Genomic DNA, 130,448 nt, shown 5'->3' on the forward strand with positions numbered 1-130,448 from the left:
TTTATTGCAAATCAAGAAAAGAATCACTTTCCTCCACCCTTATTCCTGTCTTTTAATGACCCGTTATTATTTTACTCCATTACATCCCGTTGCCAATAACACAAATCAGTGTGACATCTCAGGGGCCCAAAACAAACGTGGATTCCAACCATTTCCCCATCAACTGTTCCTGCTAGTGTATACTCTTGCCATTATGGATGTGTATTGCTAATGTCCCGAAAACAAGAGATTAGCCAAGTATAATCACATGCCTTTGTCGGCAGACTATTTTTGACATTTCTTCTCGGCGTAATGCATGCGTTCTCTCATTTTTCTCATCGTCTTTAACTGCCGACACATGCTTTCAATTACGGGGCCATCTGGTTCTCCGCCGACGGACCCAAAAAGATGGAAAGTTACAAGAGCGTGCACACCCACGGTTTTATACCTGAGAGGTAACCTCTCCCTGAGGAGGACAGACATTTGATGGAGCCTGGGACTCCAGAGAGAGAGCGCGAGAGACTTGAAGGGAAGGAGAGAGAGAGACAGAGAGAGAGGTGGAGAGAAGGAGTGGGAGAGAAATAGAGGGAGAGTGAGAGGGAGATGGAAAGTGATTCGCTTGGAGTGATTTTGTTTGACTTGGAACGGTTAGACACCATTACGAAACTTTAGATGACAGAGACGATGAATTTGAGTACTAAAAACGTTATATGTCCTGCACAGGAACATACTTCTTGTGCCTCATGCAACAGAAACAGTTTCGTAAAAAAAAAATGTAGCATCACCTCAAATATAACATTACCATTGATTACATTATTATTGGTCTGCGATATCTTCAATCAATTGACGTTTGAGTTGGACACCTAACGACACCATTATAAATCCTCAGTACCTAGCTCAACAACCTTCTCACCTCACCCTTTGTACAGTCCCTTCCCGGCTAACAACAAACATTCCCACATCTTTAGAGAACTCTCCCTCAAGTCTCATTAGGTCATTGCCTAATGTCTTCATAGGAATGTTCTAGTGATGTGGAAGGACTGTTTCCAAGAGACCCTTCCCTTAATGTCGAACAAACTTACCCAGAACGTGGTTAACACGTTCTCAGAATATTCAATGCTAATGTTCTAGGCACATTTCATTGGAACGCAAGAATGTTCAGGTGTCCATTTTTTCTGAGGGTTAGGAGTATAAATCATCGACGTCACCGACTCACACCAAACACACATGGTTGCCAGGTTCTAAACATATAAGATATTGACTTTATAGACCCATTTCATGGGACTTTGCAAGAATGTTCATGTGTCCAGTTTACTGAGGGTTAGGAGAATTTTTGCCATCAACGTTACGCCAAACACACACAGAACATGGTTGCCTTGTTCTCAGAATATAAAATATGGAATGTTAACCTTTTTACCGCAGTGGGCTAAATCATGGTCACACAGAGTGTTTTTTTTTGGGTCGTCTTAAACAAATCTACTTTGAAACAAAAGCATCTCACACACGTGGTTATGGGCTTATAAAACAGAAGACACCTGTAAAAGAAGACACTTTGCATCCCAGTATGACACTTTATATACATCACAGAAGACGGACAAATAACAAAGCTGTTTGACATAGAAACACAGGATTTTGTTTAAAAAATTGCATTAAAAAAATGGTTTAGTAATGATGAAATTATGAAAGACATTCATAATATTCCACCAATGAGGCCACTAGGTCATTTGACTGCAGGAAAAGGCTACTAGGAATACGACTTTAAGATCGCGAAAACGTTTATCATATATGTCAGATTTCAATACTGGCTGATGTCAAAACACAGTAAGTTGTCTTCTCTCGAATGAGTCTTTGTCTCTCCGGGCTCGGGAGAGACAAAGGTCGAGAGCCATGCGTCCTCCGAAACACAACACAACCAAGCCGCACTGCTTCTTAACACAGCGAGCATCCAACCCAGAAGCCAGACGCACCAATGTGTCGGAGGAAACACCGAACACCTATCAACCTGATCAGCGTGCACTGTGCCCTGCCCGCCACAGGAGTCGCTAGAGCGCAATGAGAGAGGACATCCATACTGGCCAAACCCTCCCTAACCCGGACAACACTCGCCCCATGGACCTCCCGGTCGCAGCCGGCTGCAACAGAGCCTGGGCTTGAACCCAGAGTTTCTGGTGGCACAGCTTAGACCACTGCTCCACCCGGGAGGCTCTCGAATGAGTCTTTGATCATATTTTTGCGATATTCCTACCTCGATACGTTTTTCATTTAACATAGGGTCTAACACATTTCTCCTATTTGTCTGCCTCTTCAGTCCAGGGTGCATTGCATGGTGCCATTGCGAATGTCATACTCCGCTCTGCGAGGCACATCGATCTGCAGGTTGAACATGGTGAGATTGTAGACTCCTAAATTGATTGTGCAGTTTGTTTAGGCGATTGTACAGCTGACTAGCCTGCTGATATTGACTTTGGTGTTATTGTGTGTAGCTAGCTACCTAGCTACAGTTGCTAGGAAGGCAGCCATCCCATAGGGGGAGCATTGCATTGTGGGGTTTGTAGTCAACTTGAGCTGCAAGAGATTTCCACAAATTTCACATTTTGCTACCAACCTTATTATAATGACAAAATTGGACATTTTTTCCCAAAACATATTGTTTTCACATACTAGTGTTATGTAACACTGTGAATTATAGGAATGAGTGGTTTTGGGTGGATTTTTTCCTTTAACGGAATGTTCTCTAACAACAAAACCTTCTAACATACACTACACAATCAAAAGTATGTGGACACCTGCTCGTCGAACATCTCATTCCAAAATCATGGGTATTAATATAGAGTTGGTCCCCCCTTTGCTGTTATAACAGCCTCCAATCTTCTGGGAAGGCTTTCCACTAGATGTTGGAACATTGCTCCGGGGACTTACTTCCATTCAGCTACTAGAGCATTAATGAGGTCGGGCAGTGATGTCATGCGATTAGGCCTGGCTCGCAGTCGGCGTTCCAATACATCCCAAAGTTGTTTGATTGGGTTGAGGTTAGGGCTCTGTGCAGGTCATTCAAGTTCTTCCCCCCCCCCCGATCTTGACAAACCATTTCTGTATGGACCTCGCTTTGTGCAAGGGGGCATTGTCATGCTGAAACATGAAAGGACCTTCCCCAAACTGTTGCCACAAAGTTGGAAGCACAGAATTGTCTAGAATGTCATTGTATGCTGTAGCGTTAAGATTTTCCTTCACTGGAACTAACGGGCCTAACCCGAACCATGAAAAACAGCCACACACCATTATTCCTCCTCCACCAAACTTTACAGCTGGCACTATGCATTGGAGCAGGAAGCGTTCTCCCGGCATCCGCCAAACCCAGATTCATCCGTTGGACTGCCAGATGGTGAAGCGTGATTCATCACTCAAGAGAACACGTTTCCAATGCTCCAGAGTCCAATGGTGGTGAGCTTTACACCACTCCAGTCGATGCTTGGCAATGCGTATGGTGATCTTAGGCTTCCTATGGCTGCTCGGCCATGGAAACCCATTTCATGAAACAACTTCGCGGCTGAGCCATTGTTGCTTCTAGGCGTTTCCACTTCACAATAACAGCACCAGTGGACCAGGGCAGCTCTAGCAGGGCAGAGATTTGCCAAACTGACTTGTTGGAAATTCTACGACGGTGCCACATTGAAAGTCACTGAGCTCTTCAGTAAGGCCATTCTCCTGCCAATGTTTGTCTATGGAGGTTGCATGGCTGTGTGCTCAATTTTATACACCTGTCAGCAACAGGTGTGACTGCAATAGCCGAAGCCACTCATTTGAATGGGTGTCCACATACTCTTGTATATATATGGTACATACAATGTTTCCCTAACTAACAGAAAACTGGACGCTCAAACACACGGGGAACATTATACGTTACAAAAATGTTACCTCTCCCTATAATTGTTAGATGGGTTCCGTCTTGCCCCCGTTTATTTGTCTGTAATATCATGTACCACAAGGGTTGCTGCTGTCTCTGTCTCAGAGCCTTTCTCCCACGATAGTGGGAGGGGGATATCAGCCCCACAGCCGCACACATACCTGTGGGCTACCTAGCACCGGAATCACAAATACAGACAGAGGGAGAGATAGAGACTACATTCCTTCTTCTCCTGCTGCTGTTGCCACCACCACCTGCCTGCCTTTCCTCACCCGTCGAATGCAGGAACGCGATCGCGAAACACAACGCTACCACAACGTTGCACCAGCCCTCGGACAGCTGCAGCCCAGGTGGCAACTCAGAGAGGCAGTGAAAGTCACCCAGGGTCCTTCACCCACTGCTCTATACTCTATGACATTCCCAGATGGTCTACACACATGCATGAGCTCACACAACCTCCACATTCATCCCCATACTTCCCACTAGTAACAGATGAATATGAATCAAATTGGTATCTCCATTTGGACAATCTTCTCTAAGTATATATTCAGATGAAAGTCCTGGGTAAATTGGCCACAGTAGCATGATAACATTATATTCATTACTTTATTAAACAGGAAGACAGAAGATTTCTCATCCATGTAGTAAGTCAATGACTTGTGGAGCTATGCTCTGTTTAGTACAGAGGCAATGACCACATCTAGTGAAGGAGACAGTTTAACATCTGTCGTTTACTTTCCTGTTGATCTTTAGATATTTCTGGCCCTTCTTGCAATGATACTGCTCTCTTTATCTCCCAGAACCTCTACCTCCCCACCTCCTCACCCCCAAATGGAGGGAGGGGTGGGGGGGGGGGGGGGGGCAGCCGGACTCATTTAATGCATCTTCAGGCCTGTAAAGACCCTTAAGAGAGGCACACCTGAGCCGGTTCGTAAAAAACCCCGGTTGGAAAGGGCTCGTGCAGCTGCCTTTCTGTCTGCAGCCGCTTCAGTCCTTATTACAGGCTGGCTTTTCTCCTTCCTCTCCTAGTTACCCTCCTGCCCCTCCACGATCACCGCACCACCACCTCACTCCCCATCTTCCCAAGTCCACCTCAGTTTCTCTCACTGTCTCTCTCTCTATCTATGACCCCGTGTCTATGACCCTGTGTCTATGACCCTGTGCCTATGACCCTGTGTCTGTCATGTACATACATCCTACTATCCACCGCGCCACTCCGTTATGTGTCCCCCCCCTTCGTGACCTTTGACTTTGGTTGTCTGTAGGTCACCCGCCCCCTTCCCAAACCATACACACACCACTTTGTCTTTCTCTCTTCCAAACCCTTCATTATCTACTCCTTCCCCTTTCCCTGAATTTCCACTTGTATCTGTCTAAATATTCCTCTCTGCCCACCTAAATGTATATACACAATCACACACACACACACACACACACACACACACACACACACACACACACACACACACACACACACATGTTTCTTTTACTATTCTTGTGGGGACCAAACAATTTATTCCCATTCAAAATCCTATTTTCCCTTACCCTTAACCCTAACCATAACCCTTAACTCTAACCATAACCCTTAACCTAACCTTTACCCTAAACCTAACCGTAACCCCAAACCACTAACCCTAACCCTAATTCTAACCCTAACTCTAAATCTAACCCTTAAATGTGTATAGTGCACTAGCCCTATGGGCCCTGGACAAATGTAGTACACTATAAAGGGACTAGGGTGCCACGTGGGACATAGCCTGTGTCAGTCAGTGGTAATGAACTCTGGGTGGTTGGTGGGAGGTGAGCCTGTCCTTTGGGAACTCTCCCAGTTTTCTTTTAATTATTCCTACCTGAGACCACCAGGCCAATCTCCCACTATCACAATTAAGCTCTCTTTTTCAGCGTATTCAGGAGGAAGCGGCATTCCAGGGAATTAGAGTCGATTTCACTTGGCCTCCAGTACTTTTTGGGAATACTTGGACAGAAAATGTACTCTCCTATCTATCGGAATCTACTTTCCCCCCAACATGGAACCAGTCTAGCATTCAGTTATTTCCCCAACATTTTTAGATCCTTTTCAACTCAATTAAATACAACTTTATTGGTCCCCTCAGGGCAATTTAGATGACATGGTCAGAGCACTTAAGATTAGATACCAGGCCTGTATTCATAAAGCGTCTCAGAGGCTATGTTTAGACAGGCAGACCAATTCAGATATTTTTTTCAATAAATGCTCTTTTGACCAATCCGATCAGCTCTGAAAAATGTGACTGGTCAAAAGACCAATTAGTGGAAAGAATATCAGAATTGGGCTGCCTGTCAGAGTAGGAGTGCTAGTCTAGAATCAGATCTCCCCTCTTATTCATCATCATTTAAAAGGCAAACATCCTCGATCACTCCTACTCTCAGACACTGTGAATAAGGGTGTGGTATGACTGTGATTTTGGGTGGCAAGAGAAATGTCCACAGATATATATAGTACCATACCCAACCACATCCCCAGTACCTAAAACGTGTGTTATGTTAGAATCGTGGTTTTATGAAGGATGATCCCAGTTGTTCCAACCGCAGGGACAATCGTACACCACTGTCCTCAGTAAATCATCTCTGAGACACAGGGCTGAGCCTGTCGGGTGTGAGAGCACATTCACCAGCTTGTCAACACTACACACATTCACCACACACACAAACACACACTATATATCTCTCCCTCTTTCACACACATACACACACACATACACACAGTCTTGTTTAACTAACCTTGAGGACACAAACAATTCAGTCCCATTCAAAATCCTATTTTTCCTAAACCGGAAGCCTAACCTGTACAATTACCCTAATCCCAACCCTAAATTTAACCCTAACCTTAATCCAAAAACCTAACCTTAGCCCTAAACCTAACCCTATCTCCAAACCCTAACCTAAAACTAAGCCTAAACCTAATTCTAACCCTAACACTAATTCTAACCTTAACCCTAAACGCCCTAGAAATAGCATTTGACCTTGTGGGGACCAACTTTTTGTTTGTTTACTGGTCCCCACAAGAATAGTTAAACACACACACACACACACACACACACACACACACACACACACACACACACACACACACACACACACACACACACACACACACACACACACACACACACACACACACACACACACACACACACAGCTGCCCTACATAAAGTCTCACAACTCATACCTCCTTGCTTGACACCTGCCACAAGTGTCACAGCCAACCCAGACCCTTACCATGTGTGACACACCGTGACCCCCTCTTCAGCTACAGATGTTTCCCCCTCTGCCCACACACCAACCCCCCTGTAAATGGCTTGTGCACCGGAAACCCCTCACACCAGCCTGTGTACCATAGCTACATACCTCAATACCTGTACCCATTGTCCCAGCACCCCCAGTCCCATACCCCTCCTCTGCACCTGTGCATACGGAATTACAATTCACCCTCTATAGTTTCTAGGGAGTGGGGGATGTGTTTGTGTGTGTGTGTGTGTGTGTGTGTGTGTGTGTGTGTGTGTGTGTGTGTGTGTGTGTGTGTGTGTGTGTGTGTGTGTGTCACAGGAGGCTGGTGGCACCTTAATTGAGGACGGGCTCAAAGCAATGGATGGAAATGGTATAAATGGCATGGTTTCAAACACATCACATGTTTGATTCCATTCCATTCACTCCATTCCAGCCATCATTATAAGCCGTCCTCCCCTCACCAGCCTCCTGTGGTGTGTGTGTGTGTATGCGTGCGTGTGTTGTGCATGTGTTCGTGTGTGTGTGTGTGTGTGTGTGTGTGTGTGTGTGTGGAAGATGGGGGGTGTTTCCTCTCCTATTATGTTACTGTGTGGTATGGTGGGGAACTTCCCTTTCTCACCACAACTGAGAAATGCACGGTGTCTTGATCACAAAGGAGGAGTGGGCCTGACCATATAAACATGTCTAGTCTGAAAAGTATAGGGAGAAACACTATTAATGGCAAAATGAGTGAAACCACCAACTGGAGGGACATTAGCATAACATCAAATCATAGACTGGCGTAACACGCAGGATACGTACTCTGGTCTCCCAGTGGAGCATCTAACGTCTTAGGCCATTCCCTATTGGGCAGATGGCTCGGCACTGGTGTTGACATTTGCAGGCAGGGCTACTTCATCACGTGACCATGACCAACTCAAATCCGCTACATTCACCCCCCTTTGACATCCTCCCCCCATTAGAGACCACCCCACGTTGGGCGCCATTGTAACACACGAGATACGAACCTGGGTCTCGCACGGGAGCAACCAACGTCTTAGGCCATTAGGAAATTCCCTATTGGCCCGATGGCAGACACTGGTTTTAAAGTTCTCAGGCGGGTCTACCTCGTCACATGACCATGACCGACTAATGTCAGTACGCTGGGATTGAAAACATCAACCCGAAAAAGCCAGACCATCAACTAAAAAGGCTAAATCTATCCTTTGATGTGGTAGGCCAGATGATAAATCAGTCAAACATGAGCATTTTAACGTTTTAACTTTAAGCTGAATGTGGGATCAGTCTCTACTTAGCTAGCCTGTTAGCTAGCTCTAGCATGCATTAGCTAGACATAATATGTGTTAGCCAGCCATAGCAAGAGTCAGCTAGCCATATCGTAGCGTGTTAGCTTATTTCTCCCAGCGGGGAGGGTAAATGCACGCCTTTTATGCACCTTTCTTTGGCACAAGTACTTACCCACCTATTGCGGGAAAATGCAAATTAGAAGGAGCATGACTGGCTGTCAGCGTTTACCCACCTATTTTTTTTTACCGCTACATCACTGCTCTCGCCAATTAGCATTTCACCGTGCCTCCTTTGAGGAGGGGCGCGGCTGGGTTTAGGGTCCTCCCCCTCAGTCTGAGTCTCTGTACCCAGCACCTGTAATTACCTAGGGATTACCCTTTTATATGAGCAGCCTTTATAGCATCCACAGGGACTTCCTGCTTCCCCTCAAAAACCCTCCAATAAAAAGCCCTCTCTGCAGGATCGCAGCAGGGCACCGGCCAATCAAACCCTTTCCCTTGCTCTCACGGAATCCCAAGGCCAACAATGTGACCATATGGAATTGGGAGCACCATTCAATATGTATGTGGTGTCCTTTTATGTCTAGAAGATGAATAGATGGATGTACCAGCAGTGAGTTCCTAATGATTGTTACAGTGAAATGGTTGGTGAGGGATGAGAGGGGACTTGGCAGACTGATCCATACCCCTCTGTTCTTTAAAACATCCACACTTTCTTGCCATCTGCTGTTTACCTAAAGTTTGGGTGGCTTTCTGTTTATACGCCTTTTTCGATGATATACGCTAAGTATGGGGGTATTACAGGATTTCCATTAGTCCTTGTGCTAAATGTACTTCAAAGAAATGGACCGATTCTGATAGAATGACTGGTGTGCGGCATCCATATTAGGAAGTCATGCTGGGCCAGGGTTCTTCTTGTTGTGCTTTCCAGATCAGTATCAGCCAGTCATAACGGAGTAGGGGCGCATTCCACTTTTCAGCCCAGATCCCAAATATCCTACCACCCCTCCTTATCCAAATTCTGTTGAGGAACGCCGAGAGAAGGAAAGAACTGTAAAATCAGGCAGGAATTCTGTTTATAGGCCGTCAGGACAAAGCTGCTGCTTGAGAGGGATAGCCATATCGCCAACAGCAACGTTGAAGCTGCTGGGTAAAGTGGCACTGCCAGATGGTGAAGTGCTTTAAGCCACATTAAAGTATACACACAATCAGTCACACACACGCAAACGCACAACCACTAACATAAAATAACCCACACACACACACATGCATGCACATTCTCACACACCCACGCGCACGCACACACACACACACACACACACACACACACGCACACACACACACACACACTAACATGCAATGACACACACACGGAGCCAGCCATGTAATTGCTATTGGACTGCTTCATAGCCTGTAGCACCATGGTCGCACGCAATGTTTCGATCGGGAGCTCCCCAAGTCACAGAGAAAGAGAGGACGCCAACAGAGGGGGGGGGGGGGGGGGGGTAGAAAGAGAGTGGTAGTGAGTGGGAAAAGCCCAACATAAAAGGTTCTGGCTCTGTCAAGCAAGGTCACACCCAACCCAATGGAGCATAGGATCAACACCTGCCATCAATGGTCCTATGATAGATTTGTGTTGAAAACAAACCAAGGAACCAATTTCAGGACCAAGTTGAAGTCCTAATTTAACCTTTAACTTTATTGCCATCGCTGGTCAGTGAGAAATAAGAATACGGACATTTGGCAGATACTTCTATACTAAATAAATACGAGTAATATGAACACTCATATTGATGTGATTCGCATCATGCTCAAACTTAACGATCCTTTTGGCACCACAATAATACCATCAGCTGAATAATATATTGAACAAAGTCAGACTGGAGCAAAAAGCACTATGCACAGGTGGTACAGTACCCAGGACCACATTTTTACAAGCCACAAAAACGCCAAAGTGTACGCAACACCCCATCCTGGCTTGTATAAAGTACCACATTCTTACACTATATAAATAGGCATAGATTGAGAAATAATGACGAGGGCAGCAAGTGTTCTCAAAGAGCTCTCGACCAAGCTTTCGCCAAAAAGAGACCCCTGGAAACATGTGGTCTCTCCTCACTCAATACTTCGTGGGAACAATTTTGGGCTTTCCTCTTTATTTCTGCCTTCTTTACAGAGTGATGTGTTGTCTTTGTGTGTGTGTGTGTGTGTGTGTGTGTGTGTGTGTGTGTGTGTGTGTGTGTGTGTGTGTGTGTGTGTGTGTGTGTGTGTGTGTGTGTGTGTGTGTGTGTGTGTGTGTGTGTGTGTATGTGTCTGTCTGTCTGTCTGTCTGTCTGTCTGTCTGTCTTTGGGAGCAGTCTGAGATACGTTCATCAGTGTGAATAAAAAACATTTGACTACATGTTTGTCCATGAGAGTACTATGAATCAATATTACAACTGAGCCATTGACAACAATATGCCAAGCAAACATTCCACTCTTCAAACACACATCAATCTTTATGAATGCTGTTATCAGTTTGAAACGTCTGGTTGTAAATCTAACACGGTTAAAGGGTTTTATGGACATTACTTGGGATTTGTTTTTGGGAGAATAAAACTTCCAGGCTGCCAATAATACTCCTCGAGCTTCACAGTAAAATGCCATTTATTTGCTCCATATGTTTGTTACAATGTGCAAAATCATCATGCATGGCACTGAAAGATGTTAAATGCTCTGTTTATAGTATTAGATCACAACACTGGGGAATGGGAATCAAACAACCTACTCGTATGAGTAGAATATCACTATGCACACTTGAGAAGGAGGGGGATGTTGATTGAAAAAGTTAGCATTACTATGTACCGGGTGTGAGTTCTACATTTGTGAAGTTTTGTTTTGTAATATATGTCCTGTCCTTTACTGCCTGTAGTGTGTTTTTGTTGTATGAACAACTACACACAAGAAGTTACCTCTCGAGACAAAAAAAAACATATTTGATTTGGAATGTAAAGATTTTGGGGGATTTGAAACTCCATCTCTCCTTGGCCACATAACCACCGTTATGACATCACCAGCATGGCTCTAGAGCGTCCACAAGGAAATCAGTTTGGTTTGCCATGGAATCCATCTGTGCCATTGTACAACCCAACATTCTACAGACATATTCAAGAGTCTCCTCATAAACAACCACGCCTTCTGAGAAGACACGTTGTTTTGAGACACTGAATAACTTTGCATTGCTAAAATGTCACGTCACTAAGACTTTGGCTGCGAGTCTGACTCTCAGTCTGACAAGGAAGAGTCTGACTCTATCTCTGACTTGGTCGACCATGGATATGTGTCTGAAGGTGACTCTGAGTCAGATGAGCAGTCAGAGGTTTTCCGGAGAGGTGATGTAACGGCTTTCTTCCTGGGAAGGAGAGGACCAAAGCGCAGCGTGGTTAGTGTCCATGGTTCTTTAATGACCGAAACTCAACATGAAGACACTACAAAACAATAAACGTGGCAAAACCCGAAAACAGTCCTATCTGGTGCAGAGAACACAGAGACAGGAAACAATCACCCACAAATCCCAACACAAAACAGGCTACCTAAATATGGTTCCCAATCAGAGACAATGACTAACGCCTCTGATTGAGAACCATATCAGGCCAAACATAGAAATAGACAAACCAGACACACAACATAGAATGACCACCCAGCTCACGTCTTGACCAACACTAAAACAAGTAAAACACACAAGAACTATGGTCAGAACGTGACAGTACCCCCCCCCCCCCCCCCCCCCCCCAGGTGCGGACTCCGACCAGGGTCTGGGTGGGCATCTGTCCGCGGCTCTGGCTCTGGCTCTGGCGCTCCATCATTGTGGCTGGCTCTCCCACTCCATCATTGTCTCAGGCCTGAGGGGTAGCTTAGGACTGAGAGGTAGCTCAGGACTGAGGAGTAGCTCAGGACTGAGGAGTAGCTCAGGACTGAGGAGTGGCTCAGGACTGAGGGGTAGCTCAGGACTGAGAGGTAGCTCAGGACTGAGAGGTAGCTCAGGCTGGTTGACGGCTCTGGCAGCTTCTGGCTGACTGACGGCTCTGGCAGCTTCTGGCTGACCGACGGCTCTGGCAGATCCTGGCTGAATGGTGGCTCTGGCAGATCCTGGCTGACCGACGGCTCTGGCAGATCCTGGCTGAATGGTGGCTCTGGCAGATCCTGGCTGAATGGCGGCTCTACGCTGACTGGCGGCTCTGGTGGCTCCACGTTGACTGGCGGCTCTGGCGGCTCCACGCTGACTGGCGACTCTGGCGGCTCCACGCTGACTGGCGGCTCTGGCGGCTCATGACAGACTGGCGGCTCTGGCGGTTCATGACAGACGGGAGACTCTAGCAGCTCTGGACAGACGGGAGACTCTAGCAGCTTAGAACAGACGGGAGGCTCTAGCAGTTCTGGACAGACGGGAGACTAACAGCTCTGGACAGACGGGAGACCCTGATGGCGCTGGGCAGACGGGCAGCTCAGGCGGCGCTGGGCAGATGGGCAGCACAGGCGGCGCTGGGCAGACGGCAAGCTCAGGCGGCGCTGGGCAGACTGGAGACTCCGGCAGCGCTGGAGAGGAGGAAGGCTCTGGCAGCGCTGGACAGAGGAGCTCTGGCGCCTCTGGACTGAGGGGCTCTGGTGCCTCTGGACTGAGGGGTGGAAGCTCTGGCAGCGCCGGATAGGCGGGAGACTCTGGAAGCACTGGAGAGGAGGAATGCTTTGGCCGCGCTGGACAGAGGATCTCTGGCACCTCTGGACTGAGGGGATCTGGCGCCTCTGGACTGAGGGGCGGAAGCTCTGATTGGGGCCGGACAGGCGGGAGCACCCGTATTTATGGGACGGAGAGACAGCCTGGTGCGGGGTGCCAGCACTGGTGGTACCGGGCTGAGGGCACACACCTCAGGGCGAATGCCTTGCATACTACGCCAAATCAACTGCTCTCTCTCTTCACTCTCCCCCAATTCTATTAACACCTCCTCGAGTGTCTCCTCATCTCCCATCCGTTCACTCTCCTCCATTTTGTCCAATAACTCCTCGATCCTCTCAGACTCAGCCCTCAGCTTCGCCGACAGCTCCAATTCCATCCATGGCTCCTTACAGTATATACAATAAATGTTTGGGGCTGTCTCTCGGGCTTCCAGCCGCTCTGCGTGCCAGCTCCTCATAATGCCGCCTCTCTGCTTTCGCTGCCTCCAGCTCTGCTTTGGGGTGGCAATATTCCCCTGGCTCTGCCCAGGGTCCTTTCCCGTTTAGGATCTCCTCCCAAGTTCATTTTTCCAAATGGTGCTGCCTCTCCCACTGCTGCTGCTGCTGCTGCTGCTTCTTCTGCTGCTGTTGCCTCTCCTGCTGCTGCTTTTGCTGCTGCTGTTGCTCCTGCATCAGTACTGAAAAGACTGAGTACTATAAATTTGAAAAGGAAGACAATTATTCTAACTTTGACTCGGACTACGAGTGTGGCTTCGTCTCTGACTGTAACGTTGAGTCAGAAGACAAGTCAGAGGAGTCCAGAGAGGTGAGCCTCGTCATAGAACCCACGTCCTCCCAGCCATCCTCGCCAAAGACCCAGGGCCGTGGAGCCCCAGTGGCAAGGAACGATGCCCTGAACTGGGCTGAGCTGGAACAGCCAGTGGACCAGACTATGGCCCATGTGGGCCTGAATGTCATGGGGGTCATGGTGAGCAAGCACCATGTGGAGCCCCAGAACTCCAGCCATGAGATCACCAGAGGGCCTGTGCCTGTGTTGGTGCCATCATGGGTTGCCTGGATAAGAAGCAGGAAAGCATTGACTTGCGGTTTCCAGCCAGAGGACAGAACATTCAAGTGAGAGATCAGCTGAAGATGCCACAATGGTGTGGAGAGTCTCCCATGAGAGGGCCAGAGAATCAGCCTCGTCTAGTTGTCCAGGAGACTTTCAGCCAGAGGGCCAGAGAATCAGCCTCGTCTAGTTGTCCAGGAGACTTTCAGCCAGAGGGCCAGAGAATCAGCCTCGTCTAGTTGTCCAGGAGACTTTCAGCCAGAGGGCCAGAGAATCAGCCTCGTCTAGTTGTCCAGGAGACTTTCAGCCAGAGGGCCAGAGGATCAGCCTTGTCTAGTTGTCCAGGAGACTTTCAGCCAGAGGGCCAGAGAATCAGCATTGTCTAGTTGTCCAGGAGACTTTCAGCCAGAGGGCCAGAGAATCAGCCTTGTCTAGTTGTCCAGGGGACTTTCAGCCAGAGGACCAGAGAACCAGCCTTGTCTAGTTGTCCAGGAGACTTTCAGCCAGTGGACCAGAGAGAATCAGCCTTGTCTAGTTGTCCAGAAGACTTTCAGCCAGAGGGCCAGAGAATCAGCCTTGTCTAGTTGTCCAGGGGACTTTCAGCCAGAGGACCAGAGAATCAGCCTTGTCTAGTTTTCCAGCAGACTTTCAGCCAGTGGACCAGATAATCAGTCTCTTCTAGTTGTCCAGGAGACTTTCAGCCAGAGGACCAGAGAATCAGTCTCTTCTAGTTGTCCAGGAGACTTTCAGCCAGAGTGCCAGAGAATCAGCCTTTTCTAGTTGTCCACGAGACTTTCAGCCAGAGGACCAGAGAATCACTCTTCTAGTTGTCCAGGAGACTTTCAGCCAGAGGACCAGAGAATCAGTCTCTTCTAGTTGTCCAGGAGACTTTCAGCCAGACCAGAGAATCAGTCTCTTCTAGTTGTCCAGGAGACTTTCAGCCAGAGGACCAGAGAATCAGTCTCTTCTAGTTGTCCAGGATACTTTCAGCCAGAGGACCAGCCCTCCAAGAGGAAGAGGACTCAAACAGTTTCCTTAGCCTAGTGGTGCCACCATGGGTCCCCCGCCAGATGAAATAAGGAGTGTGACCCTAGCAGCACATCCTGGTTGAAAGGGAAGAGGTATTCTGTCTTTTGCTTTGTTTTTTTTGTCCCCTTTTCTCCCCAATTTCGTGGTATCCAATTATTAGTAGTTACTATCTTGTCTCATCGCTACAACTCCTGTACGGGCTCGGGAGAGACGAAGGTCGAAAGCCATGCGTCCTCCGAAACAGAACCCAACCAAGCCGCCCTGTTTCTTAACACAGCGCGCATCCAACCTGGAAGCCAGCCGCACCAATGTGTCGGAGGAAACACGGTGCACCTGGCGCCCTGGTTAGCGTGCACTGTGCCCGGCCCGCCACAGGAGTCACTAGTGAGCGATGAGAGAAGGATATCCATACCGGCCAAGCCCTCCCTAACCCGGACGACGCTAGGCCAATTGTGCGTTGCCCCAAGGACCTCCCAGTCATGGCTAGCTGCGACGAAGCCTGGGCGCGAACCCAGAGTCTGTGGTGGCACAGCTTTTTTTTGTTGCTTTTGTGCTTTTATGTATTCCTTGGAAGACTTGAAAATCATTGAAAATGACATGTATTCTAATTACCAGGTCACCCAGGAGAGGACAACGGAATCAGCCCTTGACCCAGGAAGTTCAGACTCTGAGGGAACCAATGGGAAGAGAGGGAGGTCCGTCTGCTGAGGATAGCAACTCGACTCAACCAATCTGAAATAAAGTGCTGTAAGTGGGCGAGCACCATTTCATTGCATGTTGTTATTTATTAATATATAGATATTATTTTTTTCTGACAGCATGAAACTCCATTTACTAAATATGTTACTATCATTTTTGTAGGCTATATTATTATATTGATTTAATAGAAATGTCTACTGTCTTTTTGGTCTCATTGTCCTTGTGTTCTTTAATGGTTACCATTACTTGTGATTGAGTTTGAATATAGCTCAATAAAAATGCATCTGACTGACTTACTAAGCTAAGATTGTTTTACATCTTCTTCAACATCTACAAAAATAAGATATACTTCAAACAGGATTTTAATCTCCATCTCTTCCGGGCCATATAACCACCATTATGTCATCACCTGCATGGATCTAGTGCATCAGGAAATTAAAAGTACATTTCTATTCTATTCATTTCAAAATAGATGTGAATATACACTGAAAAAATATATAAACGCAACATGCAACAATTTCAATGATTTCACTGAGTTCCAGTTCATATGAGGACATCTATCAATTGAAATACATTCATTAGGCCCTAATCTATGGATTTCACATGACTGGGAATACAGATGTGCATGCAGGGGCGTAGGGACGTGGATCAGAAAACCAGTCAGTATCTGCTTCATGCAGCGCGACATCTCCTTCGCATAGAGTTGGTCAGGCTGTTGATTGTGGCCTGTGGAATATTGTCCCACTCCTCTTCAATGGCTGTGTCGAAGTTGCTGGATATTGGCGGGAACTGGAACACGCCATCGTAAATGTCGATCCAGAGCATCCCAAACATGCTCAACAGGTGACATGTCTGGTGAGTGTGAAGGACATGAAAGAACTAGGACAATTGTGTACAGATCCTTGCGACATGGGGTCGTGCATTATCATGCTGAAACATGAGGTGATGGCAGTGGATGAATGGCACGACAACGGGCCTCAAGATCTCGTCACAGTATCTCTGGGCATTCAAATTTCCATCGATAAAAGGCTATTGTGCTTGTTGTCTGTAGCTTATGCCTGCCCATACCATAACCCTACCGCCACCATGGGGCACTCTGTTCACAACATTGACATCAGCAAATCGCTCACCCACAAAACACCACACTGCCCAGTACAGTTGAAATCAGGATTCATCCGTGAAGAGCACACTTCCCCAGCGCTGGCGTGGTTACACATGGTCTGCGGTTGTGAGGCCGGTTGGACGTCCTGCCAAATTCTCTAAAACGACGTTGGAGGCGGCTTATGGTAGGGAAATTAACAATAAATTCTCTGGCAGCAGCTCTGGAGGACATTCCTGCGGTCAGCATGCCAATTGCACGCTCCTTCAAAACTTGAGACATCTGTGGTATTGTGTTTTGTGACAAAACTGCACATTTTAGAGAGGTCTTTTATTGTCCTCAGCACAAGGTGCACCTGTGTAATGATCATGCTGTTTAATCAGCTTTTTGATATGCCACGCCTATCAATTGGATGGATTTTCTTGGCTTAAGGTGAAATGCTCACTAACAGGGATGTAAACAAATTTGGGCACACAATTTGAGCGGAATAAGCTTTTTGTGCATATGGAACATTTCTGGAATCTTTTATTTCATCTCATGAAACATGGAACCAACACTTTACATATTGTGTTTATATTTTCGTTCAGTGTACATGTGTGTATCTATTAAGCAGGGAGAAAAGGTGTGAAGAGGTACTGGTCCATTTGTTCCCATCATGGCATGGGCTTCTGTTAGCACTGAGAGAAACCATGGCGAGAGATCAGCTTGCGTCTCTCTCTCCAGCCTTGGCAAGGTGCTACACGCCACAACCACATCCAGATGCAGGGAGTGATTCAGAGGGGGTCAGTCTCTTATTAAAGAGGCTTTATTAAAAAGAGTAGGGGGGTAGCAAATCATACTCCATCTTTCTTTTTGTTTCACTGGCAGCCAACGGACCCTTAGCAGGTGCTGACACCATCACAGTCTCTCTCTCTCTCTCTCTCTCTCTCTCTCTCTGTAGCTCTCTTTTGCTCAACATTTTCATTTTCTTCTTACCTCCTTTGTTTCTTTTCTCTTTCTTTCTCTCTCTTTCTCTCTCACTCTCTCTCATTCTTCCTCTTCCTTATTGTTCTGTTTTAATTGCTGATGTAAAAAAAAGTGGCTGATTGCTGCATGAGCTTTGATGGGAGAGAGACATTCCTGGCATCTCTCAGATGTCTGAGCTTCTTTGGAGTAACCCTACGCCGGTTGAAAGCATTTTCGTGGGAAAAGAAAGGCGGCTCAGAATCACAGGGGGAACGAGGACACCTGCAGCAACGGTGATTACAGATGAACGCTGGATGTGACTCAACACCCTCACACACACACACACACACACACACACACACACACACACACACACTCTCTCTTTCTCTCTAACATACAATGACCTGCGCACACATGCACACACTCTGACATACACACACACACATATCCCACCCTAGCATCATTCCACCCCCCCCCCCCCCCCCCCCCCCCCCACCCCCCTCCACACACATATCTCCATACTCTGACAGTGGCATCTTGTATGATGAGGATCAATAAGATCAAAATGAGGACAGCTGCTAATATAAACCAAGTCATCAATTTGTTCAAGTCATTAAAATTGTCTATAATTGTCCGAACTGCGGCCAATCATTCAAGCCAATGGTGCAGAAAAGTATAGGGTATCTCTTTCCAAGGAGAGTCCATGTCGGGCTTAAAGCACTCTGCGCTGCTTTCATATAATGACTGCTAAGTATGATCTAAACCTAATCCTAACCACAAATTACTTATTTGATCAAATCAGCATGAGTAATGGCCTAATGGCAGACAGGTTGAAGCAGTAAGCCAGAGGACATATGCAGCTTTTCTCTAAGGGTCACGTTGTCTGCTGAAATATAATCTGAATCTATTTCTATGGTCTGCTACCTCTCATCCTGGTCCTCTTAATCCGTTGCTCATCAGTAAACCAGGTGTGTGGACTTCTAGCCAATTAAACTGGTAAGATTAAACTGGCAAATTAGTGGTCATCGAAACATCCCGCACAGTCTCTTTAGTTAAGGCAGTTGAATAGCAGCGGAGGAACAATCAAAACCAGAGGACCACAAAATAACTAAGTTACAAAACCTTTTTTTGTCATCCTCAATGATTTTAAATGCAACGTATCCACTTGCGTGTAATGCATCTAATTACATCGAGTTGAATAGCGCTGTGGCAAGACTCATACAGTATTTTAGCGCTTCAGGGAGGTACAGGCCACATCCACACTACAATTCAGTGGAACAATATTCTTGCGGTGTGGATGTTTGCTGTCATTCACAGTGGTGGGTTGATTGACTCCTCGAATGTCTAAAAGAAATCAAAAACCCACATCTCAAATGTACACAGACCCTGGGCATCAACTGCTACACGATTTTGACGGACAGCACTGATGGACAGCCGGGCATGCTGGGAGACTGGGTGGTGCTGTGTGGATTGGAGGGGCGGTGGTGTTGGAGGGTCGTGGGGGGAGGTATCAAGGGTCGGTGGGGCAGATGGCTGTGCTGGGAGGAATTTGTATTAAATTCGTTGTTCCAAATCGTTTCCAGCCCCCGGCCATCAAAACCACTGCTGTCAAATCCCCTACTCTCTCTCTCCCTTTCCCCCTTTCTCGCTCGCTCTCTCTCTTTCTCTCTCCACTTTATGTCTGAGCTTAAATAAACAGTGGGACGAAGAGGAAGAAAGAGGGGGGGATCTGGGCAGTCGGGGGAGCAGGGCTCTGATGTCTCGGCGCAACTGCAGCCTCCAGGCTTGTTATTGCTCCCCCAGATACAGGCCAGGGAGACAGCGCTCTCGCCTGCATGGCTGCAACACAAAATATATTGTGATTTCACGCACGCTTGGGAGCGCTAATCAACGGTTTTACAGTGGCAGCGTATCTCCTTCGGAAACCAAATAAATAAATGAATAACAAAGCCGCTGATGCAGAGCTTTGATTGAAGATTTGTTTTGTAGTTTCCCCAATGATTTCCCCAATATTTTCCTCATTTAATGTAATCTTGTTTTCACAATTATTGACTGTCTGCACGCAACACAATGGTGACACTCTGAACTCTGATGGTGTCTCATGTTGGTTCTATCACCGAAATGTACCAATATATTGTCTCATTGATGACCTTTCTTTCAAAGGGCTGAACCCTAAATTCAGATGCGCACGCTTAAAAAAAAGCCAAAAATGATTCCGGATGGGGGGCAGATGAGCCGAATGCTGGCGTAGGTTTGTTGGGGGATTTATGTGAATCGTCATGTCCTCACTCCAGACACAGAGGAGTGTTCTGGCACAGACACTGGACACGAGTAAAAGCACGTTCGCTGAGAGGGAGATGTCTTCTTCCAGCCGTCTGCCTTAACAAACTTATTTCAACCACCCACCTCCGCTGAAGCTAGGCATGGGTGTTTGCTGGCTATTTCCACAACTCGTCAAGGCGCCACAGCGTGTGGTATCCAGCAGAATACCCCTTTGTTTGGAAGAATGGTTTGGATTAATGAGGAGAGGGAGGCAAATACAGTACAGCTGAGACACGGACACTTCCATCTTCATTCCCCCTGGGGGGGGGGGGGTGGGCGGAGGCCGAGTTTGGGTTTGACTCTGACAGAAAATCAACAATAGGACACTATATTAGGGCATAGGGTGCAGGCTGACAAAACAATCAAGGGGATGTGAGGAGTGGAACATGTTTCCCTCAATAGATCATAACAAGTATGCTGTGTACATTGAAATCCTCCGCACCCCAGTGTCCCACTGTCATAGCATCTCCACATCTCAGGTCTCACATTGGTGGATACACACTAGTCCCCTGTTCTCTCCACATTGGCCGTGCTCCCCTTTTGACCCCCAGTACACAGTACCTCTGGCCCAGCAGCGAAGGGGAGAGGTTGTTATTGTGGACCAAACGAAGCCAACCATCAAACCCCTCACAGCTGGGACACAGAACTACGGCTGGGAACCAGAATCTGACAAGCTCCTCTTCTGCTCGCCGCTCCACTTCACAAGGAATAGGACTGGGAGTGTGGCAGCGGATGTGATATTGTACCCTGTTTGGCCCAAATCCTAATTTAAGATCCAGACGCTTGATACATTTTTTAAAAACATTTAACTATGTAATTCAACATTTATTTAGACAGTCGAAAATGTGCATGTAAGATCTATAGGATTGGATAGACAGCTTTAAAAGTGACGGACATGGGATTTGATTCCACGCAGTTGGAATGTATGCATGATGCGGATTCAGCTCTGTTTGTTACAAAGCGTTGATCCAACGTGGAATAGACGTTGAATTGATGTCTGTGCCCAACGGTTGCTCAGAAAGGGTTGAGGGATCATTGTGTAAAATGTCACTCCTGAATTAGATATGTTTTTGGCAAGGGGTTCTCAAAGTGGTGGGATGGCGGACCATGTTACTAAATACGTCCTATATTGACAGCACACACATTTATGACGGCCTTGTGAAGAGAGAGCATTTCAGAGCTATTCTGGTTGCCGTCTCTGGTCAGCTATTACGTTCCACTCCTGTCATTTGCCAAAGAGACTGGCCTTTTTGGCAATCTTCAGATATCAACATTGCGTCTGTAACGTAATGTGCAGGGAGTTGGGAAGGAGGTGCAGAAGGTGAGTTTAATAATGAAATGATGCAGATGAACAAAATTGAGAAGCGTACAGAAACGTGAGAAAAAACAGTACTACCTAATGACGGATGTCAACTAAGGGCTTAATAAAGGATGTCCGACACCGGGACCCAATAGCGCCCCTCAGGACCGTACCCCTCCCAGTCCACCAGGTACTGGAACCGACCCCCACGACGTCGGGAGTCCAGGAGGAACTTAACAGCATAGGCGGGGTCTCTTCGATGCCCAGGGGAAGAGGAGGGGTGTCACGCAGGATGGCATCATCCAGGGGACCAGGAACCACCAGCTTGAGGAGGGAAAGGCGTGTGAGATCTGGTCGTTGGTGTGGAGTTTTAGACGATAGGTTACCTCATTGACCCTCCGGAGTACCTTGAAGGGCCCCACAAACCGGGGGCTCAGTATCCGGCAGGGCAGGTGGAGCGGGAGGTTCCTGGTAGAGAGCCAGACGCGATCACCATGATGGAACACGAGAACCTCACTGTGGTGGCGTTCCACACCTCCTCTGCTCACCCGAACCACTCATCCACTGCAGGAGCCTTGGTCTGGCTTGGAGTCCACAGAGCCAGGGCTGGCTGATATCCCAGGATGCACTGAAAGGGATTCAGCCCGGTGGAGGAGTGACAAAGTGAGTTCTGGGCGTATTCCGCCCAGGGAAGGAACTGGGCCCACTCCCCCTGCCGGTCCTGGCAGTGACTCATTAGGAACTTCCCCAGCTCCTGGTTGGTCCTCTCCACATGCCCATTAGACTGAGCTACCCGGATGTGAGGCTGAACGTGGCCCCCAGCTTTTCCATAAAGGCTTTCCAGACTCGCAACATGAATTGGGAACCACGGTTGGAAACGATGTCCGCTGAAAGACCTGCTGGAATAGTGCCTTAGTGAACAGGAGAGCGGTAGGTAGACCAGAGAGAGGGATAAAATGGCAGGATTTAGAGAATCTGTCAAAAACAACCCAACTAGTGGTAAATCCATCAGAAAGGGGGAGATCAGTTACAAAGTCCATGGACCAAGGCCACTGAGGCACGGGAAGGTGAAGTAGTTTCCCTGCTGGAACGTGCCAGGGAGATTTGGATTGGGTACATGCGGAACATGAGCTGACAATGTCCTGCGCAAAGGTGGGCCACCAGTACTTATCGGAGAGGGATTACATGGTGTGGATGATACCTGGGCGTCCAGCGGCGAGGGACGTGTGTGCCCAGATCAACAGCCGATCTCTCACCCCTGTGGGGACGTAGATGCACTCTGGGGGAAAGGTAGCAGGAACCTGGCGATGTCCACATCTACATCCGTAAACACAGGGCCAACGATACGGGATGACAGATTGATGGGCTGGAGGAACACTCACAGGACCCTCCACTGACATGGAACCACAGGGTGCGGGACAGCAGGTCCTCCGGCATCCGGTGATTCTCATCCTCAACCCGGAGATGGTGGTGTTATGAAGTTGGAGCCACGGGAGGCTGAGGACGACCTTGTGTACGGTGATGATGGGAAAGGGAAGGCTTTGGGTCCCACGGTGAGGGTGAGTGGTTCTGTGATGTGTGTAATTGTACCAGATCCCAACGGTCGCGTATCCAGGGCTTGGACAAGAAAGGAGACGAGAGCAGGTAGGAAGTTATGTTCAAGGAGGAGGCGAGGGCCTGGTCGATGAAATTCCCTGCGGCACCGGAGTCCACTAAAGCTGTAGAGACAACACCCAAGGGACAGCCGGCCAGTGAAATGGGAATCAGAAAGGGTTTGGCTGAAAGCGATGATGGATACTCACACCTACCCTGGGAGACAGAATATTGCCCTTCTGCTCTAGTGGACCCAGGTTGGGACGCACCAGACACTGCTGAAGCTGGTGCCCCTCCTGGCCGCTATAGCGACAGAGCCCCAGCTGTCTCCGGCGACGCCGCTCTGCCGTGAAGATGTGTGTGGCCCCTACCTCCATGGGTTCATGCTCTGCCTCAGGACAGCAAAAGGTGGGAGGCTAGTGGCGAGATGGGCACCAGCGGGCATGAAGAAGGTTATCCGGGAGGATGACGTCCAAGGATAGGTTATCACCTCGACATGCCAACTCTGTCTGGACCTCCTCATGTAGCCCTCTCTTAAATAGAGTGCAAAGCGCCGGCTCATTCCATCCATTGGAGGCTGACACAGTCCGAAAGGTGAGGACGCACTCCTCAGCGGTTTGGGCACCCTGCTGGAGTTGGAAAAGTTGTTCACCTCCCTCTCTGCCCTCTGGGGGGAGGGTCGAAGACCGCCCTGAACAGAGCCATGAAGCTCTCATAGGAATCCAGCTCCTCCACTCCTCTCTCCCAGACGGCCGTAGCCCAATCCAACGCCTGCCTGGCCAGCAGGGAAATGACCGTGGCAGCCTTGGACCTCTCCGGGATGGGGGTCTCCCATCTAATAGGCCAAGTAGAGGGAGCACTGAAGTAGGAAGCCACGGCATTTCGATGGAGTACCGCCATACTTCTCCGGAAGGGACAGACGGGCATTGCTGACATGGGCGGACGGCTGGGTAGGCTGGGGGACTGGGTCATTGTGATGACCTTTGATAGGAGGCCCTCTGTTAGGGGTATGGAGAGCCTCGCTGGTGGTGTCGAGGCGGTGGAGAACGCGAAGGACCTCATCCATGGCCGTACTCAGTTGTGTCAGCTTGTCGTGGTGTTGGTGGAGTAGATGACCCTGTTCCTTGAACATCTGGAGATGGTGTTATCCTCTGCTGTTTCCATTTTTCTGACGTTGTATTCTGTAAGGTAATACGCCTGGAGTCAGGAAGCAGGTGCAGAAGATGAGTTCAATAATGAATCAATACAAACAAACAATACTACCTAATGACTGATGTCAACTGAGAGCTAAATGAAGGGGGAGTAATCAAGGTGATGATGAAGTCCAGGTTTGTAAAATTATGGAGAGCAGGTGTGCGTAATCATAGTTGCCAGGACCGGTGGTTCATGGACCAGCGATGTCGAGCGCTGGAGGGATGGAGTATTGCTTGTCCATATATTTATATATTCTTAATTCCATTATATACATAGACATGGAATCACTTGTCACTTTAATAATGTTTACATACTGCTTTACTCATTTCATATGTATGTACTATATTATATTCTACTGTATTTTAGACAATGCCACTCTGACATTGCTCGTCCATATATTTATATATTCTTAATTCCATTCCTTTACTTAGATTTGTGTGTATTGTGTGTATTGTTGTGAAATTGTTAGATATTACATGTTAGATATTACTACACTGTTGGAGCTAGAAACACAAGCATTTCGCTACACCCGCAATAACATCTGCTTAACACGTGTACGTGACCAATGAAATTGGATGATTTTGAGTAGGTGTGACAGTATCATTAGTGAGCTTGAGGAGATCAGAGGATTTGATCCTGATTCAATATCCCTCACAGATATCATCCAATCACAATGTTTATGCAAACTAGACTGATTAGAAAACAGTCTTACTTAATTCATACATTTGATTGGAAACATTTTAACATTGGGAATACATTTCATTGTAAACATAAACATTGGGCGCGAGGAGAACAGACAATTCCCCTTTATTGCATTTTTACCACCATCCAATGTTTATTTTATATATTTTTTTATTGCAGAATAACCAGTATGCGTACATACAAGAAGTATACAAACAGACAATGATAACATATGCTAGTGGTTACAATAAATCACAGATTATACAAAAACCTTAAAAGAAACACACACACTGATTGTTTTAACAGCTTTCTTATTAAAATAATGTTGATCGGTCTTAACGTACTGCTCGAATTCCTCATAGAAAACACAGAAGAATGTTTTTTTTATTCGTCAATTTACATTTATGAATATTACATTTTGCCATTAGCACAATTAGATTTCTGAGGTAAAACATTTTTAAGGAAACCAAGCAGCACATTCTCCCATAAAAAAAATTAAAAAGTAATCAAGAATATTGACAATTATAAAACTATTAATATCTATCCATCATTTCTTTACATAGAGACAATGCTAAAATAAATGCAAAACTGTTTCTGGATGCTGAACACAAAAAGTACAGTTAATATTAAAGTCTTTGTTGAGTTTCTTCAGGTAATGATTCACTTGGTAATACTTATGGATCATTCTGAAAGAGACCTCTTTGACCTTGTTAACAAGCAGGTATTTTGTGTGGTAATAACCAGACTTTGTTTCCAACAGATATTATTGACAAACGTATTCCAGTAAATTGTGACATAAGGAACGGATACAATATCCATTTGAAATACAACTGTTGTTCTGAGGGAGCAAGGAGAAATACACTTTTCCTATTAGTGAGTCAACTGGATTAAGCGAGGGTAGGTCAAGAAGGTGAGGTCTGGTTACACCTCTAAACAACATGAGAGTTCCAGATGGAATAGCATCAAAGATTATGGCGAACTCTCTAGGTGTAACAGGGATATTGTACCCAGATAAAAGTTCTCATAATTGAGTAACAATCCTTCTGCATAAGAAAGTTGACTCACCAGCAGGAAATGATTATTGAACCAGTTCTTAAAAAAGAAAGACTTGTTTCTATACAAAATATCCTTATTGTTCCAAATGAAATACCTATGCAGGGAAAAATTATGTTTTTATACTCAAATCAATTTAAATTAAACTTTGTCACATGCTCCGAATACAACAAGTGTAGACTTTGCCGTAAAATGCTTACTTACAAGCCCTTAACCAGCAGTGCAGTTCAAGAAGAGTTAAGAAATGAGTAACACAATAACAATAACAATAACGAGGCCATGTACAGGGGGCACCGGTACCGAGTCAGTGTGCGGGGGTACAGGTTGGTTGAGGTCATTTGTACATGTAGGTGGGGGTGAAGTGACTATGCATAGATAATAAACTGCAAGCAGCAGCAGTGTACAAAAGGGGGGGGGGGGGGGGGGGGGGGGTCAATGTAATTTGTCCAGTGGTGATATTATTAATTGTTCAGCAGTCTTATGGCTTGGGGGTAGAAGCTGTTGAGGAGCCTTTTGGTCCTAGACTTGGCGCTCCAGTACTGCTTGCCGTGCGGTAGCAGAGAAAACAGTCTATAACTTGGGTGACTGGAGTCTCTGACAATTTTCTGGGCTTTCCTCTGACACCGTCTATTATTTAGGTCCTGGATGGCAGGAAGCTTGGCCCCAGTGATGTACTGGGCCGTTCGCACTACCCTCTGTAGCGCATTACGGTCAGATGCCGAGCAGTTGCCATACCAGGCGGTGACTCATAAGGTCAGGATGCTCTCGATGGTACAGCTGTTGAACCTTTTGAGGATCTGAGGACCCATGCAAATCTTTTCAGTCTCCTGATGGGGGAAAGGTTTGGTCGTGCCCTCTTCACGACAGTCTTGGTATGTTTGGACCATGATAGTTCGTTGGTGATGTGGACACCAAGGAACTTGAAACTCTCGACCCGCTCCACTACAGCCCCGTCAACGTTAATGGGGCCTGTTTGGCCCGCCTTTTCCTGTAGTCCACAATCAGATCCTTTGTCTTGCTCACATTGAGGGAGAGGTTGTTGTCCTGGCACCACACTGCCAGTTCTCTGACCTCCTCCCTATAGGCCGTCTCATTGTTGTCAGTGATCAGGCCTACCAAACTTAATGATGGTGTTGGAGTCGTGTTTGGCCACGCAGTCGTGGGTGAACAGGGAATACAGGAGGGGACTAAATACACACCTCTGAGAGGCCCCAGTGTTGAGAATCAGTGTGGAAGATGTGTTGTTGCCTACTCTTACCACCTGGGGGCGACCCATCACAAAGTCCAGGATCCAGTTCCAAAGGGAGGTGTTTAGTCCCAGAGTCCTTAGCTTAGTGATGAGCTTCGTGGGCACTGTGGTGTTGAATGCTGAGCTGTAGTCAATGACACATAGGTGTTCCTTTTGTCCAGGTGAGAAAGGGCAGTGTGGAGTGCGATTGAGATTGCATCATCTGTGGATCTGTTGGGGCGGTATGCGAATTGGAGTGGGTCTAGGATGTCCAGGAGGATGCTGTTGATGTAAGCCATGACCAGCCTTGCAAAGCAAGTGCCACGTGAGTACCACGGGGGGCAACGTGAGTGCCACGGGGCGGTAATCATTTATGCAGGTTACCTTCGCTCCCTTGTGCACAGGGACTATGGTGGTCTGCTTGAAATATGTAGGTATTACAGACTCGGTCAGGGAGAGGTTAAAAATGTAATTGAAGACACTTGCCAGTTGGTTCGCGCATGCTTTGAGTACACATCCTGGTAGTCCGTCTGGCCCAGCGGCTTTGTGAATGTTGACCTGTTTACCTTTTTTTCTTCACATCACGCTATGAATACTTGTCTATGAAAAGCAGACAATTTTGTAGGAATCTTATCAATGTTATAGTTACAAAGTAACATAAAATTGAAGCCCCCAAAACAGGAGAAGATATAATGAGGGATGAAATTCCAAATTGAAGTTGGATTCTTTAAGAAATCTTTAGCCCAATTTATCTTAAAAGTATTATTCAAAGATCGAGACCACCATATTCATATGTGTGCATAACGACAGATTTCCTAATATAATGTCTACGATTTTTCCAGATGAAGTTGAAAAGCATCTGGTCAACCGTTTTACCTGCTTTGTTGTCTAGATGTAGGGACTGGGCTGCATAAGTAAGTCTGGAGACACTTTCAGCTTTAGAAAGCAATACTCAACCTTTCAAGGATAAATCCCTCTGCAACCAATAGTTCAACTTCTTTTTGATTTTTTCAATAATAGGTATGAAATGTAATGAGCATGTTCCCTGTTGATCCTTAGATATGGTAATCCCAAGGAATGTTACTTTTTGGGGGAATATTGCATATAGAGGGTATCACACAGTCTTTAACAGCAAACAATTCACACGTATTAAGGTTTAGGCAAAGACCAGATGCTTTGGAAAAAATATTTAGCACATCAACTACTTTAGGAATCTGGTCAGCATCTTTCAAAAAAGAGGGGGATGTCATCTGCAAGCTGACTTATGATAATATCTCTGTCTACAATAGAGATCCCTTTTACTTCATTGGATTTAACAAAACTTGTAAGGGTTGCATGCAGGAAGAGATAAGGTGATATTGGGCAACCTTGCCTAATTCCTCTTTTCAAATCAAATCTAGGATAAGTGCCATGCTTTAATTTAATGGAACTGTTCCCATTCATATCAAGAGTTTTAATAGTACTACAAAATAATTCCCCAAAAACAAATTCTTCAAGGGAGAGAAATAGAAACTCATGTTCCACTGTATCGAAGGCTTTATAAAAGTCTAAGAAGACAAAAAAACTATCTTCGAAGATTAGATCAGAATAGTCAATGAGGTCTAACACCAGTCAGATATTATTAGATATATTGTATGTTTATTCCTCATGAAGCCAGATTGGGTCTCTTTTATAATTGAGTCCAATAATGCCTTCGTTATTTTTTGTAGTCGTTATTGAGCAAACAGATTGGATGCCAATTATCGAGGAGAAGCAAGTCTTTCTTGGTCTTAGGTATTAATGTAATCAGACCTTGAGTCAAACTGGGAGGGAAAGCATTGTTTGCAATGCTTTCAGAATAGAACTCCAACAGAAATGGGGAGAACTGTTGAGAAAAAGTTTTGTAAAACTCAGCAGACATACCATCAGTCCCAGGAGACTTATTATGTTAAGGTGTTCAATAGAATAAATTATCTCTTCAACTATAATAGGGTCATCACACTGTTCCCTCTCAGCTTTCCCAATTGATTTCACATCCCCCAGAGAGTCAAAAAAAAGAGTTGAGGAAACCTCACTTAGAACTATATAAAATCCTAATTTATTTCATCAGTAGCCTAATAAACGACATGCTTTCCCAAGTCGTATTGTCGTACATACCATAGAGTGATGCAAGTCGTACATACCATAGAGTGATGCAAGTCGTACATACCATAGAGTGATGCAAGTCGTACATACCATAGGGTGATGATAGTCGTACATACCATAGAGTGATGCAAGTCGTACATACCATACCGTGATGCAAGTCGTACATACCATAGGGTGATGATAGTCGTACATACCATAGAGTGATGCAAGTCGTACATACCATACCGTGATGCAAGTCGTACATACCATACCGTGATGCAAGTCGTACATACCATAGGGTGATGATAGTCGTACATACCATAGGGTGATGATAGTCGTACATACCATAGGGTGATGATAGTCGTACATACCATAGGGTGATGATAGTCGTACATACCATAGAGTGATGCAAGTCGTACATACCATAGGGTGATGATAGTCGTACATACCATACCGTGATGCAAGTCGTACATACCATAGGGTGATGATAGTCGTACATACCATACCGTGATGCAAGTCGTACATACCATAGGGTGATGATAGTCGTACATACCATACCGTGATGCAAGTCGTACATACCATAGGGTGATGATAGTCGTACATACCATAGAGTGATGCAAGTTTACTTCAATATGATGGTCATTAAACATATAATGCAATTAAAGGCGTTTCCACCACCATATCTCGCATCATTAATTTGACAGACATATAAAGATACCACCTTGTCTAGCATATTTTCTTTTGTCGATATTTGGAAAGTTTACATACAAATATGCGGTTTCTATCAGACCCTGTCATGACATTTTTTGTCCAACGTAGGTCTACTTTAATCACATAAAAAGGTTGCATGGAGACCTGGTTAGAAACCACATTTCCATCCAACCATTTCACGTAGATGAATTATCTGACTTATGAAAAAAGTCACAACCAGGAAACATGAAACGCCGGTACAATTTTATAAATGCCACAGACAATTTGTTCGTTTGACATGGTGGGATCTTTTTGTGTTGGTAAAATGTATTATGGAAATGTCTTCATTCACAAATATTGATATAATAATCATCATATCGAAGTAAACTTGGAGTAAAGAGGTGATGTGCTGTGTGGTCCTTCTCTACGACTTGGGAAAGCATTTAGTTTATTAGGCTACAGATGAAATAACGTACGATGAACTTCATAGGGTGGTGAATGTGCAAGGTGATGAGCTTGATGCTCCTTTCCAATAAATACAGAGGGTTTTATTCTGGTGACATGATGATCAACTCTTGGCTGCCGTTTGACAAATGCAAATGATATAGTTCTTATCCATAGTAATCTATGTAGATAACTACCCGAACTGTATCTGCAAGCTGTTGGTTAGAGCGCATGTACAGTGCCTTGCGAAAGTATTCGGCCCCCTTGAACTTTGCGACCTTTTGCCACATTTCAGGCTTCAAACATAAAGATATAAAACTGTATTTTTTTGTGAAGAATCAACAACAAGTGGGACACAATCATGAAGTGGAACGACATTTATTGGATATTTCAAACTTTTTTAACAAATCAAAAACTGAAAAATTGGGCGTGCAAAATTATTCAGCCCCTTTACTTTCAGTGCAGCAAACTCTCTCCAGAAGTTCAGTGAGGATCTCTGAATGATCCAATGTTGACCTAAATGACTAATGATGATAAATACAATCCACCTGTGTGTAATCAAGTCTCCGTATAAATGCACCTGCACTGTGATAGTCTCAGAGGTCCGTTAAAAGCGCAGAGAGCATCATGAAGAACAAGGAACACACCAGGCAGGTCCGAGATACTGTTGTGAAGATGTTTAAAGCCGGATTTGGATACAAAAAGATTTCCCAAGCTTTAAACATCCCAAGGAGCACTGTGCAAGTGATAATATTGAAATGGAAGGAGTATCAGACCACTGCAAATCCACCAAGACCTGGCCGTCCCTCTAAACTTTCAGCTCATACAAGGAGAAGACTGATCAGAGATGCAACCAAGAGGCCCATGATCACTCTGGATGAACTGCAGAGATCTACAGCTGAGGTGGGAGACTCTGTCCATAGGACAACAATCAGTCGTATATTGCACAAATCTGGCCTTTATGGAAGAGTGGCAAGAAGAAAGCCATTTCTTAAAGATATCCATAAAAAGTGTCGTTTAAAGTTTGCCACAAGCCACCTGGGAGACACACCAAACATGTGGAAGAAGGTGCTCTGGTCAGATGAAACCAAAATTGAACTTTTTGGCAACAATGCAAAACGTTATGTTTGGTGTAAAAGCAACACAGCTGAACACACCATCCCCACTGTCAAACATGGTGGTGGCAGCATCATAGTTTGGGCCTGCTTTTCTTCAGCAGGGACAGGGAAGATGGTTAAAATTGATGGGAAGATGGATGGAGCCAAATACAGGACCATTCTGGAAGAACCTGATGGAGTCTGCAAAAGACCTGAGACTGGGACAGAGATTTGTCTTCTAACAAGACAATGATCCAAAACATAAAGCAAAATCTACAATGGAATGGTTCAAAAATAAACATATCCAGGTGTTAGAATGGCCAAGTCAAAGTCCAGACCTGAATCCAATCGAGAATCTGTGGAAAGAACTGAAAACTGCTGTTCACAAATGCTCTCCATCCAACCTCACTGAGCTCGAGCTGTTTTGCAAGGAGGAATGAGGAAAAATGTCAGTCTCTCGATGTGCAAAACTGATAGAGACATACCCCAAGCAACTTACAGCTGTAATCGCAGCAAAAGGTGGCGCTACAAAGTATTAACTTAAGGGGGCTGAATAATTTTGCACGCCCAATTTTTCAGTTTTTGATTTGTTAAAAAAGTTTGAAATATCCAATAAATGTCGTTCCACTTCATGATTGTGTCCCACTTGTTGTTGATTCTTCACAAAAAAATACAGTTTTATATATTTATGTTTGAAGCCTAAAATGTGGCAAAAGGTCGTAAAGTTCAAGGGGGCCGAATACTTTCGCAAGGCACTGTACCAAGACCGGAGTGGGCACATTTGCTATATAACTCAACAGTTTTAGTGGCAAAACCATCAGTAGAGTTGGAAATGCGATGGAAACACCATTTAACTTGTATTTGTCATATAGTACATGGGAATTTAACGGGAAAATGTATTTTTATGTGCAGTACGTCATCACGCACAGCAAAAAGTCTGTTTGATGGAAACACATCTCTGGTGGGAAAATGGCATATTGTTTAATGCAGATTTGAGAATTATTGCATGAAAATCTGTCATAAATTGGAGTGAACGTCCATAGGAAGAGCAGCAGGGGGGGAAGTGAGAAGGTAATGAAACACGAATAAAAAATAATAATACATATTTACAGTTGTAACATTGATAAATGTCCATTGGGGGTGGGGGCAGGGTAATGTTCGTTGGGGTGTAGAATATTCCTAGGGTATCAGCAAGGGGAGAAGACAGGGGGGCAGAAGGAGGACAGGGGGAGCAGGTAGCTGACTAGTTGCTATGCAACAGCCTGATGGTCTGGGGTCGAAGCTATTGGCCAGTCTTACAGTTTTTGCCATGATGCTCCTATACCGCCCGGGTCTGAGTGATGGAAGCAGAGAGAACAGGCTGTGGCTTGGGGAGCGAGGTACTTGATGATCTTCTTGGCCTTCCTGCGACACCTGGTGTTGTAGATGTCCTGGGGGGTAGGAAGTGAGCACCCAATGGTGCGTTGGGTTGAGCGTATCGCCCTCTGTAGAGCCTTGCGGTCAGCGGCGGTGGAGTTGCAGTACCAGGCCATAATGCCTGGTCCCGCAGCCTTGCGCGGGTTAACACGCTCTCCTCCGTGGAGACCGTAAGCACGTAGCCCTCGTTGACCTGTGGGGCTCTCCTCGGCAGCTTTGAGTCGTCAAAGCAGGAGAAAAAGGTGTTTTGCTGGTGACTGGCTTTTGTTTTGTAATCCGTGAATCTCGTTAGAAGCCCATGCCACATAAGCCTTGTGTCCGACCCGCTGAATTGCTCTTCCACTTTGTCCCTATGCTTGTGTCTCGCCGTCTTGATCTCCTTGTCATGTTTATAAGCAGCATCTCTCTCCTTCAATTTCCCGGCAAGGCTGCCAACAATCCCGGTTTGTGATTTTGGGTACGTTTAGAAAGACCATCTGTGTCACGTCATCTATGCATTGTTTTATGAATCCCCTCACTGAGTCGGCTTATTCATTGATGTTATCCCCAGAGGCAACTCGGAACATATTCCAGTTCATGTGATCAAAATAGTCTTGGAGCATGGATTCTGATTGGTCAGACCAGCATTGTACAGACCTGACCACCGGAACTTCCCTCTTGAGTCTTTGTTTGTACGCGGGCATGAGCAACAAGAAAAGATATGAGCCATGAGGAAAGGCGGAGAGAGAGAGGGAGAGATAGAGAGAGAGAGAGAGAGAGAGAGAGAGAGAGAGAGAGAGAGAGAGAGAGAGAGAGAGAGAGAGAGAGAGAGAGAGAGAGAGAAAGAGAGAGAAAGAGTGTTGGAGGGAGAAGAGATGATGTGGTGATGGGCCAATGAGAGAGAGTGTTGGGAAAGAGACAGAAGAGGTGTAGGAGAAAAAAAAAGAGGATTGATTGGATGAAGGTAAGGGGGGTAGTATTACTATAATAGGGGGATAATGAGAAGGGGAGAGAAATTGAGGGAAGAAAGAAAGAGAGTGAGAAAGCAAGAGAAGGAATCTGGCGAATGGGCAATTGGAACCACGTGTCCGCTCGAGGCGAGGACACGGCGGAATAAACTCACACACGCAAGGAACGAATTCCATCACTTACACACACCAGGGGCCCCCACGTATTCATTCTCATTACTCATTTCTCTGCACCGACTTATCACAGGTCGCAACACTTTGTGTGATCTCTGCTGTGTTCTCCCGGAGCTATGACCCTTCTTTCCTTTTCAACTCTTTTTTTCAAGGGTCGTTTTCCCTCACCTGTCTCACAGCCTAGTGGTTAGAGCATTGGACTAGTAACTGAAAGGTTGCAAGTTTGAATCCCCAGGTTGACAAGGTAAAAAAAAAAATGTAATTCTGCCCCTGAATAAGGCAGTTAACCCACTGTTCCTAGGCTGTCATTGAAAATAAGAGTTTGTTCTTAATTGACTTGCCTAGTTAAATAAAAACAGAAGGGTGATTTGGAAGACGTGAAGGTGTTGCCATGACAAGGGGCTCCCTATGTGTTCAGTGAAGTCATGGGAAGAGGTTGTAGAGAAACCTGATCCTCTGGACACACCAGAGAGCCCAGTCACTGTCATGGAGTTATGATCATATCGGCATAAAAATAAAAGGGCGCTTGAGTTTCAGTTTATTATGACACTAAACAGACACAGATACTTTGTGACTGTTCTGTCCAAATAAAAATAGGAATCTCTGAAGTGTTTGCGCAATAACATTTTTAAGGTAAATTCCAATTGAGCCGACAAATGCAACTTTTACCGTGAATGCAGTCTCCGCCAACACGGGAACATGGCTTATTTCTTTTTTTAACCTTTATTTAACCAGGGGAACCTATTGAGACCAGGGTCTCATTTCCAATGGTGCCCTGAGAATAATAGCTCAAGCATCGTGAGCAACAATTCAAGAATGTTCACTACAAAATTACAGTTATAACATTTCAAATAAATTATGTTAGTGCTACAGGGCAATAGTCATTTAGATAGGTTACCTTGGTGTTCTTGGGCAAAGGGACTATGGTGGTCTGCTTGAAACATGTAGGTATTACAGACTGGGTCAGGGAGAGGTTGAAAATGTCAGTGAAGACACTTGCGAGCTGGTCAGTGCTCTGAGTACGTGTCCTGGTAATCCATCTGGCCCTGCGGAATTGTGAATGTTAACCTGTTTAAAGGTCTTGCTCACATCGGCTACGGAGAGTGTGATCACACAGTCGTCCGGAACAGCTGGTGCTCTCATGCATGGTTCAGTTTTGCTTGCCTTGAAGCGAGCATAGAAGGTCTTTAACTTGTCTGGTAGGCTTGCATCACTGAGTAGATTGCGTTGGATTTCCCTGGGTTTCCCTTTGTAATCCATGATAGTTTGCAAGTCCTGCTATTTGAATAATAATAATGTTGGGCTCTTCTGGTAGTCAGAAAATCCAAGCCAACAGAACTATATAAGAGACGCCGCGTACGGAAATGATCACCAGTGATAAAACGCAAGGCTGAGTGGTAGACTGAATATAGAGGTTTTAACACAGAGGCTGGAAACCAGGAAACCAATCTTTACTGGCAACTTTTAGGTCAGCTCATCAATGTGTGCTTTATCATCAATCCAAATACCTAGATACTTATAATGGGGGACTAGCCCAATTTGGGTTCCTCTCAAGGTACAGATACGCAGATCTTTAGGATACATTTTACGAGACCTGGAGAAAAACATGAACTTGGTTTTATCAACATTTAGCACTAATTTAAGATATGTGAACAATTATTGAATTGAATCAAAGCCAAGCTGAAGGTCGTGAATGGCCTGCTGCACTCAGGGGGCACGGGAATAAATAACTGTGTCACATAGAGATGTAAGTTAAGGGACAAACCAACATTATTAATGTAAATAGTGAACAGTAAAGGACCTAGTATTGAGCCTTCTGGCACTCCTTTGATTATGTTAAGAAAATTAGACAGAACTCCATCAACACATATACATTGATTTCTTTCAATTTAAATTGGGATTTAGCGCTGACCTTTCGCCATATGTCAGAGCAGCTCACAGATTACTGCACCTGTACATAGCCCACCTATAATTTAGCCCAAACAACTACCTCTTTCCCTACTGTATTTAATTAATTAATTAATTAATTAATTTTGCTCCTTTGCACCCCATTATTTTTATTTCTACTTTGCACATTCTTCCACTGCAAATCTACCATTCCAGTGTTTTACTTGCTATATTGTATTTACTTTGCCACCATGGCCTTTTTTTGACTTTACCTCCCTTATCTCACCTCATTTGCTCACATCGTATATAGACTTGTTTATACTGTATTATTGACTGTATGTTTGTTTTACTCCATGTGTAACTCTGTGTTGTTGTATGTGTCAAACTGCTTTGCATTATCTTGGCCAGGTCGCAATTGTAAATGAGAACTTGTTCTCAACTTGCCTACCTGGTTAAATAAAGGTGAAATGAAAATTTAAATAAATAAATATGGATTGTGTTATGACACCACACAGGTAACATGATATGTATCATTATGAGCTCATACACCAGCGCCCCACCTGATACTTGAAAGTCTGAGTTCTCGCAATGTTTAGGTTTGTTTCCATAGCGTTCTCCCCGGAATAACTTATTAAGGACGGGCAGAGGAGTGAGAGGAAAGGGGTAGGTGGGAGAAAGGGGCGAGACAGCCATGCTATGGGAAAGTGTTTTGGGCTAACCAAATTAGTGAAAGAAAGGCAGGACACAAAGGCCTTTGAGAGAGGCAGACAGTTCTCTTGACATGTGCCTTAAAAGAGATGCTGCCACAGATGCCAAAAAGGGGGCCGAAAGAGAGTGAGCGAGCGAGAGGAGGGACGAAGGGAGAAAAGATGGAACGAAAGTGAGAGGGAGAAGGGAGAGCCATCGACTGAGGACAAAACACGAAAGAGGAGAGAGAGAGCGAGAGAGAGAGAGAGAGAGAGAGAGAGAAAGTGAGAGAGAAAGAGAGAGAGAGAGAGAGAGAGAGAGAGAGAGAGAGAGAGAGAGAGAGAGAGAGAGAGGGAGAGAGAGAGAGGGAGAGAGAGAGAGAGAGAGAGAGAGAGAGAGAGAGAGAGAGGAGGGAAGGAAGGAGGGAAGGAAGGAAGGAGCGGAAGAGACTGGTTGACCACAAGATGGATGGTAATGCGTGTGAATAAAGGAAACAATGAGAAAGGTCTGAATATGGAGGAGACCAAACACACTCAAGATACTCTTAAAGGTTTTTAGTGTGTGTGTGAGCGTGCGTGCGTGAGCGTGCGTAAGCGTGTGTGTGGCAGAGAGAGAGTGCAGGTTGGTGGGTGTGGGTGTGCAAATGGGGTGAGCACTAAGAGGGGGAGTAGCCACAAATGCAAATTGATGCTAAATAGTAAGACCTGCCACAAGATTTCTCTATGGAATTCCTCTTCATCACATTATAATGTGTGATTATTGGCTGATCGAAGGGAGCTTTAACCTTCTCGTTTGCTAGTCTTCAGTCTCTGTTGCATAGGAAAAATCATGTAATGTTATCAATGAGATGGAATCTCAGATTTTCAACAGTTTTCAGATGGATGCATTTCTCTCATTCACCTGCTATTTTCACACCTCCACTTCAACTATTTACCAATTGGAAAATAAATGCATACATTTACTTCAGTCCTAGCCTAAATGTGACCCAGAAAGACACTGGGCCACAATCAGGATCCTCCTGAATTGACATGGTAAACAACGAACAGCGACATGCTGTGAAAATACCCGCTTTTTGTCGTTTTCCTTGCTGCTAATGATGTCGAGACAGAAAAACAACATGGTTGAAGAGTGGTCTCTTGTTTTCACATGCAGATTGCAGACTCTTTGATACCATACCCGCCCCTCTCTCAACCTCTGCCATTGTGAAGCCCTCAAAACCTGCACGCACGCATACACACACACACACACACGCACGCACGCACACACGCACGCACGCACACACACATATACACACTCGCTCATAGACACACACACAGGCACACTCTCACACACTCACACACACTAACTATTCCTACCTCGGGGTCTGTCTGACTCGGGCCATGAAATTGATTTTTTTGCCCCCTCCCTCCTCCCCTCGGCTCCTATTTTCTTTTGCCATGAAGCGAGACCGATGTTGTGCCAGGCTAGAAAGAATACCCCCCATCCCTGTCCCAGAATCCTTCAGTGCCCTAGCAGCACCCAGCCACCCACAATTCCCCTCTTCTGTCTCCCTCTTTTTCCTCCTCCTTCCTTCCCTCCCACCCTCCTTCCCTCCCTTCCTCCCTCCCACAGAGTCAGAAACATCACATCATAAACTTGCCAATGTCAAAGTCAAGGTTCATGTAGTATCAATGTATTTTACTTTTGTGGCAATAATTTGAAAGATTTTTGGGTTGCTTCATTGGTCAGCTCCAACGTGGATCCACCATTGCCAAGGGGATTTGAATAATAAAGAGTCTACTCTCCCTCCTCCCTCTCCTCCCGCTAACTCAGACACTCAGACCACACACGGAGACACTGTGATGCCACTGGTCTGAGCAGGCTTTCTTCTCTTGACTCAATATACTGCTGCTACCAGTGAACGTTTCTATTAAATCCCCTGATGGACGCTGAACGGCAGGATCCTTCAACCAAACTTCAGTTTGATCACTGAAATCCCGACACCAAACAAAAAAGCCTCATAGAAGCTAAACGCTAACATGTTAAAACAGCATCAAAAACACACAAGGCCTTGCGATAGACAAAGGATTGAGAGGGAGAATCATCCACAGGCAGAAGTGACAAAAAGAGACTGAGGTAAAAGAAAAGATGAGGCTGGCTTCTATCACTTCTATCACTTGTATTTCTTTAGACGCATGCCGCTCCTTCCTATAATCCAACCTGACAGGGTTTTCATCATCCAGGGAGTGGTGGAGCGGAGGAGGGTGGAGGTGGTGGAGGGGACCTTCCTCCCCACCCTCCCCAGCGGTACTGCATGCTGCCTGGGCTCGACTGGTCACCAAGGCCCCTTTGTGCCGGTTATCACCTGGTGGTGAGTGATGGGCGCTGTGGCCTCCCGCTCTCAGAGGAGCGAGGGGGAGAAAGGGGGGAGAGGGAGGGAGGGAGCGGGGGGGGGGGGGGGGGGGGGACAGGCGGAGGAGGGGAAAAGGGGAGGCACGTAGGGAGCACCCAGGAGAAGGTGCAGGAGAGGAGTGGTCCGGAATGTTCCAAGCCAGGATGGAGAGAGTGTGAGAGAGAGAGAAAGAGAGGTATAATTTGAAGCACTGGAGAAGGAGGAGTCGTCTCCTCAGTTTCTCTCTCTCTCTCTCTCTCTCTCTCTCTCTCTCTCTCTCTCTCTCACAGGTGCACAGAAGGAGGAATGTGCTTTGTTGTCATGACTCAATAGGACTCAAATCATCAATGAAATGAAGAGCGACAGCATCAAATGATGCCGTTTAGATGTATTTTATCAACATCATACGTTATGTATGGACTTACATGTACACAGTTCCATTGTAACCTAGAGCAGTAAATGAGTGATAATATCACATGGATCCATTGTGAGTCATAGTGCAGGTGGATTCCAGAGGCTGGTGAGATGACACAAGGTCAAAGGTCTCCATCCTGGTCTTCTCCCACGCTCTTCTCTCCTCCATCATTCACACACCTGTCTCTTCTCTCACGCCCTTGTCTCCTTTCCCTCCTATCTCTCTTTCTCTTTCTCTTTCTCTCTCTGTCACACACACACACGCACGCACGCACGCACACACACACACACACACACTCTCTCACAGTATCTCAGTCACAGACACACACACCCTCACACACACACACATTCCTTGGCTTCCCAGCTGCCTGTGCACCTGGGCAGGGAGCTGTCATCACCGTGGTAACCGGCATACAGCTGGGTGTGTCACTATCACCTGGCTCATCTGCCTCTCAGAGAGAGAGATAGAGAGAGAGAGAGAGAGAGAGAGAGAGAGAGAGATAGAGAGAGAGAGACAAAGAAATAAAGAAAGAAAGAAAGAAAGAAAGAAAGAAAGAAAGAAAGAAACAGGAGAGAGAGAGACATAAGGAAATAATCTCAAAAGAGAAAAATGTCCTCCTGTGTGCTACCTATATCTCTCCACTAGAATCCCCATACTTTAGTGAAGACAGCTTCTCCATCCTAGAGGGAGAGATCAATAATTTCCAGACCCAGGGACATGTAGTAGTCTGTGGCGAAACGGGGATAAACACCTACCTGGAGGTAACAGCATTCTCTCCCCAACATGACCCCCTAGACAAAATTAAGACAAAACAACCAACAAAAACGGGTCATAACTCCTGCAGCTCTGTCGCATGCTGGGTCTTTACATAGTCAATGGTAGACTTTGAGGGGACTCCTACGGTAGGTATACCTACAGCTCATCTCTTGGCAGCAGTACTGTAGACTATTTTATCCCCGACCTCAACCCAGAGTCTCTCAGAGCATTCAGTCAGCCCACTGACACCCCTATCAGATCACAGCAAAATCACAGCCTACTTGAACAGAGCAATACTGAATCATGAGGCATCAAAGGCAAAGGTAATGCAGAAATCTACCAGAAAACAATTAGCCAACAACAAATTAAATCCCTTTTAGACCAGTTCCTGGACAAAACGTTTCACTGCAATAGCGAAGGTGTAAACTTGTCAGTAGAAAGCCAAAATAGTACATTTGACCTCTGAGCGTCCCTACCAAATCTCAACATTTCAACATTTCAACCTAAGAAAATTAACAAGGACAAATGCTTTGATGAAGACAGCAAAAACCTAAGAAAGAATTTGCTGAAACTATCCAACCAGAGACCCAGAAAACCTGACATTTACTGAAACAGTACAGAAATACACAAAGAAAAAAGAAAGAACCGCACATCAGAAATCAGCTCAACGTGATGGAAGAATCAATAGAATCTAACCACTTCTGAGAAAATTGGAACACACAAAACAAACAACAACATGAAGAGCTATCTATCCAAAATGGAGATAAATGGATAAACCACTTCTCCAATCTTTTTGGCCCTATAACAAAGGACAAACAGCAAAAATGTATACCTGATCAATAAGAAATCTTAGTCAGCTGTTAAAGAATACCAGAACCCACTGGATTCTCCAATTACATCAAATGAACTACAGGACAAAATACAAACCCTTCAACACAAAAAGGCCTTTGGTGTATCCAAAATGAAATTATAAAGCATACGGACCACACATTTCTATTGGCTTTATGTAAACTCTTCAACATCATCCTCAGCTCTGGCATCTTCCCCAGTACTTGAAACCAAGAACTGATCACCCCAATCCACAAAAGTGGAGACAAATTCAACCCCAATAACTACCGCGTCAATAGCAACATTGGGAAAATCCTCTGCATTATCATTAACGGCAGACTCCTACATTTCCTCAGTGAAAACAGTGTCCTGAGCAAATGTCAAATTGGCTTTTTACCAAATTGCCATATGACAGACCATATATTCACCTTGCACACCCTTGTTGACAAACAAACAAAACAAACGGAAAGTCTTCTCATGGTTTATTGATTTAAAAAAGCTTTTGACTCACTTCGGCATGAGGGTCTGCTATATAAATTGATGGAAAGCAGGGTTGGGGGGGAAACATACGACATCATAAAATCCATGCAAACAGACAGCAAGTGTGCGGTTAAAATTGGCAAAAAACGCACTGATTTCTTTCCTCAGGGCCGGGGGGGGGGGTGAGACAGGGATGCAGCTTGAGCCCCGCCCTCATCATATATATCAATGAATTGGCGAGGGCACTAGAACAGGCTGCAGCACCCGGCCTCACCCTACTGGACTCTGAAGTCAAATGTCTACTGTTTGCATATCATCTGGAGCTTCTGTCCCCAACCAAGGAAGGCCTACAGCAGCACCTAGATCTTCTGCACAGATTATGTCAGACAGTTCATCTCAGTAATACAAAAATAATTGTGTTCCAAAAAAGGTCCAGTTGCCAGGACCATAAATACAACATTCCACGTAGACACTGTTGCCCTAAAGCCCACAAAAAAAAACTATACCTACCTTGGCCAAACTTCCACAAAGCTGTGAACGTTCTGAGAGACAAGGCAAGAATGGCCTTCTACGCCATTAAAAGGAACATACAAAAACAGGTTAAAAATACATGAATCAGTTATAGAACCCATTGCTCTCTGTGATTGTGAGGTCTGGAGTCCACTCACCAACTAAGATTTCACAAAATGGGACAAACATCAAATTGGGAAAATGCATGCAGAATTCTGTAAAAACATCCTCTGTGTCCAACGTTAAAAAAAAAAAATAATAATGCATGCAGGGCAGATTAGGATGAGTCCCGCTAATGATCAAAATCCAGAAAAGAGTCATTCAATTCTACAACAACCTATAAAAAAGCGAGAGAGAGGTGAACCTGGAGAAAAGTCCCCTCAGCCAACTGGTATGGGTACTCTGTTCACAAACACAAACAGATCCCACAGAGCCCCGGGACAGTAACACAATTAGACTCAGCATGAGAAAACAAAAAGAGAATTACTTGAAACACTGGAAAGCATCAACAAAAAAACTACGCAAACTGGAATGTTATTTGGCGCTAAACAGAGAGTAAACAATAGCAGAATACCTGACCACCGTGACTGACTCAAAATTAAGGAAAGCTTTGACTATGTACAGACGCAGTGAGTATAGCCTTGCTATTGAGAGAGGGCACCATCAGCAGACCTGGCTCTCAAGGCAAGACGGGCTATGTGCCAACTTCCCACAAAATGAGGTGGAAACCGAGTTGCACTTCCTAACCTCCTGCCAAATGTATGACCATATTAGAGACACATATTTCCCTTAGATTACACACACCCACAACAGTTTCAACATGTGTGACCTGTTGGCACAAGAAAAGGGCTACCAGTGGAGCACAAACACCACTGTAAATACAACCTATGTTCATCTCTTTATTCATTTTTCCTTTCATACTTCAACTACATATTTGCACATTGTTACAACACTGTACATAGCCAATGATATAACATTTGAAATGTCTACATTCTTTTAAAAATGTAGGTGTGTTGTATGTTTCATGTTAATTTCTGATTGTTTATTTCCCTTGTTTATTTCCCTTTTTGTTTATTGTCTATTCCCCTTGCTTTGGCAATATAAACACGTTTCCCACGTCAATAAAGCCCTTTGAATTGAAAGAGAGGGAGAGAAAGAAAGGCACAGGAGAGGGGAGATAGAGAGGGAGGTGAGAGAAAGAGAGCGATAGGGGGGCGATAGGGGGGCACGCTGCCCACGAAATGAGGTGGAAACCGAGCTGCACTTCCTAACCTCCTGCCAAATGTACGACCACATTAGAGACACATATTTCCCTCAGATTACACACACCCACAAATAATTCAAAAACAAATCCAATTTTGATAAACTCCCATATCTATTGGGTGAAATACCAGTGTGCCATCACAGCAGCAAGATTTGTGACCTCGTGGCCTGTTCAGTGAGAGAGAGAGAGAGAGAGAGAGAGAGAGAGAGAGAGAGAGAGAAAAGTGTGGGCCATGTATATGAATGAGAGGGCAAAGAAAGCATAGCTCTGTCCATGAGAATTTCTCCGTCCATTATTTGTGCACTTATTTCTATAATTGTGTGTATGAATGTAATTGATGACATCTCAATCTCTGGAGATACACTCTCAAAGTACATTTGAATCTACGCAGAAGCTATTCTGCCCCCCAAAAAGGGGCTTCTTACCATTATGGAACCAAAGGTCTTTCCAAAGGTCAGGATCAGGGGTTGCGACGTAAACGGCACCCCCTCTTCCATTACACACAGTATTTTAATTACAGCCAGAGTATAGAGGAAGTGGGACAGCCTAACTGGAACCCGTCTCAACTCGAAGTTATTACTTTGCATGATTCTGAACGAAAGCAGAAACAAAGCTCAATATCTTTTAATGTGCCTGGATCGATTCGCACGCAAGGCAAGCACAGAGGACCTAGTATGCGTGGTGTATGGGCAACCTCGCCTGTGTTCCTTACTAAGCAGAGGGGACATCAAAAGGAGGGTTTTATTTCCCCCTCCACTATAAATCCCCCAAAAGGAGCCATTTATGGGACAATAAGAGGCCATTTATGAGCCCCAAGAAAATGAAGGAAACTCGGAGGTGTGGGATGAAAGATGACAAGGCTTCTTTGGCACAAGCAGACGTTAGCTAGCTGCTTTCTGTGTTCCTTTTCTCTGGCACTCGCAGACGTCAGCTAGCTGCTTTCTGTGTTCCTTTTCTCTGGCACTCGCAGACGTTAGCTAGCTGCTTTCTGTGTTCCTTTTCTCTGGCACTCGCAGACGTTAGCTAGCTGCTTTCTGTGTTCCTTTTCTCTGGCACTCGCAGACGTTAGCTAGCTGCTTTCTGTGTTCCTTTTCTCTGGCACTCGCAGACGTTAGCTAGCTGCTTTCTGTGTTCCTTTTCTCTGGCACTCGCAGACGTTAGCTAGCTGCTTTCTGTGTTCCTTTTCTCTGGCACTCGCAGACGTTAGCTAGCTGCTTTCTGTGTTCCTTTTCTCTGGCACTCGCAGACGTTAGCTAGCTGCTTTCTGTGTTCCTTTTCTCTGGCACTAGCAGACGTTAGCTAGCTGCTTTCTGTGTTCCTTTTCTCTGGCACTCGCAGACGTTAGCTAGCTGCTTTCTGTGTTTTCTTCTCTGGTGCTAGCAGACATTACCAATAGAAGTTAGTCAGCAGAAGTTTGATCTTTATGACGTTCTCTCCTCTCTGTCTTATATGATGAGAGAACCGTGCTCTGGCACATAGGATAGGGCAGGGGGACTCTGGAACCAGAGTTTATAAATCTGACTACTTGGTGCAAACAAACAAAAACAACACATTTCACTGCACCTATCCGGTGTATGTGACAATAAAGCATAAATACTTTTTTAATATACGAGCATCAACTAAATATTTAATTGCAATGTGGAATCCCATGTCTTTTTTTAAGTAGACATTAATTGAATCCTAAAAATGTTGTTTCCACATTGCAATTAAATATTTTTTTTGAGGCTGTTTGTTACTGTGGTATAGTTTGTTGTAGTGAGTAGTACGATTTGTCAACTCTGGTCTATTCCAGACTCCCTCTGCCCTATTGGTGGTGAAATATTTTGGCACTGACCTCCTTGCCTCCAATATGGATTTACATTCAAGATGAATAAATGCATAGAAACAAAAGGTTGAGGAGTGATTTGAACATACACACTCTCCTGGGAAAATTGTCAGCCTCTGGGTTACTCAGGTGTAGCCAGCAGGCATCCCTGGAACACTGACGCAGGACAACTGGGAAAAACTGGGAATTTCTTTGGCTCATTCCAAGCACTCAAGCATACACAATATATGGGGCCTGTGTGCTTTGTGGAGGGAAGTGACAGCGCATCACGTAAAATACTTTTATTCTGTTTCATTTATATTTTTGTTTCAGCACCAGTCTGACAGAATGCACAGCCATACTTATCACCACCGCAGAGCACACACACACACACACACACACACACACACACACACACACACACACACACCTAAAACACAGCATGGTAGCGCCTTTTTGATGGAACACACACACACACACACACACACACACACACACACACACATACAGTTTCAGTGTCTGGGAAAAGAACTTCAGCACCAGCTTGATAGAACACACATCTGTAAACAGTTGCATACAAGCACTATTGTTATAGAACACACACACAGAGAGACAAGGCACACAATCACACAGTTGCACCATAACACAAGGTAATGATTGAGAATGAACAAAATTATACTTTCTTTGACTGTAATTGATATGATGAGTAGTGATGAATTAAAACTTGAATGGCTATTCAGAAAATAAGTGTTCCTGGTTGCACATGTTATTTCCAAAGCTTGGAAGACTCAACAAGATAAGTTGTTTAACTGAAAGGTTTTGTTTTGTGTGCGTAGGCTATTTACGTATATATAAGTGTGATCATTTCATTTGGAAACAATAAGATGCATGACCCTATAATAAAATCAATCAGTATCATCATCATCAGTAGCCACACTCTCGCACACAACACAACAAACAATATACCGTTGTCTAGAGGTTACCCCGCAATGACTCACTATCTTTGTCTGGAAGCAACAACTTTCAAACAAATCATTGTTTGCCTCTTTGTTTTCTTCATTTCACTTAATCTTCCGTAATGGTTACCAAATATCATTAGGGCCAACCTCTGTGGCTTTTCTTGCAGCGTTGTAGGCAAGCCAAGTGTTTGTTGTCAGAATTTTATTTGGCCGAGGAGGGGGGCTGTTGTTTAGTGTAGGCCTAATCTTGGCACGCCAATAACAGGTTTCAATAAAAGCAGCTGCTTTGTTATGGTAGTAAAGATTTTCTTCCTTCCCCCCTCTTTTTGCAGAGTGTAGGGAATAGGCTCAGAGCGCTAAACTGGAAGCATCATCCACATATGCCCAACTGTTTTCCTCTCCAGGCAGGTGGTGAAGAGATTTTTTGCTGGAATGCCGAGTGTTTTGCGGGATGCCTTACTTTGTAGAGGGAGAGAGAGAGAGAGAGAGAGAGAAGGAGAGAGAGAGAGAGAGAGAGAGAGAGAGAGAGAGAGAGAGAGAGAGAGAGAGAGAGAGAGAGAAAGAAAGAAAGAGAGCGAGAGATGGTTAGCAAGTCCGGTTAGCAAGACCACACTGCCCCCTATGGGGTAAACTGTGTGAGTGCAGGATCAGAAACAAAAAATTTAAAGGAAAGAAAGTGTAGACTTTGGAAAGGTCAGAGAGAGAGAGAGAGAGAGAGAGCGAGAGAGAGAGAGAGAGAGCGAGAGAGAGAGAGATAGAGAGAGAGAGAGAGAGAGAGAGAGAAAACAGTGAGTTGGTATGAGAGAGCAGAGTAAAGGGAGAGAAAGAAAATAAATCAGAAATAGAGACATGCCCTTAGTCTGTGACAGAAAATGTATTTTGACTGGGTGCAACATAAACAGTGTGATTGAGGGAACATCAGAATCTAAACACCCTAAACGCAATAACTATACACACTGGTGGTCCCACCTCATGACTCTAGCCTCAACTATCATTCTAAGATATTTCCAGAGAGAGGGAGTGAGAGAGGGGGAGAAAAAGACAGACAGAGAGAAAGAGAGACAGAGTGTGTGTGAGAGCGAGAGAGAGAGCGTGTGAGAGTGAGAGAGAGAGCTTGTGTGAGAGCGAGAGAGAGAGCGCGAGAGAGGAACTAATCAGCATAATGTGTTCAGTAAGTTGAATATTTTACCAGTAGGGACATTATACCAATTCCTTTATTATTACGTGCTGGTTTAAACACACAATGTCATTTGCATCTCTGTGCTTAGAGCTCTAATTACACTGAACAAAAATATAAACGCAACATGTAAAGTGTTGGTCCCATGTTTCGTGTTCCATACACACAAAAAGTTTATTGTGCACAAAATACATTCCTGTTAGTGACCATTTCTCCTTTGCCAAGATAATCCATCCACCTGACAGGTATGGCATATCAAGAAGCTGATTAAACAAAGAGGCACTGAGTCTGAAGGTAGGCCTTGAAATACATCCACAGGTACACCTCCAATTGACTCAAATGATGTCAATTAGCCTATCAGAAGCTTCTAAAGCCATGACATCATTTTCTGGAATTTTCCAAGCTGTTTAAGCAGTCAACTTAGTGTATGTAAACTTCTGACCCACTCGAATTGTGATATTGTGAATTACAACTGAAATAATCTGTCTGTAAACAATTGTTGGAAAAATTACTTGTCTCATGCACAAAGTAGATGTCCTAACCAACTTGCCAAAACTATAGTTTGTTAACAAGAAATTTGTGGAGTGGTTGAAAAACGAGTTTTATTGACTCCAACCTAAGTGTACGTAAACTTCCGACTTCAACTGTAATTGTTTAACATGAAACATGTTATGAAGTTAAATATTGGGCATACAATAAACCCTCTTATAACCGTTGTTGACCAACCTGAGTCGACTTGAATCTAGGTCTGTGTTACTGTAATAAGACTATTAGCCCGCTGAGCTAAAGCCTAGTTATATTGGTGCAATCCTAACATCTTATGATGACACAACTAATTTGGTCTACATGACCTAGTATAGGGTAAAAAAGTAACTTCACAAGTTTTTCGAAAGTAATCTTTTGGCTTTAACTCTCAGTCCCTCATCTCTCCAATAAGTATTCATACTCATGGTAAAAAAAAATAATAATAATGTAAAATTAAAAAGTGCAAAGGTAAACATTATTGGACCGTGAACTTTCCTGCCTGTCTGGCTGACCGTGACAGGTTCATGTTTCCTGACTTCATTATTGTCCTCCTTTCCCCGCCAGTCATCCCTTCTTTTTTAACCCTTTAATCACTCAGCTATGAATTCCTTCTACAGTGCCCTCCACTATTATTGGCACCCTTGTTAAATATGAGCAAACCGGGCTGCGAAAAAAAACCTCTTTATTGTCTATCCTCTTGGTCTTTCATTCAAAATATTCACAAAAAAATCAACACTTTAATTAAAGTAAAATAATTAGAAGAAAAAATTCATTCTTATCATAATGCAAATATTTTACCAAATATATGTGTGCCACAATTATTGGCACCCCTTCATTCAATACTTTGTGCAACCTCCCTTTGCCAATATAACAGCTCTGAGTCTTCTCCTATAATGCTTAACATGATTGGAGAACACATAGCAAGGGATCTGAGACCATTCCTCCACACAGAATCTCTCCAGATCCTTCAGATTCCGAGGTCCACGCTTGTGGACTCTCCTCTTCAGCTCATGCCACAGGTTTTCTATGGGGTTTAGGTCAGGGGACTGGGATGGCCATGGCAAAACCTTGATTCTGTGGTCAGTGAACCATTTTTGTGTTGATTTTGAGGTGTGCTTTGGTTCATTGTCCTGCTGGAAGATCCAACCACGGCCCAGTTTAAGCTTCCTAGCAGAGGCAGTCAGGTTTTGATTTAATATCTGCTTGTACTTGATGTACTTGAGTCCACGATACCATGTATCCTAACAAGTGGTCCAGGACCTTTGAAATAAAAACAGCCCCATAACATCAAAGATTCACCACCATACTTCACAGTGGGGATGATGTACTTTTTTGCATGGCTATCTTTCTGTCTACGCCAAACCCACCTCTGGTGTTTGTTTCCAAAAAGCTCTATTTTGGTCTCATCTGACCATAGAATCCGGTCCCATTGAAAGATCCAGTAACATTTCGCAAACTGTAGGCGCTTGAGTTTGTTGTTTGATGACAGCAAAGGCTTTTTTTATGGCAACCCTCCCAAACAACTTGTGGTTATGTAGGTGGCATCTGATCGTAGTTTTGGAGATTTTCTGACCCCATGACCCAACTAACGTCTACAATTCTCCAGCTGTGATCCTTGGAGATTGTTTGGCAACTCGAACCATCCTCCTCACTGTGCGTGGGGTCAATATAGACACATGTCCTCTTCCAGGCCGATTGCTAACATCTCCAGTTGCTTTAAATTTCTTTGCCCTGATAGTGGAAATTGGCATTTTCAACCTTTAAGCTATTTTCTTATAGCCATTTCCTGATTTGTGCAGCTCAACAACCTTTTGTCGCACATCATTACTGTATTCTCTGGTTTTTCCCATAATGAAGGATGACTATGGGAACTTGGCCTGTGTGTCACCTCATATTTATACCCCAGTAAAACAGGAAGTCATGGCTTACCACTTAAGTGTTCCTAATTACTCAGGTGAACTTAAAAACATAAAATATGAATGGGAATAGACTTCAGCTAGATTTTTCTCATAAGAACATCTAGGGGTACCAATAATTGTGGCACACATGTTTCGGAGAAAAATAGTTAATTTATTTCACATACATTTTTTTCAATCATTTTTTTTCAATTAAAGGTTCGATATTTGTGAATATTTTGAATGAAAGACCAAGAGGATAAACAGTAAATAAACAAATGTCACAGCCCGATTTGCTCATATTTACCAAGGGTGCCAATATTAGTGGAGGGCACTGTATAGTTTACAGATGCCACCCTAGAATTGGGACATGTTGTTTGACGTTTGTGGGCTTTTGAGATCTAGCAGTGTGTGTAGCTATTGGTAGCACCTAAAGTATGCCAGTCACACTCCAATAATGTCAATATTAAAGAGTTTAAAAAAATACTTTATTATATTGTATTATATTTTACTATCTTATTTTATCTTAACCCTTCTATAACCTTACATTATCAGCTCGTCAAGTGTTATGCAAGAACCTTTAAACAAAACAGTGAGTGTGAGTCACAAAATTACACAACATTTCCCAATGAACTTATTTCTCATTGTATAATTCCTTTGGGTCAAGTACAATTTTATTTTCCGTAACTGACAAACAGTGCCTTGAAACAAAACACGAGTCCACTCACTCTTATCATCTTTGGAACGTATGTCAAATCACATTCAAGTCTCACTTGACAGGGCCAGCTGAATTTGCTAAACATTCTGCTTATGTCAGTTCCACTGTTGTTTTTAGACAGACGTTTTACAGTCACCGAGCTGTCCGTCATCCTGTCGACCAATTCTGTCACAGCCCTGAGTGGTCCCGTCCAATTCCTGAGCTGTGCTGTGTTTGGGTTACGCGGAGTGCATTGGGACAGTCACGGTAATCACATGTGTCTGTTCTGAGAAACCCTCTTTCAGTTTTCTAGTTTTAGGTGAAGGAGCCCATAGACAGTCCAAGGACTTGGCCTGAAGCTAGGCTAGCAGCTGCACTGTGTAAGCCCCCACCCGATCACTTCTAACAGATAAGAGCCCTCAGTTTAGTGCTATTCATTTACGTCTGTTTCGGTCTCTCACTTCTTCCCTCACTCTTATATGTAGAGAAAGGGGTGATGGAAGAAGCCAGGCGAGAAGAAGACAGGCTTCCCAACCTCCACACTAGGTTTTGTGACCCATCACCCCTCACTTCATTTGGCTCGGGTCTGTTTGTTAGTTCAATTCAACGTTCGCTCCTGAGCAGGATATCGTCCTTCAAAATCGTCCTCCCTACAAGTTCAGCCAGATCACTATAGATATATCATATCAAAAGGCAATAGGGCAATAACACTATTAATATTCTGTCATATAAACAAATATCTTATACAGTACACATAGTATATAGTACAGCATTTTGAATGTGTTTATTTGGAGGGAATAATCGTGGTCTTATTGCCTTGCCCTCTCAAAAACATTCAGTGCTGATTACCCATGATTCACTCTGATAATGGCCCCCATCAGAGCCATGTATTTAGAGAGTTGGGCCAATATGATTTCTGTATTATGATGCATTTACATGACACTTCAACATTCTATGGCAGCCATTTTAGCTCCCCATTAACATTACATGGGGAATACTTAATACTATGTAACTGAATGTCTATAATTAGAACAATATTCAAAATTCTAAAAGTTGGCCTAACTCTAAATACATGGTTCTGGCCCCCATTATTTACTCTGTCACAAATCCGAGGAGGACTGAGGTAATATTCAGGGCCGGCGATGCAACGCGAGCGGCCATTGTACATGGCTAGTAATCCCACACTCCCCAGTCCACCACTACTATGGAAGCCTGTTCAAGAGAACGTTACGATAGAAATGTATTGTGTAGATCAGGTATGGCTGTTTGTCATTTAGAACTGTGGGTCATGTCAGCACTACACATCACATTTCCACCTGCAACATTGTGTTTTACCTCATTAAATACACCCCACATCAATGAGTGATGGCCCTCTGTTGAAGCTATTACTTGAATGTGATGTGATGGACTCTCTGGTTGTAAAACTGCTCAGAGGCCTGACTCAGTTTGTCATAGAGTGACCTCTGGTATGAAAGGTTGTGGTCACTTTACAGGCCACATAGGCGAAGGCAGAGAGAGATCAGATATACTGGGAATGAAAGGCCACAACACTGATATATCCTGTGTGAGGCCAAGTCATGTCAGGCCTATATGGAGAGACAGAAAACATATTTGGCCTATGTTACTCCTATTCCTTTGTGCAACTGAGGAGACATGACGGATCAGGGCTCTATATCTTCTTTCTTCCTGAGTGATATCAGATAAACCGGGAACGTGACATCCATTTCCTGTGAGTGTAGAGCCTAGGGTTGTGTTCATCAGGGCACACTGTAACAAAACATTTTGCAATAGAAAACGAAAAAAAAGCTTCCTATTGGACAAGTTCAAATAGCACCTCTCCATTTCAGTTGGTTTTCTTTTGTTTCGTGCCTAGCGAACATGACCCCAGACATAGGATGCATTTCAACCTTACATTTCCTCTTTTATCTCCAATGAGAATCCTGAGAGTCTGCCCCTTAGAGGCAGTCAGGACACAGCGCCACCTGTCCCGCCCGGTGGGCCCTGCAGGGACAGAGTCTGCGGTGGACAGGGTCGGACCCAGCGCAGCTGAACAGGAGACGCTCCCGCTGCAGGCCACAGCGACGACCCCACGGGCTGTAGGCAGGAAATAGATGGTTGTCCACTTCCTGGTCCATGCTGGAGCAGGACAGGCCCAGTCTGCCAGAGGGAAAAGCAGTTGGGATCAATCAGTATGATCTCAACAGAATCTGTTCGAAATTGTGACATTTAACTATTGTAGTTATATGTCACCTAAGCTGACATACTAGTTATATGTCACAGCTCCGGATCAACACCCCAAGTCCTGGTAGAACTACAGAGGGTGCAGGCTTTTGTTCCTGACCAGCACTAACATAATCAATTCAACTAGCGAAGGCCTTGATGATTAATCCGGAAGCCAGCCGCACCAATGTGTCAGAGGAAACACCGTTCACCTGACGACCGAGGTTAGCCTGCAGGCGCCCGGCCCGCCATAAGGAGTTGTTAGAGTGCAATGAGCCAAGTAAAGCCCCCACGGCCAAACCCATCCCTATCCCGGATGATGCTGGGCCAATTGTGCGCCGCCCTATGGGACTCCCGATCACGGCCGATTGTGAAACAGCCCGCGATCGAACCCGGGTCTGTAGTGACGCCTCTAGCACTGTGATGCAGTGCCTTAGGCCGCTGCACCACTCGGGACTAAAACATGGGTTTTAGCGCTAGGCTGGAACAAAAACCATTATACACTGTAATTGGGGAATTTTGAAAACATTTAACAGGGATTGTATTGGCCTACCTGGTCTGGAGAATTACAGCGGATGCGAAAGTGTACATGTAGCGCACGAGTACTAACAGACACCTGAGATTATTGCACGGTGTTTGAGACCTACACACATGCATCCAGCCTAAACCATGGCACAATATAATACCACTGTGTGTGTTATGTGTATGTATTGGCTAGTCCTCTTGCACCTGTGTACATGTAGGTATTGGATAACTGTGCCCTCACACCTGTGTATGCAGTGCATTCAGAAAGCATTCAAACCCCTTCACTTTTCACCACATGTTGTTAAGTTACAGCCTTATTCTAAAATTGATTGTCACTTTTCTTCCTCATCTTTCTACACACAATACCCCATGATGAAAAAGCAGGTTTTTAGAAATGTTCACAAATGTATTACAAATGAAAAACAGAAATAGCTTATTTATATAAATACTCAGACCCTTTGCTATGAGACACAACATTAAGCTCAGGTGCATCCTGTTTCCATTGATTATCCTTGAGATGTTTCTACAACTTGATTGGAATCCACCTGAGGCAAATTCAATTGATTGGACATGATTTGGAAAGGCACACACCTGTCTATATAAGGTAGGAAAACCTTCCAGAAGGACAACCATCTCTGCAGCACTCCACCAATCAGGCGTTTATGGTAGAGTGGCCAGACGGAAGCCACTCCTCAGTAAAAGGCACATGACAGCCCACTTAAGAGTTTGGTAAAAAGGCACCTAAAGGACTCTCAGACCATGAGAAACAAGATTAAACTCTTTGGCCTGAATGCCAAACTTCACGTCGAGGAAACCAGGCACCACTCATCACCTGGCCAATACCATCCCTACTCTGAAGCATGGTGGTGGTAGCATCATGCTGTGGGATATTTATCAGCGGCAGCAACTGGGAGACTAGTCAGGATCAAGGGAAAGATTAACTGAGCAAAGTACAGAGAGATCATTGATGAAAACATGCTCTAGAGTGCTCAGGACCTCAGACTGGTGCCGAGATTCACCTTCCAACAGGACAACGTCCCTAAGCACACAGCCAAGACAACACAGGAGTGGCTTCAGGACAAGTCTCTGAATGTCCTTGAGCCTGGACTTGAAACCGATCGAACATCTCTGGAGAGAAAAGAAAACAGCTGTGCAGCGACGCTCTCCATCCAAGCTGACAGAGCTGGAGAGGATCTGCAGAGAAGAATGGGAGAAAATCCACAAATACAGGTGTGCCAAGCTTGTAGCATCATACCCAAGAAGACACGAGGCTGTAATCACTGCCAAAGGTGCTTCAACAAAGTACTGAGTAAAGGGTCTGAATACTTATGTAAATGTATCATTTCAAAAATCTATTTTTGCTTTATCATTATGGAGGTATTGTGTGTAGATTGTGTAGATTGATGAGGGGAAAATAACTATTTTAATACATTTTAGAATAAGGCTGTAACGTAACAAAATGTTGAAAAAGTGAAGGGGTCTGAATACTTTCTGAATGCACTGTACGTAGGTATTGGATAGCTGTGCCCTTGTACCTGTTTGCAGTATATTTGTTCTGTCTGCCTGCCTGTATGTCTGTCTCTCACCTGGTGAACGCTGCGGGGTTGTTGAGGTGGTGGAACAGTGCCGGCTCACACACCAGGGAGGCACGTCGACAAACACTCACACATGACTGGCCCAGGGGGCCCAGATGTATTCTCAGAGCGCTCTCAGGTGGCCAGGTAGGGAAGGACATGCTGCAGAAGTCCTGGGGTCAACAAGAAGACAGGAACAACAGTTATATTATTTTGCAAAACTGTTGGAATGTATCATATAGCTCATGAGACTGGGTTTGGAACAGTATAAAACAAGGTTGTTCAACTCCGTTTAGGGTCCTCACTATCTGGCCACGCTAGGAGGTACAGACTTTTCAAACGTCAAAAAATGACCACCCACTATCCTTGACCTAAATTAGTAACACAAATGTGTCATCTGTGCCAATCTGTTCTGACAATATTGCCACCATTGTTCTTTCTAGCATGACCAGCTAATGACTACCATTTATATACATATATCACTAAGACTGCTCTTTGTTCCAATGCCCCCTAATATAAGACATAAGACACATATTGTAATATAAACCATAGACCGTATAAAACAGATAGAAACCTATCCCTTTAAAGAAGTTTTAAAGTGTTTCTGGGGACTATTGATGTGTTGTGTACCTGATGAGTGATGTAAGCATGGACCCTTTCCAGCATCCCTTCACTGGTGAACTCTCGAGGGGTGAAGGGCTTGACCTTTAAAACAGACATAGGAGCTAAATACAGCTTCATATCAGGGTTATGCTAATCATATGAGCCTTCATAAGCATTCATATCACAGCCATACCAATGGATAAGAAGTTTCCCATGTAAAACAGACTACTTCTATCTTCCATAGATCTCGAGATCCATTATAACTTCATTTAATATTTGTGCTAATCATGTGAACCTTCATACGTGTTAGTAGTTGATGTTAATCTTCATAAACACAAAAAATAGATATTTATTCAAATAGAATAAATCATAGTTGTTATGCTGGAAAGTAGATGGTCATTCTTCCCTGTACTCAGGGTTTTCTCCACTGAACAAAGAGACAGGATGTATTTTATACCCCAAGCCTAGCCTGTGGTTGACCAATTAGAATTTCTTGCAGTAAAATTGGGTCCAATGGTCAAATAACAAGTATCCCATCTCAGGCTCAATGTATAGACCATTTGGACCAATGAGAACTTGCCACATGTAGCTATGAGTCTTGGACTGAAATTCCTCCCATGTCCCTGACCCATTAAGCTTCAGTTCCCCATTACAGAAAAACAACTATTTCCATTGATCTTTAATTCCCTCTTGAACGTTAGTCCTCTGCGTTGTGTATTTATCTTAGAATATTCTTACATAAGAATTAATTTAACATTCATAACAGTAGAATCAAGGTTATGGAAACTGACCTCTGTGCGTAGAATAGCCCTGACCGTCTCTTGAACGTCAGTGGTGTTGGTCATGTCCACGGTCCAAACGTAGGGTTTACCGATGAACTCCTCAGCATAGGGGTGCTGGGAGGAGACCTGACAGACACACACATGTATGCATGCACACACACCAACACACACACACACGCGCACACACACAAAGTCTAGGGTACATTGTTTTGTTCATTTGACATTTTTCAATTTAAATTTGATTCATTTCTTAATACATTTTTGGATGAGTTCATTTCTAGTACCTGTCGTGTTGTGGGCTTCCCTTTATAGAAGTCACTGTTTTCAGAGGAGCGAGGGGGCTGGAAGCGAGGCTGGAGGAAGACACACCCTAAAGCTATGGCCTCCAAAGGAGCTGGACCCTCATAGGGAAATCCAAGACCCACAAAGACCTGGAGGGGGAGGGCAATGCAGCTATGCATTTAGAATCCCTATCACTGCATGGCTTATATTGTAGAAAGTGTTTGAATCCTAACATATCAAGCTATATATTAAATCCAGGACTGAAACCATGCATAGATGTCCACGGAAGTTTGCACAATAAATCAAGATAGTAATTGTCCTCATGGGTCCTGAGACACTGTGGCATGGGTTCATGTTCGGTTATTACCTTGGCTCTTCTGAGGAGCTGTAAGAACTGATCCTGGGTCAGCAGGCCGTGGTTGATGATGTTACTGGGCAGCTGAGCGGAGTGGCCTGGAGGCTGGTACACTGTGCCGTGGGTCTCCAGCTCCTGACTGATCAGCTCCAGATAACGTTCCTTGCCCTGGAATAGAAAATAAAAGAATGGAGTAGAGTAGAGAGAAGAGTAGAAGTTCATTGTAAGTAAGGACATTACTGTCTAGTAAGGACATTACTGGATGGCACTGTCGTTGGTCACTGCACCCTTTAACTCTTTCCGCCTCCTTACCTGCCACATGTAGTCCTGTTTCCCGTAGACCACAGCCGTGTTGTCCTTCCTGTAGGGCCCTGGCTCCACTTCCTCCTCCCTCTCTTCCTGCTCCACCATCGCCTCCTCACTCACAAAGCCCAGGAACGAGTTGTCAGGGGTATGAGCTACACAGGAGACGAAGACGCAACAGGTCAGAATGCAATGTTGGATTATATCGTTAGGAAAGTGTTGTATTGATTGTTTGAGGTCACATTATAACCACAGACCAACGTCTTAGCCATCAAACAACCGATAAGTTCTCACATGAAGTATATTGTCTAGTGGTCAAGAACTACAGCAAATCATTATTTCATTAGCAAGATACAAGTAGAAATCCTCAGTTAGACCTCAAAGGAATAAAACCTGTTTCATCCCTTGGCTTCTATCAGAACGAACAAGAGAGAAGGATAAGACAAAACAATGTGTCTAATAAGTCTGTGTCTAATATATCTAATAAGTATAATTTGTCTAATATGGCTATGTCTAATATGCCACATTTGCCCAATAAGTCTAATGTGTCTAATAAATATAAAATGCCTAATGTGTCTAACACGTCTAATGTGTCAAATGTGTCTAATAAGCCTAATATGTCTAACACGTTTAATAAGCCTAATGTGTCTAACACGTTAAATAAGCCTAATGTGTCTAATAAGCCTAATATGTCTAACACGTTTAATAAGCCTAATATGTCTAACACGTTAAATAAGCCTAATGTGTCTAACAAGTCTAATATGCCTAATGTGTCTAACAAGTCTAATATGCCTAATGTGTCTAACAAGTCTAATATGCCTAATGTGTCTAACAAGTCTAATATGCCTAATGTGTCTAACAAGTCTAATATGCCTAATGTGTCTAACTAGTCTAATATGCCTAATGTGTCTAACAAGTCTAATATGCCTAATGTGTCCAACAAGTCTAACATGCCTAATGTGTCTAACAAGTCTAATGTGTCTAAGTATAATATGCCTAATGTGTCTAACAAGTCTAATATGCATAATGTGTCTAACAAGTCTAATATGCATAATGTGTCTAACAAGTCTAATATGCCTAATGTGTCTAACAAGTCTAATATGCCTAATGTGTCTAACAAGTCTAATATGCCTAATGTGTCTAACAAGTCTAATATGCCTAATGTGTCTAACAAGTCTAATATGCCTAATGTGTCTAACAAGTATAATATGCATAATGTGTCTAACAAGTCTAATATGCCTAATGTGTCTAACAAGTCTAATATGCCTAATGTGTCTAACAAGTCTAATATGCCTAATATGTCTAACACGTTTAATAAGCCTAATGTGTCTAACAAGTATAATATGCCTAATGTGTCTAACAAGTCTAATATGCCTAATGTGTCTAACACGTTAAATAAGCCTAATGTGTCTAACACGTTAAATAAGCCTAATGTGTCTAACAAGTCTAATGTGTCTAAGTCTAATATGCCTAATGTGTCTAACAAGTCTAATATGCCTAATGTGTCTAACAAGTCTAATGTGTCTAAGTCTAATATGCCTAATGTGTCTAACAAGTCTAATATGCCTAATGTGTCTAACACGTTAAATAAGCCTAATGTGTCTAACACGTTAAATAAGCCTAATGTGTCTAACAAGTCTAATATGCCTAATGTGTCTAACAAGTCTAATGTGTCTAAGTCTAATATGCCTAATGTGTCTAACAAGTCTAATATGCCTAATGTGTCTAACAAGTCTAATATGCCTAATGTGTCTAACAAGTCTAATATGCCCAACAAGTCTAATATGCCTAATGTGTCTAACAAGTCTAATATGCCTAATGTGTCTAACAAGTCTAATATGCCTAATGTGTCTAACAAGTCTAATATGCATAATGTGTCTAACAAGTCTAATATGCCTAATGTGTCTAACAAGTCTAATATGCCTAATGTGTCTAACAAGTCTAATATGCCTAATGTGTCTAACAAGTCTAATATGCCTAATGTGTCTAACAAGTCTAATATGCATAATGTGTCTAACAAGTCTAATAAGCCTAATGTGTCTAACAAGTCTAATATGCCTAATGTGTCTAACAAGTCTAATATGCATAATGTGTCTAACAAGTCTAATATGCCTAATGTGTCTAACAAGTCTAATATGCCTAATGTGTCTAACAAGTCTAATATGCCTAATGTGTCTAACAAGTCTAATATGTCTAATATGTCAAATAAGTCTAATATGTCTAATATGTCAAATAAGTCTAACATGCACAATGTGTCTAATATGTCTAATATGTCTAATATGTCTAACACGTTTAATAAGCCTAATGTGTCTAACACGTTTAATAAGCCTAATGTGTCTAACACGTCTAATATGCCTAATGTGTCTAACAAGTCTAATATGTCTAATATGTCAAATAAGTCTGACAAGTCTAATGTGTATAATAGGTCTAATGTATCTAATATACCTAATATGCCTAATGTGTCTAATAAGTCTAATGTGTCTAAGATGCCTAATGTGTCTAATGTGCCTAATAAGTGTAATATTCCTAATGTGTCTAATACTGTATGTCTAATATACCATGTGTCTAATATGCCTAATAAGTCTAATGTGCCTAATAAGTCTAATGTGTTTAATATTTTATGTCTTATATGCCTAACTTGTCAATATGTCTAATACTGTGTGTCTAATATGCCTAATATGTCTAATACGTCTAATGTGTCAAATGTGTCTAATAAGCCTAATGTGTCTAATACGTTTAATAAGCCTAATGTGTCTAACAAGTCTAATATGCCTAATGTGTCTAAGTCTAATATGCCTAATGTGTCTAACAAGTCTAATATGCCTAATGTGTCTAACAAGTCTAATATGCCTAATGTGTCTAACAAGTCTAATGTGTCTAACAAGTCTAATATGCCTAATGTGTCTAACAAGTCTAATGTGTCTAACAAGTCTAATATGCCTAATGTGTCTAACACGTTTAATAAGCCTAATGTGTCTAACAAGTCTAATATGCCTAATGTGTCTAACAAGTCTAATATGCCTAATGTGTCTAACAAGTCTAATGTGTCTAACAAGTCTAATATGCCTAATGTGTCTAACAAGTCTAATGTGTCTAACAAGTCTAATGTGTCTAACAAGTCTAATATGCCTAATGTGTCTAACACGTTTAATAAGCCTAATGTGTCTAACAAGTCTAATATGCCTAATGTGTCTAACAAGTCTAATGTGTCTAACAAGTCTAATATGCCTAATGTGTCTAACACGTTTAATAAGCCTAATGTGTCTAACAAGTCTAATATGCCTAATGTGTCTAACAAGTCTAATGTGTCTAACAAGTCTAATATGCCTAATGTGTCTAACACGTTTAATAAGCCTAATGTGTCTAACAAGTCTAATATGCCTAATGTGTCTAACAAGTCTAATATGCCTAATGTGTCTAACAAGTCTAATGTGTCTAACAAGTCTAATATGCCTAATGTGTCTAACAAGTCTAATGTGTCTAACAAGTCTAATGTGTCTAACAAGTCTAATATGCCTAATGTGTCTAACACGTTTAATATGCCTAATGTGTCCAACAAGTCTAATATGCCTAATGTGTCTAACAAGTCTAATATGCCTAATGTGTCTAACAAGTCTAATATGCCTAATGTGTCTAACAAGTCTAATGTGTCTAACAAGTCTAATATGCCTAATGTGTCTAACAAGTCTAATGTGTCTAACAAGTCTAATATGCCTAATGTGTCTAACAAGTCTAATGTGTCTAACAAGTCTAATATGCCTAATGTGTCTAACAAGTCTAATATGCCTAATGTGTCTAACACGTTTAATAAGCCTAATGTGTCTAACAAGTCTAATATGCCTAATGTGTCTAACAAGTCTAATATGCCTAATGTGTCTAACAAGTCTAATATGCCTAATGTGTCTAACAAGTCTAATATGCCTAATGTGTCTAACAAGTCTAATATGCCTAATGTGTCTAACAAGTCTAATATGCCTAATGTGTCTAACAAGTCTAATATGTCTAATATGTCTAACAAGTCTAATATGTCTAATATGTCTAACACGTTTAATAAGCCTAATGTGTCTAACAAGTCTAATATGTCTAATATGTCTAACAAGTCTAATATGCCTAATGTGTCTAACAAGTATAATATGCCTAATGTGTCTAACAAGTCTAATATGCCTAATGTGTCTAACACGTTTAATAAGCCTAATGTGTCTAACAAGTCTAATATGCCTAATGTGTCTAACAAGTCTAATATGTCTAATATGTCAAATAAGTCTAATATGTCTAATATGTCAAATAAGTCTAACATGCACAATGTGTCTAATATGTCTAATATGTCTAATATGTCTAACACGTTTAATAAGCCTAATGTGTCTAACACGTTTAATATGCCTAATGTGTCTAACAAGTCTAATATGCCTAATGTGTCTAACAAGTCTAATATGTCTAATATGTCAAATAAGTCTAATATGTCTAATATGTCAAATAAGTCTAACATGCACAATGTGTCTAATATGTCTAATATGCCTAATGTGTATAATAAGCCTAATGTGTCTAACACGTTTAATAAGCCTAATGTGTCTAACAAGTCTAATATGCCTAATGTGTCTAACAAGTCTAATATGTCTAATATGTCAAATAAGTCTAATATGTCTAATATGTCAAATAAGTCTAACATGCACAATGTGTCTAATATGTCTAATATGCCTAATGTGTATAATAAGTCTAATGTGTCTAATATGTCAAATAAGTCTGACAAGTCTAATGTGTATAATAGGTCTAATGTATCTAATATACCTAATATGCCTAATGTGTCTAATAAGTCTAATGTGTCTAAGATGCCTAATGTGTCTAATGTGCCTAATAAGTCTAATATTCCTAATGTGTCTAATACTGTATGTCTAATATACCATGTGTCTAATATGCCTAATAAGTCTAATGTGCCTAATAAGTCTAATGTGTTTAATATGTTATGTCTTATATGCCTAACTTGTCAATATGTCTAATACTGTGTGTCTAATATGCCTAATGTGTCTAATACGTCTAATATGTCAAATGTGTCTAATAAGCCTAATATGTCTAACACGTTTAATAAGCCTAATGTGTCTAACACGTTAAATAAGCCTAATGTGTCTAATATGCCTAATATGTCTAACACGTTAAATAAGCCTAATGTGTCTAACAAGTCTAATATGCCTAATGTGTCTAACAAGTCTAATATGCCTAATGTGTCTAACAAGTCTAATATGCCTAATGTGTCTAACAAGTCTAATATGCCTAATGTGTCTAACAAGTCTAATATGCCTAATGTGTCTAACTAGTCTAATATGCCTAATGTGTCTAACAAGTCTAATATGCCTAATGTGTCCAACAAGTCTAACATGCCTAATGTGTCTAACAAGTCTAATATGCCTAATGTGTCTAACAAGTCTAATGTGTCTAAGTATAATATGCCTAATGTGTCTAACAAGTCTAATATGCATAATGTGTCTAACAAGTCTAATATGCATAATGTGTCTAACAAGTCTAATATGCCTAATGTGTCTAACAAGTCTAATATGCCTAATGTGTCTAACAAGTCTAATATGCCTAATGTGTCTAACAAGTCTAATATGCCTAATGTGTCTAACAAGTCTAATATGCCTAATGTGTCTAACAAGTCTAATATGCATAATGTGTCTAACAAGTCTAATATGCCTAATGTGTCTAACAAGTCTAATATGCCTAATGTGTCTAACAAGTCTAATATGCCTAATATGTCTAACACGTTTAATAAGCCTAATGTGTCTAACAAGTCTAATGTGTCTAAGTCTAATATGCCTAATGTGTCTAACAAGTCTAATATGCCTAATGTGTCTAACAAGTCTAATATGCCTAATGTGTCTAACAAGTCTAATATGCCCAACAAGTCTAATATGCCTAATGTGTCTAACAAGTCTAATATGCCTAATGTGTCTAACAAGTCTAATGTGTCTAAGTATAATATGCCTAATGTGTCTAACAAGTCTAATATGCATAATGTGTCTAACAAGTCTAATATGCCTAATGTGTCTAACAAGTCTAATATGCCTAATGTGTCTAACAAGTCTAATATGCCTAATGTGTCTAACAAGTCTAATATGCCTAATGTGTCTAACAAGTCTAATATGCATAATGTGTCTAACAAGTCTAATATGCCTAATGTGTCTAACAAGTCTAATATGCCTAATGTGTCTAACAAGTCTAATATGCCTAATGTGTCTAACAAGTCTAATATGCATAATGTGTCTAACAAGTATAATATGCCTAATGTGTCTAACAAGTCTAATATGCCTAATATGTCTAACACGTTTAATAAGCCTAATGTGTCTAACAAGTCTAATATGCCTAATGTGTCTAACAAGTCTAATATGTCTAATATGTCAAATAAGTCTAATATGTCTAATATGTCAAATAAGTCTAACATGCACAATGTGTCTAATATGTCTAATATGTCTAATATGTCTAACACGTTTAATAAGCCTAATGTGTCTAACACGTTTAATAAGCCTAATGTGTCTAACAAGTCTAATATGCCTAATGTGTCTAACAAGTCTAATATGTCTAATATGTCAAATAAGTCTAATATGTCTAATATGTCAAATAAGTCTAACATGCACAATGTGTCTAATATGTCTAATATGCCTAATGTGTATAATAAGTCTAATGTGTCTAATATGTCAAATAAGTCTGACAAGTCTAATGTGTATAATAGGTCTAATGTATCTAATATACCTAATATGCCTAATGTGTCTAATAAGTCTAATGTGTCTAAGATGCCTAATGTGTCTAATGTGCCTAATAAGTGTAATATTCCTAATGTGTCTAATACTGTATGTCTAATATACCATGTGTCTAATATGCCTAATAAGTCTAATGTGCCTAATAAGTCTAATGTGTTTAATATTTTATGTCTTATATGCCTAACTTGTCAATATGTCTAATACTGTGTGTCTAATATGCCTAATATGTCTAATACGTCTAATGTGTCAAATGTGTCTAATAAGCCTAATGTGTCTAATACGTTTAATAAGCCTAATGTGTCTAACAAGTCTAATATGCCTAATGTGTCTAACACGTTTAATAAGCCTAATGTGTCTAACAAGTCTAATATGCCTAATGTGTCTAACAAGTCTAATATGCCTAATGTGTCTAACAAGTCTAATATGCCTAATGTGTCTAACACGTTTAATAAGCCTAATGTGTCTAACAAGTCTAATATGCCTAATGTGTCTAACAAGTCTAATGTGTCTAACAAGTCTAATATGCCTAATGTGTCTAACAAGTCTAATATGCCTAATGTGTCTAACAAGTCTAATATGCCTAATGTGTCTAACAAGTCTAATATGTCTAATATGTCTAACAAGTCTAATATGTCTAATATGTCTAACACGTTTAATAAGCCTAATGTGTCTAACACGTTTAATAAGCCTAATGTGTCTAACAAGTCTAATATGCCTAATGTGTCTAACAAGTCTAATATGTCTAATATGTCAAATAAGTCTAATATGTCTAATATGTCAAATAAGTCTAACATGCACAATGTGTCTAATATGTCTAATATGTCTAATATGTCTAACACGTTTAATAAGCCTAATGTGTCTAACACGTTTAATATGCCTAATGTGTCTAACAAGTCTAATATGTCTAATATGTCAAATAAGTCTAATATGTCTAATATGTCAAATAAGTCTAACATGCACAATGTGTCTAATATGTCTAATATGCCTAATGTGTATAATAAGCCTAATGTGTCTAACACGTTTAATAAGCCTAATGTGTCTAACAAGTCTAATATGCCTAATGTGTCTAACAAGTCTAATATGTCTAATATGTCAAATAAGTCTAATATGTCTAATATGTCAAATAAGTCTAACATGCACAATGTGTCTAATATGTCTAATATGCCTAATGTGTATAATAAGTCTAATGTGTCTAATATGTCAAATAAGTCTGACAAGTCTAATGTGTATAATAGGTCTAATGTATCTAATATACCTAATATGCCTAATGTGTCTAATAAGTCTAATGTGTCTAAGATGCCTAATGTGTCTAATGTGCCTAATAAGTCTAATATTCCTAATGTGTCTAATACTGTATGTCTAATATACCATGTGTCTAATATGCCTAATAAGTCTAATGTGCCTAATAAGTCTAATGTGTTTAATATGTTATGTCTTATATGCCTAACTTGTCAATATGTCTAATACTGTGTGTCTAATATGCCTAACGTGTCTAATACGTCTAATGTGTCAAATGTGTCTAATAAGCCTAATGTGTCTAACACGTTTAATAAGCCTAATGTGTCTAACAAGTCTAATATGCCTAATGTGTCTAACAAGTCTAATAAGCCTAATGTGTCTAACAAGTCTAATATGCCTAATGTGTCTAACAAGTCTAATATGCCTAATGTGTCTAACAAGTCTAATATGCCTAATGTGTCTAACAAGTCTAATAAGCCTAATGTGTCTAACAAGTCTAATATGCCTAATGTGTCTAACAAGTCTAATATGCCTAATGTGTCTAACAAGTCTAATATGCCTAATGTGTCTAACAAGTCTAATGTGTCTAACAAGTCTAATATGCCTAATGTGTCTAACAAGTCTAATATGCCTAATGTGTCTAACAAGTCTAATATGCCTAATGTGTCTAACAAGTCTAATATGCCTAATGTGTCTAACAAGTCTAATGTGTCTAACAAGTCTAATATGCCTAATGTGTCTAACAAGTCTAATATGCCTAATGTGTCTAACAAGTCTAATATGCCTAATGTGTCTAACAAGTCTAATGTGTCCAACAAGTCTAATATGCCTAATGTGTCTAACAAGTCTAATATGCCTAATGTGTCTAACAAGTCTAATATGCCTAATGTGTCTAACAAGTCTAATATGCCTAATGTGTCTAACAAGTCTAATGTGTCTAACAAGTATAATATGCCTAATGTGTCCAACAAGTCTAATATGCCTAATGTGTCTAACAAGTCTAATATGCCTAATGTGTCTAACAAGTCTAATATGCCTAATGTGTCTAACAAGTCTAATATGCCTAATGTGTCTAACAAGTCTAATATGCCTAATGTGTCTAACTAGTCTAATATGCCTAATGTGTCTAACAAGTCTAATATGCCTAATGTGTCTAACAAGTATAATATGCCTAATGTGTCTAACAAGTCTAATATGCCTAATGTGTCTAACAAGTATAATATGCCTAATGTGTCTAACAAGTCTAATATGCCTAATGTGTCTAACAAGTATAATATGCCTAATGTGTCTAACAAGTCTAATATGCCTAATGTGTCTAACAAGTCTAATATGCCTAATGTGTCTAACAAGTCTAATATGCCTAATGTGTCTAACAAGTCTAATATGCCTAATGTGTCTAACAAGTCTAATGTGTCTAACAAGTCTAATATGCCTAATCTGTTTAACAAGTCTAATATGCCTAATGTGTCTAACAAGTCTAATATGCCTAATGTGTCTAACAAGTATAATATGCCTAATGTGTCTAACAAGTCTAATATGCCTAATGTGTCTAACAAGTCTAATGTGTCTAAGTATAATATGCCTAATGTGTCTAACAAGTCTAATGTGTCTAAGTATAATATGCCTAATGTGTCTAACAAGTCTAATGTGTCTAACAAGTCTAATATGCCTAATGTGTCTAACAAGTCTAATATGCCTAATGTGTCTAACAAGTCTAATATGCCTAATGTGTCTAACAAGTCTAATGTGTCTAACAAGTCTAATGTGTCTAACAAGTCTAATATGCCTAATGTGTCTAACAAGTCTAATGTGTCTAAGTCTAATATGCCTAATGTGTCTAACAAGTCTAATATGCCTAATGTGTCTAACAAGTCTAATATGCCTAATGTGTCTAACAAGTCTAATGTGTCTAACAAGTCTAATATGCCTAATGTGTCTAACAAGTCTAATATGCCTAATGTGTCTAACAAGTCTAATAAGCCTAATGTGTCTAACAAGTCTAATATGCCTAATGTGTCTAACAAGTCTAATATGCCTAATGTGTCTAACAAGTCTAATATGCCTAATGTGTCTAACAAGTCTAATGTGTCTAAGTCTAATATGCCTAATGTGTCTAACAAGTCTAATATGCCTAATGTGTCTAACAAGTCTAATATGCCTAATGTGTCTAACAAGTCTAATGTGTCTAACAAGTCTAATATGCCTAATGTGTCTAACAAGTCTAATATGCCTAATGTGTCTAACAAGTCTAATATGCCTAATGTGTCTAACTAGTCTAATATGCCTAATGTGTCTAACAAGTCTAATATGCCTAATGTGTCCAACAAGTCTAATATGCCTAATGTGTCTAACAAGTCTAATATGCCTAATGTGTCTAACAAGTCTAATATGCCTAATGTGTCTAACAAGTATAATATGCCTAATGTGTCTAACAAGTCTAATATGCCTAATGTGTCTAACAAGTATAATATGCCTAATGTGTCTAACAAGTCTAATATGCCTAATGTGTCTAACAAGTCTAATATGCCTAATGTGTCTAACAAGTCTAATGTGTCTAACAAGTCTAATATGCCTAATGTGTCTAACAAGTCTAATATGCCTAATGTGTCTAACAAGTATAATATGCCTAATGTGTCTAACAAGTCTAATATGCCTAATGTGTCTAACAAGTCTAATATGCCTAATGTGTCTAACAAGTCTAATGTGTCTAACAAGTCTAATATGCCTAATGTGTCTAACAAGTCTAATATGCCTAATGTGTCTAACAAGTATAATATGCCTAATGTGTCTAACAAGTCTAATATGCCTAATGTGTCTAACAAGTCTAATAAGCCTAATGTGTCTAACAAGTCTAATATGCCTAATGTGTCTAACAAGTCTAATATGCCTAATGTGTCTAACAAGTCTAATATGCCTAATGTGTCTAACAAGTCTAATATGCCTAATGTGTCTAACAAGTCTAATATGCCTAATGTGTCTAACAAGTCTAATATGCCTAATGTGTCTAACAAGTCTAATATGCCTAATGTGTCTAACAAGTCTAATATGCCTAATGTGTCTAACAAGTCTAATATGCCTAATGTGTCTAACAAGCCTAATGTGTCTAACAAGTCTAATATGCCTAATGTGTCTAACAAGTATAATATGCCTAATGTGTCTAACAAGTCTAATATGCCTAATGTGTCTAACAAGTCTAATATGCCTAATGTGTCTAACAAGTCTAATGTGTCTAACAAGTCTAATATGCCTAATGTGTCTAACAAGTCTAATATGCCTAATGTGTCTAACAAGTCTAATATGCCTAATGTGTCTAACAAGTCTAATATGCCTAATGTGTCTAACAAGTCTAATATGCCTAATGTGTCTAACAAGTCTAATATGCCTAATGTGTCTAACAAGTCTAATATGCCTAATGTGTCTAACAAGTCTAATATGCCTAATGTGTCTAACAAGTCTAATATGCCTAATGTGTCTAACAAGTCTAATATGCCTAATGTGTCTAACAAGTCTAATATGCCTAATGTGTCTAACAAGTATAATATGCCTAATGTGTCTAACAAGTCTAATATGCCTAATGTGTCTAACAAGTCTAATATGCCTAATGTGTCTAACAAGTCTAATATGCCTAATGTGTCTAACAAGTCTAATATGCCTAATGTGTCTAATAAGTCTAATGTGTCTAAGTATAATATGCCTAATCTGTTTAACAAGTCTAATATGCCTAATGTGTCTAACAAGTCTAATATGCCTAATGTGTCTAACAAGTCTAATATGCCTAATGTGTCTAACAAGTCTAATATGCCTAATGTGTCTAACAAGTATAATATGCCTAATGTGTCTAACAAGTCTAATATGCCTAATGTGTCTAACAAGTCTAATATGCCTAATGTGTCTAACAAGTCTAATATGCCTAATGTGTCCAACAAGTCTAATATGCCTAATGTGTCTAACAAGTCTAATATGCCTAATGTGTCTAACAAGTCTAATATGCCTAATGTGTCTAACAAGTATAATATGCCTAATGTGTCTAACAAGTCTAATATGCCTAATGTGTCTAACAAGTATAATATGCCTAATGTGTCTAACAAGTCTAATATGCCTAATGTGTCTAACAAGTCTAATATGCCTAATGTGTCTAACAAGTCTAATGTGTCTAACAAGTCTAATATGCCTAATGTGTCTAACAAGTCTAATATGCCTAATGTGTCTAACAAGTATAATATGCCTAATGTGTCTAACAAGTCTAATATGCCTAATGTGTCTAACAAGTCTAATATGCCTAATGTGTCTAACAAGTCTAATGTGTCTAACAAGTCTAATATGCCTAATGTGTCTAACAAGTCTAATATGCCTAATGTGTCTAACAAGTCTAATATGCCTAATGTGTCTAACAAGTCTAATATGCCTAATGTGTCTAACAAGTCTAATATGCCTAATGTGTCTAACAAGTCTAATATGCCTAATGTGTCTAACAAGTCTAATATGCCTAATGTGTCTAACAAGTCTAATATGCCTAATGTGTCTAACAAGCCTAATGTGTCTAACAAGTCTAATATGCCTAATGTGTCTAACAAGTATAATATGCCTAATGTGTCTAACAAGTCTAATATGCCTAATGTGTCTAACAAGTCTAATATGCCTAATGTGTCTAACAAGTCTAATGTGTCTAACAAGTCTAATATGCCTAATGTGTCTAACAAGTCTAATATGCCTAATGTGTCTAACAAGTCTAATATGCCTAATGTGTCTAACAAGTCTAATATGCCTAATGTGTCTAACAAGTCTAATATGCCTAATGTGTCTAACAAGTCTAATATGCCTAATGTGTCTAACAAGTCTAATATGCCTAATGTGTCTAACAAGTCTAATATGCCTAATGTGTCTAACAAGTCTAATATGCCTAATGTGTCTAACAAGTCTAATATGCCTAATGTGTCTAACAAGTATAATATGCCTAATGTGTCTAACAAGTCTAATATGCCTAATGTGTCTAACAAGTCTAATATGCCTAATGTGTCTAACAAGTCTAATATGCCTAATGTGTCTAACAAGTCTAATATGCCTAATGTGTCTAATAAGTCTAATGTGTCTAAGTATAATATGCCTAATCTGTTTAACAAGTCTAATATGCCTAATGTGTCTAACAAGTCTAATATGCCTAATGTGTCTAACAAGTCTAATATGCCTAATGTGTCTAACAAGTCTAATATGCCTAATGTGTCTAACAAGTCTAATGTGTCTAAGTCTAATATGCCTAATGTGTCTAACAAGTCTAATATGCCTAATGTGTCTAACAAGTCTAATATGCCTAATGTGTCTAACAAGTCTAATATGCCTAATGTGTCTAACAAGTCTAATAAGCCTAATGTGTCTAACACGTTTAATAAGCCCAATGTGTCTAACAAGTCTAATATGTCTAATATGTCAAATAAGTCTGACATGCCCAATGTGTCTAATAAGTCTAATATGCCTAATGTGTATAATAAGTCTGTGTCTAATATGTCAAATAAGTCTGACAAGCCTAATGTGTATAATAGGTCTAATGTATCTAATATACCTAATATGCCTAATGTGTCTAATAAGTCTAATGTGTCTAAGATGCCTAATGTGTCTAATGTGCCTAATAAGTCTAATATTCCTAATGTGTCTAATACTGTATGTCTAATATACCATGTCTAATATGCCTAATAAGTCTAATGTGCCTAATAAGTCTAATGTGTTTAATATTTTATGTCTTATATGCCTAAATTGTCAATATGTCTAATACTGTGTGTCTAATATGCCTAATGTGTCTAATACGTCTAATGTGTCAAATGTGTCTAATATTTATGTCTAAAATGTCTAAAATGCCTAATACTGTATGTCTGATATGTCTAATGTGTCTAATATGCCTAATGTGTCTAATATGCCTAATGTGTCTAATAAATCTATTGTGCCTGCTACCAAAACCTGCGGGCTCTCCTTCACTGCAGCCGATGTGAGTAAAACATTTAAATGTGTTAACCCTCGCAAGGCTGCAGGCCCAGACGGCATCCCCAGCCGCGTCCTCAGAGCATGCGCAGACTAGCTGGCTGGTGTGTTTACGGACATATTCAATCAATCCTTATCCCAGTCTGCTGTTCCAACATGCTTCAAGAGGGCCACCATTGTTCCTGTTCCCAAGAAAGCTAAGGTAACTAACTGAGCTAAACGACTACCGCCCCGTAGCACTCACTTCCGTCATCATGAAGTGCTTTGAGAGACTAGTCAAGGACCATATCACCTCCACCCTACCTGACACCCTAGACCCTCTCCAATTTGCTTACCGCCCCAATAGGTCCACAGACGACGCAATCGCAACCACACTGCCCTAACCCATCTGGACAAGAGGAATACCTATGTGAGAATGCTGTTCGTTGACTACAGCTCAGCATTTAACACCATAGTACCCTCCAAACTCGTCATCAAGCTCGAGACCCTGGGTCTCGACCCCACCCTGTGAAACTGGGTACTGGACTTCCTGACGGGCCGCCCCCAGGTGGTGAGGATAGGTAACAAACAACATCTCCACCCCACTGATCCTCAACACTGGGGCCTCACAAGGGTGCGTTCTGAGCCCTCTCCTGTACTCCCTGTTCACCCACGACTGCGTGGCCATGCACGCCTCCAACTCAATCATCAAGTTTGCGAACGACACTACAGTGGTAGGTAGAGGACGAGACGGCCTACAGGGAGGGCCCTCGGAGTGTGGTGTCAGGAAAATAACCTCACAATCAATGTCAACAAAACAAAGGAGATGATTGTGGACTTCAGGAAACAGCAGAGGGAGCACCCTCCTATCCACATCGAAGGGACAGTAGTGGAGAGGGTAGTAAGTTTCAAGTTCTTCGGCGTACACATCACAGACAAACTGAATTGGTCCACCCACACAGACAGCGTTGTGAAGAAGGGTAGTGAGGTCTGCACAATGCATCACCGGGGGCAAACTACCTGCCCTCCAGGACACCTACACCACCCGATGTCACAGGAAGGCCATAAAGATCATTAAGGACAACAACCACCCGAGCCACTGCCACTCACCGCGCTATCATCCAGAAGGCAAGGTCAGTACAGGTGCATCAAAGCAGGGACCGAGAGACTGAAAAACAGCTTCTATCTCAAGGCCATCAGACTGTTAAACAGCCACCACTAACATTGAGTGGCTGCTGCCAACATACTGACTCAACTCCAGCCTCTTTTAATAAATGGAAATTGATGTAAAAAATGTATCACTAGCCACTTTAAACAATGGCACTTAATATAATGTTTACATACCCTACATTGCTCATCTCATATGTATATGTATATACTGAACTCTATATCACCTACTGCATCTTGCCATCTTTATGTAATAAATGCATCACTAGCCACTTTAAACTATGCCACATTGTTTACATACCCTACATTACTCATCTCATATGTATACACTGTACTCTATACCATCTACTGCATCTTGCCTATGCCGTTCTGTACCATCACTCATTCATATATCTTTATGTACATATCCTTTATCCCTTTACACTTGTGTGTATAAGGTAGTAGTTGCGGTATTGTTAGCTAGATTACTCGTTGGTTATTACTGCATTGTTGGAACCAGAAGCACAAGCTTTTCGCGACACTCGCATTAACATCTGCTAACCATGTGTATGTGACAAATAAAATTTGATTTGTGTCTAATATGTCTAATATGCCTAATAAATCTATTGTGCCTAATAAGTCTAATATGCCTAATAAATATATTGTGCCTAATAAGTCTAATATGCCTAATAAGTCTAGTGTGCCTAATGTGTCTAATATGCCTAATGTGTCTAATATGCCTAATGTGGCTGACAAGACTAATATGCCTAATATGTTTGATATGCCTAATGTGTCTAATGTGTCTAATGTGTCTAATATGTCGAATACTGGATGTCTAATATACCTAATGTGTGTAACATGTCTAATACTAAATGTATAATATGCCAAATGTCTAATATGTCTAATGTGCCTAATAAGTCTCATATGCCTAATAAGTCTAATACACCTAATGTGTCGAATGTGTCTAAAACTAAATGTCTAATATGCTTAATGTGTCAAATATGTCTAACACTGTATGTTTAATGTGCCTAATGTGTCTAATATGTCTAATGTGTCTAATACTGGATGTCTAATATACCTAATGTGTGTAACATGTCTAATACTAAATGTATAATATGCCAAATGTGTCATATGTCTAACACTGTATGTCTAATGTGTCAAATATTTTATGTCTAATATGCCTAACTTGTCAATATGTCTAATGTGTCTAATGCTGTGTGTCTAATGTGTCAAATATGTCTCAGAATGTATGTCTAATATGCCTAATACTGTATGCCTAATATGCCTAATGTGTCTAATATGCCTAATAGGTCTAACATGCCTAATAGACATATTTGGCACATTATACATTTACTAACACTGTATGTCTAATGTGTCAAATATTTTATGTCTAATATTTTACCTTTATTTAACTAGGCAAGTCAGTTAAGAACAAATTCTTATTTTCAATGACGGCCTAGGAACAGTGGGTTAACATCATATTAGCCTAATGTGTCTAATATGTCGAATATGCCTAATAAGACTAATATGTTTGATATGCCTAATATGTCTAATACTGGATGTCTAATATACCTAATGTGTCTAACATGTCTAATACTAAATGTATAATGTGCCAAATATGTCTAATACTGTATGTCTAATGTGTCATATTTTATGTCTGATATTTTACCTTTATTTAACTAGGCAAGTCAGTTAAGAACAAATTCTTATTTTCAATGACGGCCTAGGAAGTGGGTTAACATCATATTAGCCTAATGTGTCTAATATGTCTAATATGCCTAATAAGTCTAATATGCCTAATACGTCTAATAAGTCTAATAAGTCTGTGTCTAATAAATTGAGTGTGTCTAATATGGTCTAATATGCCTAATAAGTCTCATATGCCTAATGTAATAGTGTCTAATACTATATGTCTAATATGCCTATAGTGTCTAATACTGTATGTCTAATATTCCTGTAGTGTCTAATACTGTATGTCAAATATGCCTAATGTGTCTAATATACCTAATGTGTCTAATGTGTTTAATATTGTATGTCTAATATGCCTAACTTGTCAATATGTCTAATGTGTCTAAAACTGTATGTCTGTTATGCCTAATGTGTCTAATATGCCTAATAAGTCTAATATGCCTAATGGTGTCTAATATGTCTAATATGCCTAATTTGTCTAATGTGTCTAAGATGTCTAATGTGTCTAATATGCCTAATAAGTCTAATATGCCTAATAGTGTCTAATATGCCTAATTTGTCTAATGTGTCTAATAATGTATGTCTAATATGCCTAATGTGTTTATTATGTCTAATGTGTCTGTGTTTAATATGCCTAATGTGATTAATATGTCTAATACTGTATGTCTAATATGCCTAATGTGTCTAATACTGTATGTCTAATATGCCTAATGTGTCTAATATGTCTGTGTGTCTATGTGCAGCTGGAGATGCCAAAACTGTCAGGACAGGAGGAGACTATAACAAACAGCATTAGTACAGGAGAACGACAGAAAGATGTGGGAAAAAAGGTTGTTTTGGACCGGCGATGTCGACATCAGGGGCCAAGAATGCGGGTAGTGACAGTTGAGTAATAACATTGGGAGCGTCTCGATGGGCCGACGTGAAAGGAGAGAAACAGACATAAATCACATGATGATGGAAATAAAAACTATTCTTAGGGGTTAGTGTCAGTGTGTTTGGATAGGCCATACACTTTGACTTCACACAGCTTCTCAGATTCATCCTAACAGAACAGAGAGAGGGAGGTGTGAGAGATGGGATATTTATTTTAAGAAATACAAGAATGTGTCTGTGAATGTGTGTGTGTGTGTGTGTCTGCGTATTAGTCCACATGTGTCAGTCCGTCTGTCCCCCCCAACAGTTGTTTAAAAGACCCTGCCAAATAACTCTCTCCTGTCTCCTAACTCCTCCTCACAACTGTGAAGAAGGTCCTCTCTGGGTGAATAACAGCCTAATTTATCCTAGCTTCTCTCCAACACTCCTCCACAAGCACACCAGATGCGTAGCACCTCCATTCATCATCTTAGTGGGCTCACACCAACACAGCAACATGAATCATGATCAATATGGAAAATGGTGCAAATAGGGGAGCGATGGTTAGATAGAACCATTGCTTTCGACAGACAGACACACAGACACACACAATAACCAATGCCTTCCCAAAGGCCCTGACACTCAACAGATCCTTTCTAGCACTTCAAAGCCCCATCGACACCACCTCTAATCCCTTTCTCCCTCCGTCTCTTCCTCTCTCTGAGCTGCCATCGCCGCGGGCAACATCCCTCTTGCCGCACGAGCAGCACAAATAAACAGCAGCGTTCTTGCCTGTGGGAGTGGTCTGGACTGTTCGGCGCTCTCCAGCTTGTCTCAGTCTAGTCGGAGTGGGAGAGATGACTAGGAAGTGTTTGAGAAGATTTTGGGAAGGGCAAGGGCTCACGTTTATTTAACCTGTTCTTAATCCTCTAAGTCTGCAGACATATGAAGTCTCCTTTGTGGAACATACATCAGCACTGCCATAGTTAATAACACTCCCACAGTGTGTCACCACTGTTGGTCTCTAAATGGTAAAGCCCAACCCTAAATACAGACGCATACACACACGTGCGTGCACGCATGAACACATACACAAACAAACACACACAAATGCAAAAAAAACTAACAGACTTACATATACAGTACCAGTCAAAAGTTTGGACACATCTACTAAGGGTTTTTCTTTATTTTGACTATGTTCTACATTGTAGTGAAGACATCAAAACAATATTGAAGACATCAAAACCATGAAATAACACATATGGAATCATGTAGTAACCAAAAAAGTGTTAAACAAATCCAAAAATATAGTAGCCACCCTTTGCCTTGATGACAGCTTTGCACACTCTTGGCATTTTCTCAACCAGCTTCACCTGAAATGCTTTTCCAAAAGTCTTGAAGGAGTTCCCACATATGCTGAGCACTTGTTGGCTGCTTTTCCTTCACTCTGTGGTCCAACTCATCCCAAACCATCTCAATTGGGTTGAGGTCAGGTGATTGTGGAGGCCTGGTCATCTGATGCAGCACTCCGTCACTCTCCTTCTTGTTCAAATAGCCCTTACACAGCCTGGAGATGTGTTAGGTCATTGTCCTGTTGAAAAACAAATGATAGTCCTAAGCCCAAACCAGATGGGATGTCGTATCGCTGCAGAATGCTGTGGTAGCCATGCTGGTTAAGTGTGCCTTGAATTCTAAATAAATCACTGACCGTGTCACCATGCTTCGCGTTGGGAACCACACATGCGGAGATCATTCATTCACCTACTCCGCGTCTCACAAAGACACGGCGGTTGGAACCAAAAATCTAAAATTTTACTCATCACACCAAAGGACATATTTTCACCAATCTAATGTCCATTGCTCGTGTTTTTTGGCCCTAGCAAGTCTCTTCTTATTATGGTGGCCTTTAGTAGTGGTTTCTTTGCAGCAATTCAACCATGAAGGCCTGATTTACACAGTCTCCTCTGAACAGTTGATGTTGAGATGTGTCTGTTTCTTGAACTCCGTGAAGCATTTATTTGGGCTGCAATCTGAGATGCAGTTAACCCTAACTTATCTTCTGCAGCAGAGGTAACTCTGGGTCTTTCTTTCCTGTGGCGGTCCTCATGAGAGCCAGTTTCATCATAGCTCTTGATAGTTTTTACTGACCTTCATGTCTTAAAGTAATGATGGACTGTCATTTATCTTTGCTTATTTGAGCTGTTCTTGCCATATAATGGACTTGGTCTTTTACCAAATAGGGCTATCTTTCTGTATACCACCCATACCTTGTCACAACACAACTGATTGGCTGAAAGAAATTCCACAAATTAACTTTTAATTGCTTCTGAATCTGCATTGCTTGCTGTTTGGGGTTTTAGGCTGGGTTTCTGTATAGCACTTTATGACTTCGGCTGATGAAAAAAGGGCTTTATAAATACATTTGATTGATTGAACAATCAATTGAAATGCATTCCAGGTGACTAACTCATGAAGCTGGTTGTGAGAATGCTAAGAGTGTGCAAAGCTGTCGTCAAGGCAAATGGTGGCTACTTTGAAGAATCTCAAATATAAAATATATGTTGATTTGTTTAGCACTTTCTTGGTTCCTACATGATTCCATAGAGTGCTTTTTCATAGTTTTGATGTCTTCACTATTATTCTACAATGTAGAAAATAGTAACAATAAAGAAAAACCCTGGAATGAGTAGGTGTGTCCAAACTTTTGACTAGTACTGTATAACAGGGTTCATTTTGTTTCCACTTGCCACTGCAGAGATAGTGGCGCAAAAAAAGTATTTAGTCAGCCACCAATTGTGCAAGTTCTCCCACTTAAAAAACTATGACAGACAAAATTAGGAAAATAATCCAGAAAATCACATTGTAGGATTTTTAATGAATTTATTTGCAAATTATGGTGGAAAATAAGTATTTGGTCACCTACAAACAAGCAAGATTTCTGTCTCTCACAGACCTGTAACTTCTTCTTTAAGAGGCTCCTCTGTCCTCCACTCGTTACCTGTATTAATGGCACCTGTTTGAACTTGTTATCAGTATAAAAGACACCTGTCCACAACCTCAAACAGTCACACTCCAAACTTCACTATGGCCAAGACCAAAGAGCTGTCAAAGGATACCAGAAACAAAAATTGTAGACCTGCACCAGGCTGGGAAGACTGAATCTGCAATAAGCAGCTTGGTTTGAAGAAATCAACTGTGGGAGGCCCGTCTGAAGTTTGCTAGAGAGCATTTGGATGATCCAGAAGAAGGGAGAATGTCACATGGTCAGATCAAACCAAAATTGAACTTTTTGGTAAAAACTCAACTCGTCGTGTTTGGAGGACAAAGAATGATGAGTTGCATCCAAAGAACACCATACCTACTGTGAAGCATGGGGGTGGAAACATCATGCTTTGGGGCTGTTTTTCTGCAAAGGGACCAGGACGACTGATCCGTGTAAAGGAAAGAATGAATGGGGCCATGTATCATGAGACTTTGAGTGAAAACCTCCTTCCATCAGCAAGGGCATTGAAGATGAAACGTGGCTGGGTCTTTCAGCATGACAATGATGAATGACAAACACACCGCCCGGGCAACGAAGGAGTGGCTTCGTAAGAAGCATTTCAAGGTCTTGGAGTGGCCTAGCCAGTCTTCAGATCTCAACCCCATAGAAAATCTTTGGAGGGAGTTGAAAGTCCGTGTTGCCCAGCAACAGCCCCAAAACATCACTGCTCTAGAGGAGATCTGCATGGAGGAATGGGCCAAAATACCAGCAACAGTGTGTGAAAACCTTGTGAAGACTTACAGAAAATGTTTGACCTCTATCATTGCCAACAAAGGGTATATAACAAAGTATTGAGATAAACTTTTGTTATTGACCAAATACTTATTTTCCACCATAATTTGCAAATAAATTCATAAAAAATCCTACAATGTGATTTTCTGGATTTTTTTTCCTCGTTTTGTCTGTCATAGTTGAAGTGTGCCTATGATGAAAATTACAGGCCTCTCATATTTTTAAGTGGGAGAACTTGCACAATTAGTGGCTGACTAAATACTTTTTTGCCCCACTGTATGTATTCAATGTTTATGTATTCCTATTGGTTGGTTGAATTGACATATTAGTCAGGTGTTATGTTATTTGCTACGCTTGCAGATAGGGGGAGATTGTGAAATTTGGCCTTGTGTTTAATGTTATTGTCCTGCTGAAAGGTGAATTCATCTCCCTGTGTCTGGTGGAAAGCAGACTGAACCAGGTTTTGTAATGGATTTCCACAAAATATAACACTTTGCATTCAGGACAAAAAGTGCATTTTTTGGCAGTATTAATTTAGTGCCTTGTTGCAAACAGCATGCATATTTTCGAAAAACTGTATTCTGTACAAAAAAATAAAAATGTGAAAATTCCACCAGACACTGGGAGATGAATTCACCTTAAGACTCTGTCAATTAGGTTAGTATTATGGAGTAACTACAATTTTGTTGATCTATCCTCAGTTTTCTCCTATCACATTGGCGGTTTCCTTCCTCTCTGGCAACTGAGTTAGTAAGGACACCTGTGTCTTTGTAGTGACTGGGTGTATTGATCCACAGTGTAATTAATAACTTCACCATGCTCAAAGGGATATTCAATGTCTGATAAAACATTTTTTTTTACCCATCTACCAATAGGTACCATTATTTGAGAGGCATTAGAAAACCTCCTTGGTCTTTGTGGTTGAATCTGTGTTGGAAATTCACAGCTCAACTGAGGGACCTTACCGATAATTGTATGTGTGGAGATGAGAGATGAAGTAATCATTCAATAATCATGTTAAACACTATTATTGCACACAGAGTGAGCCCATGCAACTTAATATGTGGCTTGTTACGCACATTTTTACTCCTGAACTTATTTAGGCTTGCCATAAGGGGTTGAATACTTGTTGATTCAAGACATTTCAACTTTTCATTTGTAAACATAATTTCACTTTGACATTATGGGTACTGTGTGTAGGCCAGTGACCAAAAATCTCAATTGAATCCATTTTAAATTCAGGCTGTAAGACAACAAAACGTGGAAAAAGGGGTGTGAATACTTTCTGAAGGCACTGTATATATACAGTAAATGTGTGTGTGTGTGTGTGTGTGTGTGTGTGTGTGTGTGTGTGTGTGGTACGTGTTAGATATTTCTGGCTTCCTTGGATGTGTTTTGTATGTTATTGCTGTAAGAGCGAGCTAGCAAGCATGCTCTAATTGTAACGGCCGCATTAGCTCCCTGCTAATTCACAGTTATTCCCATGCTAACAGACAAATCTGCAGCCATCAACATACTGTTGTCCTGCACATCTAATGTGCTTCCTTGTGTCTACCGTCAGAATAAACACCAATCAACTGGGATCTCTGGCTGAGCATTCCTTTCTTTAAAAACACAATGCAAGAGAGTTAGTTACACATCTGTTACACGTACGATCACATCTGTTAACCCACCCATACACATACAGTATACTCACGGAACATGGTCATGTACTGCAGTGGCTGTAGACGCCAGCTTCCCCATAGCGTGTTGTAACCATGGCTACGGGCATACGTCCCTAGGTTGAAAGCCGGTTCCGTACCAAAAGAGTCAAGGATTCGGAAGCGGCATCTGGAGAGAGGAAGAAATGTATCATCATAGGAATATTTCATTGTGTTGAACTGTATCTTATGTGACTTGAAATTATGTGGAAAAACTGTCTTGAATCTAGTACTTACGAGTTTGCTTCATGGTAATTACATGGTAATGATATATATTGTTACAGTACCTTGGAATAAGGCTCATTTAATCCAACATGTTAACAAAAGTAACCAAAGTGCCATTACTGGTAGTGATTGAAGGCCAGCCCCATGGCTCCCTGGAGATGGGCTAGGCCGTGGTAGTCTGTATAGATGAGGTCAAAGGGCAGGGGCATCTGGATGGGGCAGCTTCCTTTGCCCGGGGCTGCACCTATCACACTGCTCCACCAAACACAAACAAACACTCTGTGATGGTGAGATAGAACTCAAAGTGACAATGCATTGTGAGAGCTTTAAGTTGTCAAAGGATGATGATTATTCATGATTAGATCAGTCTTCAATAAATTTCAATGGATATGCAAAGCCATGATGATGTTGTTGGATATCAAGGTACTAGACATATTTTATTAAAAGGTGTGTAAAGCACACCTTGAATCCTGTACTTCTGGCTTGCCTTCCTGGTTATGGGTTCACTTAATATGGCCGCTGACCCATCCATCACAGAACATTGACTTGAATGGGGATTCCCATTATAGTAATTCTATTTCTATGGTGTGTTACCTGTGCAGGTGGTTCTGGGAGGTGGTAAAGGTCAGATTGTGACCCAAGATGAAGAGAGAGGCACTGAGGTCAGCCCACTGCACCAGCTCTCCCAGAGGCCCCCCTTGATCCACCATGGCCCCGAACCGCTGGCCCGCACTCCCAGACAGGACCCCTGGGTAGAGCAGGACCTAGAGAGGGGGAGAACATGGAGGTGGAGGAAGATGATTACTCATGATTAGATCAGTCTTCATTACATTGAAATGGATACGCGAAGCCACAATGATGTTGGATATCAAGGTATTAGAAATATTTCTAGCACCTGGGAGCACATGCAGAAATAACTTTTAAAACACAGCCTTTTTGAGTATATAGAGGTTTTATCACTTCAATATTACACATTCAACAATCATCCCACCAGCATATCAGCGCAAGCACTATGACTAACCTAAGGAATAGTAACTAAAAATAATTGAAGACATACAGTTGAAGTCGGAAGTTTACATACACATAGGTTGGAGTCTTTAAAACTAGTTTTTCAACCACTCCACAAATTTCTGGTAAACAAACTACAGTTTTGGCAAGTCGGTTAGGACATCGACTTTTAGTCATTTTCCCAACAATTGTTTACAGACAGATTATTTCACTTATAATTCACTGTATCACAATTCCAGTGGGTCAGAAGTTTACATACACTAAGTTGACTGTGCCTTTAAACAGCTTGGAAAACTTCAGAAAATTATGTCATGGCTTTAGAAGCTTCTGATAGGCTAATTGACATCATTTGAGTCAATTGGAGGTGTACCTGTGGATGTATTTCAATGCCCACCTTCAAACTCAGTGCCTCTTTGCTTGACATCATGGGAAAATCAAAAGAAATCAGCCAAGACCTCAGAAAAATAATTGTAGACCTCCACCAGTCTAGTTCATCCTTGGGAGCAATTTCCAAACGCCTGAAGGTACCAGGTTCATCTATACAAACAATAGTACGCAAGTATAAACACCATGGGTCCACGCAGCCATCATAGCGCTCAGGAAGGAAACGCGTTCTGTCTCCTAGAGATGAACGTACTTTGGTGCCAAAAATGAAAATCAATCCTAAAACAACAGCAAAGGACCTTGTGAAGATGCTGGAGAAAACAGGTACAAAGTATCTATATCCACAGTAAAACGAGTCCTATATCCACATAACCTGAAAGCCTGCCCAGCAAGGAAGAAGCAACTGCTCCAAAACCGCCATAAAAAAGCCAGACTACGGTTTGCAACTGCACATGGGGACAAAGATCGCACTTTTTGGAGAAATGTCCTCTGGTCTGATGAAACACAAATAGAACTATTTGGCCATAATGACCATTGTTATGTTTGGAGGAAAAAGTGGGAGGTTTGCAAGCCGAAGAACAACATCCCAACCGTGAAGCACGGGGGTGGCAGCATCATGTTGTGGGGGTGCTTTGCTGCAGGGAATTTTTACTAGGATTAAATGTCAGGAATTGTGAAAAACTGAGTTTAAATGTATTTGGCTAAGGTGTATGTAAACTTCCAACTTCAAGTGTATGAAAATATTACAGCAGGAGATAGGGGGATTATAAATATAGATGCAGTATGTGGGAGTTTGAAATCGAATGAACTTCAAAGTATGTTAACCCCATAGAATGACATTAGAAGTTAATTTAATAGGATCTCTGTGGTTAACCCACCCTATTCTGCAGTGAAGTCGTCTTTGTGGTGTTCTCTCGTATCCTGTGTCCCGCCTTTATCCAGCATGTAGACAGCCTCTCCACCCTGGACCGGATGAACCTTCCTGCAGGACCCTGAATTCCACCAAACACCTCATACAATGGCCTCAGAGTCGTCCGGACCTCTGCCTGTGTGAAATAAAAAGGGATTATTGAACAACAATATTAAAGCAGTACGAAAGTAGTGTATGCAAGTTAGAATTAGGTAAAATAATTTGATTGAGGTATGGCTTGCATCCAAATATGAAAGGGGCAAAAGTTATCTTGGCCAACATTAAGGAGGCTCTTATAAATCATTGACTCAAAAACATCCCAACCCCTGCTCAGGAAACTCATCCCACTGTGGTAAGCTCGTCCCATAATGTTATTTCAAATACCACAAAAATGGATACCCCTGCTGTATTCAAATTGCATAGAGTTGGGTTGATACATATCAACGCACAAAGTTTGACGTCAAAGATGGACCTTCATGATATTTGGGTGAATGACATGAGCCTGGAGATTTTGGTTCTCACAGAGACTTGGACAAATGGCTCGATCCCGGATAAGGACATTGCTGATTACCACATCTTCAGGTGTCACAGACTGAAAGAAGGGGGAGGGTGGCTATATAAGTGAAATCAACTCGTGGCATCAAGTTCTCTAAATATCACCCCCAAAAAATGTGCTTTTGGTTTTTGATATGTCCATAAGCCAAAATACACAACTATCTGTTGATGGCATTTACCCCCTTCTTCAAGCCCTCACAATTTGGTTGTTGATCATTGCTAGACAACAATCTTCAGGTCTCGCAATAGATTTTCAAGCAGATTTAATTCAAATCTGTAAATCGGCCACTCAGGAATATTCACTGTTTTCTTGGTAAGCAATGCCAGTGTAGATTTGGCCTTGTGTTTTAGGTTATTGTCCTGCTGAATGGTGAATTCATCACCCAGTATCTTGTGGAAAGCAGACTAAACCAGGTATTCCTCTAGGATTTTGCCTGTCCTTAGCCCCATTCCGTTTCTTTTTTGTCCTGAAAAGCTCCCCAGTCCTTAACGATTACAAGCATACCCATAACATACCCATAACATGATGCAGCCACCACTTTGCTTGAAAATATGGAATTCTCAGTACTCAGTAATAGGTTGTATTGGATTTGCCCCAAACATAAATGTCACACCCTGATCTGTTTCACCAGTCTTTGTGCTTGTCTCCACCCCCCTCCAGGTGTCGCCCATCTGCCCCCTTATCCCCTGTGCATTTCTTTTTTTATTTTTTTTATTTTTTTGAATTTTTACCCCTTTTTCTCCCCAATTTCGTGGTAGACAATTGTTGTAGTAGCTACTATCTTGTCTCATCGCTACAACTCCCGTACGGGCTCGGGAGAGACGAAGGTTGAAAGTCATGCGTCCTCCGATACACAACCCAACCAAGCTGCACTGCTTCTTAACACAGCGCACATCCAACCCGGAAGCCAGCCGCACCAATGCGCCGGAGGAAACACTGTGCACCTGGCCACCTTGGTTAGCGTACACTGCGCCCAGCCCGCCACAGGAGTCGCTGGTGCGCGATGAGACAAGGACACCCCTACCGACCAAGCCCTCCCATCTCCTCCCAGGGAGCCACCATTGGAAGACATGAGGAGTTACTTCAAGGTCTTATGGAAGGATTCCAGACCTTGGCGGAACACCAGGACATGCCTTCAACACATTGCTGGAGCAATTCCTGCCCCGGGACGTCTTCCTGCGGGCTTGGGAAAAGCCCGGACCTTTCCGCCGTTCTCACGGAGTACCAGGAACCTCCGGGAGGTTTTCAGCAAGGCCCATGCCACCTCGCTTCCTCCGCATTGGCCCTATGACTAAGTCATTGACCTTCTCCCGGGCACTAAATCACCTCGGGGGCAGCTTTATTCCCTGTCAGGGCGGAGACCAAGGCGATGGAGATGTATATTGAGGACTCCCTGGCTACAGGGGGTATCAGTCCTTCTGCCTCCCCGCCGGCACTTTCTGCCTTCCCCACCGGGGCCCGAATGACCTCACGGTTAAAAATCGTTACCCACTTCCACTCCTCGCCTCGGCTTTCGAGCCTCTCCAGGGGCTACCATCTTCTCCAATTTGGACCTCCAGAACGCCTACCATCTGGTATGGATATGGGAAGGGGATGAGTGGAAATCCCTGGACTTTGTCACTGGTCTCCCCCCTGTCTGATGGCAACACAGTAATCCTTAACGTGGTGGACCGGTTTTCCAAAGCCGTCCATTTTATTCCTCTCCCCCAAGCTACCCTTAGCCAAGGAGATGGTGCAGCTCATGGATCCATGGACTTCCGATGGACATGGTCTCTGACCGGGGTCCTCAGTTCTCATCCTAGTTCTGGAAGGTGTTCGGCATGCTGATTGGGTCATCGACCAGCCTGTCCTCCGGGTTCCACCCCCAGCCTAACAGCCAGTCGGAGCGAGCCAATCAGGCTCTTCACTGCCTCGTGTCCGCCAATCCCCCCACCTGGAGCCAGCAGCTCGTGTGGGTAGAGTACGCCTGCAACATCCTCCCTTGCTCAGCCCCTCGCATTTTGAGTGCTCCCTGGGATATCAGCCCCCGCTCTTCCAGGAGCAAGAGGTCAACATACCCTCGGCCCAGATGTTTGTCCGCCGCCATCACCGTACCTGGAAGAGAGCCCGGTTGGCTCTTCTCAAGACCACCCCCAGGTATCGACGACAGTCAAAACACCACCGGTCCCCAGCTCCCCGTATAGTCTCAGGCAGAGGGTATGGCTGTCCACTCGGGATCTGCCCCTCCGGGTAGAGTCCCGCAAACTGTCCCCACGTTTTATCGGCCCTTTCCCCATCTCTTTGATTCTTAGCCCCTCTGCTGTTCGTCTTCTGTTGCCCTGTACCCTCTGCATACATCCCACTTTTCATGTGTCTAGGATTAAACCTATATCTCACAGCCCTTTGTCTCCTATTTCCTGGTTCTGACCATTCTGCCTGCCCTAACCCTGAGCCTGCTTTCAATCTTGTACCTGCCTGACTCTGACCTGATCACGAACCTCTGCCGGTCCTCTACCTGCCCTTTGCCTGCCCAGGATTTATAATCAATTATCTGAGAACTATACTATCCACCTCCTATGTCTGCATCTAGGTCATATCCTGAGTGGTAATAATACAACTTTGTATTCAGGGCAAAAAGTGAATTGCTTTGCCACATTTATTGTACATTGTTGTAAACAGGATGCATGTTTTTAATATTATTCTGTACAGGCTTTCCTCTTTTCACTCTGTCGATTAGGTTAGTATTGTGGAGTAACTACAATGTTGTTGATCCATCCTCAGTTTTCTCCTATCACAGCCATTAAACAATGTTTTAAACGCTGTTTCCTTCCTCTCCGGCAACTGAGTTAGAAAGAATGCCTGGGCCTCCCGAGTGGCGTAGTGGTCCAAGGCACTGCATCGCAGTGCTAGCTGTGCCACTAGAGATCCTGGATCGAGTCCAGGCTCTGTCGCAGCCGGCCGCGACCGGGAGGTCCGTGGGGCGACGCACAATTGGCCTAGCGTCGTCCGGGTTAGGGAGGGCTTGGTCGGTAGGGATGTCCTTGTCTCATCGCGCACCAGCGACTCCTGTGGCGGGCCAGGCGCAGTGCGCGCTAACCAAGGTTGCCGGGTGCACGGTGTAGCCTCCGACACATTGGTGCGTCTGGCTTCCGGGTTGGATGCGCGCTGTGTTAAGAAGCAGTGCGGCTGGTTGGGTTGTGTATCGGAGGACGCATGACTTTCAACCTTCGTCTCTCCCGAGCCCGTACGGGAGTTGTAGCGATGAGACAAGATAGTAGCTACTACAACAATTGGATACCACGAAATTGGGGAGAAAAAGGGGTAAACAAAAAAAAAAAGTTTGTAGAAATGTTGAAAAACATTCTGTGTGTGTAGGTAAGTCAGTGACAATAAAAATCTACATTTAATCAATTTAAATTCAGACTGTAACACAACAAAATGTGGAAAAAGTCAAGAGGTGTGAATACTTTCTGAAGTCACTGTAGATGTAATTTTTTTCCCCACAAGCTTTTCTTCATGATATGTGTTACTCTGACTTCTCCTCTATTAGCTGCATGCCTGACCCTGAATTAGCTCTAGAATTGTTCTCATTCATTTTCTCTCTCTGGCAGAAAAACAGTCCCTGTAAACGCCTTAGAGTAAGAAATAGAACACATTCTTGGTTCTCTATAGAACTTTCAGATCTAGTTATGCTGACAAATCAAGAAATGCTGACTCCGTAGCTGATTGGCAGCTTTTTCGGCAATTGAGAAATAGATGCACTTCCTCAAAGAAAGCTTGTGGTGAAATTTCGAAAATGTTGGAAAACAGTTAATGCACTGTAGCGTGGAAATTCCTCTCCTTCCCTAACTAAGCAAGTTGTCAGACTGGCATCATTACTGAGAAAGATGAGATAAATAGTGCTTCTAAAATCAGCATTTTATCTCGGCAGGCTTTATAATTTGAAAGAAATTGTGGTTTAATTGACCCTGGTCAGACAGTCGACTGCCTGCCCATTTCCCAGCCTCTAGTTGGCTCGATGGAAGTACCGTCAACTTCTGGTGAATCTTTGTTTTCATTCCAACAACTTTCTACTTGTAATGAGCCAGACGCCTTGCGCAATATTGATGTAAAAAACACTGGGGCTGATTTGCTTGACCCTTTCTTGCTGCAGCTTTCGGCTCCTCTGATTGCAGAATCTTAAACACACATTTTTAACCTTACAATTATTTCTGTACCATCCCCAGGGTCTGGAAGGCAGCCCATATACTCCCCCTTCACAAAGGTGGTGACCTGTGCGACCAACATAATTATTGTCTGGTGTAAAGGAGTCAGGTTTGTTGGCCTCCTTACTCGCACAAGCTTTTTCAGCTCTGCCCACACATTTTCTATGGGATTGAGGTCAGGGCTTTGTGATGGCCACTCCAATACCTTGACTTTGTTGTCCTTAAGACATTTTGCCACAGCTTTGGAAGTATGCTTGGGGTCATTGTCCATTTGGAAGACCCATTTGCAAACAAGCTTTAACTGATGTCTTGAGATGTTGCTTCAATATATCCACACAATTTTCCTACCTCATTGTGCCATCTATTTTGTGAAGTCCACCAGTCCCTCCTGCAGCAAAGCACCCCCACAACATGATGCTGCCACCCCCGTGCTTCACGGTTGGGATGTTGTTCTTCAGCTTGCAAGCCTCCCACTTTTTCCTCCAAACATAACAATGGTCATTATGGCCAAATAGTTATATTTGTGTTTCATCAGACCAGAGGACATTTCTCCAAAAAGTACAATCTTTGTCCTCGTGTGCAGTCATAGTCTGGCTTTTTTATCGCGGTTTTGGAGCAGTGGCTTCTTCCTTGCTGAGTGGCCTTTCAGGTTATGTCGATATATGACTTGTTTTACTGTGGATATAGATACTTTGTACCTGTTTCCTCCAGTATCTTCACACGGTCCTTTGCTGTTGTTCTGGGATTGATTTGCACTTTTGGCACCAAAGTACGTTCATCTCTAGGAGACAGAACATGTCTCCTTTCTGAGCGATATGAGAGCTGCGTGGTCCCATGGTGTTTATACTTGCGTACTATTGTTTGTACAGATGAACGTGGCACCTTCAGGCATTTGGAAATTGCTCCCAAGGATAAGCCAGACTTGTGGAGGTCTACAATTTTTTTCTGAGGTCTTGGCTGATTTCTTTTGATTTTCCCATAATGTCAAGCAATGAGGCACAGAGTCTGAAGGTAGGTGTTGAAATATATCCACAGGTAGACCTCCAATTGACTCAAATGATGTCAATTAGCCTATCAGAAACTTCTAAAGCCATGACATAATTTCCCAAGCTGTTTAAAGGCACAGTCAACTTAGTGTATGTAAACTTCTGACCCACTCGAATTGTGATACGTGAAATAATCTGTCTGTAAACAATTGTTGGAAAAATTACTTGTCATGAACAAAGTAGATGTCCTAACCGACTTGCCAAAACTGTAGTTTGTTAACAAGAAATTTGTGGAGTGGTTAAAAAACAAGTTTTAATGACTCCAACCTAACTGTATGTAAACGTCCGACTTCAACTGTATATATAGTGTCATTGTCATTTATTGATGTGCTCAAGCTGCAACAAACACTCAAACTGGACAATTTTATCTCAATCTCTTCATTCAAAGACTCAATCATGGACACTCTTACTGACAGTTGTGGCTGCTTTGCGTGATGTATTGTTGTCACTACCTTCTTGCCTTTGGGCTGTTGTCTGTGCATGTACCATGTTTTGTGCTGCTACTGTACCATGTTTTGCTACTGCCATGTTGTGTTGCTACCATGATGTTGTCATGTTGTGTTGTCATGTGTTGCTGCCTTGCTATCTTGTTGTCTTAGGTCTCTCTTTATGTAGTGTTGTCTCTTTTGTCATGATGTGTGTTTTGTCCTTTATTTTTATTATATTTTTTTTTTATCCCCCATCCCCGAAGGAGGCCTTTTGCCGTCATTGTAAATAAGAACTTGTTCTTAACTGACTTGCCTAGTTAAATAAAGTTTCAATAAATACATGCAGGGCTCATCTGCAAAAGAGACAGTGGTCTCAGCATGACTCTGTGCTTGAATAAAAGGTTAAATAAAAAATAATAAAAGATCATTTCATATCTCGACAAAAGGCTACTAAAACTGTCAGCATATGTTCAGTGACATACATACAAACATTGTTTTTTCCATGACAGATTTTGATAGTCATAATACCTATGCCAAGTGACATTCAACCTGTTCTAAAGCTACCTTCTCTTTGTGGGTGTGTGGTTGCTGGTGCCATGGTGGTACTGAATGGTTTCTTCCAGGGTGTGGGGGACAGAAGTCTTCTCTCTCACTCAGGTAGGTCAGGATGGAGCAGGTGGTACCATCCACCCCGTAGAAAGCATAGCAGAGGTCTGAGTCCCAACGGGCTTGCAGGAACTGGGAATGTAACGCCAAAGTGTTTGTGTTCGAAAAGAAAGAGATCGAGACAGAAAAATAGGTTTGGGACAACAGTAACAGGAGAAATGTTGACTTCATGGGCCCAACAACAAGAACAGATTTAGCATTTACAAGATTAACTGTCAACTAATTGTGTTGTGACTCACCGCAACTTTCTCAGCACAGTGGGGATACACAGGGTCCTCGGGCACCTCACAAACCTCACGGAGACCTGACAAAAGAGATTGTGATATTATATACAGTGGGGCAAAAAAGTATTTAGTCAGCCACCAATTGTGCAAGTTCTCCCACTTAAAAAGATGAGGCCTGTAATTTTCATCATAGGTACACTTCAACTATGACAGACAAAATTAGAAAAAAAATCCAGAAAATCACATTGTATGATCTTTTTATGAATTTATTTGCAAATTATGGTGGAAAATAAGTATTTGGTCAATAACAAAAGTTTATTTCAATACTTTGTTATATACCCTTTGTTGGCAAGGACGCATGACTTTCAACCTTCGTCTCTCCCGAGCCCAAGATAGTAGCTACTAAAAACAATTGGATACCACGAAATTGGGGAGAAAAACAGGGTCAAATTCAACAAAAAAATGATCTATGACATAGCCAATGAATATATAGCACAACTTTGGATTTCCCCCCATCTCATAATGAAATGGTTCAGACCTTTAGGATGTTTTGACCAACTCAGAGTTAGCTTCTCTTCTTCTCCCGCTACGACCATGCAGTGCGGGGAGCAAAAGTGATTGCTGTCCTCATTATTAAATTAGCAACTTTACCCTATATATGTAAAAATGACCATATACAGTTCATTTGGAAAGTATTCAGATCCCTTGACTTTTTCCACATTTTGGTATGTCACAACCTTATTCTAAAATTGATTAATTTAGCAGATGTTATTGGGGGTGTAGCAAAATGCTTGTGTACCTAGCTCCAACAGTGCAGTAGTATTTAACAATTCACAACAACACACACAAATCTAAAAGTAAAAGAATGTAATTCAGAAATATATATCTATTAGGACGAGTAATGTAGTGGCATTGACTAAAATACAGTAAAATAGTATACAGTATATACATATGAAATGAGTAAAGCAGTATGTAAACATTATTAAAGTGACTTGTGAGTCCATGTCTATGTATATGGGGCAGCAGCCTCTAAGGTGCAGGGTTGAGTAACCGGGTGATGATTATTTAACAGTCTGATGGCCTTGAGATAGAAGCTGTTTTTCAGTCTCTCAGTCCCAGCTTTGATGCAGCAGTTTGTTGATTCAACGTACAATTGTACGGCAAAAGCTGCAATAGGATTATGAATTTCCTCAACATTTGGGCATATAGCTGAACCAACATACAGTGTTGCCTTCCAAAGGCAAACATGAGTTAGTAATTTGACTCAAGTTTTTATACTCAATATGAGCAAAGTTTGTTGAGTGAAACTTTTTTTGAACACACATTAGCTGAATTTGGTGTCCTTTCAAAGTCTACCCAACTCAGAATAACGCTGATTGAGCAATTGGTTAAATTGGCTTTTTTACAGTGTAGCATTCTATAGCATGAGAAGAAACCCACTGTGTTCCCAAAGAGGCCCCTTCCCGTAAGCACTCCACCTTCTTCCCCCTAGTGTCAATCACACACACACACACACACATAAATGTCAAACATACACACCTAACCCACCTGCCTACCCCACCCCAAACATTCTCCTTTACAATGCAGACCATGCCAAAACACACAGGCCTTAGCTGTGTAAAACAACCTTGTAAAACGGGCAGAAAATAAAATAAAATCCCAGTCACAGCCAAGGTGCGAAGCCCGAAAAAGCTGATGAGAAGATGAAAAAAAATCAGCATCTGAAAAAACACGCGTACGAGTCAACAGGCCATTGAAAGGACTCCTGGGTAATTTGATCGCTCTTTATGGGGTCTGAGGTAATGTGAGGGGAAGAGAGGCGGGTCGGGAAGGAGGGTGGGCTGCTCGTGGTGAGAAGTGTGTGTGTGTGGGGGGGGGGGGGGGGGGGGGGGTGGCCTGCGTTGTATGAATCACCTTATTCAGGGTTTGTGAGCATTCACTTTCTCTTCGCTCTCCCTCTCCCTCCTCCTCTCTCTTTCATTTGCTCTCCCTCTCTCTCTCCCTCCATCCCTCTATCCCTTTCTGCCTCCCTCCCCAGCTCCCTCCATCCGTCCTCACGTGGCAGGGTCGGCCAGTAACCCGACTCCCACCTGACACCTCTCCGGGGGGGGACGGGGACGTAAACCTTTTCCTACTGGCGGGTGCTCCACACACACACACACACCACCATGCACACACACACACACTCCGCCAGCATAGCTAGCTCTCTGGGACTTGTTAAACCCCTTATTCATCAGCCTTAAGGACTCCCTCCATCATATTCACCTGTAGTCTCTCACCTTTGACCCCTACTGGCCAACGACCATCCCTTCTAGAATCCCAGGCTATTAACTTCACTATGTTGTTAATCTTTGAACTTGAACTATTGTACAGCCCTGAACTGCGGCCTCGAGTAACAATATCAGAGTCCCTCCAGCCAATCTCTAAAGCACTATAGTCAACCAATAGTTTTATTGTGGTGTAATGGGGAGACTGGCTGCATTGGCTTAATCAGGTGCCAACTCCAACAAAAGCATGTAGTCATTGTATCTTCACTAATGCGTTATGATATGATACATTATATGCTATGTTACTGGTATGACGTTCTACGATAATATATATACACTGAGTGTACAAAACATTAGGAACACCTTTCCATGACATTTTTGGCCATCAAGGAAAACGCTATGTCTGGCGCAAACCCAACACCTCTCATTATCCCGAGAACACCATCCCCACAGTGAAGCATGGTAGTGGCAGCATGCTGTGGGGATGTTTTTCATCAACAGGGACAAGGAAACTGGTCAGAATTGAAGGCATGATGGATGTCGCTAAATTTCTATTTTATTTTTGTCACCTTTATTTAACCAGGTAGGCTAGTTGAGAACAAGTTCTCATTTACAACTGCGACCTGGCCAAGATAAAGCAAAGCAGTGCGACACGAACAACAACACAGAGTTACACATGGAATAAACAAGCGTACAGTCAATAACACAATAGAAAAAAAAGAAAGTCTATATACAGTGTGTGCAAATGGCGTGAGGAGGTAGGCAATAAATAGGCCATAGTAGCAAAGTAATTACAATTTAGCAGATTAACACTGGAGTGATAAATGAGCAGATGATGATGTGTAAATAGAGATACTGGTGTGCAAAAGAGCAGAAAAGTAAATAAAAACATATGGGGATGAGGTAGGCAATACAGTTGGACTATGTACAGCTGCAGCGATCGGTTAGCTGCTCAGATAGCTGATGTTTAAAGTTAGTGAGGGAAATATAAGTCTCCAGCTTCAGCGATTTTTGCATTTTGTTCCAGTCACTGGCCGCAGAGAACTGGAAGGAAAGGCGGCCAAAGAAGGTGTTGGCTTTGGGGATGACCAGTGAGATATACCTGCTGGAGCGCGTGCTAAGGGTGGCCAGTGAGCTGAGATAAGGCAGAGCTTTACCTAGCATAGATTTATAGATGACCTGGAGCCAATGGGTCTGGCGACAAATAAAGTGCCTTGCGAAAGTATTCGGCCCCCTTGAACTTTGCGACCTTTTGCCACATTTCAGGCTTCAAACATAAAGATATAAAACTGTATTTTTTGTGAAGAATGGGACACAAGTGGGACACAATCATGAAGTGGAACGACATTTATTGGATATTTCAAACTTTTTTAACAAATCAAAAACTGAAAAATTGGGCGTGCAAAATTATTCAGCCCCCTTAAGTTAATACTTTGTAGCACCACCTTTTGCTGCGATTACAGCTGTAAGTCGCTTGGGGTATGTCTCTATCAGTTTTGCACATCGAGAGACTGAAATGTTTTCCCATTCCTCCTTGCAAAACAGCTCGAGCTCAGTGAGGTTGGATGGAGAGCATTTGTGAACAGCAGTTTTCAGTTCTTTCCACAGATTCTCGATTGGATTCAGGTCTGGACTTCGACTTGGCCATTCTAACACCTGGATATGTTTATTTTTGAACCATTCCATTGTAGATTTTGCTTTATGTTTTGGATCATTGTCTTGTTGGAAGACAAATCTCTGTCCCAGTCTCAGGTCTTTTGCAGACTCCATCAGGTTTTCTTCCAGAATGGTCCTGTATTTGGCTCCATCCATCTTCCCATCAATTTTAACCATCTTCCCTGTCCCTGCTGAAGAAAAGCAGGCCCAAACCATGATGCTGCCACCACCATGTTTGACAGTGGGGATGGTGTGTTGCTTTTACGCCAAACATAACATTTTGCATTGTTGCCAAAAAGTTCAATTTTGGTTTCATCTGACCAGAGCACCTTCTTCCACGTTTGGTGTGTCTCCCAGGTGGCTTGTGGCAAACTTTAAACGACACTTTTTATGGATATCTTTAAGAAATGGCTTTCTTCTTGCCACTCTTCCATAAAGGCCAGATTTGTGCAATATACGACTGATTGTTGTCCTATGGACATAGAGGGACGGCCAGGTCTTGGTAGATTTGCAGTGGTCTGATACTCCTTCCATTTCAATATTATCGCTTGCACAGTGCTCCTTGGGATGTTTAAAGCTTGGGAAATCTTTTTGTATCCAAATCCGGCTTTAAACTTCTTCACAACAGTATCTCGGACCTGCCTGGTGTGTTCCTTGTTCTTCATTATGCTCTCTGCGCTTTTAACGGACCTCTGAGACTATCACAGTGCAGGTGCATTTATACGGAGACTTGATTACACACAGGTGGATTGTATTTATCATCATTAGTCATTTAGGTCAACATTGGATCATTCAAAGATCCTCACTGAACTTCTGGAGAGAGTTTGCTGCACTGAAAGGGGCTGAATAATTTTGCATGCCCAATTTTTCAGTTTTTGATTTGTTAAAAAAGTTTGAAATATCCAATAAATGTCATTCCACTTCATGATTGTGTCCCACTTGTTGTTGATTCTTCACAAAAAAATACAGTTTTATATCTTTATGTTTGAAGCCTGAAATGTGGCAAAAGGTTGCAAAGTTCAAGGGGGCCGAATACTTCCGCAAGGCACTGTATGTAGCGAGGGCCAGCCAGCTAGAGCATTCAGGTCGCAGTGGTGGGTGGTATAAGGGGCTTTGGTAACAAAATGGATGGCACTGTGATAGAATATAGGGAAATCTTTAAGGAAACCTGTTTCAGTCTTCCAGACATTTGAGACTGGGACAGAGGTTCCCCTTCCAGCAGGACAATCAATGACCCTAAGCATACTGCTAAAGCAACACTCGAGTGGTTTAAGGGGAAACATTTAAATGTCTTGGAATGGCCTAGTCAAAGCCCAGACCTCAATCCAATTGAGAATCTGTGGTATGACTTAAAGATTGATGTACACCAGCGGAAACCATCCAACTTGAAGGAGCTGGAGCAGTTTTGCCTTGAAGAATGGTCAAAAATCCCAGTAGCTCGATGTGCCAAGCTTATAGAGACTGTAATTGCTGCAAAAGGTGGCTCTACGAAGTAATGACTGTCTTATTTCTTGTTTGTTTCACAAAAATATATATTTTTTGCATCTTCATGTTGTGTAAATCAAATAATACAACCCCCCCCCCAAAAAAAAAGATATATATTTTTATTCCAGGTTGTAAGGCAACAAAATAGGAAAAATGCCAAGGGGGGTGAATACTTTCACATGCCACTGTAATGTTTGGTATACTCAGTGTATAATAATATATGCCATTTAGCAGACGGTTTTATCCAGAGCAACTTACAGTCATGCATGCAGACATTTTACATGCGGGTGGCCCCAGTGGAATCAAACCCACGACGCTTGGTGTTACAAGCGCCATGATCTACCATCTGAGCAACACAGGATCCAATTGTAATTATAGGTCTCTCTGTTATGATAAGCTTCTCTAGCTAATGTTATATGATGTAGTTCCAATGTGGTTCCAAGTTTGGGGTTTGATTCCTGCATGGCCCCTCTGTACTGTAAGTTGCTTTTGATAATAAATGTATGCCTACTAAAGAACCATATTGTATTATTACTAGTTAGAGAAAGGCTATGACCAGTGCTGGTTGTGGTCCTACCTGTCTGCGGTCTGTGGTCGTCTTGTGGTCGTGGTGTGTGGGGCTGATGACCGAGGCTTTCCAGCTTCTGGGCCATTCTCTGTAACTCTCGCTCCACGGACCGCACCAAGCCCTCCTGGTCCTGCCGGAGACTGGGTGACCACACAATTACGCACATACACACCCACATGAGACTCACCAGAAAAATGCAGTTTCAGTGCTGTGTGTCTGATATAATGTTGAATTTATGTATTGAATATCCAATAACATGATTTTAACTACTTTGTCTGAGTGTGGATGTGTGTTAGGAGTGTAGATGTACCTTTGCAGAAGGTTAATAAGTTCTTCTTTAGCAGGCTGGGGAGTGTCTCTCTCCCTCGCTAGCCGCTGCACCTGAGAGCTCAGAGCCTCTAAGCGTAGAGCCAGTCTTCGCACGCTGTTACCATGGTGACCTGGGGGATGATTGACAGCACAGAAAGTTGATATTATACACGGAGTGTACAAAGCATTAGGAACACCTGCTCTTTCCATGACATTGACTGACCAGGTGAATCCAGGTGAAAGCTATGATCCCTTATTGATGTCAGTTGTTAAATCCACTTAAATAAGCGTAGATGAAGGGGAGGAGACAGGTTAAATGTTTTTTAAGCCTTGAGACAATTGAGACATGAATTGTGTATGTGTGCCATGCAGAGGGTGAATGGATAAGACAACATATTTAAGTGCCTTTGAAGGAGGTATGGTAGTAGGTGCCAGGCGCACCGGTTTGAGTGTGTCAACAACTGCAACACTGCTAGGATTTTCATACACAACAGTTTCCCGCGTGTCTCAAGAATGGTCCACCACCCTAAGGACACCCAGCCAACTTGACACATTTGTGGGAAGCACTGGAGTCAACATGGGCCAGCATCACTGTGGAATGCTTTCGACACCTTATAAAGTCCATGTCCCAATGAATTGAGGAGGTTCTGAGGGAAAAAGGGTGTGCAATTCAATATTAGGAAGGTGTTCCTAATGTTTTGTGCACTGAGTGTATGTACACTGCTCAAAAAAATAAAGGGAACACTAAATGAACACATCCTAGATCTGAATGAATTAAATATTCTTATTAAATACTTTTTTCTTTACATAGTTGAATGTGCTGACAACAAAAATCACACAAAAATGATCATGGGTTGATAAATTTGATTTCCATTGGAGGTCTGGATTTGGAGACACTCAAAATTAAAGTGGAAAACCACACTACAGGCTGATCCAACTTTGATGTAATGTCCTTAAAACAAGTCAAAATGAGGCTCAGTAGTGTGTGTGGCCTCCAAGTGCCTGTATGACCTCCCTACAATGCCTGGGCATGCTCCTGATGAGGTGGCGGATGGTCTCCTGAGGGATCTCCTCCCAGACCTGGACTAAAGAATCCGCCAACTCCTGGACAGTCTGTGGTGCAACGTGACGTTGGTGGATGGAGCGAGACATGATGTCCCAGATGTGCTCAATTTGATTCAGGTCTGGGGAACGGGCGGGCCAGTCCATAGCATCAATGCCTTCCTCTTGCAGGAACTGCTGACACACTCCAGCCACATGAGGTCTAGCATTGTCTTGCATTAGGAGGAACCCAGGGCCAACCGCACCAGCATATGGTCTCACAAGGGGTCTGAGGATCTCATCTCGGTACCTAATGGCAGTCAGGCTACCTCTGGCGAGCACATGGAGGGCTGTGCGGCCCCCCCAAAGAAATGCCACCCCACACCATGACTGACCCACCGCCAAACCGGTCATGCTGGAGGATGTTGCAGGCAGCAGAAAGTTCTCCACGGCGTCTCCAGACTCTGTCACGTCTGTCACGTGCTCAGTGTGAACCTGCTTTCATCTGTGAAGAGCACAGGGCGCCAGTGGCGGATTTGCCAATCTTGGTGTTCTCTGGCAAATGCCAAACGTCCTGCACGGTGTTGGGCTGTAAGCACAACCCCCACCTGTGGATGTCGGGCCCTCATACCACCCTCATGGAGTCTGTTTCTGACCGTTTGAGCATACACATGCACATTTGTGGCCTGCTGGAGGTCATTTTGCAGGGCTCTGGCAGTGCTCCTCCTGCTCCTCCTTGCACAAAGGCGGAGGTAGCGGTCCTGCTGCTGGGTTGTTGCCTTCCTACGGCCTCCTCCACGTCTCCTGATGTACTGGCCTGTCTCCTGGTAGCGCCTCCATGCTCTGGACACTACGCTGACAGACACAGCAAACCTTCTTGCCACAGCTCGCATTGATGTGCCATCCTGGATGAGCTGCACTACCTGAGCCACTTGTGTGGGTTGTAGACTCCGCCTCATGCTACCACTAGAGTGAAAGCACCGCCAGCATTCAAAAGTGACCAAAACATCAGCCAGGAAGCATAGGAACTGAGAAGTGGTCTGTGGTCACCACCTGCAGAACCACTCCTTTATTGGGGGTGTCTTGCTAATTGCCTATAATTTCCACCTGTTGTCTATTCCATTTGCAAAACAGCATGTGACATTTATTGTCAATCAGTATTGCTTCCTAAGTGGACAGTTTGATTTCACAGAAGTGTGATTGACTTGGAGTTACATTGTGTTGTTTAAGTGTTCCCTTTATTTTTTTGAGCAGTGTATATAGTCAGGATCTATTCCGTTACCATGTGACCAGAGTCTCTCTTTCTTTGGTCAGGTCACATGGTCAGGGGAAATCCTGGCCCTGATCTGGTAACATACTGTATTGCACAGTAAAAGAGCATACCCATGGAATATAATATTCACATCCTTTTTCACAGTCCATGTTATAATGGCACAGTGAGAAATACACTGAATTCTGAGACATGGACAAATAATGTCATGAATCAAACATTCCAAATGGAAACCCCTGTACGGACCACCTGTACACACATCATATTGTAAATGTCAAAGCCAATCAGGCCCTGTCCTAAAATAAAATATCAGATTGCATCATTACCATCAACAGATTACGTAACGCCATCTATTTTAGTTGAATTGAGTGATTATGGTCGTCCATTTTCCATATTACATGCACCTAGTGCAAGGATTTTCATTTATTTTTTACGGTGAGACTGAAATGTTCAATATGCCTATTTTAGGACAGATGGCAAAGAGTCATAATTCCTGGCATGAAAATATTGTTGGAGTGGTAACTGGAGCTCTTCACATAATTACGCTATTCTCACGTGGCTTTGTGGTTTCAGAACCCCCCCCCCCGCCCCCACACACACACACATGCAGGAACGACACCCGAGCATACCCACACACACATGGGCACACACACATAGACACACTCCTAGACATAAGTGAATGTTTACACAGACGCCATAACGGGTAACGCTGGCCCTTGACTCAACTTGATGACATCAACCTCAGTTCTAAAGTCATATTGAGGTCAGGTTGATTTCAACATTCTCGCCCTAACACTGTCATTTCATATCAGTCAGAGATGCAACTTTTACTGTAAGACATTGCCCATCATCATGTGTAGTGCTCTTTGTACACTATGCTCTAGTGTATGCCAAAACACATTGCAACATGAGTGGTCTCAATATTGATGCCTTGTATGAAACTAGGCCATTTGAATTCTCTGCTGGATCCCCCCCAAAATGTGGATGACCTATGCTCCCAACAGAAGGTAAAAAGAGTTTACTGTGAGAGAAAGTACTTACTATGACACAATAAAAAGAGGCGATTTAGAAAGAACACCCATGATATATTATACTGAATCTACCATAACTACGTCCTTTTACAAGCATTTTTTTGTTTTCAGGCTACACTCCTACATGTTCCAAAAGTGTTCTTAAGCTATCCCCATAGGATAACCATTTTTGGTCCCAGGTAGAACTCTTTTTTGTTCCAGGTATAAAGGCAACATGTAAAGTGTTGGTCCCATGTTTCATGAGCTGAAATAAAAGATCCCAGAAAAGTTCCATACGCACAAAATAGCTTATTTCTTTCAAATTTTGTGGGTAAGTTTGTTGACATCCCTGTTAGTAAGCATTTCTCCTTTGCCAAGATAATCCATCCACCTGACAGGTGTGGCATATCAAGAAGCCGATTAAACACCATGATCATTACACAGGTGCACCTTGTGATGGGGATAATAAAGGCCACTCTAAAATGTGCAGTTTTGTCACACAACACAATGCCACAGGATATCTCAAGTTCTGAGGGAGCGTGCAATTGGCATGCTGACTGCAGGAATGTCCACCAGAGCTGTTACCAGAGATTTGAATGTTAATTTATCTACCATAAGCCACCTCCAACGTCATTTTAGGGAATTTGGCAGTGCGTCCTACCAGCCTCAGAACCGCAGACCACATGTAACCACACCAGCCCAGGACCTCAACATCCGGCTTCTTCACCTGCGGGATCGTCTGAGACCAGCCACCCAGACAGCTGATGAAACTGTAGGTTTATACAACCAAAGAATTTCTGCACGAACTGTCAGAAACCGGCTCAGGGAAGCTCATCTGCGTGCTTGTTTTCCTCACCAGGGTCTTAACCAGACTGCAGTTCGGCATCTTAACCGACTTCAGTCGGAAAATGCTCATCTTCAATGGCCACTGGCACGCTGGAGAAGTGTGCTCTTCACAGATGAATCCCGGTTTCAACTGTACCGGGCAGATGACAGACAGCGTGTATGGCATTATGTTGGCGAGCGGTTTGCTGTCAAGGTTTGCTGATGTCAAAGTGGACAAAGTGCCCCATGGTGGCGGTGGGGTTATGGTATGGGTAGGCATAAGCTACGGACAACCAACACAATTGCATTTTATCGATGGCAATTTGAATGCACAGAGATACAGTGATGAGATCCTGAGGCCCATTGTCCTGCCATTCATCCACCGCCATCACCTCATGTTTCCTCATGATAATTAATGCAAGGCCCCATGTCGCAAGGATCTGTACACAATTCCTGGGAGCTAAAAATGTCCCAGTTCTTCCATGGCCTGCATATTCACCAGACATGTCACCCATTGAGCATGTTTTGGATGCTCTGGATCGACATGTACGACAGAGTGTTCTAGTTCCCGTCATTATCCAGCACCCTCACACAACCATTGAAGAGGAGTGGGACAACATTCCACAGGCCACAATCAACAGCCTGATCAACTCTATGCAAAGGAGATGTGTCACGCTGCCCGAGGCAAATGGTGGTCACACTAAATAATGACTGGTTTTCTGATCCACACCCCTATCTTTATTTTTTAAGGTATCTGTGACCAACAGAAACATATCTGTATTTCCAGTCATGTGAAATCCCTATATTAAGGCCTAATGAATATATTTCAATTGAGGATTTTCTTATATTCATTTTTGCATGTTGTATATTTTTGTTCAGTGTAGAACCCTCTGTGTAAAGGGTTCTAAATGGAACCCAAAAGAGTTCTACCTGGAACCAAAAAGGGTTCAGAAAACCAGCCCCGTCGCGGACACCGATGTCTTGCTCCCAGACAAACTAAACAACTTCTTTGCTCGCTTTGAGGACAATACAATGCCACTGACACAGCCCGCTACCAAAACCTGCGGGCTCTCCATCACCGCAGCCAACGTGAGTAAAACATTTAAACGTGTTAACCATCGTAAGACTGCTGGCTGCCGGCCCAGACGATTCCAGCTCAGCATTTAACAACATAGTACCCTCCAAACTTGTCATTAAGCTCGAGACCCTGGGTCTCGACCCCGCCCTGTGCAACTGGGTCCTGGACTTTATGACAGGCCGCCCCCATGTGGTGAGGGTAGGAAACAACATCTCCACCCGGCTGATCCTCAACACTGGGGCCCCACAAGGGTGCATTCTCAGCCCTCTCCTGTACTCCCTGTTCACCCACGACTGCGTGGCCATGCACGTCTCCAACTCAATCATCAAGTTTGTAGACGACACTACAGTGGTAAGCTTGATTACCAACAACGACAAGACGGCCCACAGGGAGGAGGTGAGGGCCCTCGGAGTGTGGTGTCAGGAAAAAAAAACTCACACTCAACGTCAACAAAACAAAGGAGATGATCGTGGACTTCAGGAAACAGCAGAGGGAGCACCCCCCTATCCACATCGATGGGACAGTAGGTGGAAAGTTTTAAATACCTCGGTGTACATATCACGGACAAACTGAAATGTGGCGAACAAGGCGCTGTTCAGGAGACTGAAGAAATGTGTCTTGTCACCAAAAACACGCACAAACTTTTACAGATGCACAATCGAGAGTATCCGGTCAGGCTGTATCACCGCCTGGTACGGCAACTGCTCTGCCCACAACAGTAAGGTTCTCCAGAGGGTAGTGAGGTTTGCACAACGCATCACCAGGGGCAAACTACCTGCCCTCCAGGACACCTACACCACCCGATGTCACAGGAAGGCCAAAAAGATCATCAAGGAAAACAACCACCCAAGCCACTGCCACTCACCCCGCTATCATCCAGAAGGCGAGGTTAGTACAGGTGCATCAAAGCTGGGACCGAGAGACTGAAAAACAGCTTCTATCTCAAGGCCATCAGACTGTTAAACAGCCATCACTAACATTGAGTAGCTGCTGCCAACATACTGACTCAAATCTCTAGCCACTTTAATAATTAAAAATAGGATGTAATAAATGTATCACTAGTCACTTTAAACAATGCCACTTTATATAATAATTACATACCCTAGATTACTCATCTCATATGTATATACTGTACACTATACCATCTACTGCATCTTGCCTATGCCATTCGGCCATCGCTCATCCATATATTTATATGTACATATTCTTATTCATTCCTTTACACTTGTGTGTATAAGGTAGTTGTTGTGAAATTGTTAGATTACTTGTTAGATATTACTGCACGGTCAGAACTAGAAGCACAAGCATTTTGTTACACTTGCATTAACATCTGCTAACCATGTGTACGTGACCAATTAAATTTGATTTGGTTCTTCAAAAGGTTCTCCTATGGGGACAGCCGAGGAACCCTTGTAGGTTCTTGATAGCACCTTGTTTTTAAGAGTGTAGACATAGACCGCCCACTATAACGGTCGCTAGCCAAACATATAGTAAAACAAAACATCACATAATGTCGTTTGTTCCACTTCCACTCAATGCCTCTGGCTGACCTAAAGCAGTAGTCCTTTTCCTTGTTTGACGAACCCCATGGTATACATAATAAGCGTACAGCAACCTAACCAGCCAGACTGCAGCAGACGGCCAGAAAAACAAGTCAACCAGGGGCGTAGTAAAAAGTAAATGTGTGTTTAAGAGGCCTGTCAGTTGGGCTTTAAGGGGCTATTTGGGAGGGCCGATCAAGGACTTCCTGATTGAGACATTAGCATTTGCACAAACGTAGAGTGGTCTATAAAATGTTGGGCTGGCCTGGCACTGAATAGCTAGTATTGAGCAAACGTGGAAATCAGACAATAAAATAGTACTGCAATATTTTGGGCTAGGGTGTCGGTGGTGTGGGGTTACCGGTGTGTGTGTGTGTATACACTGGTTATGGACCCACAGGGAGGTTGTAGATGTGGGGTCTGGGGGTCTGAAGATAGGGGTTAAACAGAGACCCCTTTGGGATTGGCTATCTACCCAATGACACATACAGGAAGGAACCCTATGATGGTGATGTCACCCCCTATCCACCCCCTGCCTGTTTACTCAGCTGACAATTACTGCATCACTCCTCACCAACCATAGGACTACAGGAAGGAGTGGCAAAGAGAGAGAGTAGGGGAGAGAGAGAGGAGTCCACACTAGAAAATATCTCAGTCATGTAAAGCATTTCACTATCTAATCTACTCCTCGAAGAGTAGGACCATAGAAATACAGTATAATGAATGTAGATTATATTTCTATGCTTGGGACACTTACTCTGTTCCTCAGGGGACCTCCCTGCACCTGCCGGCTCCTCTCTGGTCATCTCTGGAGGCACCCAGAGGCTCTGCAGCAGCAGGGTGAGCAGAGAGACAGAAAGACACAGCACCAAGCAGCCACTGGAGACAGACAGGAGGACAGACGGACATGGGTTAGCGTTGGGCTTAGCAGAAATCATCACTACACTAAACTAACTACCTCTACTAGTAATGTAATTGCAATGAACTTATATTTAGCTTCGACACATGGTATCATATAGTGCCACGTAGAGGGGTACCAAGTTTGCCCTAAAGTCATGTAACTTGTTGTGGTGATCTCCGTGTAGTCTCAGTTTGTCCTGCACTGAGCACATTGAGAAGAAGAGGGAATTAACTTGTTCCATGGACAGGCTTCAAATAAGAGCGGTTCTCTTAGTCATAACAAACAGCTGGAGAGTGACGTGCTGTCATGGCGTGAGAGCGACTTGAGCAAGCGACTCCTTTGGGGTTTGGGTTTTTACTGGGGCAGAAGAGGACTGGGCTTTTCGTCGGAGCAAATCGGCTACGAAGAGTGTGTTCCAGAAGTGAAACGCCCTCGGGCCAAGCCAAACACACGGCCAAACTCAGCACTCAAGCCGGTTCAATTCAATTGAATTGAATTCAATTGTATTAGTAAAGCTCTCCATATAGAAAAATCTGTCAAAGAGATCTCAGTGACTGGCCCGGGTATTTGCGAAAACAACATCCACTATAGGGCCACCAGCGACAAAGAAAAAACTCAAAAAATAAGAGTTACAGGATGATGCCACGTAGTTCAACACTTAGTAAGCCCATTGTTTGTGGGTCCAACAATCAGTCAAGTCTACATTATAGTCCATTTACCGTATGTTCAGTCAACTCCCAATAAGTGCGATGTAACTGGCATGACAAACATGCAATATACACATGCCGATATCCAGAGATCTGAACCGTATTCCTACACAGTAGATCTAGTCTTAATCAATTGTTAGGCTTTTGGGATGAGCCCTTACCTCCGGGGTCGCAGTGTAAAACGCATGATCCAGAATCAAGATGTGGGCCTGACTGTCAAAACAGAAAATCATACATTAGAATAAATAAGTGTTATTATCAGTCAATAGTGCAATAACTTGGAAAAAGAAACGCAAAGAGATGCTGCCTCTAATATTTTTTTTCCTGTTTTTCCCACTGTTCTCAAAAGTGAAGATAAGGCAGATGGGGTAAAAATGGATTCCTTTGTGTACAAGATCACCATTCAGTCCAAAACACCACATCACATCATAGTTTCCATTTACACTGATGGGAATATATTAATCCCCTTCCATATTCAGTCATAGTTTTGACGAGGCGTAAAAGTGGCTCAACGTGTGCCTTTGTGTTTCCTATTGAAAGTTAATGATACACTGATACATGTCACAAACTGTGCCAATACTCCAGTCCCTCTCTCTCCATCCTTCAGTCCCTTTGTTTTGTTACTCTGTGTGGTCTATAAGCCAGAGTTATAAAGACATTGGAACAGCCAGGCGTACTTACCGATTCAGCGCGGACACACACAAACACACACAGACCACACAAACACTCTAAGGCTCCGTCACGACCGGGCGGCAACCTCCTCCATCGCTCCCTCTTTCAAAAAAAAGACCTGATAAAAAAAAAGCTGGAGAAAACGCGGGGCTGGAAAGTCTCATTTGTTTTTTGTCTCTTTCCCTCCTTCTCTGGCCTCATTTTCTCTGTCCCTAGGCCTCTGGGTACGCATCCTGCGGTTGTCAAGGAAACCTGATTCCTCTCTTGAGAACACAATACCCATGGTGCTGCTGGGGCCTTTCACAGATACAATAGAACTCACGCTATTGGGTGACACAGCCTCTTTCAGCCCTACCGCCCAGAATAAAAAGCCCTATTTGTGAGTGGAAACACAACTGAACTGGGGACTCTACTTGCTACTCCAGCCTATTTGAATGTCTTAGAGGGCATATTATAAGATTTAACACATAAATTAACTAATTTAATTGACAAAAGCAATTAAATAATAAAAACACAACGTTGTGCCTCATGATAGGCTTGCATATCAATAATACTTCTCTCTATTATTCCAGTTTACTCACACACACCACTTCAGGTCGCACACATAAGACATTTGAAGGACATCTGGCCTTAGAAATACCAGAGGAGAGGAGTTTAGACTGCAGGAGACAATTAGTAGTTGGACAGATATAGTATGTGCAGTTCTTCGTGCAGCCTGAAGAGGGCAGCATAGTCCCAGTTTTGATAGGCCTATTTCCTGTTGTAGGTTGGTAATGACCCTTCTTTAGGTTATTTTTGTAGGGGAAACTCAACTACCATTAGAATGAGAAGACTAAAGATGATATCCCTTTCAGCTTGTATCCACGTTTAAAGTTTTTAGTGTAATGAAATAAGGAAATTAAACTAATGTCCCATTACCACCCTCCCCTGATCGGAGGACAAATTTATCAATGTGAAATGTCAATGTCACTTTAATGTCAAAGGGTCTTCATAGTAGGTATAATATGGTCATTGTGACAATTGCACCGAAACTGGTAATGCAATTAACATTGAACGTCTTTAAGTTCAACTTGGCAAACAAACATCTCACTTAAGTACGTCCGACCTTGACATCAGCACTTGACGTCACACCTTTCTTCAAACATTGCAAGGGTGTGTGTGTGCACGTGTCCATGTTTGTGTGCATGTGTACGTGCCTGCCTGTGTGTGTGCGCGCCTGCCTTCCATAGGTGTGATGTCACAGTGTGTCGGAGCGGAAGGATTTGATGAGCATAAACCCCCCATAAGCTTGGACCTCAAGGCTTACTGGCTTTAGATCCATCTGTCTCTCTCTCCCCACCTCAATCTCTCACCAAACAGTGGTATTCTCTGTCCAATCAAATAGCTCTGAGGTTAAAGCGTGATATAAAATGTTGGGCTGGCCTGGCGCTGAATACAGCACTAAATGTGCTGTAGCCCTAGCGCGATAGTCAGCGTCCTATGGATTAGTGTACCTCACATGATATGAATACTGTCCACTCCTGCAGTCATGTCTGTTGGACTGATGCCAGCAGCTGGCATGTAACAAAGGCTCCATTAACCAACTCCATGGTCATAGAAAAGCTGGCTTTGAGACAGACAGGACAGGGTAGACCTGAAAAGACAGGTAAACACAACAGAATTATACAAAGAGTAGAGAGGGAGTACTGTTGTGGACAGTGTATTTATTCTATGTCATCATTGTGAGTCATATGAGTGGGTTATCATTCACAAAATACAGTATGTCTAAGGTCTTCTCAGAAAAACACATGATGGAGTGGACATGGCGTGGACATTTGGCAATTTGTTTTTTCAGGTTTCATCACACACATAGGCCTACGGCCATCACACACATTGGCTTGTTGTTGTTGCAAGAACACCAAATGAAGAAATGAACAACATAATGAGAGAATACAAAGCAAAAACACAAGGCCAGAACCATATTGGAGTGGCAATGATGGCCTAATTGAGTTATCTGTAATAACTGTCATGTGCTGGGCGTTGTTTTTGGCGTGTGCTTTTGAGTAGGAGGACAAAGCAGGGTTTTGTTAAAATTGCCTGGGTGCCTTCCAGTCCTTTTTCCAGTGCCCGTAACTACTTTGACAGACATCCAGGCCTGTAAACAAAGCTTGATGAATCAGATGATATTGCCTCTATTCCACCACTCCCAACTGGCTCACTCACAGTAACTCAGATGTTGCCTAAAACAGCAGTGGCGCATCTTGTTTTTCAAAATCTTCTCAAGTTCTTTGCACTCTAATGTTTGGTCATTAGATTTTAATAGTAGGCTAATGGTTGTTTCACCCTGCTACATTATTTGTTTGAATGATTTCTGGACTTGTATATAGCTATAAGGTTTTCCCCATCATTTAAAGCAGATGCCAGTGCAATTTCATATATCGAACAAAGCGTAAAGACAACAAAAAAAAATGGCATAACAAATCCGATATGAATTGCATTCTACACTCCGCCATATGGCTCCTGCTAGTAGCGGTTAGAGTAGGGATACTGCGCATGTCCGAAACTGACAAATATGACTACAGCTCCAACATCTCAAGACATCTGACCAAACCAGGTAGGGTAATTTCATATCTTGACAGGTATTTTTCATGTCTTGTCGTTTCTTCAGCAGTTATTAACACATGCGCAGTCCTCTTGCCCTTATGCATCGTGATAATATTAGTTAGCCCGTTCGCAATGCAAGTTCAACAACAACCAATGTTGACAGTGAGGAAGATAATTTGTCTCGCTATCTTGTCGCTAGTTAGCTAGGTGCTAGCTGGCTGACTATCTCTCTGCATCTGAAGAAAATGCTTTATGGTCGTCGCAAACTATTTTGACGTGATAACTAGCTAGCTATTCTAGCTAATGTTATGCTATGCATTGACCTGGTGATAACACTGATCAGACAATGGACCAATGTCAATTGCTAACGTGAATGGAAGGAAACCGCTTTGTTAGCGTGCGCTCTGTCCGCATTTCTAGCTAGCGCTACCTGTCACCTTTGCCAGGGTTACCACTAACTATCAGTTTTCACGGCGTTCGGGGGTTCAAGCTAGCTGACCAACTAAATTTAGTCCGTTTTATTCCAGCAATATGAATGCATTTCTTACCCAGCCCCATATAGCTATGCAGAGTTGTGGTGTCGGCACCTTGTCGCCTGTCAAATGAATTATCTTAGTCAGTGTTGGCTAACTACGCTGAACAAAAATATAAACGTAAAGTGTTGGTTTCATGAGGTGAAATAAAATCATATACCTTTTTCATACGCACAAAAAGCTTCTTTCTCTACATTTATTTTGCACATTTGTTTACATCCCCTGTTAATGAACATTTCTCCTTTGCCAAGATAATCCAGCCACCTGACAGGTGTGGCAAATCAAGAAGCTGATTAAACAGCATGATCATTAAAGAGATGCACCTTGTGCTGGGGACAATAAAAGGACACTTTAAAATGTGCAGTTTTGTCACACAACACAAATGCCACAGATGTCTCAAATATTGAGGGAGGGTGCAATTGGCATACTGACTGCAGGTGTGTCCACCAGAGTTTTTGCCAGATAATTTAATGTAAATTTCTCTACCATAAACTGCCTCCAACGTTTTTTGTTTTTTTGAGAATTTTACAGTAGGTCCAACAGGCCTCAACTGCAGACCACGTGTATGGCGTCCTGTGGGCAAGCAGTTTGCTGATGTCAACATTGTGAACGGACTGTCCCATGATGCCGGTGGGGTTATGGTATGGGCAGGCATAAGCTACGCAACAACAAACATAATTGCATTTTATCTATGGCAATTTGAATGCGCAGAAATACCGTGCCTAGATCCTGAGGCCCATTTCTTTTAAAGTATCTGTGACCAACATATGCATATCTGTATTCCCAGTCATGTGGAATCCATAGATTAGGGCCTAATGAATTTCTTTAAATTGACTGATTTCCTTCAATAAAATGTAAATCAGTAAAATCTTTGAAATTGTTGCTCCCAAGTGACACAGCGGTGTAAGGCACTGCATCTCAGTGCTAGAGGCGTCACTACAGACCCTGGTTCGATCCCGGGCTGTATCACTTCTGGCCGAGATCGGGAGTCCCATAGGGCGGAGCACAATTGGCCCAGCGTCGTCCGTGTTAGGGGAGGGTTTGGCCGGGGTAGGTTGTCATTGTAAATAAACATTTGTTCTTAACTGATTTACGTAGTTAAATTAAATATTTTTGTTCAGTATAGCTAGCTGTCTTGATCACATTAGCTGTTATCATCAGTGTCCCTTGCTGGCTGATCCTACACACAGACAGTTAATTTAGCATAATAATGCAGTTCTTCAATATAGTTCATCTATAGCCAGCTAACTAAAGTCATTTAGTTTTAGCTGGGGGAATCACTCAGCTCCATCTCTGTACCTGGGATTGCAGCCCTCTCTCTGGCTTGAAGTCAGAGACCCAAGATGATCCCATACTATAGTGTTCTTTAGTTCAATAATTCTATCAGTTTCTGTCATGCAACATCATTTTTCTTTGCTGCTTAAAACTATAGACATATTTACCATCATTTGCCCTTAATTGCTCACTCAACCTTTGCCCTGAGACATGGCTGTTTATAGACTAGATGGTTGTGACTAGACGTAGTACATCTATGACCAGAAGTCAGTTTTTGTAGCAGGAGAGCATTTTACCTTACCCTATTTCTAACCTTATCCTAACCTGCTATGAAAAAGTAACTTCTGGTCGTAGCTGTATAGTACCTAGTCAAAACCAGTCTCAGCCGGTCAGGGCAATCTTAACCTATATAGCCAGTGTAGGTTGCATATTTTTAGCCTGCGTCAAAGGTCTTATTCTGCAATCACTCACATACAGGCTAGCTTATACAAGATTCCCTTTACTTTGTCCCGCCCCCCCCCTGCATTAAGTTCCAAATAACCTGTCAAGCAAACCCATATGTTTGTAACAATGTTCTCATTCTTTTCCCCTCTCTGTAGTAAACATCATGGGTGGTTGAGAGACACCCTGGACTTATTTGTTGTGAAGAGGACAGAAGGCTAGTTAGGCTAAGCTATACTCAAGACCCCTCAGCCGCAGTCCAGAAGATACTGCAGCCATGGCTGAGGAGGACTACGGCTGCTTTGTGGACTGGACCCAGATGGGGGACCTGGCCAACAGCAGTGGCCCCTCCAAACTGGATGTCAAGGACCCATTGGAGCTCAAGAAACTGGCCAGGCAGGGCCACTGGGCCAAGAACCACAAGCTTCGTGCCCAGGTTTACCAGCAACTCATCAAGGCCATCCCCTGTCGCACCGTCACCCCCGATGCTGAGGTCTATCGTGACCTCATGGGGGACAGCACAGGTAAAAAAGCCTCGTCCGTCATCCCACTGCCGGACTTTGTGGACGGCAGCGCTGTTCCGCACTACTGCCTCAAAGCAGACGCAGTGACCACCGTCCACCGGGTCATCTCCTGTCTGGCTGGCCAGTTCCCGGACATCTCGCACTGCCCGGCGCTGCCCGCCATAACGGCCCTCCTGCTGCACTTCAGTGCCGACGAGGCGCAGTGCTTCGAGAACATCAGCCGTCTGCTGGCCTGCAACGAGCCAGGCCGACGCTTGGTGGACCAGACCTTCCTGGCCTACGAATCCAGCTGCATGACCTTCGGCGACCTGGCCAACAAGTACTGCCCGGCCGCCCACAAGTTGATCGTGGCCACAGCGCAGGACGTGGTGGAAGTGTACTCGGGCTGGCAGCGCTGGGTGCTGGGCGACCTGCCCTTCAGCCACGTGGCCCGGGTACTAGACGTCTTCCTGGTGGAAGGATACAAGGTGTTGTATCGCGTGGCACTGGCCCTGCTCAAGTTCTATCGCAAGCAGAAAGCCGGGGCTGGAGCTGGAGCTCAGCCATCAGAGGGCCAGAAACAGGACTCTGCAGAGGTCAAGGCGGAGATCCAGGCCTTTGTCAAAGCCATCGGCTCCAGCATCACCCCAGACAAGCTGCTGGAGAAGGCCTTCTCCATCCGCCTGTTCAGTCGCAAAGAGATTACCCTCCTGCAGCTCGCCAATGAGAAGTCGCTGCAGCAGAAGGGTATCACCGTGAAACAGAAGAGGTGAGTGAGGGCTAGAGACATAGCATGAGCTCTTATTGGGTGTAATTGAAATTGGAGCGATAATTTACTTCTAGAGAAATGAATGGATATCAATGAGGCAGTGGACACTAATACCTCTGCTAATGCTATGCTAGCGCTTTAGCTAATGGCAGCGTGTAAATAAACATTAGACAAGGTTCTACGTAGGCCTCCCGAGTGGCTCAGTGGTCTAAGGCACTGCATTGGAGTGCTAGCTGTGTCACTAGAGATCCTGGTTCGAGTCCAGGCAGCCGGCCGCGACCGGAAGACCCATGGGGCGGCGCACAATTGGCCCAGTGTCGTCCGGGTTAGCAGAGGGTTTGGCCAGCAGGGATGTCCTTGTCCCATCGCGCTCTAGCGACTCCTGTGGCACCCTGGGCACAATGCACGCTGACACGATCGCCAGGTGTATGGTGTTTCCTCCGACACATTGGTGTGGCTGGCTTCCGGGTTAAGTGGGCATTGTGTCAAGAAGCAGTGCGGCTTGGCTGGGTCGTGTTTCGGAGGACGCACGGCTCTCGACCTTCGCCTCTTCCGAGTCTGTACGGGAGTTGCAGCAATGAGACAAGACTGTAACTACCACGACATTGGGGAGAAAAGTAAAAAAAAATTAAAGACATGAAACAATTCAGAATGGTATGCTACAAATGAGAGGCATGCACTCAAAAAAATAAAAAATAATAATGTGCATGACAACTTTAGCCACCAGTAAGGGTCTTGTTTAGAAGGGATGTGGTATTATGCATTTTAGCTAACTCTAACCATTTTCCTAACCTGAACCTAATTCTCAAAACCGTACCGTATATCCTGCTACAAAAAGTAACATTTTCGGCATCCCATCTAGGCAAAACCACCAGTGAAAAGTGGCTGTCGTTCCTGGCTTTATAAAGCCGGTGCGACCTGCAGCTAAAATCATTTGGACACCTTGCCGCTAAAAGCATTTGGATAGTTAACTAATTTTCTGTTTTTTAGTTCACTCACACTTTTTCCTGTTGTGGCTGTCTGTGTGGCTCTTTTCTCACCATTCTGTTCATAGTTTTCCCCCCTTTTGTTTTGCTGTCCATTTTCCATCCACCGTCGTCTTCTGTTTTCACCTTGACTCCTGTGTCCATGTGTCTACTGCTCCTCCATTCTCCCATTTGCACTTGGCTCTGTTAGTCTGAGGTAGGTGTTTCTCTCTCTCCTCTCTCAGCTCTCTCTCTTCACCTGTTAATACTTGAGCTGATCTCCCTCGTTAGTGATAAATTGTATTAGAAACCGTGTCTACATTCTCTGTAAACTATCATTTAACTATAAGTGACCAGGAAAACACGATTTGGACATAGAACACACTACCATAGGCAAAACCAAGAAACAGTGTGCTGGTTTTTGCTTCTCGTTAACACTCAATTGAATAGGCCTAAATAAAGTCCCAGACTGACTCACGCTGTGACCCTTGAGGTCAGGAGTTGTACAGTAACTACAACAACAACCATGACATATCCAGGCAAGCTCAGAAAATACTCTATTAACCTTCCATTACCACAACCTCATGGCCCTACATGCTGTACAAAGACTTTGACTGACCGATCAGGAGTTTGTGTTACTGACAAAGTAGTCATCTCCTTCCTGCCCGGTTACCATGGCTACAGGCGCAACGTGCAGCTGGCTCTGAACCCGGACACCTTCTCCTCGGAGGTGGTCAGCGCCAAGGAGATGAGGGACATCTGGTCGTGGATCCCTGAACGCTTCGCCCTGTGCGAACCGCAGCTTCTCTTCACCACGTCCACCCACGGCTGCAGCCTCAACCGGTACCCACTTTACCAGTCTCACTTTAGCCACCCACTGCAGCCTAGGCAAACCACTAGACCAGGGGTGTCAAACATACCGATGTGGGCCGCATGTGTTTTCTGCGAGGAAACGGTCTCCGTCTATATTGAAATACCTAAAACCAAATTTAAAAGTGGGTGGAAATGATAATGGACCTACATTTTTATACAGTCTCTACACTCTTGTCCAGATTGCTAACAGTCACCGAAACAAAAGCTAGACAGTCAGGGAGCATTGACAATTCCATTTACTAGGCTATTTTTGGCTAATTATAATCAAGTTTCAGTGCTGTCCTTTGGACCTCAGTGGAGACCGAATGTGGCCCATGGGGGAAAATAAGGTTGGTACCCCTGCGCTCTACAATTTCCTGTACCCACTTTATCCTTCGTCTCAGGTTCCACACCAACCTAACCTTAGAGAGACAACTAAGCTTGGGTTATAGCGACATTTTCATGTCATCGAGATGCTATATCACCGCATATATGCAACATTATCGCTGATATGCGATTAATATTGCAGACATGATTATGTCGCAGATATGCGATAATATCGTCGGTATGCTGTAATATACCCTGATAATGTACCCTGAAACTGATATTCTGCCCACTTTTTTCATCCTCAATGGTACACTTTACCTTGCACTGGGCCCAATTTACCATAAAGCTTACTCTACATTTCGCCACAGTCTTGGCTACCATGCCTACTTTACCACAAAGGGGCAATTTGCGATTGGTACGTCAATTTCTTTACTTTTAAATGTGTATCTACACACTACCGTTCAAAAGTTGGGGTCACTTAGAAACGTCCTTGTTTTTGAAAGAAAAGCAAAAAAATGTTGTCCATTAAAATAACATCAAATTTTACAACATTAACGATGTCTACACTGTATTTCTGATCAATTTGATGTTATTTTAATGGACAAAAAATGTGCTTTTCTTCAAAAAACAAGGAAATATCTAAGTGACCCCAAACTTTTGAACGGTAGTGTGTGTGTAGATAGATATATATATCTATGAATATAACTTAGAAATGCCTCATGAGCTTAGTTCAATCAACTCTTACCCTACCAGTCCCCAAAATATAAGCTTGTTTTACTCCATTGTTTATAAATGTAATTGTACACAAACACTTCATATCCTAAAAAATGCTTAAATCTATACATTTTGATATCATGGAGGGTCAGCCATTACATCTGTCTATTAATTTGAGACCAGTTACATTTCTCCAGCCCCATCCCTCAACTATTTACCAAAACAGTGGCGGGTCTGTCACTTTGTTATTGTTTGAACTGCAGATTGCCTCTTTAAAGGAGGGGTAAGGGAATGACTTGGACAGTAAGGTCACCCATTTATGTCTTTGTGTTCAGCAGCAATAGAACTAGAATATAACGTTTGTTTAGTGATGAATCAGCAATGGCCCTTGTTCAATATTCCCTTGCCCTTGTACAGCCTCGGGTACTAAATCCATCACCCTCAGGCCAAACGGAAGACTTAGTTCAGGGTCATATTCATAGCTCACACAGAAACAGAATCTTGTTTATAGAATGCAAACCGTAGCCTGACATTTTTTCCCAGGGACAGGTTTTAAGGATCAATACTGTAGGTTTAGTTAATATTTACCCACCTGTATTGTTTTACTGCTCATCAGCTGAGACACAGGTGAGTATCAGAGCTATCCAAAGTATATCACTAGGGGCCATAAAGACTTTCATACTTTCATTCAGCTAGTGAAAAAGGCTGATCTCTGACTTAAATTCACACATTTGTTTTTTTTCAATAGGAATGGGTTAACTTTCTGAATTATGCTACATAGAAATCATTGACCAAAGAGAAACTGCAGTATGTTCATAAAACCAAGACCGAATGTAATCTGACCTTGTAAAAAAAAACACATGGAATGTATCGCACTGTAGGCTAAATGTAATGTTGTTGTCAGTTAAAAGTGCCCCCTACCTTTTTGCTTCTCATCTTTAAGATGCATTATGATTGTTAAAGGGAAGCTTATGTGTGTGTGTTTTTCTTCTGGTTCATTTCACACATGCATACATGGCCAGATTGTGTTAAGGGATGTGTAATTGAGGTTGTCCATTCCTTTTGTCCCAGGTTTTACGCTCATGTTGAAGGGTATGAGCCCACTCTGCTACTCATCCGGACCTGCGAAGCTGATGTAACGACCTTACACACACACACACACACACTAATACATTGTGTGTGCATTACCACCCTTGTGTAACAGTATAATGACAACCACGGCAATAGACAAGTAACTCTCGAGCTCACATTATTATGACACTGAAAAAGTAAGCATGGTGTTTTAAGTCTACAGTTTTTCAATCATATTGATATGCTAAAGACCTATCATTTAATGAATACATATGCAGTATCTGCTTTTTATAATAGCGAAATTCTTCCTCGCCTTTTGACATTGTCCCATCCTTCTATTTCCTATCCCACTTCTCCCTTTGATTCTACTGTAATACACCCTCTCACCATGCCCTGTATTGTCTGTCCAGGTATGTGGAGCCTTTCTCTCAACCGATTGGGAGGAGCGCAAGCGAGGCGGGAACAAACTCAGCTTCTTTGGGACTGGAGAATGTTTTGTCTTCAGGGTGAGTTGTGTTTACTTCATTTTTCTCATCCCAATTTATTCTTGAGGAGCAAGGTTGAGGAGCAAACTAAAACACACTAAAGGAAAAACGATTTAGGAAACTGAGCGTGAACAATGGCGGCAGCAAACCCAACACCAGCAGTGGTCGGACGCTAAAGGCAAAGCTCCGTATGGGATGATTTTGAGTACATTTTTGGAAAGGACGCAGCGGTCGAAGGCAGTGCTAGAGGCGTTACTACAAACCCTGGTTCGATCCCAGGCTGGCTTCAGGGTTAAACGAGCAGTGTGTCAAGCAGCAGTGCGGCTTGGCGGGTCGTGTTTCGGAGGACGCATGGCTCTCGAACTTTGCCTCTCCCGAGTCCGTACTGGAGTTGCAGCGATGGGACAAAGCTGTAACTACCAATTGGATATCACAAAATTCAGGAGAATTTATTTTAGTTTTTTTAAATATGGAAAAACCCAACCAACCTCAAAGTTCATCTGAACAGCACCCACAAAGAATGTCAGGATAAAGACAAGAAATGTGGAATTCAAATCAAAAAGAAATGTGGAATTCAAATTAAAAAAAAATGTGCCACATGCACCAAATACAACAAGTTTAGACTTGTGAAATGCTTACTCATAAGCCCTGTCCCAACAATGCAGTTAAAAGTAAGAAAATGAACAAAAAGATAAAATGGTAAAATGGCACACTAAAATAACAATAACAAGGCTATATAGGCTATACAGGCTATAACAAGGCTATACAGGCTATATAGGCTATACAGGCTATAACAAGGCTATACAGGAGTGAGTGTACGGCAGTACGAGGTAGTTGGGACGATTGAGGTAATGTGTAGATTTGGTTAGGTGATTGATTGATTGATTGATTGATTGATAAAAGAAGAAAGTCCAGGGAGCCATTTAATGAACTGTTCAGCAGTTTTATGGCTTTGGGGTAGAATCTGTTCAGGAGCCTTATGGTCCCAGACTTGGAGCTCCAATACTGCTTGACGTGCAGGAGCAGAGAGAAAAGTCTGTGGCTGGAGTATTTGACCATTTTTAGGGCCTTCCTCTGACACCACCTGGTATAGCAGGAAGCTTGGCCCCAGTAGATGTACTGGGCCGTACGCACTACCCTCTGCAGCGTCTTGCGTTCGGATGCCGAGCAGTTGCCATACCAGGCGGTGATGCTTTCAATGGTGCAGCTGTATAACTTAATGAGGATATGTGGGCCCATGCCAAATCTTTTCAGCCTTCTGAGGGGGAAGAGGTGTTATCATGTCCTCTTTGCGACTGTGTTTGGACCATGATAGGTCGTTAGTGATGTGGACACGGCAGTCTCCGCTACAGCACCATCGACGTGAATGGGGGCGTGCTCGGCCCTGCGTTTCCTGTAGTCCACAATCAGCTTCTTTGTAGACTCCTGGTATCATATGAACACACAAGTCGTGGACATTTTGTAGAATTGCAGGACATAAGCTTTAACATTTCATTTTCTCTTTGTTCAATGGCATAATGTGTAGAATGGCAGAAAATGAGCTTCAAAACTGCTCATTTTTATCTCTGCCATCAAGAAGGGTGTCTGGGGTTTGCCACCTAGGACATTTATGTGACCGGATCATCTCAAATAGTACTTGAGTACCTCTGATATTTTTATATATTTTTACCTTTATTTAACTAGACAAGTCAGTTAAGAGCAAATTCTTATTTACAATGCCGGCCTACCGGCGGGTGAACTGCCTCGTTCAGGGGCAGAATGACAGATTTTTACCTTGTCAGCTCGGGGATTCTATCCATCAACCTTTCGGTTACTGGCCCAATGCTCTAACCACTAGGCTACCTGCCGCTATAGGCCTACAACACATAAATGGCTCCTAGCCTCCCATGCATAAGGCTACTTTCTGTCCCAAACACTAAAAGTGAATATTAAATCATATGAAATAGAAATGTTTGAATGACATCTAGTAAATCAAGTCTGAAAACTAACTGAAACTGAATTTCAAATGAAAATCCTAAACTAATTTCAAATAAAAAAAACTAATAGAAAATCACAACTTTAATAACCTTGTTGGGGATATATCATTTTGCCTCCGAGATAGCAATTTGTGACTAAGATTGGACACCAGGGGGCGCCATTTACAAATAGTTTCTTCATCCACTGTCAGAATACTAAGCCTCCTTGTCACCAGTCTGGCCTCCACCCACTCTGAACAGAAAAGCATGTCACGTCCAAAACGCAGTATTTCTTCTTGAGTGCTATAGCTGATAATTTAACAAAAGGTTTTGTACATTTTTAGAGAGGTTTTGCTGAGTGTATCTGGATCTAGAAATGGCCTTCTTTCAAACTCCTTTTCCGTTTAATTATTAAAGTGTTTTTGGTGAGGATGATGCTCTGACCGTCTGCCTGTGAATACCGCCCTGCACAGGCAGAAACACACACGTACACATGCTCATCGGAAACTCGAACGGTACAGTAGCACTTGATCCTCACTTGACACCACATACATTAAAAATGTTAGTTATTTAGCAGATTCTCTTCTTTTTCGTACTGGTCCCCCGTGGGAATCGAACCAACAACCCTGGCGTTGCAAGTGCCATGTTCTACAAACTGAGCCACACGGGACAGGAACACGGAACAACACACTGTAAGATGGGGTCCAGATCTATTAGGTATGCACGGGGAGGAAAAAACCCCCAAATATGACAGTCTCAGTATCCAGTTTGTGTCTGGATGATTCAAGGTAAACCCCTCAAGTGTGTGTAAATATATGAAAATAAACACTCAAACGTGATCAATGATTGTTACTCTGTTTGTCCATATAGCTGAAGCCGGAGATGGAGAGGTATGAGTGGGTGGTGATCCGCCACCCGGAGCTGGCTTCCTCCATCAAGGCCCAGAGCAGTGAGGACCCTGCTGAGTACGAGGCTCCCACCGACGGGCAGAGCTCTGATGACAACAGCCTCCCCGTGGAGAGGCCGGCCGCTGACCCCTCCAACCGCCTGTCACCCTTCCTCTCGGCCCGACACTTCAACCTCAACTCCAGAAACACCTCCATGTTCATGGCCGGCAACATTGACTCCATCATAGTGGGTGAGTAGAAATCAGTCCTTCTTAACCATCTCTTAACCGTCTCTTGTTCTTAACCGTCTCTTGTTCTTAATCAAACAGACTGTCCAGAGTGAGTAGATTGTCCTCATCAATGACTGATGTCGACCTGACAATGTTGCATTTAAACTAACATCTAGGAACTGAGGATCCCTGTGGCCCTTGCCTGTGCCTCTCTTCTCCCTCAGCGTCTTTTTAAATTTTTTATTCATCTCTCAGATCCAGTGCACTTGCCTAGATTCAGCTCATTTTTCTGTCTTAACTCCTGCTGTTCTGTCTCCTGCCAGGGGGAGGAGAGGGCAACGCGCTGTACATCGACGGCGAACTGAACCACGGGCGCACAGCCCGCTGCACCACCTTCGACAACCCGCCGCTCTGCTCCACCGAGAGCTTCCAGGTGGCACTGCTGGAGGTGTGGGGCTTCCAGGACGCCATGGCCTCAGATAGATAGACACATACACACAGTTAAGAGATACATACACACACACACACACAAACCCCACCAAAGGCCTGATGAAGGTACCTGCAATATCAGAACAAACCCCTTTCCATCCAGCAAATTAATTTATCCTTTGAATTCTATACATAAATGTGAAATATTTGTAATTATTAATGTAAAACAAGTATCGTATTCTGAAAGTATCTTTTATTTGTGGTAAGTTTTTTTTACAGATGTTTAATTGTTGTATTACTCTTTTTGTTGACTCATTCGGGGGATTTTAATGACGAAAAGCAGCTCTGTTGTTTTAAAAAGGCTTTGTCTGGCATTTTTATCAAATGCCATGGTTTTACACACTCAAGTAACTTGTTTCATTTCTATATTCACTTTATATCCACTCATTCATTTGTGCAATCTGGTTAGGCGCTTAACCAACTGCCAAAATCGTAGTTAGTAGGCCTGTAAGTCTAAGAACATATGCCGTCTACCCAGCTGTCAGAGAACTGTGGTCTATGAAAATGAATTGCACAAAGTGAAGTGTGTCTTTGGTGAAGAATGTTGAATTGTGGGGTCTTTGCAATCAAAATAGCAGAGTTCAAGTAATGCAGTCGTGACCTAAGTCGTGCCAGGTTTCATTGTCTTTCATCAAGCCCCGTTGTGCTTTTCCCTCTGACTGTACATGTCTGGGAGTTATTACTCTATATCAGATTAACTGTGGTTCTGTTGGTGGATACTTGTGTAAACTTGACGTTTCAGTGTAGCCTGGTCCCAGATCTCATTGTGCCATCTTACTGAACCATCTCCTATGGTCATTCATTGTCGTAGCAAACATGACAATTGGCTATACGGTACAAACAGATCTGGGACCAGGCTAGTTTCAGTCTGGCTGTTGTGCAGACCATATTCTCGCCAGATGTACTCTTGCTTCTGCATACAGCAGTAAATTAGAAAAAAGACCCCTTTTAAAGTATGCGAATATCATTCTTAGAATGTTTTTTTTTTATTGATACTGTAAAAGTGTGCGACGAAGACCATATCCACGTCCCTCCCGTTTAGGTCCACAACCTGTAGTTAAACTATGTGTAAGTAATGCAGCATTCATCTGTCTTTCTCTATCCGTCCCCCTCCTTTAACTCTGAAACTTTATCATCCAAAAAGGAGCAGAAAATGTCAGTTATTTGGCAGAGACTCAACTGTATATCATTGAATATCTTTGTTGTGTTGAAGTCCTCCAGTGAAGTATCGATAAAAAAAAAAAATACAGATGTATCAAATATGTGAAAGTAATACACTTTGAAACAAGTAATATATGTCTGTCATGTATTTATTGTTCATTATTTTTCACTTTCATTGTTTGTTTTTTTGCTAGCTTTGCACGCATGTGCCCCTACCCATTCGACTGTTCTTTCTCCATGACTTCGGGGTGAAAGGAGGGTAGTAGTCTTGAACCCTGTCACATAAACGTGTCGGTTGCCTTTCACAGTCCCAGAATCGAACCATTAGCCTAGCCTGACGACTCGCGCTCTATTCTGCCGCTTCTCTGTGGTTTGCGACAGGCTTTAGTCAGAGACTGCCATCGTTGAAGTCGTTTGTGGTGACGGGGGGGTGTTGTACAAAACAAAGTCATCAGCGACTGGATCAGCGCTAGCCAATAAGAATATCACAGCCAACGGTGAATTTTCAAACCGCTGCATTACCCAAGTGTGTTCTGGCTCAACCCATCAGATTCTGGACCAATCAGGCAGCCCCGAATGTATTCGCATTCGGTGAAGGGTCAGGGAGGTACTCAGATCCAGACACACTGGGCGAGTTTGCGTGGTAAGGCGGAAGTCGAATAGACTCAAAGGAAGGTATACGACAATGGCAGACATGTTGTTTGCCTTCTTTTATGACGATGAAATTGATGCCAGTGAAATTCCACTTCTACACAAAGCTGAACGTGATCAACATGTTCCAAGGAATGAATATCCTGATAAGGAAATTAGATACCAGCCCCAAGCTCTTTCACAAGTCTTGTTCTATATTTCTGTGATGTTTTTTCACAAAATATTACCTGGTAGTGAGTGCATAGGCTACTAGAATGAAAACATATCAGTATTTTTGCAGCATATGGGATTTGCTCTGTTTGTCATTACTTCATGCCCTTGTACCTTTCTCATTATTTGTGATTGTGCAACATGGAATTGTAACAGATGTCATTAAATGGAGTCCACAAAGCTTCTTAATGTATGGTAATTGATTGCATGTCAGCGTCACTACAGGCTGTAGTGTATTTCTTTCAGTCTCAACATTTGTTGCTTTTGTCAGTAAGCATGTAAAGAACAGAATTTGATTCAATCACTTATAGACAAAACACTCACTGTACAGAAAAGTATTAGACTACATGTACTGTACATCAGTTCACATAAGTTACTGGGTAAACAATATGCACTTGGTGTTGATTCCCTGGGGTACTTGCTCATTGAGAGCCGATTTCCCGGACAGATTAAGCCCCTAAAATTGCCAGTGTAGAAATCCCCTACAATAGTGTAGCCTACAATATGTATTCAATTGTATTCACACTTAATAGGCAATCAACAAATTTGTTTTGTTGACATTATTACAAACCAGACAAATTGTAGGCTGTAACATTACAGTAACATCTAGATTGTAACGAGTGCGCTGCGAGTCGGGAAGCAAGTTCAGGGAGTGAGTGTTTTAATAAATAAAAGAAACCATGAACACGAAACACACCGACATGAAAACAGAGTTGGTAACACCTGAGGAAAGAAACAAGGGGAGTGACGGATATAGGGAAGATATAGGATGTTGACATCAGCAAACCGCTCGCCCACACAACGCCATACACATGGTCTGTGGTTGTGAGGCCGGTTGGACATACTGCCAAATTCTCTAAAACAACGTTGGAGGTGGCTTATGGTAGAGAAATGAACATTCAATTATCTGGTAACAGCTCTGGACATTCCTGCAGTCAGCATTCAAATTGCGCGCTCCTTCAAAACTTGAGGCATCTGTCGCATTGTGTTGTGTGACAAAACTACACATTTTAGAGTGGCCTTTTATTGCCTTTTATTGTCCCCAGCACAAGGTGTATATGTGTAATGATCATGCTGTTTAATCATCTTCTTAAATTTGCCACACCTGTCAGGTGGATGAATTATCTTGGCAAAGACGAAATGCACAACATTTGAGAGAATTAAGCTTTTTGTGTGTATGGTACATTTATGGGATGTTTTATTTCAGCTCGTAAAACATGGGACCAACACTTTACATGTTGCGTTTATATTTTTGTTCGGTGTACATTAGCTATATTGTCTCAAGTAGGATATTTCATTTATATATGTTCGAAATGTGGATCACATGTAGGTCTATGTAATCAGATTGGAAGGATGAAGATGTAGTTAAGATCTAAATAGTCATCCACCCAAAACAGTAAACATACATTGATAATAACCAGTGGCGACCTCAACCATTTATGAGCATGTAGCATCTTTTTGTAAATGTATCTAACTAGGAAAGTCAGTTAAGAACAAATTCTCATTTACAATAATGGCCTACCCTGGCCAAACCCTAACCCGGACGACGCCGGGCCAATTGTGCGCCACCCTATAGGACTCCCAATCATGGCTGGTTGTGATTCAGCCTAGAATCGAACCAGGGTCTGTAGTGACAGCTCTAGCACTGAAATACAGTGCCTTAGACAGCTGCGCCAATCGGGAGCCCAAAAAACCTCCACAAAAAAACAGAAGGTTGCCTCCCCCAATGCCTTTGTTCCGACTTCAAGATGCAGTTGGCAAGGAGCAACTGCAGAAATGTTCAGTCGACTGCAAGCAAAAGTTTATGACCTTTGATCAGAGGGTTGTTGTAAAGTCCATGCAGTTACGTAGTCACAAGTTGGATCATTTTTATACCCATAATACAACACAATTTGAAAGGCGGTGACCAACGTTGGTCACCGCCTTTCAAATTGTGTTGTGTTATGGGTATAAAAATGATCCAACGCCCATTGCGTAGCGTTTAGCCGGAGCAAGGAGTCTGGTTAGCCAGGCAACCATTAGCCCCTCTAAATATGAATGGTTATAACATACAGTCAAGACAGTCTTCTTCTAACATATTTTAGCAAAGTCTTAACTGAGTTTAAAAACAAATGTTCAACAGAAAACATTATTGTTGGTGGTCATTATGATGTTGCTCATGATGACTGGGTGGATAAATGTCCAATTAGGCATCAGCCTATTGTTTTAACTTAATACTTTCTGCTCTAACTTTAAACATTATGATATTTGGCAATCTCAGAATAAAACTTTCAAACATTTGTATTGGTTTAACTCTACAACTAGTAGAGACAATTCAAATCTATAATTGATTATTGCTTGGTATCTTCCAATCCTCTGAATCTTGTCAGTGAATGTGATATTTCCTCAGCTCCACTGACAGACCATTGTTCCATCCTTCTTTCTTTGGGGTTAATGATAAGAGCTTTTTTAAACCATACTGGAAATGTCACTATTTTCTTTCAAAGAATTAGTATTTCTGTTTACAGTCTAAAGATCTTATCAGTGAGATCGATCTCAATTATGCACTTTCTGCTATTAGCAAATGGGTAATGATTAAATAAATAAATAAATAAATGGTCTTGCCATCACTTATAAAATGCTAGCTCCAAACAGATTCTCCAAACAGATGGATATTATTGTTGATATTAACAGGCTGAGCAATAAACTTGGTTAAAATGTAGATAAAAAAAACGAGCTTGCAAAACGCCAGTGTGAACTAGATTACATACAGTGCATTCGGGAAGTATTCAGACCCCTCGTCAATATACACACAATACCTCATAATGACAAAGCAAAAACGTTTTTTTAGACATTTTTGGAAATGTATTAAAAATAAAAAACTGAAATATCACATTTACGTAAGTATTCAGACCTTTTATTCAGTACTTTGTTGAAGCACCTTTGGCAGCGATTACAGCCTAGAGTATTATAGCCTTGGGTATTACGCTACAAGCTTGTCCTTCTAGAAGGTTCTCCTATCTCCACAGTGGAACTCCGGAGCTCTGTCAGAGTGACCATCAGATTTTTGGTCACCTCCCTAACCAAGGCCCTTCTCCCCCTATTGCTTAGTTTTGCCAGGCAGCCAGCTCTAGGAAGAGTCTTGGTGGTTCCAAACTTCTTTCATTTAAGAATGATGGATGCCGCTGTGTTCTTGGAGACCTTCAATGATGCAGACATTTTTTGGTATCCTTTCCCAGATCTGTGCCTCGACACAATCCTGTCTCGGGGCTCTACGGACAATTCCGCGTTCCGGTTCCGGTACCGCTTGCCGTGCGCTAGCAGAGAGAACAGTCTATGACTAGGGTAACTGGAGTCTTTGACAATTTTTATGGCCTTCCTCTGACACCACCCGGTATAGAGGTCATGGATGGCAGGAAGCTTGGCCCTGCCTCGCGGTCGGAGGCCGAGCTCCTTGAGAGCTCCTTGAAAGCTAAATAAGGTATTTCTGTTTCTTGTTTTTTATACATTTAAAAATTTAAAACAACTTTTTTTCGCTTTGTCATTATGGGGTATTGTGTGTAGATTGATGAGGGAAAAACATTTATTTAATCCATTTTAGAATAGGGCTGTAACAACAAAATATGGAAAAAAGGGAAGGGGTCTGAATACTTTCCGAATGCACCGTATTGATAAAATTAATCTTGTCCTAGAGAGATTTACACGGTTATCAAAACATCACGCCAGGGTAAGCCTGCACGAAAAAACAGCTATTTCTAAAATCACCTATGGGAAAAATGAATGGCGGAAAAACTATTACCACCATTTCCCTTACCGCTAGGTTTTATGGGTATAATGACTCATACTGTGGTATTGTATGATTGCTTTGGTTTATCAACAACCTTGTGGCTATTGTAATCTTTTGACTGTAGAAAAACAGGGATATCTAAAGTTTTCCCTGGTGAGGCAGGCAGCGTGTGAGGGAGGGTACACTGTGCAGGTGCCTTGCCTATTTGGTCTGGAACTGAATACCCATACATGCGTTCTAAATAGTAGGCCTTTTGGGTATGTAAAAATAGAACGTTTTATAAGTATGTGAAATTTCGAAAGTTGAGTATGCTTTAAAGATCTAACGCCTCTCCTTGATGACCTTTTACCCTTTTCAAAAGGAGGCGAGAAAAGACAGAGGAGAGAGGAAGCAGGTATTGAGCAAACCAATTGAGAAATGGACAGCGATTGGATTCTACCTCTCTGGTTGGGTACTCTTGTACTTCCTCGGCGGGAGAAGGCTATCGAGGACCTAAGGACACTTCTCAGTTCGCCTACTAACTATTTGACACTCTCCTCGACCACTTAGCGGTTTCCGTCAGCTGTCATCAAGGCAAAGGGTGACTACTTTGAAGAATCTAAAATCTAAAATGTATTTAGGTTTGTTTAACTCTTTTTTTTTGGTAACTTCATGAATCCATATAGGTTATTTCATAGTTTTGATGTATTCATCTTGTTCAACAATGTACAATGTTTTTTTTTATTAAGAAAAACCCTTGAATGAGTAGGTGTGTCCAAACTTTTGACTGGTACTGTGTATATTCAAATATTAACATCAGACAGTGGACACCATAGCCTATAGGCCTTTGCATGCAATGCCCTGATACAGATAGTGCTCAAATCTCTAACAGCTAAACCATGAGGTGGACAATTACTGTTTAAGAAAAGTAGCCAAAAAAAGACATGCAATTCGTTTGAGGATGTTTTTAAGGACACAGAAATGGGGCTTATTTGGCCAACATCTCTTGTTTATTGATGGGCGCTGGCTGTCACGTTGGATCTGAATGCATATGGATGTCCGGTAAATTAATGTCTTCCGTCATGTTGCCCGGCGCCAAATTTTCCAAATGGAAACTGAAATGGCATATTGTTTTTATGAAGATTTTAGAATATTCACATGAATATCTCTCACCAATTAGATAGAACCCTAGCTATTGACACCCTAAAGACTCTGGCAAGAGCGCTAGTCCAGTGTCACTTTGATTATGCCTGCACATTATGGTTCACCCGCAGCCCCAAACATCTAAAGAATAACCTACCAGCCAAACTAGCTTGTAAGAATTGTACTTAAACTCCCCCCTCATACTCATCTGGAGGTTGAGTATTTTGTTGTCTATCTCTGTAATGTGTCTGTATCTACAGTTGAAGTCGGAAGTTTACATACACCTTAGCCAACTACATTTAAACTCAGTTTTTCACAATTTCTGACATTTAATCCTAGTAAAGATTCCCTGTCTTAAGTCAGTTAAGATCACCACTTTATTTTAAGAAGGTGAAATGTCAGAATAATAGTAGAGAGAAGGATTTATTTCAGCTTTTATTTCTTTCATCACATTCCCAGTGGGTCAGAAGTTAACATACATTCAATTAGTATTTGGTAGCATTGCCTTTAAATTGTTTAACTTGGGTCAAATGTGTCGGGTAGCCTTCCACAAGCTTCCCACAATAAGTTGGGTGAATTTTGTCCCATTCCTCCTGACAAAGCTGGTGTAACTGAGTCAGGTTTGTAGGCCTTCTTGCTCGCACATGCTTTTTCAGTTCTGCCCACACATTTTCAATGGGATTGAGGTCAGGGCTTTGTGATGGCCACTCCAATACCTTGACTTTGTTGTCCTTCAGCCATTTTGCCACAACTTTGGAAGTATGCTTGGGGTCATTGGCCATTTGGAAGACTAATTTGCGACCAAGCTTTAACTTCCTGACTGAGGTCTTGAGATGGTGCTTCAATATATACACTCCTACAGCAAAGTACCCCCACAACAGAATGCTGCCACCCCGTGCTTCACGGTTGGGATGGTGTTCTTTGGCTTGCAAGCCTCCCCCTTTTTGCTCCAAACATAATGATTGTCATTATGGCCAAACAGTTCTATTTTTGTTTCATCAGACCAGAGGACATTTCTCCAAAAAGTACGATCTTTGTCCCCATGTGCAGTTGCAAACCGTGGCTTTTTTATGCCGGTTTTGGAGCAGTGGCTTCTTCCTTGCTGAGCGGCCTTTCAGGTTGTGTTGATATAGGACTTGTTTTACTGTGGATATGGATACTTTTGTACCCGTTTCCTCCAGCATCTTCAAAAGGTCCTTTGCTGTTGTTCTGGGATTGATTTGCACTTTTCACACCAAAGTACGCTCATCTCTAGGAGACAGAACGAGTCTCCTTACTGAGCATTATGAGGGCTACGTGGTCCCATGGTGTTTATACGTGCGTACTATTGTTTGTACAGATGAATGTGGTACATTCAGATGTTTGGAAATTGCTCAAGCAAAGAGGTACTGAGTTTGAAGGTATGGCTTGAAATACATCCACAGGTACACCTCAATTGACTCAAATTATGTCAATTAGCCTATCAGAAGCTTCTAAAGCCATGACATAATTTTCTGGAATTTTCCAAGCTGTTTAAAGGCACAGTAAAGTTCATGTATGTAAACTTCTGACCCACTGGAATTGTGATACAGTGAATCATAAGTGAAATAATCTGTCTGTTAACAATTGTTGGAAAAATTACTTGGGTCATGCGCAAAGTAGATGTCCTAACCGACATGCCAAAACTATAGTTTGTTAACAAGAAATTGGTGGAGTGGTTGAAAAATGAGTTTTAATGACTCCAACCTAAGTGTATGTTAACTTACGACTTCATAGGATGCAGTGCCACTTTGAAAGTCACTGCTAGAGCTGCCCCGGTCAACTGTAAGTGCTGTTTTTGCTCATGGAAACCTCTAGGAGCAACAACAGCTCAGTCGCAAAGTGGTAGGTCACACCAGATCACAGAACGGGACCACCGAGTGCTGAAGCATGTTGAGATTAAAAATGGTCTGTCCTGTTGCAACTCTCACTACCGAGTTCCAAACTCATTGGCTGGAGAGGTGTAATGCTTGCCTGCCATTGGACACTGGTACAGTGGAAACAAATTGTCTAGAGTGATGAATCATATGCTTCACCATCTGGCAGTCCGACGGACGATTCTGGGTTTGTTGGATGCCAGGAGAACGCTACCTGCCCCAATGCATAGTGCCAATTGTTAAGTTTGGTGGAGGAGGAATAATGGTCTGGGGCTGTTTTCCATGGTTTGGGCTAGGCCCCTTAGTTCCAGTGAAGGGAAATCTTAAAGCTACAGCATACAATAACATTGTAGACGATTCTCATTTTGGAATGAGATGTTTGACGAGCAGGCGTCTACAAGGTAGGGAGGGATGTATTTTCTGTTTGCCAAGATTGACATAGTCTATGTATTGTTGTGTTGGTAACACAAACCATGGTATTGAAGTCCCCGAAGTCAGTACGCTTTGTTCATTGGTTGTTTGATTTATTGGCACAGAAACCTGTTTGTTGCATATATTTTATATATTTAAAAATATGGAATCAAAATGTTGAAAATCTGATTTCCCCCTAGCTGATCATTGTCTGCAGCCGGCTCTGAATGTAGTGCAATGAAACAGCCAGGGAGAGTGAGCTCGTCTGTGGTGGTCGGCGAATGCTCAACCCGTAGCCCTGCGTGGCATGGTCTGTGCCACAAAAGCATGCTAAAGAGGCAAAGCCAATATCCACGTTTATAAACACAGGGTTGCTAAAGTTAGTGTTATTTGTGGTCATAATCATTATTTTTTAGCTAATTCTATGTAGGGGGGAGGGTGTTCAATGAATTTCCTCCCAGTACATTTTGTTCTGGCCCTAATTGGTGCAATATCAGCTGATGCTAGAAGTTAGTCATAGGACCCACTGACAGTGTATTAAATATATTTTCTATTTTTAATCTGTCTCGTGTGGACTGTCATGACAATGCCCTTTATGTCTGGAAAATTACACGTGGTGAAAATGAGTAAGATGGAACAGTTATACATTTGAACTAAAATTACATCAATACTCACTGTTCAATACAGTACATAGGCTATGCCTATGACACAATTAGTACTTAATCCAAAATGTAAATATTATTAGGATGGATTCACAAATATAAAATCAAGTGGGTATTGACAATTGTCAAGGTTTTATATTTTTAAAAAGAGAGAAGAGGCCACTGCTGAAGAATACAACATAAAATGTCACATTTTAAAAGCTTTCCGGTTTAACACACAGAATCAATTCAAACCGTCACCCCATACAAAATGCATCACAATCCATTTGTTTTCAATGGGTGCAGTTCTTTTTAAACATCCAGAGGGGAAAGACAGACAGACAGACAGACAGACAGACAGACAGACAGACAGACAGACAGACAGTATGTGGTAGAGTTTAAGTAAGTCTTTCCCTAAGTGGCATTGACTTCCCCTTCTTGGCAAGGCCATGCTGTTCATTCAGGATTCTCACCCTGCTAATCGCACATGCACTCCTATTTTTAGCCCCTCCTTTGGGTGTTGGACGGTGCGGATCCTGAAATTCACGCTTTCCAGCCTCAACCAACCAGTAAGATAGATAAGATGCTTAAGTGTTTAACACTACACTGAGTCTGCCTCCATGGCTGATGCCCAGCCCCCTCCCCTAGACGAGGAGTGGATGAGGGATTAACGTCCAAACCAAGGGGTCTGTCAGATATTTGTTTTGGCTCACAGGGAGAGACAGTGTTACAGGCGTGTTTCCGTTTTCCATGGATGCCTTTTGTCAATAATAAATTGCATCACTAACTGTGCTTTTGCTGTTTTGTTTTATCAGTAATATGAGTTCTGATAACTGGTATATTTGGTATAACCAGAGTCATTGATTAGCCCATATGTTGCTACTAAATAGAAATAAATAGAAAAGCAAAGGTAAGGCTACTGTACTATACTTAGACTATACTTAGACTGCATTCTCACACTAGCCCAACATTCACAACGGATCAACACAGCACCGTTTTTTTTAATTCCACCTTCCCCTGTTTCTGTAAGGATGTGGACTGTGTGAGGGGATGACAGAGATTTGCCTCATAAGACACTGTTTCATGATTACTAATGGTGGTCTTAGGCTCTTATAGCTGCCAAAGCATCACCCAGGTGGGTACTACACTTTCGGTGTTGGATGTTCCAGCCTACCTACAGAGGAGGAGTAGCCGTGATCTTCCTATACAGAGGTTCCTGGTGAAAAGCCTGTCTGATTGATGTTCTCCCTCCTAGCTGTACCATTGACGCCACCACTCAATTGAACTCATATATTGAACTGCATTATCATGTAGGTATAATCATGTAGATATAATTCTC

General features: G+C 42.6%; 2 protein-coding genes across 8 annotated transcripts; one reads left to right on the forward strand and one right to left on the reverse strand.

Moving 5' to 3' along the window:
* Positions 1-49,923: 49,923 nt before the first annotated feature.
* On the reverse strand, positions 49,924-107,582 carry LOC110491633 (alpha-1,6-mannosylglycoprotein 6-beta-N-acetylglucosaminyltransferase B). 5 transcript variants are annotated; one of them, XM_036946502.2, is made up of 18 exons: positions 106,667-107,582; positions 104,663-104,714; positions 103,651-103,772; positions 96,130-96,259; positions 95,829-95,959; positions 89,859-89,923; positions 89,518-89,691; positions 82,708-82,875; positions 81,032-81,201; positions 80,558-80,689; positions 80,209-80,342; positions 57,120-57,265; positions 56,820-56,975; positions 56,455-56,601; positions 56,180-56,296; positions 55,416-55,490; positions 54,798-54,958; positions 49,924-52,623 (listed from the first exon to the last, which is right to left on the reverse strand). In XM_036946502.2, the coding sequence occupies exons 2-18, from the start codon at positions 104,686-104,688 to the stop codon at positions 52,422-52,424; spliced, it is 2,256 nt and encodes a 751-aa protein (XP_036802397.2). In that variant the 5' UTR covers positions 104,689-104,714; positions 106,667-107,582; the 3' UTR covers positions 49,924-52,421. The 5 variants fall into 5 exon arrangements, with proteins under 5 accessions (XP_036802397.2, XP_036802396.2, XP_090058356.1 ...); XM_036946501.2 differs by lacking the exon at positions 106,667-107,582 and adding an exon at positions 105,183-105,427; XM_090202230.1 differs by lacking the exon at positions 106,667-107,582 and having other exon boundaries at positions 104,663-105,021.
* tbc1d24 (TBC1 domain family, member 24) lies at positions 107,445-121,454 on the forward strand. 3 transcript variants are annotated; one of them, XM_090202236.1, is made up of 8 exons: positions 107,684-107,766; positions 108,821-108,930; positions 110,164-111,277; positions 112,927-113,085; positions 115,207-115,270; positions 115,617-115,712; positions 118,517-118,784; positions 119,087-121,454. In XM_090202236.1, exons 3-8 carry the CDS (start codon positions 110,283-110,285, stop codon positions 119,248-119,250), a joined length of 1,746 nt encoding a protein of 581 aa, XP_090058362.1. In that variant the 5' UTR covers positions 107,684-107,766; positions 108,821-108,930; positions 110,164-110,282; the 3' UTR covers positions 119,251-121,454. The 3 variants fall into 3 exon arrangements, with proteins under 3 accessions (XP_090058360.1, XP_090058362.1, XP_090058361.1); XM_090202235.1 differs by having other exon boundaries at positions 107,707-107,766; positions 108,811-108,930; XM_090202234.1 differs by lacking the exon at positions 108,821-108,930 and having other exon boundaries at positions 107,445-107,766.
* Positions 121,455-130,448: the final 8,994 nt, after the last annotated feature.

This window comes from Oncorhynchus mykiss, chromosome 16 (assembly GCF_057628025.1).
Source record: "Oncorhynchus mykiss isolate SJ-2025 chromosome 16, ASM5762802v1, whole genome shotgun sequence".
Lineage (NCBI taxonomy): Eukaryota > Metazoa > Chordata > Actinopteri > Salmoniformes > Salmonidae > Oncorhynchus > Oncorhynchus mykiss.

Coding starts and splice junctions, on each gene's coding strand:
- LOC110491633 (XM_036946502.2), bottom strand. CDS start 104,688: ATGCGTTTTACACTGCGACCCCGGAG. Junction 96,260..103,650: donor GAGGTCCCCTGAGGAACAGA/GTAAGTGTCCCA, acceptor ATCATCCCCCAG/GTCACCATGGTAACAGCGTG. Junction 82,876..89,517: donor CACACACCCACAAAGAGAAG/GTAGCTTTAGAA, acceptor TATTTCACACAG/GCAGAGGTCCGGACGACTCT.
- tbc1d24 (XM_090202234.1), top strand. CDS start 110,283: ATGGCTGAGGAGGACTACGGCTGCTTTGTGGACTGGACCCAGATGGGG. Junction 111,278..112,926: donor ATCACCGTGAAACAGAAGAG/GTGAGTGAGGGC, acceptor CCATGGCTACAG/GCGCAACGTGCAGCTGGCTC. Junction 118,785..119,086: donor CATTGACTCCATCATAGTGG/GTGAGTAGAAAT, acceptor GTCTCCTGCCAG/GGGGAGGAGAGGGCAACGCG.